Source organism: Myotis nattereri (genome assembly GCF_964212035.1).
Source record: "Myotis nattereri genome assembly, chromosome: 8".
In the NCBI taxonomy this organism is placed as follows: domain Eukaryota; kingdom Metazoa; phylum Chordata; class Mammalia; order Chiroptera; family Vespertilionidae; genus Myotis; species Myotis nattereri.
Window position 1 is genome coordinate 39037740 of NC_138083.1, and position 136343 is coordinate 39174082.

The 136343-nt window shown below is 43.1% G+C and overlaps 2 protein-coding genes across 3 annotated transcripts; one reads left to right on the forward strand and one right to left on the reverse strand.

The window, feature by feature from the left end:
* Nucleotides 1-5421: 5421 nt before the first annotated feature.
* Nucleotides 5422-54385, reverse strand: TTI1 (TELO2 interacting protein 1). The gene is made up of 8 exons (XM_081096579.1): nucleotides 54353-54385; nucleotides 29910-32237; nucleotides 25350-25556; nucleotides 22671-22819; nucleotides 20565-20705; nucleotides 18436-18640; nucleotides 18066-18153; nucleotides 5422-6187 (listed from the first exon to the last, which is right to left on the reverse strand). Exons 2-8 carry the CDS (start codon nucleotides 32206-32208, stop codon nucleotides 6004-6006), a joined length of 3273 nt encoding a protein of 1090 aa, XP_080952705.1. The 5' UTR covers nucleotides 32209-32237; nucleotides 54353-54385; the 3' UTR covers nucleotides 5422-6003.
* Nucleotides 54386-54491: 106 nt separating this feature from the next.
* Nucleotides 54492-114225, forward strand: RPRD1B (regulation of nuclear pre-mRNA domain containing 1B). Of its 2 annotated transcripts, none has more exons than XM_081096581.1 (7): nucleotides 54492-55040; nucleotides 60780-60909; nucleotides 70660-70793; nucleotides 80431-80543; nucleotides 80984-81110; nucleotides 87332-87507; nucleotides 111692-114225. In XM_081096581.1, the coding sequence occupies exons 1-7, from the start codon at nucleotides 54890-54892 to the stop codon at nucleotides 111839-111841; spliced, it is 981 nt and encodes a 326-aa protein (XP_080952707.1). In that variant the 5' UTR covers nucleotides 54492-54889; the 3' UTR covers nucleotides 111842-114225. The 2 variants fall into 2 exon arrangements, with proteins under 2 accessions (XP_080952707.1, XP_080952708.1); XM_081096582.1 differs by lacking the exon at nucleotides 111692-114225 and adding an exon at nucleotides 103681-103794.
* The last annotated feature ends 22118 nt before the right edge of the window (nucleotides 114226-136343 follow it).

Sequence of the window (136343 nt, forward strand, 5' to 3'; positions counted from 1 at the left end):
CAAACCCATCCCCTAGCAGACAGGGAAACGGGCTGAGGAGGAGGAGGAAGTGCCCAAGGTCATGTGTGAGCCGAGGCGCAGTTTGGTTCCCACACCTGGCTTCCCGGCCTCTTCCAGGGAACTGAGCAGTGTCCTGAGTGAGATGTGTGAGCACTGGGCGGGTGCATAGGGGAGACAGGATGCGAAGGTGGGATGAAGGGGAGATGGGGTACCCTGAGGTCTGTCTACTCTGCACCTCTGCCTTGGGGAATGCAACCTGTTTCATTTCTTTTTAAAATATATATATTTTTTATTGATTTCAGAGAAGAAGGGAGAGGGAGAGATAGAAACATCAATGATGACAGGGAATCACTGATCGCCTGCCTCCTGCATGCACCCTACTGGGGATCGAGCCCGCAACCCAGGCATGTGCCCTAGACCAGAATCGAACCTGGGACCCTTCAGTCCACAGGCCCATGCTCTATCCACTGAGCCAAACTGGCTAGGGCAACATGTTTCATTTCAAGAAGAAAAACTTCTGACTCATCTCCATTACTGGCCCCTCCCCCACCCCCTCCGACATCCTTTCCCTTGGAAACGGCCTCAGAGATTCTGAAAGGTCCTTCCTTTCCTTCCGTCTGAGCCCGCCTGTGTGGGAGGAGGCTGAGGACGTGAGGGTACTGATTGAGAGAGCAGGTTGAGACCCAGGAGCTGTTGTGCAAGAAGAATGGCAAATTATATAAGGACGGAGACGGGAATGGGGTGGCGGAGGCAGCCATTCATCAGTGCTTTTTAACCCTTTCCGGCTGCGAAAGCAGATGGCCCCCGAGGCTGCCGTGAGAGACGTTTTCATAAATGGTTTATGCTGAAGGCTTTGAAGGGAGGACACACTGCTCCCTCCTGCCCTTTGCAGACAGGCTTTGTACTCTGGGTAAAACTGTCGGAAAAGGTGGAACAGCTCCTAATCTAGGAGATGATTCCTGTGGGAAATCAGACTGCTTTTCAGGCGTAATTTGAAAAGCTGCTGCCTCCAAACTTCAGAGGTGGGGGGAGCGGGGGCGCAGGGAGAAGAATGCCATTTATAAAGCAATCAGCGCTTCCAGAGTCAGCCGCCACTCAGAATTATTTTCTGAAATTTGGCCTCTTCCTCGCCCGGGAGGAAAGGCAGTGTGGGCACTTTGCTTCCAATCAAGTCCGCCCCAGGCTGGGGTAAGTCACACAAAGGCAGGGCCCCCCGCGCTGCGCACCGCCTGCTGGAGCTGCGAAAAATTATTTCCAGGGCCTCTCCACGCTCCGCCTCGAGCCGGAGGAAGCCTCATCAGAGGTTCCATTCATCTCACTTCTTACTTTTAAACTTTAAAGAACATATTTATGTGCCTCAAGTTGCCCATGAACCACGGCATGTCAAACAGTTTGGGGTTGATGGAAGAGGTACATTTTCTCGTCCTGGGACTTTCGGAAACACATTTCCATCGCCAGTCTCTCTCCCTTCCAATTTCTCCGGTATGCAGTCACGAGATGAATATTCTTAAAACGTGGCTTTCAGTACTTGACTCATCTGCTCACGAACCTTCCAAGGCCATGCCCTGGTCTCCTCAGGCCGGGACCCCCAGATGGGCAGTTGAGGCCCTCAGTGAATGTGGCCTCTAACCTCTAACACACACCCTCCCAGTCTGCCAGGCCACCTCCCCTGTCTCGCCCCATAAATTTCGGGGGGGGGAGGGGCGGTGGTGGGTGCCTGTCATGTTTGCCCCTCCCTACCCTGCCTGCATCTCTGTTCCTGGTAACCAAACGCAGCGCTACCTCTTGGGGGAAGCCACTCTCCCCCCACCCCCCCAGCTCTTTCTCCTTATGGTTTGGGTGAGCTGACCTGCCCATCTGCCCCCAGGCCAGCCTATGAGAATGCTCTAGATCAGGGGTCCCTCAAAACTAAGGCAAAAAATGCCATCCTGCCCTTAGGCTAAAAAGAATTTTTCTTTTTTTAAATATTGGAAAAAAATCAAAGAAGAACATGCCAGACAGACCCTCTGGCCTGCAAAGCCTAAAGTATTCGCCAGCTGGCCGTCTCTGGAGAAAGTGTGCAGGCAGCGCACAACGCTTGGTGCAGGGCGGGCAGAGAACCAGCCGTGCTGCGGAGAGCGGGTCCCGGGACCTGAGCTGGAGCTGTCCGAGGGACGTGCACACCCTCCTCGGTTGTTAACGGAAAGAACAGAAGCCTGGAACCAGGGTGGCCATCTCTGACACTCACAGAGGCAGGCTGGGAGAGGAGACAGCCAATTCTGGGGAAAGCAGAATCAAAAGACAGAGACGGCTGTGGGGCCTGGAGGCTGTGGGGCCTTTTGGTTATGAGGCCAAGACATTTCTTTTTGCTCAAGCCAGTTTGAGTTGGGTCTCCAGTCAGTTGCTACTGAAGCAGTTATGATGAGCACAGATACTGGCAGGTATGCCCGGGGGGCCTCTGGGCATGCTATTTTCCGCGTCTGGAATACCCTATAGCCTATACCTTCTCTGCCTACCGAAGTCTGCTTGTCCTACCACGATCTCACCTCCTCCTCTGCTGTGCTCCCCCCTCCCCCCCTTTGTTCCTGGGTAGTTTTGAGACTTAATCATTCACTTCCACAGCTGTAACTGTCTGGAGACGTGTGCATTGCATCCCCAACAAAGCCATGAGCAGTGGGATCGGAGGGAGGAAAAAATACACGTGATCAGAGCCCCAGGCACTTTGCTAGAGACTCTACAGACACCACCCGCTATTCCTCCCGAGGCAGCCACAAGGGGCAGAAGCAGCAGCTCCTCTTAAGAGATGGAAAATGAAGTAAAGGGAGTCAGTCGCCCAAGGTCACACCATCAGAAGTCAACTCCAGTTGGATGAATTCTAGCTCACCTTCCACCACAGGGGGCCTCCTGAGGACCACACCCAGCCCTTCACAGGACGCCTGTACTAGCTCCACTTCCCTGGATCCTCCAGATCCACTGCCTGCGGGTCAGACCTCGAACACCCCAACCCGAAATTCAAGGCCCTTCAGTACCTCTCAATCCCTCACCTATTAACCCTCCTCCGGCCAAACCAAGGCTCGAAAACCTGAGTGAAGGAGAACCCCTCACCGCACCAGCAGGCTTTAACAGGGGGAAGCGACCACTTTGCGAGGCCTCCGTTAACGAGGACGGCGCTGCATCAGCTGGACAGGTTTGAAATGAAAGTTGCCTGAATATAATAACCGGAGAGGCACTCTAATTAGGTTTTTTTAATCAAGTGCAACAATCTGCCTGCAGGAGTCCAAATGCGACTCAGGATGTCTTAACTCGGAGGAAGAGATGGGTTTCTGGAACGGCACGCAAACCCTCCCACGCGGATTCTCTCCTGGAGAGCTTCCTGGCCCAGTGCCACCGAGGCACAGGACGCGTGTGCACGTCCCCTGCCTCTCGGTGCACGCCCGCCGCCACACCCAGGCGCCTGGGAAGGCAGCTGCTTTAATCCCATGGGAGCGAAGGCGCCCCCTCTGACCCATCTGCGCATCTGCGAGGATCTAGTGACTGAATGAGCGATCACTGTGGCCGGGGAATTAGGAACAATGCTGAGGATCCCTTTACAGTCTCCTCAATTAGAGGGCATTTCCCCCTCTTCCAAAGGAAAACACATCCCAGGATTTTGAAACTGGAAGAATGGTCATCTCTCTTTCAGGGGTTCTTAACTCGGGGTCCCCCGGGGTCATTCATGAAGTCTCTGGAATTGTACTAGGGTTTTGTGAGGTCAGCTAAGCAGACCCAGGAGATGAGGAGATGGTGCGTGACTGGAGCTCGGGGGATGCGGTGCCCTTCTGGGAGGACACAGGACAAGGAGGAACGTTTCTGCAGAGTGGGTCCTCACATTTCACCAGCTTCCTGGAGGGGCCCAGAATCCCAAAAGATTAATTGGTATCCCTCGAGCTAAGTTCCTCTTTGCAGGAGGGAAAAGTGAGATGCAAAGAAAGGGAGGGTCCCCCAGACCAGAAGCCGGGCTGCTGCCCCCTGGACCCAAGCTGGACATCCCACTGCCCTAGAAGGAAATGAGACGGCCTCTCTGGGACTGGCTGGGGATCCTCGCTCCTGTATGTCCCTATGCTAACCCCTTTCTGGGTTTTTAGGGCTGGGGGATTACCCAAGTTACTGGGGAAGTCAGTCAGGCGGTTCCTCACATGCATCTGGTGAGGAATCATTTATCACCCTGGGACCCTTCAGCACATGTGTGTGCGTGACCTATGTGTTTCAAATCACCCAGGTAGAAACTCAAGTATTTATCCTGCCTTTTTTTACACAAACTCCCTCAAGGTTACGGCTGCTGGAGGAAGGGAAGGTTCCCTTACACAAGCACTCCCTAAAAGCTAGCTGTAGTGGGCGGACTGTGCAATCCCTAAAGAATGCGGGGACCCAGGCGAGGATCACCACGGGCTGCTAATGTCACAGGAAGAGATCAGACATCATATGCCACCTGATGGAAGTGAATCCCACCGCCTATGAGGGAGAGGTGCCCAATAGCAAAAACAAAAAACCCAAACCTGATCCAGCCCGCTGCTGTGCTTCACTCACAGGAAATACAGGTGCAGGAGGAGCCTGTGCCGTGCCCCATACAGGATGCAACAGTAAACCCAGACTGTGGGGATGCTGGGGCTGGAGGACCCTGTTTCCTCACCATCAAACCTCCAAGGAAAGGAAGAGGTGGGGGGGAATCTATGAATGAAGAGCAGTGCAATAAGGGACATTTTAATAACAGCAGCGTACATACCTGATGTGGATCCCGATTCCCTCACACTGGGAAATTGAACACTGGATACACTAAAGGACCACTGCTAATTTTGGTAGGTGTGATAATGCTATGTGATTACATGTTTAAGAAAAGGCTTGGATACGACATCTGGGATTGGCTTGAAAATAATCCTGGGGCTGGTGGGGTGGGAGGTAAATGGGCAGGGAATGCTGAAGCGAGGCTGGCCATGGGGGCAGCTGCGTTATGGGTACCTGGGGCATCAGTATACTAGTATCCACAATCAAAGGTTAAAATAATTAATCTCCTACTTAAAAAAAAAAAAAAAAGTCGCCCTAACCAGTTTGGCTCAGTGGATGGAGCGTCGGCCTGTGGTGACTCAAGGGTCCCAGGTTCCATTCTGGTCAAGGGCATGTACCTTGGTTGCGGGCATATCCCCAGTAGGAGATGTGCAGGAGGCGGCTGATCGATGTTTCTAACTCTCTATCCCTCTCCCTTCCTCTCTGTAAAAAAAAAAAAAAAAAAAAAAAAAAAAATCAATAAAATATATATATTTTTTAAAAAGTCATGAGCGTTTGCTTTTGGGGAGAAAAACCAGATGACTGGGGAATGGGAGATGACTTTTCACTGTCCCATTTTGTGCTGCTTGGATTTTTATGCCATGGCTCTGGATTATCCATTCAAGAACATTCACCCATTTTAAAAAAATCACCCAATTTAAATAGAAAACTTCAAAGTGAGCTCTTGATCATACTTTTCATCCAACAAGTGTCTTTACTTCATTTTCTTCCAAAGAACAGGTTAGGTGCAGTGAGTTAGTTCCATCTCATTATTCGAGGTGAGGGTGTGTGTCTGTGGCACGGGGCTGTGTTCTGAAGACCCCTGGTGAGTGATCCCTCCTCCTGGTCCTCAGACACTCAGAGGACACACAATGCAGCACGCAGTGCAGGCCTCTGCCCACGTGTGTCTGTCAGCTCGCCGGTGTGTGTGTGTGTGTGTGGGGGGGGGGTGGGGGTGGGGGGCGGTCTGTGAGGCAGCTGGGGTCTTAGACAGCGTAAGCTAAGGAGTTAAGCCCTTAAGAGCTGCCAGACAATGTCATCTGAAAACAGCAGGTATGAAATATAAGTAACAGTCAGCTACTTTCGTTCAATCCAATTTCTAAGCAGTTGTGTGATCGATCAATTTATAAATCGATCGGCTGTCTAATCCACCTTGCTGTCTTCTCTGCGGCTGCCATGGCCTCCGGCCAGGGTGGGGTCACCCCATCGCAGGCAGGGGGGCGCTCACTGCAGCTCCCGCAGCAGGAGGAGCACGTTGGCCGTGTACGAGTTCTGCTGCCCCGTGGCCCCCCGCAGCTGCACAGGGTGGAGGGCAGGATGGGGGGGTAGGAGCTGCTCAGGGCAGTAAAGTTCGTTCAGGAGGAACCAGGTGCAGTCCGGATCGACCTTCATCAAGTGGAAGAAAACCCTGTGAAGAGAGGGACAGCAGTGAGGGGAATGGTGGCTGGGGCACAGGGGGGGGGAACCTGCTGGTGTTCTACCAAGAGGCGACTTCCTGGCTATTTGAGAAAAAACTGACAAAACAGCAAATCACCTGAATAGCAGGACAAACCACCTCATTCATAAGACAGGGCCACATGGATGGTCTCAAAGACTAACAGAAACAGAGGTAAAGAGTTTCCTATCCCTTGACATACAGAAGAAAAGTAATTAGTCTGAGCAGAACAATATTGACATCAGACAAGATCTTGGCAAAGAAATTGGTTAAGTTCTGACACGCAAAGCAAGACTTTTCAGAAGGAAGAAAATGGACAGGCCCACCCTCACGCCAGGCTCTACTCGCTCACAGGGCAAGCCCCAGGGCAGGGCTCCCAGTCCTGCCTGCGGAGCCTGGGCAAGCCCTCAGCTTCTGAGTCTGCAGGCCCTCACTCCGGCCCCCAGCTCACTGCTGAGCCCTGTAGCTGGCCCTTTCTGGCCTCGGAGAGCCATGGATTCTTGGTGGGCTGGACAAGCCTATAGGGATCAGATCTTCTCCTGGGATAGGACCGCTGAGCCCTGTCCCATGACCTTTGGCAGAGGCAGGGTACTGGTGTCCCACGCACACACAGACAGCTGAAAAGCCTGGACCAGGTGACACTAGAGGCCCACCAGGTCTGAAAAGGTGTCACAACCCCTTTCTCCTACCTGCTCATATCCCATTCAGTCATGTGCCCAGGGCCACTGCACTGGGCAGTCCAATGTAAACCTCACCCGCTGACTCAGTGATCCAGGGTCTGGCTTTTCCACCCCAGGAAGGATGAGCCCTTCTCTAGCTGGGCAGCTCTCTCGGCCACCTGCCCCTCAGCTCACACATCACCTGCTCAAAGAGGTCGGCTTCCCGGACCATTGTGTCTGGGTGGTCACCCCTTATCTGTTTATTGTTTTACAGGCCACCCTTCCCAGCACTTATCAAGTGCTCATCTACGGGCCATCTCCCTTCTTCACAATGGGGGCAGGGAGCATGTCTGCTTGGCTCACTCTGCGCCCCAGACATCTGGTGAACGCAGCCAGCACTGCCTGAACAGGTCCTCACGGTGAATGAGGACTTCCTGGCTTGCACCCCGATGACTGAAGGTGCCGTCTGCTTCTGGAAGGTTTCCGCTCTATAGGAGGTTTCCGTAAAGGAGAGGCCACTGCTCAGCACCAAGGAAGGACGAGAGAGCTTTAGCAGGATTCACGTGGCCGCGTACACCACTAGCCAAGTGGCTGTGGAAGATTATTCACCTTGTCTCGGCCTCGGTTTCCTCACGTCTAAGAATGGGGCTGCATTCCCTCAGGCTCTGCAGAGGCCCAGCCACAGAGCACAGCTCCAGCCCACACAGGGCCTCACGGTGGCCCTTCTCTGCCGACGGATGGAGTGGATGGGGTCTATTTGATGGACCCTTTTCATTCTTAGCCACCATTCCTTGGAACCTCTCCCTTACAGCTGGGCATCAAATAGGAGTTTAAATGCTTGCTAAACGGAGCTAAATTCTGGTTTTTAATTAGGTTAATCTGAAAAGCCTGTGCACTTTTGCTTTCTTCCTAGGGTTTAATATTCATATGCTAAGGAGGCAAAGGAGATAGGTGGAGGGGGCACTCTGAAAATGTTCTGGCCTGTTTTGTGCCTAAACAATCTAAGTTTTCTTTACTTAGGATAAATCTTGCGTTTGTAACCTCAGCAGTAGATGCCGGAGAAGTGATTAGAATATTCCAATTCATCGTTTCCACTTCACTGCAGAAAGGAGATGGGGCCTGCGTGGAAGACAATTTTTGTTTAAAAACAAGTATCTTTAATAATTAGAGTGGCAAGGGAAATTATGAAAAAACGCCCCAAAAATGGGAAGCAGATTTCTATTTACACGTGACACAGTTGACAGTTTTCCCTGGTGCCAAAGACTGTTAGAATGCAAATGGTTTCACTTGATTTTTTTTCCCTTCCAAGGACTGGAACAATCTCTCACGCTGCAGCACAGCACACTCGCAGCTCCAAGGAATATTTTGATCTGGGCAACACCCAGCAAAGTGTCACCACGGCTCAGTTCAGTCACAGCTCTGCTCCGATTTACACGGCACGGAAACGCTGCAATGTTCATTTTCCGAGTCCTTTTAAATGTGCTAAATGCGAATATCGTCTTCGCTGGCAGGAAAGGAAAAGCCACTCTCTTTGCCCGGTGAGATCTCTAAATAAAATGTTAACTGGGAGGCAACGCAAAAATGTGTACAAAGTTCACCTTTTTATTAAGCAAGAGCCAAACTCTTGGAAGAATGATTTTGGGTCTCATTTCTTAGCGCTTAAAGGCGAGTCTGCAGAGTGACAGGCAGCAACGAGGTTCCTTCTCCCACCTCTGGGGCTCAGAGCAAATTATTTTGCCTCCATAAACCTGTTTCTTCTTTCTCTGACGGAAGATGATCGCACCTGTCCCACCCTTCTCACGGGTTTGTTCAAAGGCTCTAAGGAGATGAGGTGCAGGAAAACACTTTGAAGTGTATAATGAAAACACTGTTCCTTCCAGAGAAAGGGTGCGTGTGCCTCAGGAATAATTATCGCTACCAACCCCAGCTCACTGCCATGCCATGGAAACTTCTCAGACACTCGGAAAAGGGCAAAACATCTGTCTTTTGTTTCACTCATAAGGTCCTTCACACTGACTTGGTTGGTGGGGGTCCCAATTCTCAGCCAAGTGGGTTATAATTTTGCCTTCAATTTTAAGGAAGAAATGAATGCAATATTCTCTGTCGTTCGCAGGCCTGAGGTCAGGAGCAAAGGCCGTGCTGTGCAACCAGGCCTGGTTGCGTAGCTGTGCTCTTGCTTGGCAAAAGGTATGCAACCCGCTGAACTCTAAACACCGACAAATTCTGAACCTGGATTCTCCTTCATTTTAAGCTCCTGGGAGCTGAGCCTGAGACCCAGGAGATCTTGTTTGAGTGCTCATGGCCCAGCCTTGCTCCAAACTCTGCTACCACTTGGTCCTGGGCCCAGTCCCTGCCCATCCTGGGCCCCCTGGAGAGTGGAGAGCAGAAAGTGGAAGACCTCAAAAGCCCTTTCTGCATAATCAACAGCCAGAAGACAAAGACAGGACCTCTGCTTTGAACTGATTGCAGCAACTGCCAGGAAAATGTTCCCCGTCCATCTTGAGACACGGCAGAGATGGCTGCTGAACATGCCAAATGGCCAGCTCCATCTTTGTTTCAATCCCAAAGAGAAACACTTTTAAAAAATATATATGTATACGATCTAACTTCTGAACAAAAATTCCTTTCTCTTTCCCCTGGGCCCAAATCGGTGGCTCCTGGGAGCACAGTTATCAAGAGATTATCTGGTCCCCAGAGTTTGGGGAGGCGCTGAGCTGTGCCTCGTGCCCCCCAGTGTCCTGAGGCGAGTGATTATCTCTCAATAACCTGTAGGGCCGTGTAGCTTAAATGATAACTTGACTTTAAAAAATTTAGAACTCGCTGTTAGGCAGTTTCTAAGCAACCTCTGTTTCCATGGCAAAGAAGCCTGGTGTTTATACTGATTTTTCACTTAAAATGCGGTTTTATTGAATTTCACTTCATGCAGGCAGCCATTTCCCTGCATTTCAGCCCTATCTGCAGCTGACGGCTCTCCGTAAGTACCTAATAAACTCTAGACGCCAAACCAACAGAAGCAGCTCATTCCTGTATGATCAATATCAGGGTGCTCGGGATGACAAAGCTAGGGGTGAGGTGGCCTCGGGGGGTAGGAAATGTGCTACCCGGATCTGGTCGGCTGAGTTTGGGTCCCATCTCTTCATGGTTTACCAAGTGTGTCCTAGCACCGGTGTCCGGCCAGGCACTGTGCCAGGCGTGTGCGATATGAAGATGGGTGGATGGACAAAGAGACTCTGGCCTCAGGCTCCCTGACTGCGAGGGAGGGCAGACTCATCACAGGGGCCCCGGTGCGACGTGGAGCGGGCCATGCTGGCAGTCACACGTGGGCTGCAGCCAGGATGGAGGGGAACGGGTGAGTTTCTTTCTTCTCTGTAAAGATGGGGGAGCATCAGATGAGTTCTAAGGCCCCCCTAGCTCCAACAGTCCACAGCATGGACGCTGGATCACAGGCCCTTCCCCCGAAATGTGGCCAAACCGAAAAGAAACTCCTCTGTTGCAGATGCAAATAGCACAGAGCGTGTCCTCACCCTCTCAGTCTAGACAACATCTGCTCACAGGGAGCTCTAGAAACCCACCAGCCAATCACGGCCCCGTAAGCTAAATAAACTGTAACCGAAATTCAGAGCTTCCAGCTCTCCTGGGTGACAGGCTATTCTTTCTCTGTCAATTACTTGCTTGAGGGATCTGCTGCTGCTTGTCTCTCTCTGGATGTATAAAATGCTCCCATGAGCTGCCTGTGTAAATGCCAGTGGTAAAGAACTTGGGGCTTTGTGATCTATTTGTTTATTTATTTATTAATTTAGGGCTTCTAAAGCCGTTCTTCGGGGGCATCTCCTTAGGAACATGTACAGGCTGTCTCTACATGGGGTGACTAAATGCAATCGGAAAATCAACTCACTTGTTGGAAAGCAAGCAGATTCACAAAGTTTCAGCTTTGGTGTTATTCCTTCTCTGGCAGAACAGCCTCCACCTCTGGCCATTTCTTGTCCTGTGACTCCATACATGATGCTACGCATAAGGCTGCGTGCTTCCTTTTAAACAAATGGATGCTCAGGGTGTCGACATGTCCTAGCCAGTGAGCAGTGGGCCGATGTTTCCATACTCGGTAATTTACTCTAGTGGGTCTTGGTTCATTGGTTAACCAGTATTTCAAGCCTGTCCTTTCTTGCTATTCAATTTAGCTATCTTCCCCTGAATGGAGGTCTTTTTTTGTTTCTAAATGCTGAAAATGGAGGATTATGACTTGAAGCAACAATTTACTCTCTAAATAAATATGTACTACCAGTTACCTTTCTAGCTATATATTCTCGTTAGATTTAACTATATCCTGTTTGAGACCATTCATCTTTCAATCTAATTCTAACCCACATACTCATAGCAAGACTGATATTAAAAATATTTAAGTGCAACAGGGACAGGATTTAAAAGCATAAACACCAGTAGAAGCTTATGATGCTAATCGTGCCCCTAAAGTACCACAAGACAAAGTATCATAAATGCAGTGGAATGACTCCACTGCTCTGTGCATATTTAAAAAGATACGGCACTGAGAGGACCAATCTGTCACAGCAACTCAAAAATAAAACAGAACCTAGAAGGGTTTTAAATCCCACTGGGGCAGGATTTAAAAGCAGACCCTTCCATCTGGTCAGCTCTCCTACCCCCAGGCCTCCCGCAGGCCTAGATCCCACAACAACCACAATGCTGCTAGGCAGAGATTTCTCAGTGTGGCCCTGTGCCAAGCACAGAGGCCACTGGCTTGGGCCTTGGCCCCGGCTGGCTGCACTCTCAGGCCACATGCAGAGTTTCCTGTTCCTCCCTGGAAGATTCGTACCCTTGAAGATAAAGACATCTCCGTAGCAGGCTACCTACTTGCCCCCCTTCCCCCTGAACTGCTTCCCTGGAACCCACGCTCTGGCACTAAGCCAGCGGCCTCCGCTGATGGCTGTCGTAAGAAACAGCTCTAGGAAATGTATTGTATTTACTGCAAGGGTGTTAGGGATATTAGTCACAACAACACTCAGTGCTGCTCTAAGGCGACCTAGGGAGAAATTTTCTTAGGGTTCAGTACCAAGGAGAGCTATGCTTCTTTCTGAAAAGCTTTCTCTTCTTATCCAGTAATGACCAGAACTGCACAACAGACGCAGTTCCCTCTTTGCTCTGTCTGGTAGGAAGCTCAGAGCCACACTGAAGGCTCATCTCTACTAAGGGGTACAGAGCTCCAAGCCTGCATTTTCTATATGAACCTCAACCCTGATTCCACCCTCTTTTCCTTTTAAGAAATCTGTTCACTTCCTATTTTTCTTGTTGCATACATTTAATTTGTAAGATGTCCTAGATTTCTTTGGGAGTAAGGAGGAAGTTTAAGTAATGATAACTACTACTTATTGGCTTTTCACTCTGTGCTGATGTTTTGTGCTAAAGAATAATCTATATGACTTTACCGAATCCTTGTAGTAACTGTATGAGGTGGAAAATAATAGATGTGCTTATTCTAGTTTTGTCGATGAGGAAACAGACTTTGAGAAGTAAATTAACTTGCCCAAGGTTACACTGCAACTGAGCAGCAAGGTGAGACCAACTCCAACTTGGTATTCATCTTTGAAATCTTTCAACTCTCAACACAGTACCTGGCTCACCCCCCAAAAGCTTTTAAATAAACACACATGTCATGAGACAATCGAGGCCATTTTCCTGACTGCTTTACTAGGTCCTGAGATCATCACATTCACTCTCAGGTGTTCAGGACAGACTGCAGGCCCTGCAGTGATGACATGGCTACCCGTGGTCTGCCACACCTTGTGCTACCCGAAGTCCACCTTGTGCAGGCGGTCCAGCTACCAGGAGCACCAAGAACACCCTTGTTCTTGACCCAGCACGGTACGTACACGCACATGCACATGCACATGCACATGCACATGCACAGCCTAGGTCTGCCTTTCCCACTGGGTGGTGAAATGGTCAGCCCTGGCAGACTATCTATCACATGGCAACGCCGAGGAAGCAGGGAAAGGGTGGGTAGCATCTGATTTAAGTAGCACAGAGGCCCCTGCCTTCAGATCTGAAACCCAGCAACCCGCTTTGTTTGTCATCTGCATGGCAGATGTCTCTTATCTCTGACACCAGGAAATCATGCCTATATATGCACAGCGAACAGCTTCAGATCTGAGTGTATTTTTAGAACAATGAGCCTGGAAAAGAAAAGCAACAATGCCTGTCAAAAGATGGATAATGGGAAAGCTAACTACTTGGGTCTGGATTTGTCAACTATTAATCAAATGTCGAAAGGAAAAATATTAGGAGCGCCCGCATTTCCATGTTGGGTGCAGTCCAAGGGGGAAGCGGCTCTGCAGCCCAAGCTCAAACACACTCCCACACCATTTACGGGGATGAGCTACTAATTTCAAGCTCAGCTGAACTAACGGATCACCTCCGTGGCTCCTGATCCGTTCAAATATAATAGGCCCAGGTGTGCGTAGAGAGAGGCACTGGGGCTCTGACAGGGATGAAATGAACGAGCCTGTGCCAGTCTGTTCGTCCAGAGTTTGAAGGCACCGGCTGGTTCTTTGATGGGCTGAATCCTACTGCTAGAAAGAAAGTGGGGAAGTCAGTCAGTAAATGAACCTTCAAATCTGGTCCAGATTTCTCAAAAAATGGGCGGTAGGGAGAGGCGGCACAATTAACATGAAAAAGATCATTCTGAGTCAAAAACTGGTTCCGATTTCAGTCAAGATGAAGCAACAAAAAATAGCATGGCCAAGTGTATATGCCTGTGTGTATATACATCATCCATCCTATATTTGGAAAATTTATAGATATATTTCCCACAAAGGTGTGTATACACACATAAATATATGCCTGAAACATAAGCACCGTAGGGCAGGGCCGCCTCTCTCTTGCTCCCTGCCATTTTCAGTGCCTAGAACAGTGCCTGACACAGCAACAACTCAGCTAATCAGGAGAATGAATGAATGCTGGGCGAACTCCCTCCCATATTCATGCAATTCATCTCCACAGTGACTCTAGGAGGAAGGTTACCACCACCCCAAGTTTATAGAGGAAGGAAATGAGGGGAAAGGCAACTAAGTCATTTGCTCAAGGTCACAGAGCCAGTAAGATTTGAACTGAGATTTCTCCACCTCCAAGCCTGGTGCCCTTTGCCCTCATATACAATGGCCAGGCAGAGGATGCTCTGAGGGCACCCCCACTACCCGGCACAACCAGAGGGTGATCAGCTGGTCAGTACTTGCTAGCACCTGGCATCCCCACTGGTAGAGGTGGGATTGGGGTGAAGACCAAGTGGCCTAAAAGCATTGTTCCTTCATCATGAGTCTTGTTGGGCATGAACTTTATCTTCTAAAAATAGGTACTGCCCTGTTTATTCCTTATAGCCCTGAGGTGGACGACTCATTCAGTGATTCTCAACCTTCTGGCCCTTTAAATACAGTTCCTCATGTTGTGAGCCAACCATAAAATTATTTTCGTTGCTACTTCATAACTGTAATATGTTGCTACTGTTATGAATCGTCATGTAAATATCTGATATGCAAGATGGTCTTAGGTGACCCCTGTGAAAGGGTCGTTCGACCGCCAAAGGGGTCGCGACCCACAGGCTGAGAACCGCTGCATTAGATGATTTAAGACCCCACTGCAAAAGACAGGGAGCCCCAGAGGAGTATGGCTTTAACGGAGCTGAATTGAACCAGGCTGAGAGCATGTACTGGCTTGAAGGAAAAACACAGAAATCTGGGGTATGTGCTCACATCTCAAATTCCTTTCATGTTTGGGAAGGAAACGCTCTATGGCCAGAAAGGCACTGCACTGTGGAGGCCCACTGCATGCTGGGAGATAACTCAGAGGCTTCCGGGGCCACTTGGGAATTTAAATCAGCTAAGTTAGCCTATGCCCAGGTTGAGAAGGTGGCGCGACTGATATGACCTGTTATTCTGCAATCCAATGCTTACCCTCAGGGACGCTGCCTTATTTACAGCTTGTGGTATGCTGACCCCTCCCCCCCACCCCAAGCATGATTTCCTCATTTGTCATCCATTGAAGTTATTTAACTAGATGTACTTTGGGGGAGCTGGTATTTTTCTTGCACAGCCAGTTAACAGTGACACCTGGTGGTAACAGACAGCAAGGCTCTACCCTGCCCTCTATCCCCTTCCCTCTCCCAAGTTGCAAGATTTATGCCCCTCCTCACAAGGCACATTCGCTAGATAAAAGCATTAAACTGGAATGGCATCTCCGTTCTTAGCATTTACAGCCTTGGTTATATCAACCACCCCCTGATCAATTTCCATTTCTAGAATTTACAGCCTGGTGTAAAAGCCTGCCACAAAGGCTATATTTAATACGACAAATTAAAAAAGCAAACACAGGCTTGGTCATTCTTTGGAGCCCGGAAAAGCAAACAGAAGGAAGGAAAAACCCAAGTGTAATGCACACAAAGAGGAATTTTTATGGAGCTGCCGAGTTTGCCTCCATTTCCACTCCAAGGAGGCTGCTCCTCAGAGGTCCCGACAGTCCCACGCAGACCCACCTCCTTTCAGAGCAGCCGCCCCTCACAGGTTTTTTACCAGCCCTGCCAGACAGACACAGCGGCTACTTCCAAAGCAAGCGGGTCACCTGCCCGGTGCAGAAACTCACTGCCCCTGAGGGAGCGGGCTTCTGACAGCTCTGGCTGCACTGGTTCTGAGCACTGAGCGGAGACTGGTTTGCACCCTCTGGCTACAGGGCTCCCCACTGGGCCCTGGCACCCAGCACAACAGCCTTCTCTTCTCCCATGAGTGGGCGGGGGCGTCCCTGACGGCTGTGTGGGGAGGCGAGGGGGAAGCAGGGGGCCGGGAAGGCTTCTGCAGTCTTTCAGGTAAGAGATGAGGGTGGCCTGGCCTGACCTGGAGGCTGGGAGGTAAAGAGAAGCCGACAGTTTGAAAGGAGATTCTGTAAGTTCGGTAGACAGGCTTTCACTTTCGAATGGATGTGGGGTGTGAAGGAAAGAAGAATAAGGACAAAGAATGGATGGATGGATGGTGCGGCCATTTGCCGACCCTGTTCCTCAGTCCCTGTAGCTAGGGCTGTTTCAGTGCTAAACGGCCCGCCCACCTCCCTCACCACATGGTAATGAGCTCACAAAGCAACCAAGCTTCCCATTGTCTCAGGCTTCCTCTCCCTTTAGAGAGCTTATTAATTTTTGAATCAGGATGCCAAATCAGCTCCGGATCGAGGCCACACTGACGTTCTCTCCCGACTTCAAAATAAGTGTGCAGATGATGTCTTTGTGAAGCAATCAACCCTGCACTTCCTCCCTGCCCAGCACGGCCAGAGGGAGGTCATCTGACTCACCCCGAAAAGAATGAGCGCCAAGGAGCAAACAAAGGCTCTGCACTCAAGTGGTCTGGCTGCCTTCCCCTCCTCCCAGGCACCTTGAACACCAACTCCAGATGCAGCAAGGCCCCATTCTGGGTTTAACTGGTTTTCATGGCAAAAAAGAAAAAAAGGAAAACGGAAAGATAATGAATTGTGAATAGTAGTTTGTTTGATGGGTCTAGTATGGATGGGTGTAGGAAAAGGAGAATGGGACAGGGGCTGTGAAAATCAGATCTCTGTAACTCTTGGTTGTAACAGGCACACAAGAGCATTTACTCCGTTATCTTCTTGAACTGTACTCTAAATCATAGCACGTCAGCGTCAGGGACACTGCCCAGGGGAGGACCATTTTCACCCTAAGTCGGTTCTTTAAGGAACAGAATGACTGGGGATGAGAAGCTGGCTAGGATGCACCCGTGCTGGAGAAAGCATGACTGATGCTGGCCCTAGGGGATGTGATGGGAAAGAGACAGAAAGAAAAAAGGGAACTGGAGAAATCATGAGCAAAAAATTGCAAAGGACAATAAATCAATTCAAAAAGGTCTTTCCATCACTCCCAGGGAGGGCAAGGTTTGTAAGGGAGCAAGTAGGCTTTCCCATTTCACAGTCAGAGCGGCCTTCAGTCCCCCAGGGACCGAGACTACCTCTATCCCACCCAGGAAGACCAGGGACAGGATTCCAGAAGCCCTGGGAGTGGGAGGGGCAGTTTCTTTGCCCCAGCATATGGAGCTGCAGGGACAGTGTGCCAGGCCACACAGCCAGCTTTTGCCCCAGCAGCTGGCATCCCGGGGATGGCAGTCCCAGGGCGCAGGCTGCTCCCAGCTGAGAGGAAAGCTGGAGAAAGGGGGCCAGAGTGCATTTTGGATCCCAAGTCTGGGGAACACTGCTGTGCTCAGAGTTTTAGCTTTTGAGAAAAAACCCTTTAGGACTCCAGGAACCAGATATAGCTTCCTCCATCAGAGGTGGCACAGCTATTCTCGAGGAAGCAAAACTTTTGGAAATGAGAGTCACGCAATTTCAGAGTTGGGAAAGGCCCTTTAAGCCATTAACCCAGTGGCTCTTAACATGTCTTGGTTCACAGACTCCAACAGTAAGGACACCATCTGGAGCAGTGGTTCTCAGCCTTGGCTGCACATTAGAATCACCTGGGAATCTTTTTAAAATCCTGGTTTCTGGGCCTCATCCTCCGGAAATTCTGTTTCTTTGTTACTAATGTTGTGGCCCCACCCCATAACAAAGAGACAGAATTTCCGGAGGATGAGGCCCAGAAATCAGGATTTTAAAAAGATTCCCAGTGATTCTAATGTGTAGCCAAGGTTGAGAACCACTGATCTAGAGAAAGACTGGTACATGTCTGCTTGCACACACCCAATTTTGCGTATAATTTGTGAGGATTTATGACACCTGATGCCCATTAAGATGCGCCCTGGAGTCATATTATGCCAGATCAGTAACCCATCCTTTCACTTTGTAGATGAGGGAGCTGAGGCCCAGAGAGGTGCCAGGGTCACCTGATCACAGACAAGCAGGCCTAGGAGCAGATCTCCCTCCAGCCAGGAGAGCTCTGCCCCTCCAGCACATCACCTTCCTGCTCTCCACCCTGCAGCACTGGCGCTGACGCTGCAGCAGAGGTAAAGGTTACTTGCAGAGAGGAATGCGTCTAGTAAAAATACCATCTCTAGAGGTGGCACAGCTGAAGAAATCACCTTCACCTACAAGCAGTCAGAAGAGGAAAGTGCAGAGATGCCTCCACTCTGCTTGCCATTAGCAAATCATATATAATTTAGGACAAACGTAAAGAGATGCGGATGATCAAGCAGACGTACCTCCTGGCAGCCTCTTGTAATTTCACGGGCTGTTTGGCGCTGAGGTAAATCAGGCAGGCATCAGCCACTTTATTCAGGTCACCCTCACCTGCAGAGAGGAAAAACAAAACAAGTGCTGGCCCTCGGACTTCATTTGGGACAAGCAGTAACCAACTGCTGTCTGGGGAAACTGGGAAAGCGGGCCAAGAGGACATGGGCTCTTTACCTCACAAACGAAAAACAACATCAGAGTAAGTGGACAAATGAGGTCAAAGTGAGATCGAAGCATGTACACATGAAGGGAGAGGAGGGGAGTATGGTCAAGTGGACAGTGCAAGGGTGGGTGTGGGACAGAATGCAGTGTGTCCAGGTGAGCCTGGCTGGTACCTACCTAGGTCTAGTCTCTCGCAGAGAGGGCCCAGGCCCTGCAAAACGGCCAGCTGCAACTTGAAGGCCAGTGTGTGGGTGTAAACTGGTCCAGCCCTGGCACTGACAGGAGCCTGGGCGACTAAGGAGCCAGCCAGCTTTGGTAGGACATCTTTGCAGAACCGGCTTCGGAGAAAATCACCACACTTGCCTCCCAGGGTACGCAAAACCTGCAGAAACAGCCCCCAAGCTGGTGTCTGAACATCGCCAGGGCAGCAAGAGAGCTAAAGAGTGCTCTCTCAGTTTCATCTAGGTCTATGCTTGGGGGGAAGGAATTACTGCTGTTAATTCCTTGCCCATGGTTTGTGATTCTGACAGTTACGAATTCAGAGGTCTCTGCTCCCAAGGTATGGCTGCTTCTATTCATAAATACAGATTACACAGAGAGTATTTTATAGGAATCTTGGGTTGGATGAATATGATTAATCCCTTGATTTTCCTCCCTCTTTTGTTAAAAAAAGAAAAAGAAGAAAGAAAAAAGAAGGCCGTTATCATACATCATCCCTTGAATCTTCCTAACATCTCTGGAGAAAAGACTTGTGTCTTTAACTGTAACTGGCTGAACAAATACAAACACCGAGGCTAGCTGCTGCCATGTGTGGGCATCAGGAGGGCAGTGGCTGGCTGAGGGCCCTCTGGTGAGTAAGGTCGGAGTCCCAGAGGTCAGAGCTGAGCTGGAGTTCCTTCTGTTCCACAGCATAATCTCTTATGTACATCACCCTCATTCCATCTCTCACAACAGGCAGTTTCTCTGCATGTCTCATTTTAAACTTTCCCTAGCAGAACATATTGAAACGTTCTGCCCTGCTGCACAAGACTGAGTATGCAGGATAACAGGCATTTCTTTAAAAATTGGTAAGCAAGGCATAACCAGCACAGAGAGTGTCTGCCGACTTTGCAGAGAATAAGGCGCTATTTCAGGTCCCTCGGCTGGGCTGCACCAGGCCTGACAGACCTCGGGTGTCATCGGCGTGTCTGGCAGAGGAAAAGCAGCCTCTGTTACAGCACACAGGTCTTCATGTTTTTTCATTTTTCTACCCTTGCTGTCATTTCAGATAACCTATTAATTTTCATAAAGGAAAGCAGCACACCTGAATCAGATTTAGCAAGCTCTCCCCGCCCCTTGCTTTCTCTTGCTCTCTCTCTCTACACACACACACGCGTCATTTCGTGTTTTATTTTTGAAAAAAATATTAGCAATTTTATAAGTTTTAAATGTAGGCTTGGGTTTGATCTGGCATATGCTAAAGCATCTTACAGAAAACCAAATTACCTTTGCCAAGTATCTTAGTTGTGTTCCTGGCTTCATTTTTATATCCCTTGTCTTGCTCACCTACCTCTAATTTATATTACCTTGCCATGGTAAATGTATCTCTGTAGGTTGCCTTAAGTGCTTTTTAGAACAAGAAAGAATATACATAAATCAGCTAAAATATGTGAGCTAATGCAAGTCAAACTAAGTCAGGGAGAACAATACCTTACATATATGTAGGGCTTTAAATTTTTCAAAGCATTTCACCCAGCAGCCCCATTTTATCCTTGACAATAGCACTATGAGGAAGACGGGACAGGTGTTCCTAAGCCCAACCTGAAAATGGGTGGTCACTGGCTTTGCCAAAGTCACTCGGCTGGCAGAGGATGCCCATTACTAGAACTAGATCCCTTCATCTTGACTCTTGTGCAGTGCAAAGAACATGGGCGTGAACTCAAAGGTTTGGGTTCTAGCACTTACTAGCTGTGTGAGCTTGAGAAAATTTCTTAGCTTCTCTGAGCTTGTTTCCTCCTCTGTCAAACATGGGGATGATAATATCTACATTACAAGGTTGTTATAAGGAGATGAGCTCATATATGGGCAAGTACCAAGCACACTCTATGACACACAGTAGGTGCTCAATAAATATTGGTGGTCCTATCATCCACTAGTTCCTCCTGACTTTTATTTTCTTCTTTGTGCTTTTCTGGTTTCTTTATGTTTTCTTCCAGGGATATTACACTGCAATCAGATACAAAGAGAACCAATCCCAAAAGACACTGGTGAGTTCTGTGCTTACTCCCCTCTGTCCCCACGACAACAGGGGGCCACCAGGGTAGTACCTTGAAGGCTCTGAGCACTGCCAGCGGGTCATCGTTTGTGAGTCGGCGTACGAGCGGGGGCCAGGCCCGGTGAGCCAAAGGGAGGAGCTGGTTCTGGTGGGACTGCAGAACGACCACACACAGATCCAGCACATCCAGGACCTGGAAGGAAAGAGGGCATGGCTTCAGGAGGGAGGACAGGCTTGAAACCAGGGCGATCAAGTCCCCATTTTAAAAGAATAACATTTAGAACTCATTAATTGGATAAATATTTACTGAGTCCTAATAGTATGCCAAGCATGGCTAGGTACTGGGTGGGGACACTCAGGGACAAAATACGTATGCCTTCGTGGGGCCTTGGTCCACTGCAGAAAGATAACACCCAAGTAAAGGGTGATCACCAACTGCGACAAGTGTGAGGAACAAACTCGTAAAAGGAGACACACAGGATGAGTAGCAGTTAGTCACGTGCACAGAGTGCACCAGGGTTCCTAGAACTGGAAATAGTGACGAGGGTGACCCTGAGGTGGGGGAGCTTGCGGAGCGTAGGAGCTGAGGCAGCGCAGGGTGGAGCACAAGAGGACGGGTAAGATGGGGATGGATAACCTCTTAATGACACAGGTGTCATGTTAAGAATTTTTCATTTTGTACTAAGGGCAGTGGGGAGCCATCAGAATGCCTTAAGCAGGAAAGGGGCATGATACAATTCATGTTTGAAAAAGGTCATTCTGGCTGCTGGGTTGAGAAGGGACGTGAAGTGAGAGAGAAGTAAGGAGGCCCGTGAGGAACCATGGCACAGGTCACGAGAGGAGGAAAGTGAGGCGGCCATGTAATAGTGGCTGCAAACTTATCTGGTTTAAATTGCTGGAAGACCCGATACTGGGGAGATGAAGAGAGGGATCAAAGAGCTGTTTGGGTGCAGACTTAGCAACTGAAGAGATGCAAGTGCTGCTGAATGAGACAGGAACAGTGGAGGAGTGAAACTGAGAGGTGAGGCGAGATCAAGGCCTGTTATTCCTAATGGAGAGGTCAAGCAGGCAGCGGAGATACAGGCAATCTTAGAAGAAAGGTTTGGGGGAGCCTAGATGTAAATCGCATTTTTCACCTTCCTGATCTCTCATCTCTCCCAGGTCACTGAAAGCAGGTGGTCAGCTTCAGTCCCATGGGAGTGGTCAGCCCACAGGGCGGGGCCGCCTCCACAGAGCGGGTGAGGGTGCATGTCTGAGTCAGAAAGACAGTGTTGATGCTCTGAGTAATGATGGTGTGTACACAACCGTTACAATGTCTCCCGGAAGGGGAAGATGGCTGGATCAAGCAGACAACGCCTTGCATGCAGCGGACACTGGAAAAGCGCCTCCTGAACAGAACAACAGATGCAGGCTAGGAAGTGCCTCTGGGAAGACTCCACAAATTCCACAAAACGCGGAGGCCGAGGTTTGAGGGAATCTGTGGAGCAGGGTTTCCCAGCCCGCACCCCTGCGCAGGGCAACGTGCTCTCATCACTCCCAGTAATTCATCGAGGCGGCTGCTTCTCACGCCTGCCGTGGGCGGGGAGGAGTGGGCCAGGCTGTGTTGTTTTCCTTTAGATTTGAGATCTTCCCTCAAATGACTCTGAAAGCCCTGTCCCCAGTGCCCACCCCTCTGCCCCCCTGTGCTGCTGTTGGAGTCACAACCGCACAGTTTAAGTTCTTGCTGACGCGACGCTGCTTGGGAAGCTGCCAGCAAAGGAAGATGTAAGATTAAGAACAGCGTTGGTGTTTTTCCTGGGATGAAAATAGAAACAGAACAGAGATAAGGGCTGGTGTCAGGCTTGGAAGAATGACCATTACTTTAAAGTTCTGAAACCTACATCTTTCATGAAGTCAGCTCAGAAAATGACATCTTTTCCAAAGCATATGCCTTTCTTCCCCTTGGAAATTCAATGACTCTCCAAAACTCTGTGATTTTTAATTCCACAAAGGGGACTCAGCTCCTTTTGGCATCTGAGCCGATGCAGAAAGCTAAGAATGTCATCCCACAGATACACTCCTCTTGATGGCTTCTCTTGGCCACCACACATGGACCAGGAGATAAGGGCAGCTACTTGCTCATCCCTATAGTCGCTGCCAACCACACCGCTTTACTGACCTTCAAGCGGATTTTCAGGTTTTTATCTGACAACAAGTGGATGCAGCGCTCCATCACGTCTGTGGCTATTTGGATCTGCAATGGCAGTGGGGGCTCCACGTGGGGACCGGTGTCATTCTCGTCCACTTTGGGAGGGTCTGACTGCTCCTCTGGAAAAAGACAGTATTTTTATGAGCAATGCCCAACTTACCTTGATCTCCCAACCTCAGATCAGGAACAGGACTTAGGAGGGAAAATGTCTAGAAACTGATCCTAAGGAAACCGTGTTAAATTTGGGTCAAGATATGAGTTAAGATATTCACCAAAGCATTAACTGTAACAGCTAAAAACGGGGGAAATACTCCATGTCCACGCAGGGAGGATGGCTTTATAAATCCTGGGACAGCCAGAGAATAACATGTTATGAAGGCCCTAAAATTGGTGTTTACCAAGGGCTTTAAAGACAAGGGAAAGTGCTTATGAAATAACATTGTGTTAAAAAGAGAAAAGCAGGATACAAAATTGCACACATTGTGAGCACTGTTATAGAAATTTTTATATAAAGTTGGAAGTACAACAAAATATGAACAGAGATGGGTCATGAGATCATAGATGAGCTTTATTTTTTCCTATACCTCTGGTCTTCTCTAAATTTCCACAAGTAAATATTTACAGTAAAAACCTAAGAGAGCAAGGCTCTGATATGGAGCCCCTAGGCTGCACCATTCCCTGGGTGGCCTTTGGTCCTTTCCTCTTGGTTCATCCTTTGACCAAAGCGGGTATATGTCTGTCTTCGCCACCAGCCTTTAAAATCCTTTGATCTTCTCAACAAAAAGACTCAAGAGCTTCCTGAAAACCAGGTCAAAATCCCTACCCTGAAAAAGTTTCCTGTTTACTTACAGCCTCCAGCCTCCCACCCATGACCAGCTGTGCTCATCTCCATTAAGCTGAGCATGGCTCTCTTAACTTTTCCCCATTTCAGTTTCCTCTACTGGAAAACAGAAGCGTATCGTAGAGGCCACACCTGTCTCTAACAGATGCTGAAGAGATCAATGAAAATGCATCTGTACAATGCATGGAGTTCTTGGAGAAAGGGACCTCAGAAACACACGGTGCTTTTATTGTGGTTAAAACAAAAAACGCATGTCAAACCGCACTAAGCCAAACATTCTTCACAATGCCAAGTGTGTGGTGTGTCCTTGATGAATGATAATTATAAGGACGATAAGGCTGTGCTTTTCTTCCCAGAGTAGGCTTTGTTGTTTGAAATTCACCGATTGCAGAATGTTACTGGAGGGATGCGAATGTTTCTGTTACTGGAAGGAAGGTTTGATTCATTCAGTGTATTCCTAGTGAACATCAACTAGACCCAGAAGATCCTAATCATGAAAGAATGGATTCACTGACACTGCTAGGATTTAAAACAAGAACGGCAAATCCAAATTACGAGGGATCAAGCTGCCTCCCCTTCTTCAGGTTTGAGCGAGGGGTGCCGTTCAGGGAAAGAAGGATTGGGTTGGCTCAAGAAACAAAACTGAGAAGAAAAACTGATAGATTTCTGATTAGAAAACTCTGTCCTTGGGGAAGCCAATGACTCAACTCTGCATAAATCATTACTTGGGCCCTGTGATGCTGCCCTGTTATTTAGTAGGAATTTGTTGCTGGCTTCAGTTCATCAGAGCCTCAGAGTAGAAATCGCAAAAAAAGAAAGAAATCTGCTTGATTCCACCCTAACAAACTATTTGGGACTCAGTTCGATTTAGGATAGTTCTGAGACCACCAAGCTCATTATAACTTGGCATTTTATAGTTGCAGAGGAGATTCTAATAATTTATTAATCCTTTTGTGACCTGAAGCTCCAGATTGGGCTTGTGAATAAAACAACAGGCCAGAGCTTCAGCTAGCCTAAACTCCGTTCTTTATCATATAAATTGGTAAGAAAAACATTGAACCTTCCTCCCACCAATAAATAAATGGACAAGCATATAAATAGACAATTTATAAGTAAAAGAAAAGAAATTGCCAGGAAAGAAGCATAGAGAAAGATGTTCAACCTTTCCACTAACCAGAGAATGCAAAGTAAAATAACAAGAACCATTTTAATTTAGCAAGAAGTAAAACTGGTGCTAGCCAATGTTGGCAAGGTTGTGGTGAAACCGGTATTAATACTGCACTGCTGAAGGGAAGGCGTAAATTGATACAACCTTTCTGGAAGGCAATTTGGCAAGCATAAAATGATGTTCATATCCTTGACCCAGAAATCCCACTTCTGGGATTTACAAAGAAATTTGCAAAAGGAAGGAAAAGGTCACATGCACAGAATCATCCGCTGTAGCCCTATTTATTAGAGTGAAAAGCTAGAAGCAGCCTAAACTTCCCACAGGGAGATGGATACTTAGTGGCAGCTATTAAAATATTAATTATTAAAACTCTACAGCAACATGGAGAGTTCCTTATCATAAAACTAAATGCAAAAAGGGCATACTGCATTTAAACAGGCTGCAACCATATAAAAATAGGTTTGCAACAAAAAAGAATGGAAAAAGATTACACAAAAAGCGAGAAAGCCTACGTTAGCATGGTGGCGTTATGAGTGATTTTTTTCTTCTTCCAAACCTTCTATAATGACCTTTCACTGTTTTCACAATAATCTGCTTCAAACAGAAAAATAACGGCTGAGCCCAAATAAATTATACTTACCTTCCTCATCAAACTCTGAGACATTTCCATCTGCCACATCCTTTTCCTTGAGGTAGTTCAGCAAAAACTGTTCAATATCTTCGGCTGTGGTGATGTTCTCAAGTCTGGCCTGAAGAGTTGTTGATCTTTGGCTCAAATGACTTCCCTCCTCCCCTGTAATTTGTTCTTGGAGTTGCCCAAGATCACTTGTGTCCGGGAACCACTGGGCTGTAAATAAAGTGTTAGAATGATCACCTTGGTCATTGACAATAGTCATTAATACTTATAAGGAGGACTAGAGGCCCAGTGCACGAATTTGTGCATGAGTGGGGTCCAGCCGGCCCATCCTGATTGGGGCTGATGGGGCTGGAGGGACGGGATGCAGGAGGTTGGCCAGTCGGCCCTGCCCCCGTGTCGAACTCTCGGTTGAGGGGACAATTTGCATATTAGCCTTTTATTATATAGGATAAGCTCTTTGCCATGGTCTGCATGGCCCCTGCATGATCCAGGCCCTACCCTGTCTCTCTAACCTCATCGTCTAACCACTTCCAGTTGCTGTACCATCTTCCAGCTCTCCAACGTGCCAGGTGTTTTCCTATCTTAGGACTTTTGAATATACTGTTCTTGCTGTCTGGAATATTTCGCTCCCATGCCAACTCACTTTTCATGTTTTGATACAAATATAACTTGGCCACAAATGCCATCCCTTGACCCCCGCAATCTAACTTAGGTCCCTTCTATGTTGTCTTATGTAGCACCATGTTCTTTGCTTTCATATCAATTCATCATGATTTATAATTATATTTATTTGTGTGTTCTGTTAATACCTGAATCTCCCATTAGACTCTATGACCCATTGATCACAAATGGAAACCCAATGTGCCCAGCATAGAATGGGTACTCGAAAATATATGCTGAATGAATAAATACACTAGATTGGTGAACATGTACAAGTGACAAAATTCTGGGTACAGGAGACACCACTCATTAGCAAAAGACAGGCTCTATGGAGCCTTGCGCATGAATACAGGCTCACATCTGTATTTCTGACATAAAATGCTTCCAAAGGCTGCCATTTCTTTCTACAGCTTTTCCTTCTTCAGTGATGCTTCCATACTTCTGATGTGTCATCAGAGAATAAGCCTTAAACACCACTGAACCAGTGATTTTCAAACTGTGCTCTGTATACATATCTCTGGGTCACAACAGGGAGGTCAAGAGATAGCAGGCTAACCAGGGTGGGCCCAGGGTTTCTAGCCCTTCTTTAACCAGAGCAACTCAAATTTCAACCCTGGGACTTCATTTCCAACAGGCTCTTAATACTTACTAGTAAAGAGTGAAAGAACTACTAAGAAAAGCCTTTAGCCTGAATTTTCACTGTCCTTGTGCAGGCAGCAGGGAAGAAGTCTCCGATAACCTTTAGCACTTGCTAATCTCTCCATCAAGGAGCATCTGCACAGAGCAGAGCAACAGCAGGTGGAGGTGCCAGGTCAGGCAACTGGGAGGAGCAGAGAGCAAATGCTGGAGATGAGAGCCTTCGATCTGGAGGATCCCATATGCAGGGGCCAATCACGACATTTCTTCAATGTCTCATCCCCAGGCACAAACCAGGCCCATGATGTACCCTAGGGGATTGCATTCCCAACGAGTTAAGCCCCAGCATTCACAATGCTAAAAGCAGACCGGCTATGAAGATGATTTCCTCGATTTAAGTCTAGTGCCAGACATTAAAAAGTCTTTGCTCACAAATGGCTTTTCAACATATGAAATGAAACTCAACCTCACTCTTAATGCAAATTGAACTATAATAAGATGCTATTTTTCTCCTATTAGATTAGCAAAGATCAAAAAGCTGGGTAATACATAGTGTGGGTGAGGGCATGGCAAAATTGGCACTCATACATCGCTGATGGGAGTTTAAATTGGCAGGAACTCTTTGGAGAGTAATTTGATACTCTATTCAAAATTTAAGTGTAATACTCTAAGCCAGCATTTGTCTTAGGAAGCTTACCCTACTGATATACTTACCCATGTTCAAACATGACCTATGAAGATATTCATTGCAGCATTTTTTTGTGGTGGCAAAAGATTGGAAACAACCAAAATGTACACCAAGAAAGAATGCTTAAATAATGGTGCAGCCATACAATAGAATACTATGCAACCGTCAAAACAGTGTGGCAGCTCTGCATGTACAGATGTGGCAAATCTCCAAGTGCTGAGGCATGTGACATGGATGCTTTCACAGCCTTGTTTTGTTATGAATAAATAATCAGCCAACCAATAGTTGGTGCTTAGGAGTAGTTTAACTGATGACGGATCTTGCTCTCCCTGTGGTACCTAATGCTTTTTAGTTGATGCTTATGAAACACTGTGTTTATGGTAACTCAGTTTCCTAAAAAATGTCCTTGTTTCTTTTAGGACCTTTTGGAAGTTCCTTGTGACCACACTTCCACTCCCATCTTAAAAGAGTGCCCATCAGTTAGACAACTGAATGACAACACAGAAATGCCAGCATCTAGTGCTACTCTGATATGTGTGTGATCAATTCCACCTCAGTACTGCTTACTGTTCAGAATGCAAGTGTACTCTGGGTTATCTCAAAAGTTTCAGAAAGGCTAGCCCCAATTGTGCTTCTTTTCCCAAGATGCTCTCAAGTCAACCTTACCTACACTGATTTTCCTCTCTGCAATGGAGACCCCCTCCTCCTCTAGTTCAATTAAAAAAAAAAAACTGCTATACAGAATTCCTCCCTGAGATGACCAAAGACATTAGCACTCCAAGGCAATTCCATTTTCAAGGTCCAAATTGAGATAGCTCCTGAGAGGATAGATTTAATAGGTCTTTTCTTAATATGTTTTTTAAATCTCAAATTAATATGTAGTAGAGTTCCCCAAAGTACTAACAGGTGAAGTCTGAAGTGTATCTGGACCATGGAAGTCAGCCACAGTCTAAAATGTCCAAGCAGTTGGCTAGTGTCCGTAGTTTCCCGGAGGGCAGGGACGAGGTTCTCTTGGTCGCCACCGGCAGCCCAGGGCCTAGTCCAGTACACAGGCTTTTGAGTGGATGCAAAATCAAATCTCAACTCCTTCCCTGGGTCCACAAGGCCCTACAGGATTTGTCCTTGCCCACCTTTCTAACTTCACCTTGTCAGTCTCTCCACCATGACCTCTTCCAGTCTCCAAAGATTCCAAACCCTTTCTTCTTTCCAGGCCTTTCCGCCTGCTGTTCCCTTTGCCTGAATATTCTTAAAAACAATAAAAAACATGTACTGGTGGGTCCTTCTCAGTCTTCAGGTCTCAGCTTTAGTGTCACTTCCTCAGACAGGCCCTCTTTGAACACTTACTTTTACCCAAAGAGCATATATCTACGTAAAGTAGCCCGTCCCTGTTTCTCTCTTGTATTAAGTTGTCTGTTTCTTCACAGGGCTTATAAGATTTTTAAACGAGTTTAGTGATCTGTTTACTTGTTTATCATCTCTCCGGAAGCAGGAGGAAAGCTTCACGAGTTTATTCATCTTATTCACTGCTGTATCCTGATTACTTAGCACAGTGCCTGACATATGGCAGACATTCCTTACTGAATGAATGAATAAAAGAACATTTACACTACATATGAAGGTTCATGAATGAATGAATGAACATTGGAAATGGTATTAGCTGTAGGCCAGAGGACTGTCCTTATTTCCCTCACCTTCTGGGAGAAACTTTCTTACATGGTCTTGACTTTCTCAGCTGATGAGGTCAGTGACCTTTCCATCTACTTTGGAGGCTATTAGCAGTGCTGAATTAAACACTGGAGCCATGCTCTTTGGATAAAAGGGACTCAGGTATATGGCTCATTTTTAAAAAAATTTGTTTCTCATTCAAAGATGGACTATTCAGTTGAGGAATTCTTTTTTTCGTATAATCCAAACACTTTACCATTTTAATTATGGCTAACACCTCTGGTAGACAACCAACAGGATCAAAGGGAAGGAGAGAATCTCAAACCACCTCGTACAATTAAAATGTCAAAAGAAAGTTTCTAGACCTCCTCTGTCCAATATGGCAGTCATTAGCTACATGTGGCTATTGCATAGATACTGCTCATTCTTAAGTATTGCTAGGAGCAGCTTGGTATATTGAAAAGAAAAAAAAAAAATCACAAATCCTAACTTTTCTCATTATTAACTGTGTGACCCTGGCTACGTAGGATCTCACTGAGCCTTAGCTCTTATCTGCAAAACAAAAATAATATTTACATTTAGTCTGCAGGGTTCATGTCCCCGGCACAGAGCAGGAGCTCAATAGAAGGTAGAGATTATTAAAAGTATGTGACCATAACATGTGAAACTGGGCAAATTCAAATAATACTCAAATAATGTCCTCCACAGCATAACCACAAAGAAAACAATAAGGTTAAGCAAATAAGGATTCCAGTTCCCCCCAACCTCCCCCCCCCCCCAAAAAAAACAGCATTAAAAAGGGCTCTCGCCCTGACCAGTCTGGCTCAGTAGATAGAGCGTCAACCTGCGGACTGAAGGGTCCCAGGTTCGATTCTGGTCAAGGGCACCAAAAAAAAAAAGGGCTCTCAATGTACCTAATGCTGCCAGCAAGGCGTGCAGAACACTGACAAAGGACGTAGCCCTCTTATCATAAAATTGGTCCAGGGTGGCCAAGACATCTTGAACCACATCTGCCACCAAAGGAAGCAGGCTAGCATCAGAGTTCCTCAGCATGACTTCCAAGACCTTTGGGGTATGGGGGTGCAGAGACAGATGACGCAGATTTAAAGAGATCCCATTCACCAAATAGTCTGAATTTTGGTTGATCAGTTGCTGTAGGGAGTCGTAGCCACAAGCATGGCAAATGTCCATCATGGCACTGGTAGCGGCCTGGCTAATGAGCAGGGTTTGGTCTCCAGCCTTCTCCAGGACTGGATAGAGGGCTGACATCAAGAGCAAACGGAAGTCTGTTCCTAGTGCATATGCAAAGTGGCCAATCCCTTCCAACTGGATGCATATTTGCCAGATGTTGCTGTTCATGGAGCAGATAGTGGGACCTGGCTTTGAGAAGGCTGGAAAAGATGTAACTTGGCAGGTGTGTGCACCAGATGTGATGGCCTGGAGGCCTGACTGCTTCATAGTTAGCTCCTCTCCCATTTCTTCAGCTTCAATACAAGTGGCCAAATACCAGTTTTCTTGGCTCGTGTATTCTTCAAGGAGAGATGTCACGATCTCTCTCAGTTCCTCTGGGCTTGTTTTAATATGCTTTTCATGAAGATTTTCCACTTCCAGCCCAGCAGCCCCTGCAACCAGTTCATTAAGGATCATGGCAGCTTGCTTTCGGTAAACCACGGACTCATGGTACAGGTCCATAAAGTGATCCACAAGCAAATGGAGGTTCCCATAAAAACCAAGAAGCTGACAGACCTGCTGCAGGAGCAGGAAAATCCTCTCATCGGTAAAGAAGCGGAAGTATCTCCTCTGAATTTGACTCCACGGCCGTGTGGCTGTCTTTGGAGAAGCACTCAGGTGATCAGAATTCCAACGCCGCTCTTCAACAATTTTGATGTCAGCCACGTCTAATTCTAGAACTTGGATAAGCGCTTTGGAAAGGCGCTGGAGGTGGGCCACAGAGTTGAGGACAAAGTTCACTTTGGGGCCCAAGAGTTTCAGATAACCGAGAAGTAAGGAGAGAGTAGAGAATTTGCCCTGATCATCTTGGGAGTTCATTAGGCGGGGAAGAGAGGTGGCAAGGGAATGAAGGTTTTCTGACAAGATGTCAGCAAAGGCTCTGCTGCCCACCACTACTTTCTGATCTGCAAAATGTCTCAGAACTTTATTGCACTGGGCTTGGACTTTAGGACTCTCATCATTTAATAGACCCACCAAAGCCTTCAGAAGGGGTCCAGCCGATTCGACCAGTGACTGACTACACTTCCGAAGAAGGGCCTCAACAAGTTCTATCAGCTCCAGCCTCACCTTCCAGTGTGGGTGAACTGAAGCACACTCAATTATCTTCTTAATAAGGATAGTCAACTTGTCGCCAGTATTTTTTATCCAATCGGCTTCCCTGTGAACCATCAGCTTTGCTACTCTGTGCTCCACCATAGGCTTTGCTTGGACCTCTGAGGTTCTTCTGAGCTGTTCGTCAGCCATGATAAAGCCCACTGTCTTGTAAAAGATCTTCAGGGAAGATACGACAATGCTGTGCCCTTGTTTAAAGTCTCCTGTGATAACCCTGGTCAGTGCCGTTGAGATTCCAGGTAAAAAGGAAGCAAACAAGTCTCCCAGCTGCTTTTGCTCAAGCTCATCCAAGGGCCTCGGATGGTCATCACAATCACACTGCAAGAGTAGAACCTGCAAACATTTTAAGGCAGCGATTTTAATTTGCTTTGACTTCTCCTGTTCTGCTAGGCCTAACAGCAAAGATACAGCAAATCCTAAACGAGGCAGAATGGAGGGCTCATAAAAGGTCAGAATGATGTCCCCATAGGCCGAGTGCATTAATGTGCTGAGGCCCTGGATCACAGCCAATTTCAACTCCTCTGACACAGCGGCGGGTTTTTGGGAGCTGGGGGAATAGAGACAAGTGGAGAGCTCTGAAAAGAGTTCCTGGAGAAGGTCCTGTTCCTTCACACATGTGGAGGAGAGGACAAAGGTGAGGCACTCCACCACGCTTTGGATCAGGCGCTCCCTCTTGGGACCTGGGGTCTTCAGGGTAAACCGCAAAGGGAAGAGGATGTACTGCTGAAGCTGCTGGAGGGCCGAGTCGCCCACAGTCCGTAACTGTGCCTGCAGCTGCTCCACGTGCTCCACCGTCTGGGTCTTTGTCAGCTGAACACAGAGGGGGCGTAAGATGCCGAAGGCCTCCTCGGGAGAATCAAACACCGCCATGGTGCCCTTTCTCTCACAGAGGCAGCATCCTGCAGGCCGGAGGAAGGAAGCAGACACACAGTGAGCTTGCCTTCATGCACCCAGCAGACGGGCAGGGAGTCTACTGGCATGTGCCCGTCGCTACACAGGCACTAGGGGAGCAGTGGCACTGAAGAGACGGTTCCTATTTTTAGGGAGCCCCCAGCCTAGTGAGGGAAGTAGATGGGCAGTTACAACACAGTCTTTTAAGAATTAGGATAGGCCTATGCTGACAGCCCTAAGTGAATGCGGAAGACCCATGTGTCATAACCCTGGGGAAGTCAGGAGGGGGTTCACAGGAAGATGCTTGAGCCAAGAGTTGAGGAAGGAATGGAAAAAAAAAAAATCTGTGGGCTAGTCTAAGGAGTTTGGATTTTAACCTGTCATCATAATGGAGAACCACTGAAAGTTTGTGTGTGTGTTTAACTTGAGGCATAACATACACAGAGTACAATACTCTAGTCTTAATGTACAGCTCAGTGAATGTTTATGTATGTAGAGACCCATGTAACCACTACCCAAAACAAGATATAGACTATTTCCAGCACCCCAGAAAGCTCCCACTTCCCATTTCCCCTGCCCAGAGCTACCACTATCCTGACTTCTATCACTATGGATTAGTTTTGCCTATTCTTGTCACAGCGAGGTTTTAAGGAGGGGGTGATATGATCAACTTCATGCAGTGAAAAGATGCCCTGGCAGCCAGCAGTAATATGGGAGAAGAATCAGAATTAGGTGAGACTGAACACAAAAGCAAAATGAAAGAGTGGCCAGAGAAAAGGAAAAACCAGGAGTGCACATGATCACAGAAGTCATGGGAGAAAGAGACTCAAGCAGGATGGAAAGATGGACGGCAGGCAGGCAGGCAGGCAATGAAAGGAGGCAGGTTTAAGAGTAAGTGGAGGGAGCTGAGCAACTTAATATGAGAGTCTCTTTTCTCTGTGAGGAGAAATTCAAAGTCATGGGCTGACAGTGAATGAGAAGGAGGGTAAGCAGAGGGCTTGAGGAGAGAAATAAAAGTCTCAAATATTCCCTTTGGGGAAGCAGAGCATGCTGGGAAGACATAAAAGTGTGGCCTAAGGGTACTGAGGACTGAGCTGAAACTGGAGACCATAAATGCGTAGAACTGTAAAATGCTGGCATTGGATGAAAGCTTAGAGACCATCTAGTCTGGTGGTGTCTCTCTCACTCTTTATTTACTTATCTATTTTTTGGGTCTACTTGGTGGGGGGTTCTGAACAGATGATGACAATAAAGTGTCTCTGCTGCCTCTCCCCATCTCCAATCCTGTGAACTCTATTGAGTTCCAGTGACTAGGACTGACAGGCAAGTGATGCTTAGTGGCTGTGGGCAAGACCTGCTCAGCCCAGAGAGCTGGTGCTGAACTGTCCCCCTGGGTCAGGAGAGGGCTCCAAGGCAACAATCAGGCTTTAATACCCTGAAGAGAGCATGGTCCACAGAGCTCCATGGACCCCTGCGAGGAAGGGTGATGCTGGTCTCTGCGAGGCTTCTTGGGAGTATGTCTTCTGGTCTCTGTGACCCCCCCAAGAAGCCAGGGGAGGGAAGAAGCTGATATATTCCCTATCCCAGGCTAGGAAAATGCCAGATGTGGATGCCAGAAAGCTTGGCCAGGGACTACAGACATCTCATTGGCACCGGCTCACAGACTGATGACCCAGAGGCTGTTCTGTCATTCCCTGCCTGAAACATGGGTAGTTGAAATAGTAGAAGAAAAGGAAGATAACCACTTAATGGGATCTGTCAGAAGTAGGAAAAGGAAATAATAGCACCCTGAGGTGGTGAATCTCAGATTAACTGAACCACTAAAGGAGACAGACAAAAATTTGAAAAATAATAAGATCAAAAAGGAAGTTCAATTACAAGACAAAAGATAATTCTTAGAGTTTCCAAAACATGATTTTACAAACTTACACACACACACACACACACACACACACACACACACCGCAATTGATGTGGGAAATAAAAAAGATGGCTAATTGCTGAGACCCAATTAGTGGCCAGGAAGATCAAGCAGTTATCTTAAAACTCTGAGCAGAAATACGTAGAGATGAAAATTGTGAGACCTAGAGAACAGATCTGGGAGAACTAACATGTAAATAGCTGGGAATTCTGGAAGGGAACAAAGGAACAGATGGAGGAGCTAAAACAAATAATAGAAACATTTCTCTGAGCTACAAAAAAAAAGAAAAAAAAAGATTTATATGGAGATGGAAAAGACAGAAGGATAAACACCTAGTCACATTCTGGTAAAATTCCTGTACACTAAAAAATAAAGAGAAAATAATATATGCTTTCAGGAGGAAACAACAAATAGCACGGGCTTTGAATTTCTCATTTACATCAATGGACACTAGAAGACAGTAGAACTGCAAATGGCCGAAACCGGTTTGGCTCAGTGGATAGAGCGTTGGCCTGCGGACTGAAAGGTCCCAGGTTCGATTCCGGTCAAGGGCATGTACCTGGGTTGCAGGCACATCCCCAGTGGGAGATGTGCAGGAGGCAGCTGATCGATGTTTCTCTCTCATCGATGTTTCTAACTCTCTATCCCTCTCCCTTCCTCTCTGTAAAAAATCAATAAAATATATTTAAAAAAAAAAAAGAACTGCAAATGAAGGATTGTGCCCCTCCCTCACCCCCATAAACAGGCAAGATATTCACCAGGGAAGGTGAAAGAACAATATGTAAGGGTTGAGAGAGGATTATCACCTGTATACCGACAGAGGAAGAGACCTAAAATGGGAAGATGAATGAAAAAGGGAATATTGCTCAAAAACTTTTTTTCTTTTGGCATGGGAAACTTTCTTCAAATAAAATGTTTAAATGGAAGCTCAGCATGTAAACCAGATAAAATCAGAGGGTCTAGTTAAAGCAGGGTGAAGGCAATGGCCTGGGCTCTGCATCGCTCCTATTCATCTCAGGAGTTTCAAGAAGATAACCTTGGGTGCCCTGAATTATGTTCTTGGATTATATGACAAAAACTGTAAAAGTGCTACTGGAGTGGGAACACACAATATGTTTAAAACTACTGCTCTTTCTCCTGTATTCTCTTTATGATTGATGGTCCTCACCTGAGCTAGAAACCTTAGGCTTTCTGCTTTCTTAATTCCACTATTCCCTTAAGTTTCATCAATTCTACCCTTTCAACATCCTTCAAATCTCTTGATGATCATCATTTATTTAATGTTGGACTACCATAGTGGTTTCCTCTCTGGCTCCCTGCCTTGTGTGCCTCTCCTTCTTGAGCCCACATTTCATGATGACATGTAAGTAATCATTCTAAACAAAAATCTGATCACCTTTCTCCAAGCTTAAAATTCTTCAACTGCTCTCCATAGCCTGCCAAAAGTAAAAACACTTATTTACCATGGCACACAGGTCCCTACCTATCTCACTGACTCCATCTCTATTGCTTCACCCATTAAATTTGAAACTGTAACCATGTAAAATTATAAAACTTGCAATTTCCCACACATTTGCCTCCTTTGTTCTAACACTGTAAGCACCATTATTATAGTATAGCATGCTGTATTATTCTCTATATGTCTGTCTTACCTACTTTAGACTGGACAAACCTATACCTACAGCCTAGAAGGAAATCTGGCACCTGACAAGCATTCAAGAAGAACTGTACATATTCTGCACTCAAACAGGAGATATTAGGAAGTGGCAGGCCAATATTCCTGTTGACAACTAGAAAAAATGCCAGATAAATTCCAAAAATCATTTCTTAAAGCATCAAATAGTTGTGGAAGCAACATGATGGACTAATACTCTAGTTGAGGGAACTGTTCGGAGTCAGTCAATAATCAGGAGCTACTCCCCTCCGCCCCCCACCCCCCATGGTGCATGAGCTCAGGATTATGGCGTGGCTCAGTGGAGGGACAAAACTGCAGTCTTCAGGGATCTCAAAATATATGACTTCTAGGGGAAAGCTGGGGGAGAAATGACTGAAAAACGTTAAAACAAATGAAAGAAATCAACCCACAGATTCAAGAAGCTCAGCAAACCTCAAGTTGATAATACAATGAGAAAGAAATACACATAGCTACCTCACAGTCAAAATGCTGAAAACCAAAAATAAAGAGAAAACTCTTAAAAGTAATGGAGCAATAAATCAACAGACAACTTCTCAACAGAAATAATAAAATCCAAAAGACAATAGAATGACATCTTTAAAGTGCTGAAATAACTACAAACCTTGAGTTTTATATCTTATAAAACATCGTTCAAAACTGAAAAAGATGTTTTAGACAAAAATGTAGTGAATTCTTGTTATCAGGTCCACACTAAAGGAAAAGTTAAGGGAGAAAATGAGCCTAAAGAGAAATATGGATATGTAGGAGGGAATGAAGAACAATATAATAGATCAAAATAAGAGAATATTTACTGTATGAAACAGTAATTATTATGTCTTTTGTAATATATCTATTTATATAAAAGCCTAAGTGACCTGCCAACCGTCTGGTAGCTATGATGTGCACTGACCACCAGGGGGAAGACGCTCAACACAGGAGCTGCCGAGTGACAGCAACTTTGCAGGGCGCCCTCTCACACTCCAGGACTCCTTGGGGGGATGTCAGACTGCTGGTTTTGGCCCAATCTCTGCAGGCCAGGCCAAGGGACCCCACTGGTGCATGAATCTGTGCACTGGGATACTAGTGTGTGTGTGTGTGTGTGTGTGTGTGTGTGTATACATATATCTATCTATCTATCTCCCAAATGCAAGACAATAATGCACAAAAGGGGTATGGGGAGTATATAAGAAATTAAGCCTATTAAGAATCTAGCAGTATCAGGAAGTGGTAAAATAATTTGTATTAGACTATAACGTGTCAGAAATGCATGATAAAATCTGTAGAATAAGCTCCAAAAAAACCCCAAACCTGTAAAATATATGCCTAGCAACCTAAGAGATCAGTAAAAATGAGTTAAACAAATACTATTAATTTATCCCCACCAAAAAGGGTAAAAAAAAAACAAAAAAACCCCACCAAAAAACCAAACAGAAGCAAAACTAGTGGGTCAAACAGAAAACAAGTAGTAAGATGGTAGGCAGGAACTCTAACGAAACAGTGATATTAATTCAATTTCTCCAGAGAGGCACTATTGAATTGACATTTGGGGATGGATAATTATTTGTTGGTGGAGGGTTGTCCTCTCCATTGGCCTCTGTCCCTCCAGGGGCGACATCCAAAAATGTCTCCAGACACTGCCAAATGTCCTATGGAGGGCAAAAGTCACCCCTGGATGAGAATCATTGGTGTAGAGCAAGCATGTCAAACTCAAAGGCTAACACAGGCCAAATAAACAAGGTTTAAGTTTATGTGGGCCACAAAAAAAACAAAAGCTTCAATTTTCATAGAAACGTAGGTTTATTTCGATAGAGACATGCTGAATACAAAGGGCTGAAATAAATGAGTAATTGTTAACATAAAATAATAGAACATTTTAATAAAAATTAATATTTTTTCTTGAACATTAACTTACCAGATACTGAATAACTGCACAAATTAATAAGTGTAAAGCAAATAAACCTATTTTTCTTGTTCTCCAGAAAGAGAAATATTTCCTGTTGTGCACACCAAACAAGTCAGTCCAAGACTAATGACGTGGCAATAGGCTGCTAAAATATTTGCTGCTAGTATTAGTGGAGAGAAATTAGTGATGCGCCTGCACGTAAGGGAAATGAATGCAACAGGATTATAGTAATCAGTCATTAGTGAACGATGTAGTTCATTATTAACAATTATGCACAACAGGATATTGTAAAAATTAAGCTATGAAATTTTTATTAAAACGTTTCTTACATACAGTTATATTGCCTAGGCCGCAAAAATATTCATTGTGGGCCACATGTGGCCTATGGGCTGCGAGTTAGACATGCTTGGTGTAGAATCAACATAACTCCAATCAAAAGCCCAGCAGGATTTTTGTACAAAATAACCAGGTGATTCTCAAATTTATATGGGAATGCAAAGCATCTAAAATAGCAATGGCAATCTTGAAAAAAAAAAAAAAGAATTAAACTGGTAAGCTGTGGTAGTGTAAGTTCTGATACCATCTGACTTCAAGATTTACTGTAAAGGTATACAATAATTAAAGACAGTATAGTGCAGCCGTGGGCAAACTACGGCCCGCGGGCCGGATCCGGCCCGTTTGAAATGAATAAAACAAAACAAAACAAAAAGACCGTACCCTTTTATGTAATGATGTTTACTTTGAATTTATAGTAGTTCACACAAACACTACCATCCATGCTTTTGTTCCGGCCCTCCGGTCCAGTTTAAGAACCCATTGTGGCCCTCGAGTCAAAAAGTTTGCCCACCCCTGGTATAGTGTGTTATTGGCATAAAGAAAGACAAACAGATTAGTTGAACAGAAAAGGGTCCAGAAATAGCCCCCAAATATAAACTAGAGTCCATATATTCACATACCTGATGCAGATGATACTAAAATGAACTGGGGGAAAATAATGGTCTTTTAAATTAAAGGTGCTGTGTCACTTGGCGGTCCACATGAAAAAATATATTATGTCTTGATTTCATCTCACACCAAATTTAAATGTAAAATATAAAACAATAAAGCTTTCTAAAGAAAACAGAAAAAATATCTTTGTGATCTTGGAGTAGGCAAAGATTTTTTAAACAGGATACAGAAAAGTGCTGACCCTTAAAAAAAAAAAAGGATAAATTTAACTACATTAAAATTAAGAACTCGTGTTCATCAAAAGACACCAAGAGAGGGAAAAGACCCATACAGAAAGAGGCAAGATATTTCCTAGATTTCTGACAAAACATTCATATTTGTAATATAAAATATTTTTTCTAAATATATATTTAAAAAATAAATCATTACGAAAAAGGGCATCCAGTGCTTTCTTCCCCTTCTCTTAAAAACCTCCCCACCACCCCCAACACACACACACACACACACACACACACCCCAAAAACCAAACAAAAAAAGAAAGAAGAAAAAGACAGTCCAACATGGAAAAGGACTTGAACCAACCTATCACAAAAGAGGATATTCAAAATGGCAAATAAACATATGAAAAGACATTCAACATCATTAGTTGGAAAACACAATTTAAAACCACAATAAAATACCATTATATACCTGCCAGAAGAGCTAAGCAAAAAAAAAAAAAAAAAAAAAAAAAAAAAGCGGGGGTGGTGGGGGGGGTGTGGGCGGATAAAAAGAAAAAGAAAGCCGAAACCGGTTTGGCTCAGTGGATAGAGCGTCGGCCTGCGGACTGAAAGGTCCTAGGTTCGATTCCGGTCAAGGGCATGTACCTGGGTTGCGGGCACATTCCCAGTAGGAGATGTGCAGGAGGCGGCTGATCGATGTTTCTCTCTCATCGATGTTTCTAACTCTCTATCTCTCTCCCTTCCTTGCTGTAAAAAATCAATAAAAAAATATATATAAAAAAAAAAAAGAAAAATATAATACACCCAGAACACTCATTCAGTACTGGTAGGAGGGTATCTGTTCTTCTAAAGGAACATATATAAGCTCTATGGTCTAGTAATTCCAGTTACATATACCCAATAGAAATGCATGCATACATGTATCAAAAGATATGTCCTGGAATACACTACCCACAACTACCCAAATGCTAATCTATGATGGATAAATTGTGGATGTAGTAGATTAAATTGTGGTATATTTTCTCAATGGAACACTATACAGATGAAGATTTACCACAACCGAAAATCTTCAAAAGAACGGATTACAGGCTCGGAAATATATAAAAGAGATTTCTGTGAGGAAGACAGTATAACAAATTGCTACTTTGACATGACTATAAAAGGCAATCATATACCTTTATGGGATGGCCATGAAATCACACTTGTGTGACAATATGTCAATTACAGAAGGTATTGTTTAGAGATTTAAAGCCTTAGGAGTCCTAGACTCTATTCCTATAAAATACAGCTCTGATTATTCAAAGTGGTACTGCAAAGTTTGATGCTGATATAAATGACAGCAACAGGGGCAGTCTGGCCCAGAAAGTGATAGTGAGATGAGGCATTCAGAATAAGCTGATTCTCCAGGAGAGCAGAGAAAACAAACCAGAGCCTGAACACACAGTTCTTAATTGCTGGTGGCCATCGAAACCTTTCCTAGTTTAGTGTTCTAGTGTGGTCGTGGAAAGTAGTCCCAGGAGAGGTGAGGGAATCATACAGCATGAGTGAACCCATTCCCCCTGGCGGCCTTATCCCCTCCTCCCCTCTTTCTGCCTCTTCACAGGGATTGGCTATGTAAGATCCCTGAGCCACCGTGCTGGTGGGGAAGACAAATGGAGCAATGTGTACAGATTGCTATCTTTACAGGCACTTAGAGGATAGCATGGTAGATCACAAGATACTTATTATATCATACAATCAAGACGTTTAAAAGGGAGGGGAAAAAAGAATTTGGACAAGAGAATCTGTGTTGGGGTTGGGAGACTAAACACTCAGGGCTGTATGGGAAGACTGCTCAAGGTAAAATACCTGTCAGAAGGAAAGGCCAGAAGGAAGAAAAGTCCTAGCACCTAATAAGCCAAAGAGACAGAGGTGCCATCATCGCAAATGAGCCACAACTCACCCAGGAGTGACGGCTGATCACTTGCTCTGGGCCTTTGCTCAAATGTGAATTCTGAGCAAAACCTTCTCTGATCACCCTTATTTAAAACGGCAACCTACCCTCACTCCTCCCCACTCTGACACTTCCTATCTCCTTTCCCTGCCCTTAAAATTTTCTCCATAGCACTTAATACCATCCGTCAAAACAGATGATCTACCAATTTATTTATTGTCTCTCGTCCCTCACTAGAATACAGGCTCTATGAAAGCAGTGATGTTTGACAGGTCTGTTTATTGCTTCTGGCACATAGCAGGTATTCAGTAAATGCTTGTTGAACCAATAGCCATAGTTTAAGGTCTGATTCTCTCATTGGTAGAGCTTTAATATCAGCTATGTCTGAACCAGATTCTGGGTAAAAATATTCTGCACTCTTTTTCTGCTGGATTGAGTTATTCCCATAGGTAGTTGATCTGATCCACTATGGGAAGATCTTACTAGATGCATTCTCAGAGGGGCAATAGCTCTAGATTTTGGCTATACCCAGCCCACTCCTAGGCTGTCTCCAGGACAGGGAGGGAATGAATATAAGAAAACGAATCTGATGATCTGGGTTCTAGTCCTCACTCTTTTAGTGCCTGGCTGTGTGATTTTTATCAATTTCAGTTTCTCCATCTTAAAATAAACTTGGTGGAGAAGTTGATCTCCAAACCTTCTAGCTTTGCTTAACTAGCATACGGATGGGAAGGCTGGGTTTAGATCTCAGAGACAGGAGTTCAGATATGAGAATCTCCAATATAAGTTCTTGAGTAGAAGGAAGAAAATTAATACTTGTTGAAAACACCCACCATATGCCATGCAATGCACATAAAATCTTATGTATTTTTTACACACGTAATTTTTTTGTATGTAAATTCCTCATCCACAAATTGAGTAACACAAGACTCAGGGAGGCTAAGTGATGCCCATAAGCACACAATAAGCAGTGTCAGACCTGGAATTCAACTCAAGCCTGTGTGATGCCAAAGGCTGTGTGCACTCTTTCCACAATACCAGAAGTTCCCACTCCAACTGTTTATCAGAATCAAGGGGGAACAACGTACAGATTCCTGAGCCTTACACCAGATCTCCTGAATCAGAATCTATACTGGGGCTGAGGGTGAGGGTGGTGGTGGTGGCTGGCAAGTATGTTTGGGAATCTATTTTAAAAGTTCAGGTCAATCTGATGATCAACCAGGTGTGTGAAGTCTGCACTGTATACATTCTACACATACTGGGTGTCTTCAAAGAACAGAAGTGATGACAGAGGTACTTGTGCAATAATCCATCTGGCAGTAGTGCTCATTGTACACTGGAGGACTACTGCCTTGGGTTAAAATGATTGGCTTATTTGTGTGCCTCTCCAACAGGATGGTATGCTTTTTTAGTGTTGCAGCTTTACTATGGTTTTCCCAGCATCTGGTGTAATGCCTGCCAAGCAGTTCCGACTCACTGTTTGTTTAATAAATGAGTGAAAGCTAGATAAACATTAAATCTCTAGCATACCCTGAAGTTTTGTAGCTTCTTACCCATCCTTCCTTCTACCTAGAAATACTTCCTTAGCATACACTACATGCCATACACTGTGCTAAGCTCTTGAAGAGGGAACGAAGACACAAAGTTAACTGGAGGGTCTAGCCCTGCCATGGGGGAGGGGATGTACTGCAGAACATTAAGTACATGCCTGGCATGATGCAGCATAGACCTATGAATCAGGAGGTCATGGTTCGATTCCCAGCCAGGGCACAGGCCCAGGTTGTGGGCTCGATCCCCAGGGAGGGGTGCGCAGGAGGCAGCTGATTGATGATGTTTCTCTTTCATTGATGTTTCTGTCTCTCTCTCCCTTCCTTTCTCTCTAAAAATCAATAAAAACATATTTAAAAAATAAGAACCATAAGTACACAAAACAGAAGGTGGAAGAGGGGAATCAAGGAGCCTTCCCATAAATCCTTCCACAAATTACTCCAGACTCACTTAGTACTTTGTTTATAGATGTTCTCTACAGAACACCTGTGAAACAGTGCCCCGTGTTAGACTAATAATATGTGTAAAGCAAAAACAGGTAAGACTGAAAGTATAGGTGATCACAAGTATAGGTGATGACTTCAACTTTCTTCTCTCAACAATGAGACAGAAAATCAGCAAGGATAACAACTCAATACTATCAACATTTACGGGATACTTCAACCCACAACAGCAGAATACATATTCTTTTCAAGTGCCCACAGAACATATATCAAGATAGATCATATTCTGGACCATAAAACATACCTCAACAAATTTAAAAGAATTAAAATCATACCAAGTATGTTCTCTAACCATGATGGAATCAAATGAGAAATCACTACCAGGGAGATAACAGGAAAATGTCCGAACACTTGGGAACAAAATAATACATGTCTAAATAATCCATGAATCAAAAAGGAAATCTCAAGGAAATAAAAACAACAACATAGAAACCAATGACAATGAAAATACAACATATCAAAATTTGCGGGGCACAACTATACCCAGGGGCAGAGGGAAATTTATAGTACTAAATACATATATTATAAAAATGGAAAGGTCTCAAATCAATAATCTAAACTTTCACCTCAAGAACCTGGAAGAAAACAAGCAAGATAAAACCAAAGCAAGCAAAAGAAAGTGATAAAAATCGAAACAGAAATCAATGAAATTGAAAACAGAAAACAATAGATGAAAACTCAATGATATGAGGAATAGCATCGCCACAAACAGCCCACTCCCATTCAAGGAGCAGTTGCCACCCGAGCAGCCTCCCTAAGTCCGAGGGGCAGCAGCCACACGAGCAGATCACCCACGTCTGAGGAGCAGCAGCCCTATGCAGTCCACAGTGGTCCGAGGAGCAGCAGACACACGCAACCTGCACCTGTCTGACGAGCAGCAGCTGGGAGAGTGGCCTGCCCCCATCTGAGGAGCAGCAGACACACGTGCAGCTCGCTCCCACCAGAAGAGAAGCAGCCACGCAAGTAGCCCATCCTACGCGAGCAGACAGCCCCTGTACAAGAAGCAGCAGCTGCACGTGCAGCTTGCCCCTGTATGAGGAGTAGCAGTCACATGAACAGATAGACAGACCACATCTGAGGAGTGGCAGCCCTGCGCAGCCCACACTGGTCCAAGGAGCAGCAGCCTCACGCAGCCTGCACCTGTCCGACGAGCAACAGCTGGGTGAGCATCCCGCCCCCATCTGAGGAGCAGCAGCCACACATGCAGCTCACTCCTGCCCAAGGAGCAGTAGCCACGCAAGCAGCCCGTCCCCCATCTGAGGAGCAGCAGCTGCACGAGCAGCCCGCACCCGTACGAGGAGCAGTAGCCCTGTAAGCAACCTGCCCCTGTCCAAAAAGCGGCAGCCTCACGAGCAGCCCGCCCCATCTGAGGAACAGCAGCAGCGTGCATCCAGCCCGATCCAAGGAGCAGCAGCCACGTGAGCAGTTCGCGCCCAACCGAGGAGCAGAAGCCATGTGAACAGCCCGCTCCTCTCCAAGGAGCAGCAGCTGCGCTCAGCCCACCCCCACCTGAAGAGCAGCAGCCTCATGATCAGCCCACCTCTGTCCAAGGAACAGCAGTGGGGTGAGCAGCCTCACCTACCAGCCAGAGGAGACAACACTGCTGCAAACAGCACCCACCAGAGGAGCCACTGCCAACTGAGGAGCAGCCACTACTGTGACCACTTGAGGGGAAACTGCAGCCCGAGGAACAACTACCACTCAAGGAGCAGCCCCTGCACAACTCGACATCTAGATCAGTTGGTGAGACTAAAAATGGGTAGCCAAAAAAAACCCCAAAGGAAAGAAAAGAATGAATAGCCAGAAAAGCGGCTAAGTGAAACAGTGGCATGCAACATGTCAGAAAAAGAATTCAGAATAAGGGTCCTAGAGTGTATAAACTGGATGGAGGAAAAAATCAACAACTTCTGCAAGAATCAAGAAGAAATGAAGAGTGATATAGCTGCAATAAAAAACACCATGGAAAGTTTCAAAAGTAGACTAGGAGAAGCGGAGGACTGGATTAGCGAATTAGAAGACAGGGAAGCAAAACACACCCAAACTGAACTGCAATTGGAGAAAAAATTAAAAGACAGGAGGAGAGCCTAAGGGAGCTATGGAACAACATGAAACGAAGCACCATACAAATGTGCCAGAACAACAGGAAGAGGAACAAGAATTAGAAAACCTATTTGAAGAAATATTGTCCGAAAACTTCCCTGCTGTGGGGAAGAAAAAAGTCACACAAGCACAGAGAGTCCCAAACAAGATGAACCCGAAAAGACCCACGCCAAGACACATCATAATTACGATGGCAAATGTTCAGGACAAAGAGAGAATCTTAAAGGCTGCAAGAGAGAGATGGAAAGTTACATACAAGGGATCTCCCATTAGATTATCAAATGACTTCTCAACAGAAACACATCAGGTCAGAAAAGAATGGATGGAAATTTACAAAGTGATGCAAAGCAAGGGACTGAATCCAAGAATACTCTATCCAGCAAGGCTATTATTCAAAATTGAAGGGGAAATAAGAAGCTTAACAGACAAAAGAAGGCTAAGGGAGTTTATCACCACCAAGTCAGCAATGCAAGAAGTGCTAAAGGGACTGGTGTAAAAAGAAGAAATAAAAAGCTAAGAAAGAACACAGGCACAAAAAATAAAAATGGCTACAAACAAGTACTTTTCAATAATAACTTTAAACATAAATGGACTAAATGCTCCAATCAAAAGACATCGAGTGGCTGAATGAATAAAAAAACATGACCCATACATTTGCTGTCTACAAGAGACCCACCTCAGAAGAAGGGACTCACACAGACTGAAAGTGAAGGGATGGAAAAATATCTTTCAGGCAAATGGAAATGAAAAAAAAAGCTGGGGTAGCAATACTTATATCTGACAAAATAGACCTCAAAGTGAAGGCCATAACAGAGTTAAGGAAGGCCACTTCATAGTATTAAAGGGATAGATACAACAAGAGGATATAACCCTAATAAACATATATGCACCCAATGTAGGAGCACCCAAATACATAAAAAAACTCCTGGAAGATATCAAGGGAGACATCGACAACAATACAATCATAGTAGGGGACTTTAATACACCACTGACATCACTGGATAAATCCTCTAGACAAAAAAATCAGCAAAGAAACAGCAATACTAAATGACTCACTAGATCAGATGGACTTGACATCTCCAGAACATTTCACCTCAAAGCCGCAGAATATACATTCTTCTCAAGTGCACATGGACATTTTCAAAAATAGACCACATATTGGGTCACAAGCAAAGTCTCCCCAAATTCAAAAAGACTGAAATCATATCAAGAATCTTCTCAGACCACAATGGCATAATATTAGAAATAAACTACAATAAAAACAATCCAAAACACTCAAACACTTGGAAGCTGAATAGCATGTTATTAAATATTGATTTGGTTACCAATGCGATCAAAGAAGAAATTAAAAACATCCTGGAAACTAATGACAATGAAAACACAACAATCCAAAACCTATGGGACACAATGAAAGCAGTCCTGAGAGGGAAGTTTACAGCTTTACAGGCCTACCTCAAAAAGCAAGAAAAAATGGTAGTAAATCATCTAACTCTACAACTCAAAGAATTAGAAAGAGAGCAACAAGAAAAGCCCAGAGTGAGCAGAAGGAAGGAGAAAATAAAGATCAGAGCAGAAATAAATGACATAGAGACCAAAAAGAAATAATACATAAGATCAATGAAACCATGAGCTGATTCTTTGAAAGGATAAACAAGATTGACGAACCTCTAGCCAGGCTCACTAAGAAGCAAAGAGAGAGGACCCAAATAAACAAAATCAGAAATGATAGAGGTGAAATAACAACAGACCCCACAGAAATACAAATGATTGTTAAAAAATACTATGAACAACTCTACTCCAACACACTAGACAACCTGGAGGAAATGGACAAATTCCTAGAAAAATACAACATTCCAACACTCAATCAGGAAGAATCTAAAAATCTCAACAGGCCAATAACTATGGAAGAAATTGAAGCAGTCATCAAAAAGCTTCCATCAAACAAAAGCCCAGGACCAGACGGCTTCACAGGGGAGTTTTACTAAACATTCAAGGAAGAACTAAAACCTATCCTCCTCAGACTTTTCAAAAAAATTCAAGAGGAAGGAACACTTCCAAGCCCATTCTATGAAGCCAGCATCACCCTAATACCAAAACCACGTATAGACAACACAATGAAAGAGAATTACAGGCCAATATTTCTCATGAACATAGATGCCAAAATCCTCAACAAAATCTTAGCAAATCGGATCCAGCAGTACATCAGAAAGATCATACACCATGACCAAGTAGGATTTATCCCAGGGATGCAAGGATGGTACAATATTTGCAAATCAATAAAGTGATACATCACATAAACAAATTGAGAGAAAAAAACACATAGTCATATCAATTGATGCAGAAAAAGCATTTGACAAAATCCAACACCCATTTTTGATAAAAACTCTCAGCAAGGTGGGAATAGAAGGATCATACCTTAACATAATAAAAGCCATATATGACAAACCCACAGCCAACATCATACTCGATGGGCAAAAACTAATACCATTTCCCTTAAGAACAGGAACAAGACAGGAATGTCCACTCTCACACCCCTGTTCAACATAGTACTGGAAGTATTAGCCATTGCAATTAGACAAGAAGAAGAAATAAAAGGCATCCAAATTGGAAAAGAAAAAGTAAAACTGTCCTTATTTGCAGATGACATGATATTGTACATAAAAAACCCTAAAGACTCCATCAAAAAACTATTAGACTTGATAAATGAATTCGGCAATGTAGCAGGATACAAAATTAACACCAAGAAATCTATGGCATTTCTATACACCAATAGTGAACTTACAGAAAAAGACTTAAAAAGCAATCCCATTTACCATCACACCAAAAAAAAAAAAAATTAAGATATCTAGGAATAAACTTAACTAAAGAGGCAAAAGACCTCTACTCAGAAAACTACAGGACGTTGAAAAAAGATATAGAGGAAGACATAAACAGATGGAAGAACACACCATGTTCATGGATTGGTAGAATCAACATCAGTAAAATGTCCATACTATCCAAAGCAATCTATAAATTTAAAGCACTTCCCATTAAAATACCAACGGCATATTTCACAGACCTAGAACGAACTCTCCAAAAATTCATCTGGAATAAAAAAAGACCCCGAATAGCTGCAGCGATCTTGAGAAAGAAGAACAAAGTAGATGGGATCTCAATACCAGATATCAAGCTGTATTACAAAGCCACTGTTCTCAAAACTGCCTGGTACTGGCACAAGAACAGACATATAGATCAATGGAATAGAATAGAGAACCCAGAAATCGACCCGAACCAATATGCTCAATTAATATTTGACAAGGGAGGCAAGAACATACAATGGAGTCAAGACAGTCTCTTCAATAAATGGTGTTGGGAAAATTGGACAGATACATGCAAAAAAATTAAACTAGACCACCAACTTACACCATACACAAAAATAAACTCAAAATGGATAAAGGACTTAAATGTAAGACGGGAAATCACAAAAATACTAGAAGAATCCAAAGGCAACAAAATCTCAGACATATGCCGAAGCAATTTCTTCACTGATACTGCTCCCAGGGCAATGAAAACTAAAGAGAAAATAAACAAGTGGGACTACATCAAAATAAAAAACTTCTGCACAACAAAAGAAACCATTAACAAAACAACAAGAAAGCCCACTGCATGGGAGAACATATTTGCCAATGTTATCACCGATAAGGGTTTAACCTCCAACATTTATAGGGAACTCATACAACTTAACAAAAGGAAGATAAACAATTCAATCAAAAAATGGGCAAAGGACCTAAATAGACACTTTTCAAAAGAGGACATTCAGAAAGCCAAGAGACATCCGAAAACATGCTCAAAGTCACTAATCATCCGAGAGATGCAAATCAAAACAACAATGAGGTACTATCTCACACCTGTCAGAATGGCTATCATCAACAAATCAACAAACGACAAGTGTTGGAGAGGATGCGGAGAAAAGGGAACACTCGTGCACTGCTGGTGGGAATGCAGACTGGTGCAGCCACTATGGAAGACAGTATGGAGTCTCCTCAAAAAGTTAAAAATGGAACTCCCATTTGACCCAGTGACCCCACTTCTAGGAATATATCCCAAGAAACCAGAAACACCAATCAGAAAGGATATATGCACCCCTATGTTCATAGCAGCACAATTTACCATAATGAAGATCTGGAAACAGCCTAAGTGCCCATCAGCAGATGAATGGATTAGAAAACTGTGGTATATCTACACAATGGAATACTATGCTGCTGTAAAAAAGAAGGAACTCTTACCATTTGCAACAGCATGGATGGAACTGGAGAGCATTATGCTAAGTGAAATAAGCCAGTCAATGAAAGAAAAATACCACAGGATCTCACTCATTTATGGATAATAAAGACCATTATAAACTGATGAACAAAAATAGATACAGGGGCAGAGCAGCATCGAACAGACTGTCAAACTACAGCGGGAAGGCTGGGGAGGGTTGGGGGACAGGAGGAAGGGGTAAGAGATCAACTGAAGGACTTATATGCATACATATAAGCATAACTAATGGACATAAGACACTGGGGGATAGGGGAGGCCAGGGAATGTCAAGAAGAGGAAAAAAAGGAGACATATATAATACTCTGTGTAATACTTTAAGCAATAAAACAAAATTTAAAATAAATAAATAATGAAAGTAAAAAAAAAAAACTCAATGAAACAAATAACTGGTTCTTTGAAAAGATCAATTAAATTGACAAACTTCTGGAAAGATGTGTGAGAGAGACTAGCAATATCAATAATAAAATGAGACAGCACTACAAACCTTGTAGACATCAAAGAATAACACAAGACTACCACAAATAACTTTACACTCAAAATTTAATTTGTTATTTACAAACTAAAAAAAAGGAAGAGAGAAAAAAAAAGAAAAAGAAATCTCCAGAATTAGATGGTTTCACTGGGAACTTCTACCAATCATTTAAAGAATTAACAGTAATGTTAATGTAAAAAAATTCATATGTAATACTTTAAGCAAACAAATAAAAAAATTCAAACCTGTAAAGAATTTGTTTAAATATATATATATATATATATATATATATATATATATATTTATTGATTTCAGAGAGGAAGAGGGAGAGAGAGATAGAAACATCAATGATGAGAGAGAATCATTGATCGGTTGCCTCCTGCATGCCCCCTTCTGGGGATCGAGGCTGCAACCCAGGTACGTGCCCTTGCCTGGAATCGAACCAGGGACCCTTAAGTCCGCAGGCCGACGCTCTATCCACTGAGCCAAACTGGCTAGGGTGTGTAAAGAATTTTTTGAGTTTATTTGAGCCAAACTGTCAACAATTGCCCGGGAGCAGTATCTTAAGGGAGTGTGGTGGGTTTTCCTCTATTTTTATACATTGCAATCAAAGGAGGGACATAGGTGGGTTACATGAAATCCATTGGTGCTAGATTAGAGAGGTAGGAGAAAGCAAAGCTCGGGGGAGAGGGGAACCTCTGGGATTGGATAACAAGTAAAATGAAAGACACATACTTAGGTGGGTGCAGGAGAGTGAACAGTCAACAATTAACATGATAACAATAACAATGGAGGAATTTGTGATATCTGTCCTGGCACCCAGGCACATTAGGTTGTGTCCCAAGGGGTCCGGAAAAAGAGAAGTTACAACTTACCCAGGCATTTCAAAGATATGTTATTATAGATGCAACAAACAAACAAACAAAACCCTAGATAGGCTCAGTTAAGGTAAAGGTTGACCTTGTCAGTGAAGATACCAGCCTAGGATATAACTACCCACCATAACTGCTTATAGTTAAAGTTTAATTTCAGACCATCCTTTGTGGTTACTTTAGGTCTTTGAGTTTGCAAGACTGCCATGCAGGCCTTTCCTGAGCTTGTCAGGTTAGCATGTGGCCCCTTTTGTCCACACTAACATCCAGTCAAGATGGAGGTGCAGGTAAACGTAGTACTCAAATCCTCCCACAACCACATCAAGATTATAACTAAACTACAGAACAATCACCATCCAGAACCGCCTGAAATCTTGCTGATTCCCTACAACCAGGGAATTAAAGAAGCCACACTGAAATTGGTAGGAGGAGCAGAGATGCAAAACATGCTGGTCCCACACCCAATGTGGCAGATAAAAATCAGGAGGAATATCTTGCTTCAGAGGTTAGCCCTGAGGAGCAAGAGGTCCCAGCCCCATACCAGGCCTCCAGCCAGGGTTGCAGTGAGAGGAAGAGAAATCCCCATAACTTTTGGCTATAAAAACCAGATTGTGGCTGAGTGACACAAAGGCTGCTGGAATTCCTCTTTTTTTTTTTTTTTTGTTTTGTTAATCCTCACCCAAGGCTATTTTTCCATTAATTTTTAGAGAGAGTGGAAGAAAGGGAAAGACAGAAACATCAATGTGAGAGAAACACAATGATTGGTTGCCTTCTGCACGACCAGGGTCTGGGCCGAGGAGGAGCCTGCAACCAAGGTAAGTGCCCTTGACCAGGAACCGAACCTGGGACCCTTTGGTTTGCAGGCTGACACTCTATTCACTGAGCCAAACCAGCTAGGGTCCAGGCATTTCCTCTTCAAGAGTCCAAGCATTGACTTACTCTAAAACTTACTCGGACTCCCTCCCTTTGAGCTCCAGTGCGGGGGCAGCAGCTTGAAAGGATCCAGGGACATATGGGGATAACAGAATTGTCTGGAATGAGCATGAGAGCTGGGGGAGAGAAGGGAGGTGGGCAGCTTCCTCCCAGACAGCAGTGTTGGCAGAAGCTATTGTTCCTTCCTGAGACCACCTTGCCCCACACACACTACGGGAGGTTGGGGAGGTGGTGGTGGTGATGGGGTGCACCATATCTGAGTCTAAATCAACAAATTCTGTTACCTCCTCTCAAATAGCCCCAGAATCGAACCCTTTTTACTAGCTCCACCCTAGTCTGAGTCATCCTTTCACCTGGGTTATTACAACAGCTGCCAAACTGGTCTTCCTGCGACTACCCTGGCCCCCTTACTATTTTCTATTGAACAGCCACAATGCCTCTCTTTTTACTCAAAACCATCCAATGGACTCTCATTTCACTCAGAGTAATATCCAAAGTCATTAATTTGCTTTAAGTCCCCATGCAATGGGGTCCCAGGCTAATTTTCTGAGCTTGTTTCCAGCCTTCTGCTTCATATCACTTCAGCCACTCTGTCCTCCTTGCTGTCTCTTAAAAATGCCCAAAGTGGTGTAACCCCAGGACTTTGTACTTGGTCTTCTCTCTGGAGCAACATTCCACCACATAGTATATGGCTTGTTCTCCCATTTTTTTTTTTTCAGGGCTCTGATCAAATGTTACTGTCTCAGTGAGGCCTTCTCTGACCAGCATATATAATAGCCTCCTATCCACCCACACATACACTCCTCATCCCCCTTACCCTCCTTGATTTTTATTTAAAGAACTCATCACTTTCTGACTCATTTTATACTTGCATGTTTATCTGCCTTTCCCTATAGAAGTTAAGCTTCCACAATAATGGATTCTGTTACCCTAGACTAGTGCTTTAGACATAGATACTCAAAATTATTCACTGAATGAATGAGAACCACTGGCTCAGGAGTGAAGAACTTGGGATCTGACATCAGATAACCTTGATTTGACTCCTGGCTCTGTTATTTCCTATGTCCAAGTGACATTGGGTACTCACCCATATTTTATGTTTTCTCATTTATCCAATAGTGATAATAATGTCCACTCCATAGGACTATTGTAATGATTAAATAAAAGAATGTATGTAATGTGTTTAATAAAAGTGGTTTGGGCCCTAGGTGGTTTGGCTCAGAGGACAGAGCATCAGCCTGCAGACTAAAAGGTACCAGGTTCGATTCCAGTCAAGGGCACATACCTGGGTTTCGGGCTAGATCCCCACTGGGGTGTGTGCAGGAGGCAGCCGATCAATGATTCTCTCTCATCATTGATGTTTCTATCTCTCTCTCCCTCTCCCTTCCTCTCTGAAATCAATAAAAATATATTTTTTAAAAAAGTGGTTCAGTATAAAAGTGCTCAGTATATGAGTGTTACTTAATACACAAAGATAGATACACTAGATTTGGACTCAAAGACCCTAGGTTATAATTATAATTAGAATAGAGGCCCGGTGCATGAAATTTGTGCACAGGTAGGGTCCCTAGGCCTGGCCAGTGATCAGGACAGGCCGGGGCCTACCTTCATTCTGCGCCGCACCCTCGTGGTCAGTGCATGTCATAGCAAGCGAGGGAACTCCTGGTCTCCAGGTAGAACTCCCGAAGGGACAACTTGTATAATATATATATATATATATATATATATATATATATATATATATGGTGTGATTTTAGTTTATTTATCTCTTTTACAGTAATTTACTTAATCAGCTATGAATCAGCTATTGGGGTAAAAAAAATAAGATGCAGTTCCTTCCCTCAAATTCAGTTATGTGGTCTTGGGTAAGGTTACCTAATCTCTCAGCCTGTTTCCTCATTTGCCAAATGGGAATTACACAATGCGTACCTCACAATTTGTCTTAAGGACTGAATGAGTTACTAAATGAAAATATTGTTAACAGGATCATAGCAACTGCTCACTATGTTGGCCATGATTATGATTCTAGTCTGGAGGAGAAGCACCTAAGCAAATAACTACAATACAGTGAGTTAAAAGCAAAAACAGGCATCAACTAGAAGACTGTCTCCTAGCTGGAGTCCACCCACAACTGATAAGTTCCATGATGATCAGGAAATCCTAAAATTCCATATGTCTACAAAAACTAACTTCCTACCACTACTCCCAGAGCAGAAAGGCAAATTTCTCTGCTGATTTGATAACTGGAATTTAAAACTTTTTGAAAATAGTAAAGGGTTTCAATGTCTGAAACAGCGTTTCTTAAAGGAGGTCAATGGACCCATTCATTTCTCTGCCTCCAACTCCAAAGTTAACATTACTTAAATTTGAGGAACAGTAAAATGGACCCCCAGAGACAGCATGTACTTTCCCAAATAAAGCCGCCAATTAAGAGCCAAGAGCAGCCTAGTGTGTTTTAGGACATAAGGACTGGACATTAAAGGGTGGACCAGGAGCCGAATGGGAGTCCATCAGGTGAGCCGTAGGGGCGTCACCTTTGGAGAAAGAACAGTAAGAGCTACCGTATGGAGGCGGGAAAGGGCACGTGGGTGGCTTGGCAGAGCAAAAAGCTTTGGGGGGTGGGCAGCCAGGGAGCAGTGTTTACAGAGGAAGAATGCGGCTCAGATTTTGTCAGGTGAGAAAGCCTCCCTCCATTCCCAGGTCACGGTCTCGGCCTCAGTGTCCCCTCGGGATCCCCCTCTAAGGGCCACCAGTTGTTGATCTCCCTCCTGCTCCCGCCACTCTTCCCTTACCTCGTCTTCCAGCCTTTCCCTTACTGTCCCGCCTCCTCCGCCCCGCCGGAAGTGACGCGTAACCAGCGCGCCGCGCCGCGCCGCGCCAGATAAGTTCTGCGGGAGCCGGAGAAAGGGTTCCGGAGAGACACACTGCGCCGGCGTGCGGGCGCGAGCGGCGAAAGCATCTTCCGGAGGCCGCCGCCGAACTGCGTTCCTTTCCCCTCCGAAGTGCCCTGAACGAGGTTCAGAGAGGCCGCCGCCGCCACTGGAGGAGCGGATCTACAGCCCTGAGACCTCCCGGCGTCCAGCTCCTCCGGCCCTTGCCCTTTGACCCTGCTCCCACGGCGGGGTGAGAGGTCGGTGGCCATCTTGTGGCGGCGGCGCCGGCGGCTGTTACTGCGGAGACCCATCCCCCTCCCCCTTGCTCGCCTGGCTGCCTGTCAGTGAGTCAAGAGTCTCGCGGGCGGTCTGGTGAGGCCCCGGCCTCCTGCCGTCGCTCTTCCCGCCGCACTGGGCGGCCCAGGCCGCTCCCTGCCGGGCCTCGCCGCCGCCACCATGTCCTCCTTCTCGGAATCCGCGCTGGAGAAGAAGCTCTCGGAGCTGAGCAACTCGCAGCAGAGCGTGCAGACCCTGTCTCTGTGGCTCATCCACCACCGCAAGCACGCGGGACCCATCGTCTCGGTGTGGCACCGCGAGCTGCGCAAAGGTAAACACCCTGCCCCCGCCCTCCGCAGCCCTCCCGGGGCCGTCCTCTCCTCCACCCCCTGCAGCGGCCCCTCGAGCTTCTTCCAGGAGCGTTGCTTTCCAGGCCCGGGCTCTGATCGCGCTTTGAGGCTGGAGACAGTGTTATCCCCATTTCTCGGAAAAGGGAAATGAGGCCCGGGAAGGTTTCAGGTACTTGTCGGGGGTTCCACCACCCAGGGCGCCAGTGCTCGGATTCCCAGTCCAGCCGGCCGCTTTCCCTCCGGGTTCCTCCTGACACTTGTCACTGTTGTTACCTGGGCCGTGCTCAGCGCCCTGTGGAGGTTACTGGCCGAGCCTGTCGTGTGCCAGGCGCTTGACTGGGCATTTGGAGCGAGAGCCAGCAGACTGTGGAGTAAGACTGCCGCGATGAGTCCTGGCTCAGCCACTCAGCTATCGGGGCGATATGGGGCGAGTTTCTCCGTCCGCGTGCCGCTTGTTTTCTCATCTGCAAAATGAGGACGAGGATAGCTGCCGCTTGCAGAGCCCTTATTCGGTGCCAGTCATTATGCCAGGACGGGTGCATGTATGCTCGCACTCAGTCCCCAGCACAGCCCCGGGAAGTGGGTTCCGTGACTCCCAGTGTAGAGAGGTTCAAGGGCCACACCACCTAGGCTCCTCTTCCCACGCAACTTTCATTGATTCCAGACCCCGCTCACCATCGAGCTGGATCTCAGCCGATTATGTGCCAGGCGCTAGGTTGGGTGCTTGAAAGCATGTTGGCTCCAGAGGCCAACTCTCTGGAATTGCAGCCTGACTTTGACATTTACACACCCCAGCAGCTGATCCTCTTTGGTCCTCTGTTTCCTTACCTATAAAATGGAGATGATGATATTTACTGTGCCGTTTTATCATGTCCCAGGCCCAGGACTGATACCTTTACATACGTTGTCATTTTTTAAGTTTTCAGAGTCCTGTGAAGTAGAAACTTTGCAGACGAGAAAAATCTGAGGCTATAGTCAAGAGAATAATCTAAATGGTGTCAGACACAGTGCTGGCTTTCGATAAATAATAGTGAGATGGGGTTACTGATTGCTCAAGGTGAGGCGGGGTCTTCACCTTCATGTTGCTTACAGTCTGGTGGGGAAAGATGGTCACCTACACAGCTATCTGCTATCCTGATGAGTCCCTAGCACAGTGGTTCTCAACCTTATGGCCCTTTAAATACAGTTCCTCACGTTGTGACCCAACCATAAAATTATTTTTGTTGCTACTTCATACTGCAACGTTGCTACTGTTATGAATCGTAATGTAAATATCTGATAGGCGGGATTGTCTTAGGCGACCCCTGTGAAAGGGTCGTTCGACCGCCAAAGGGGTCGCGACCCACAGGTTGAGAACCGCTGCAAAGCTGTGGACACGAAGCCTATATGTGATAGGCCCTTTAAGAAACAACTTACCTGTGTTCTCTACCATTAGTGAGATGGGGATTCTACCCTGTTTTACGGATGAGGAAACTGAAGTGGCTCAGTGGTATCTTTAAGGCCTTGCAACTGGTGAAGCTCAGACTACAGCAGGTGGCAGACACCAGAATTCAGGATTCTTTCAGGAGAGTCAGTTCTAGTCCTCTAGCAGAGACCCACCTCCAAATATGTACTATGCTAAGATAGAGGTCCCTTCAGCCTTCTGGGAAGTTGGGGGATAGAGCCTACAGGTCCCAGAACCTCCTTCAGGTACCTCACTGTGCCATTCAAATACAGTATTTCTAGCATCTGAGATGTGAAAAAATGTGAATTGCCTCTATAGGATCCTTCTGGTAAACTCTGAGTCAGGTTAGAGAGTCCATCTCAAATATCACATCTTTTCGGAAGCCTTCTTGATTCCCCACCTCACCCTACTTGAGTTATTGGGGTGATGATGGGGGAACCATTTAGAAAGTGCATTCATTTATGAAGCTCCTTTAACCCTAATCTCACATGATGGAAAGTTATGGCCAGCATTGTTATCCCTATTTTATGGATAAGAAGATAAAGGTATGGGAAGATTAAGTGCTTTGTTTAGGATCACACAGCTGGGACCTGAGCCCAGAGCTCTCTGACACCAAAACTTGTGCTTTCAAGTACCCAGTGCCTCAGTGCAATTACGTGCAATAAGTGAACGTGATCATAACCTTCCAATCAAACCTGTAGCGCTTTTATTAGAATTAATCACTACCTCCCATCCCACACCAATTTAACATTTATAGTTGGCCTTCTGTATCCATAGGTTCTGCATCCAACCATGGATTGAAAATATTCAAAAGAAAATGTTATGGTGTTGCTGATGTGTACTGTGTAGTTAGGTCTAGGATGGTGGCATCTGTACTGAACATGTCATTATTTTCTCTTGTCATTATTCCCTAAACAATACAATGTAGCAACTACTTACATAGTGTTTATATTTTATTAGGTATTATAAGTAATCTAGAGATGACTGAAAATATATAGGAGGATTTGCTTAGGATATGCAAATGCTATATATCATCTATAATAATAAAAGCATAATATTCAAATCGACCCAACAGCTGAACAGAACGACGACCACGCTATGACACACTGGGGCCAGGTCAGCCAAGGCGGGTGCGATGTGATTGGTCTGGGGAGGGCTCTGTGTTCGCCCCACAGAGGGAAGCCCAGGACACCCTCTGCGGGGTGATTGATCCGGGGGCTCTGCAGAACCTGGGAACCGGTGGGGTATGTGGCAGTGGATGCGGGCAGCGCCAGACCAAGGAGGGTGGGTGTGTGGGCGGGGATGAGGCCGCAAAGCTGGCAGCCAGGGGAAGGAAGGCCTACCCTTGCACAAATTTCGTGCATTGGGCCTCTAGTTTTATATAAGGGACTTGAGCATCTGTAGATATTGGTATTGGCACAGGGGTTAGGAGGATGAGGAGGTCTTGGAACCAACCCCCCACCCCCTGGTAGATAATACTGAGAGACTTCTGTATTTCATTCTTTCTAGTTACCTCTTTTTTCACTAGGTTGTGTTTTGCGGAAGAAACTAGACCTCTTGTTTCTTTGTAACACCTACAGTATTTAGCATGGTACCTGTTACCCAGTTAAAAAGTTGCTTAGTAGGAGTTAAATTGTGGTCTCTGACATTTTGAATAAACAGCACTAATACAACTTTCTGTGATGATAGAAATGTTTTATATCTGTGCTGTCCAACAAGGTAGCCACTTGCCACAGGTGGCTATTGAGCACTTGAAATATGTGATTAAGCAATGAAAATTTTAAATAAATACAATAAAAAATTTAGTTCCTGAGTTTTGCCAGTCATGCTTCAAGTGTCCATTCATGTGGCTAGTGGCTACCATATTGGACAGTGCAAAGCTAGAGGATACGCTTCCAAGTATTAGGATACAGCTTCCTAATATCCAGGCTTCATGAACTGAAAATGCCCCTACACTAAAGTGGAAAATAGTTTGTGCCCTAATATTCAAATTGACCGCCCTTCAGGTTCTAGCCAACCCTGGTCTTTTAAGTGGACAGTTCTATCTATGGTCAAGCCATTTTCCCTAAGATGTTCACAAACTGTCTCTGAGTTGCCTTCAAAAAATATTTACCACATTTAAAAAAATTACTTTTTCTTAATGTAAGTACTACGTCTATTGCTGATGTATTATTTTCTTCTATTGCTGATGTATTGTTTTCTTTTCTAAGACTGATTCTTAATTTATCTCTTTTTGCTCTATTCTCCCTATCTTTATGAAACTGTTTGGTATAAAATACTCTTAGATGAATATTTTTTAATGGTTTTTTTTTTTTTTATCTTGGCCTGAATGCAAATAAAAAAGCCTTATTTACATACTTACTTTTCTAGATGTCAAAACCAGCCAAACAGTGAACATTTTGGTCAACTAGTTATTTATACTTTGCTCAATAACTATTTCAACCAGTTTGGAATGTGCATCAGTAGAGTGTGAAAAGATCTATTTTGTCATATTGGAAAGATATCTGAACAAGTGAGCTGTCACCTGGAGCTGGAGTGGAGGGTGTGTGTGTTGTGTGCATTATGACTGTGTGTTAAAGTGCTCTAGGACTTTGTCATATCACCTTTACACACATGGTGCTTATATTGACTGTTCAGGATGCTGGATGTGGAGGGATAAAGTTTTATCCTAAATAAGTACTCGTTGCTAAATTTAAGGATGATGAAAAAGAATTGGTATTGTAGATAGTGAAAACCTTGACTCTCTGGCCTCTTAGCTATCATATTTGTAATACTGAAAAATATATCAAATCTTTCTTGAATGCCATAGCATTTTATAATATGAATTCTGAGTTTTTTAACATTAAGCATATGGAATTTGTAAAGCTTTGCTTTTGTGAAGTCAAATTTGCTTTGTTGAAGTTCTGTTTTACTTTTGAATCTGTTAACTTTCATGACATTATAGACTTGGTAGTTTTACTTGTTGCAACACCCCAGAACAAGGTTTGCTTTTTCCCCTTAAAAACAAAAACAACAAAAAAACACTTTGCCATAATCATACCTTTGTAGCAGCATAGCTCCAGGTTTTCAATATTTCTCACCAGTTGGCCATCAAAATTAGGTTGTTACCAGAAGGTTTATACAATTCAGTATATTCATACTTAATTTTTTGAGCACTTCAAGTCATCAGTTTAAACTATAATATGTTCAAAAATCTTATTTTTAACTTGGGTTATTCTTCTGTGGCTACACTTGAAAGTGTCAATGTCTGCTAAGTCAGAATTTATACATGCTGTGTCATTTCAAAAGAAACGTTTCTGAGAGAAGCGGAGTAAGGACTAGGTGTGTGTAAAGGTTAACATAGAGCTTGCTTGAATTTTTCAGGTACTTTGGCATTGTGGTTTAAGAAAATTTAGTGTTTTGAACTGTCTGATTATGTTCTTATTTATTTCTTTTAAAAGAAAACTGGGATCAAAAATTGTAACTATGTAACTTTACGGTTGAGAAGTTATGTACATAATAGCCAGGAAATTCAGTAATGTTCCCCCAAGCAACTGTAACTCAGACATAGTGCCTGAAGTTTTTATGGTTTAATATATGATACCTAGTATAGAGTAATAGAAAATACTACATAGAGTATGTATAAGAGAAAAATTATGGTTTTTGTGGAACCCATAACTTTGCATATCCAGATTTCAGACATGTTTAAGTTTTCATTAAAAATGTAGCAATGTATATTTGTATTTGAGATATAATATCCATTGGTGCATCTAGAGATTGCTGTGGATTTTAGAATTGATGTAATTGACTGATGATGGGTATTAGAATGTTCAAAGAGAATTCTCAGTCTAGGAGCATAAATTACAAGAACCCACCTCAGTCTTTCATTTTGCAGTATTTGACAATAATAGTGAGTTAGAAAAGTTCATTTTTACAATAGAGTAAATGAAAACCTTGGCTTTAACATGTCTTCTGGAGAATGAATATTGACTGCTTATCCTTTAGGAATTTTCTTCAGATTATCTTCATTTTTACTGCTCATTAATTACCCTGGTTAAAATAACACAGAAATGAAGACGGTCCATTTTTGTTTTGTTTTTACAAAAATTGTATTCTCAAACCTCTTTTGTTGGAGTTTTGTTAGGAGTTCCTTAGTTGGTTTTTCAAACACGTAGCAGTCTTGACCTCAAGTAGATAATGCTTATCTTAATATATAACTTAGGGGTAGCTTAGGGCAAAGAATTGTGAATTGAGAATTTCCTTAATGTAAGTTAAATTATCTTTTCTTTTTTTCCAGCCAAATCAAATAGAAAGCTTACTTTTCTATATTTAGCAAATGATGTCATCCAAAACAGTAAAAGGAAAGGACCTGAATTCACTAGAGAATTTGAATCTGTCCTTGTGGATGCTTTTTCTCATGTTGCCAGGTATGTTGTCTCTTTTTTTTGTTTTATTTTAAAATAGATCACCTTTCCTTTTAGTTCTTTCCTTTTTCAAGGTAACTTTTGTAAATTGATAACTTGTACTTTACATAGATGTGCTTCACAGAGTGATGCAAAGGCTAAGTTATGGTTTTATATTTTGCTGGGCCCTTAAAAACTACCTCAGCCATATAAACATTTTGATTCATTAAGGAATTCAGTCTAGCACTTGAATCATCCTTTTCCCTAGGTGTAGTCATTTATTGAATTCATTTCTTGAGTATGGTATTCTTCTTTGTTTGGCTGAATTGTCTCTAGCTTATGGTCTAAAACATAAAGCCAAATAGTACAAGGGAACCTTCCAGTAACAAAACCTTATTAGCAAGAAATTAGTTACTTAGCCTTTATTTTTACTTACTTCCTTCTGGATGTCTGGTTTACTAGAAATAGTGGTCATTACTGTCGCTGCAAAGGTAATTACTAGTGTGGAAAGTAGATATTTGCTCTGGCTATATTATATGAAGTCTTTGCACTGTTGTGTTTTATAACAGAGAGGACTGGAGCATAAAGCACACATATACCTAGTATCACAGAGAACATCCATTTGATTAAAAGTTTTATAAATTGTTCTTATTCATTTAAAAAAAAGTCGTTTTCTATACACACAAGTTAGTTGCATAGGAAGAGCAGAGAAAAACAATTTTGCACTAACTTATTATTCAGTAAACATAAAAAAATAAATGTCTTTGCAAAAGAAAATTGGGACGTACACAAAGGAGACTAGTGGGTTAAATAAAAATTGTTCTAGGGTCTAAAGTGTAAGTGAAAAGTCTTAAATGTGAAAATAAGTCTGTACTCCATGAAAGATTTAAAACATTTAAAGGAATAAAATGAGAAATCCAAAAGAAAGAAATTACATCTAGATTTCTAGAGGTGGAAAAAAAAAAGACTTGTTTATCCACTACATAGCTGGTTCGCTCTTCTGGTGAACATGGGCACTGAAGAAAATGTGTTATGAAATTGAATAAATTGATGAACAAAGAAAATGTGTTATGAACTTGTCTCCTTATAGCAGAGTAAACTTAGAACAAACTACTAGAGTAGCTGTTGGAAACTGGAGATAGGTTTTTTCTTGTTTTGAGGAGATTTAGTTCTGTTTCTTAGACATTGGCTGTAGCTCTGCCTCCAACACTGAGTGACTTTATATGTGATACTTAGCTTTTTGAGCCCAAGTTTCCTAATTAGAGTTGTGAGGCTAAAGTAAAACAGTATGGTCACCCTGTCTGGGCAGTTCAGTTGGTTAGAGCCTCGTCCCAACACGCCAAGGTTGTGGGTTCCATCCTGTATAGGGCACATATAAGAAATGATGAATGCATAAGTAAGTGGAACAACAAATCCAGTCTAGCACTTGAAACATCCTTTCTTTCTCCCCTAACCCCCCCCCCCCCCCCCCCCTTCCTCTCTCTCTCTCAAATCAATAGGAAAAAAAAATGCTCTGGCAGGGCAGCTCACTTGGTTAGAGCCTTGTCCTGATACACCAAGGTTGCAGGCTCAATCCCCAGTCAGGGCATATGCAAGAAAAAAAAAAGCAAAGCAGTATGTTTGAAAGTACATAGTACATTGACTCATCCAAGGTCTTTGCTGCTTCATAGGAATGCGCTTAGTGAAGTGTCTGGCACAGAGCTGCTGGGTTATGTAGCTTTAAGGGGATGCCATTTATGTAGCCTTGCTGTGAATGCTGGTGTCCTAGGAGCTGGGCAACATTGTGGTCTGCCCTGGCACAGAGAGGGATTCAGTAAATATTTAATGAGTTAGTTAATTAATTTAGGGTATAGGAAATTGACTAAAATAGTTTTCTGTAGCATTATTAAATATAACATTTTTATTTAAAAATTGAACAGTAATCGTTAGCTGCCCCAAATTCAGAAAAGGGTAAATAGAAGGAGTTGGCAGAAGGAGAATGAACAATAAATATCAGGATAGAAAATCCCTTTTCGGGCCTAATCACCAAAATTTATAGGGAACTCATACAGCTTAACAACAGGAAGATAAACAATCCAATCAAAAAATTGGCAAAGGACCTAAATAGACACCTTTCAAAAGGGGACATTCAGAAAGCCAAGAGACATATGAAAACTTGCTCAAAGTCACTAATCATCCGAGAAATGCAAATCAAAACAACAATGAGGTACCATCTCACACCTGTCAGAATGGCTATCTATCATCAACAAATCCACAAATGACAAGTGCTGGAGAGGATGTGGAGAGAAAGGAACACTCGTGCACTGCTGGTGGGAATGCAGACTGGTGGGAATGCAGCCACTATGGAAGACAGTATGGAGTTTCCTCAGAAAACTAAAAATGAAACTCCCATTTGACCCTGTGATCTCAGTTTTAGGAATATACCCAAGAAACCAGAAACGCCAATTGGAAAGGATATATGCACCCATATGTTCATAGCAGCACAATTCACCATAGCTAAGATCTGGAAACAGCCTAAGTGCCCATCAGTAGATGAATGGATTAGAAAACTGTGGTACATCTACACGATGGAATACTATGCTGCTGTAAAAAAGAAGGAACTCTTACCATTTGCAACGGCATGGATGGAACTGGAGAGCATTATGCTAAGTGAAATAAGTCAGTCAATGAAGGAAAAACACCACATGATCTCACTCACTCATGGATAATAAAGACCATTATAAACTTATGAACAAAAATAGATACAGAGGCAGAGCTGCCTCGAACAGACTGTCAAACTACAGCGGGAAAGCCGGGGAGGGTTGAGGGGCGGGAGGGGGGCGCGGTAAGAGATCAACCGAAGGACTTGTATGCATGCATATAAGCATAACCAATGGACATAAGACACTGGGGGGTAGGGGAAGCCGGGGGATTGTTAAGAGCAGGAAAAAAAGGAGACACATGTAATACTCTTTGTAATACTTTAAGCAATAAAACAATAAAATAAAAAAATTAAAAAAAAAGAAAATCCCTTTTCTACTTGGTAACATCTTAAGACCTATCTAGGAGGAACTGTGGCATTGTGAGGAAGGAAACATGGTCCTTTTTAATAATAAAAAAATAATCCCCAAGTTATTTATTTTATTATTATTAGTATTATTATTTGCATTCTTCTAGTTCTTTTAGTGTTGTATTTGGGTATTATATTTGGGATCCCCATGTTTCCAAGCCCCTCCCCCTACCATTGTTAGAACAGAAAGGCCAGCCATTCCATTTCAATAGTAATGTACCTTATCTATAGTTAGAAATGCTCTCTGTATGGTTTTCCTTTGGCCAATTGATGAACAAAGATAATTGACCTATTACTATTGACCAAAATTGATGAGGAATCCTATATAATAAAAGGGTAATGTGCAAATCGATTGAATGGCAGAACGACTGGTTGCTATACGTGCACTGACCACCAGGGGGCAGACCCTCAACACAGGAGCTTCCCCCTGGTGGTCAGTGTGCTCCCACAGGGGGAGCGCTGGTCAGCCAAAAGCCGGGCTCCCAGATTGCGAGAAGGTGCAGGCCGTGCTGAGGGACTCCCCCTGCGCCCCCCCCCCTCAGTACACGAATTTCATGCACCGGGCCTCTAGTCTATGATACTTTTCTACCTCTTCCCTCACCCCCAAACTTACTAAGTGAACCCTTTCAAGTCAGAAAGCTGCAAAACTCATGGGGTAGATTTAATTTGAATAGCGGTTTGATTAACCAGACTTTGGACTTTTCCCCCACACAGATGACTCCTTGTTTTCTTCTCAGTTTGGAGATGGTTGTGCACCTTAGTTTTCTTTCATTCAGCATGTGTTTGAGTGCCTTGTATGCACCAAAAACTGATCCAGACAATGGAGAGCAGCCATGAATAAGGACAAATAAATGAACAAGATACTTTCAGAGAGTGATAATGTGGACATAACAGAATAAATGGCATTCTAGAGGGGGATCTTTTCTAGTGTGAAGGAAAGCCTCTCTCAGGAAATGATATTTGAGGTAATCATGTGAAGTAGGAACTTGAGTAGAAATAATTTTGGCATGTCAAGAGGATCAGAAAGAAGGCCAGTGTGGTTAGAACACAGCGAGCAAAGGGAATAGTGGCATCAGATGATAACAGAGAGGTAGGCAGGTGCCAGTCACATATGCCTTGAAAGTGTTGGGAGATCACTGAAAGGTTCGTTGTTGTTTTTTGTTTTTTGGGGGTTTCTTTTGTCACTGAAAGGTTTTATACAGGGGAAAAATATATTCCATTACATTGTTAAAGATCCCTTTGGCTTAGCTTTGGAGAATGGGTTATAAGGGCCAAGTGAGGGGCAGGGACATTAATTTGGAGAGGGTATTGCTCTAGTAAGGACTAGAGGCAACATCAGCTAGGACTCAGGAACAGTGAGAAGATTAATAATAGCTTCTGTTTATTGATTGTTTACTTTGTGGATGGATTTGCTCTCCTCGCCCCCCCAAATGTAAACTGGTAGGATTTGTGGGAGTGGAGTATGAGTTGGTAGTGAGGGAAAAGAGAAATCAAAGATTATTTTGGGGTTTTGATGTAAGTGGCACCCTTACGGAGATGAGGTTTGGGAAAACAATATGGTAGAGGAAATCAAGAGTTTTGTTTTGGCCATGTTACGTTTTATGGTAGATATTCCAGGGGGCAGTGCCAGATAGGCAGATGGATAAAATACAGGCATACCTTGTTTTATTGTGCTTTGCGTTATTGCACTTCACAGATGCGTTTTTTTACAAATTGAAGGCAAGGCCCTCCACCAGCAAAAAGAATACAACTTGCTTTATTGAGACGGTTCCTTTATTGTAGTGGTCTGGAACCAAAAAAGCAATATTTCAAAGGTATGCCTGTCATCTAAATCTCAGTAGGGAATTAATTTTTGCAGACAAATTTGGAGTTAGCACTGTATACATATTGATTTACCACTGTGTCACAAGTCCCAAAGACCACTCCTAGGTTTGGTGATTTCAGGTAGAAAGGATACAAAGTAAAATCAGTAAAGGGAAAAGGTGCATGGGATGAAGTCCAGAGGAGACTAAGTGTAAGCTTCCAAGAGTCCTTTCACGTCAGAGCAGTGATTTCTAGCCCGTGTGCCACAAGAATTTTTAAAACATGCAATATCTAACTAGTCAAGGACACTGACCTCTTTTCCTTTAGATTGTCAGATTAAAAAGTGACAATAGCCAACACAACGATAGTCGCTGGTGTGAATGAATCAAAATTATACCTTTTTTATTTTTTTAAGTCCTCACCCAAGGATATGCTTTTATTGATTTAGGGGGAAGAGAGAGAAACATCACATCAGCTGCCTCCCATAGGTACCTCAGCCAGGGATCACATTCAAAACCTACGTGTGTGCCCTGACCAGGAATCGAACATGCAACCTTTTGGTGTATGGGACAACACTCCAACCAGCTGTGCCACCTGGCCAGAGCTATGCCTATATTTTTGTCAGATCGGCAAAAATATAATTTTTGGTGTGCCACAGAAGTTTAGTAATTAGTTTATGTGTGCTATGAGATGAAAAAGGCTGAAAATCACTGCAGTGAGTCACAGGACACATACTTAACTCCTCCTGCATTGAATTATGACAACATATGTGAAATGTGTACCTGGGAAACTCATTAGAGACTCAGTGCCCAGGATTTTTATTGTGGTTGGCCACAGGCATCCTCTGCCAATATTTCAGAAAGAATGCAGGTGTTCAGCATGAACCATATTGTTTGCACAAATAATTTAGGCACAGTAAACCACCCTTACTAGTTAGGAAATGGCAGGAACACTTCTGAAATCCAAGTTCCCAGATACCTGTTAAGGGCCAACCTTGTAAGCAGGCCTTTCTGAGGGTAGCAGTCTCAGGCTTGCTGTGTTTACTCTTTTCTGTACAGTTGCAGAGGAACATTTCTGCTCCAGTTATACATGAGGTGCTATTGGAAGTGTTGGGATACTTTGAAAAAATTCTTGCCCTTCGTAGGCTACCATAGGCCTACTATACATGGGGTAAGACAGAAATACAGAAATTAGAGTAGTTGTACCAAGGAAGTGCCATTAAAACTGCAAAGGAAGAAAGGGCCCCCAAGCTGGTTTGATACTTCAAGCAGCAATCCTATGTGTGTATAATACACACTTTTTACTGTTTAGATCAATTTTACAGTGATTCAGTTTATAATCAGAATTAAAATATATACTAAGTTGTGTTCAACATACTAAGTTTTGTATATAATTATCGCTTTCCAGTTTATTCATTGGTTAGTGGCAATTATTTTTTTGGTGTTTCTTTACTTAAAGATTTATAAATTTAGAACCGAGTTAGTGCAACATGAGAAGATAACTTCTTCCATTATAAAAACTACTTTATTGCTTTAGTTGTATTCGGTTCTAGGTGCTAAAGTGCGGGCACGCACGTACAGTGCAATTGAAACTTCGTGGCCCATGCGCAGAAGTCGGTATTTTGTGGAAGAGCCACACTCAAGGGGCCAAAGAGCCACATGTGGCTCGCGAGCCGCAGTTTGCCGACCATTGGGTTATACTAATTGTAATGACTATTTTTCTAAACCATACATTTGATCAAATCCGGGACTTCCCTTTGCCTTCAGGATAAAGGCCACAATATGGCATTCGGGACCCTCTATAATCTAATTCTATTCTAACCCTCTAGATTCTTCTGCTATTTCTTCACACTCCCCATATACTTAAGCCACCTGAATCACTCACAACTTCTCCCTCATCTTAATACTTGAAGGGTTCCATTCAAAGGAGAGGAGATAGCATGAGCAAAGGCACATGTACAAGAGAGAGCAAATTCTGAGTAGAAAATACATATGGTCCAGTGTTGCTAGAATGTGAAGCCCAGGTAGGGTATGGAAAGGTGAAAGGCTATTGGGTTGAGCCCTAGAGGTCAGGCCCTAGGCCTAATTCTTTGTATTCCAAGCACAGTATTTCATAAACCTCAATGAATGAGCCGGTGAGTGCTTAGTTGATATCTGATGTTGGCATGAATGACCTTGAAGTAGTAGGATTGTTGCTTTAAGTTAACTAATTGTATGGCTTACTGAAACCTATCTAAATTTTTAAAAAAAGATTACAATTAGACAAATATTTGTTGAGCTTGTTCTAGGATAGAGATAGCAAAGGGGTGGGGTAGAACAGATCCCTGCTCTTAAATTCAAATGGAAAGAGTGCAAACAACAAGTAAGTTGTATAGCATATCAGAAGATAAGTAATATGGAGAAGAATTAAGTAGGGGTAGGGAGTGTAATTTTAAATAGGGGCATTAGGGAAGGACTCACTATAAAGTTGCTATGTGAGTAAATCCACACCTAGAGAGGGAGAGCAAATGAGCCATGCCACCCTGAGGGAATGTGGTTCCAGGCAAAATGAACTTTTAAGTGCAAAGGCCCTGAGGCAGGAGAGGAGGACAGAGGTGAGGCCAGATAAATAACGGGCTTTGTAGTTTTTATAAGGATTTCCACTTTTATTCACAGGGAGAACAAACAGGAAGTTTTGAGCTAGAGTGACCTCATCTGCCTTATCACAGCAGCTAGAATTCTATTTTTTAAACTTGATAATAGATTGTAGGAGGACAAGGATGGAATCTGGGACAGCAGTAATGAGGTTATATTGTAGTAATCAGGCAAGAGATGATAGTGGCTTCCACCAAGTTGATAGCTGAGGAAGTGGTGAGAGGTAATTTGTTTCTAGATATATTTTGAAGATGGAGTAAGTGTTTTATACAAATATCAAGTAATTAGTTCATGTCTTTAAGTTTTATAAACTACTAGAGGCCTGGTGCATGAAATTCGTGCACTGGTGTGGTCCTTAGGCCTGGCTGGCGATCAGGGCCGATCAGGTTCCCTGCGTTCCTGCCTCCCCCCTCCTTCTCTCACTGCCCACATCTGGTGCCACCCATCCCCAGTTCCCCGTCCCAGCCTGGGGCCTGGCCTGGGGGAGGGACTGGGAGGTTGGCCAGCAGGCCCTGATTGGGCTATTGGGGCCTGCTGACTGGGGGGAGAGGGGTAGGGACCCAGGGGGTTGGCTGCTGGCCCCAAGGAGGGAGCTGGCCCTTGGCCCTCCTAGGAAAGGGACCACCTCCACTGCCACCCTCCCCTGGTTCCCCATCCCAGCCCGGGACCCGGCCCCGATCAGGTGATCAGCGCCTGTGGGCTGAGGGCAGCTCCTGCGTTGAGCGTCTGCCCCCTGGTGGTCAGTGCGCATCTTAGTGACCAGTTGTTTCATCGTAAAGATCGTGTAGGCTTTTACATATATAGATTATGGAATTTTTTTCTCACTCACCTCTGACTAAAAGAAAAAGGTTTGCCCTAGCTGAATTGGCTCAGTGGATAGAGCGTTGGTCCTCGGACTGGGGGTCCCAGGTTTGATTCCAGTGACGGGCATGTACCTCGGTTGCAGTCTCTATCCCCAGCCCTGTGAGGTCGTGTGTGGGAGGCAACCAATCGATGTGTCTTTCTCACATGGATGTTTCTCTCTGACTCTCCCCCTCCCTTCCACTCTCTCTAAATCAATGGGAAAATATCATCGGGTAAGGATTAACAAAAAAAGAAAAAGGTTTAACAACAACAACAAACTAATTTGTGTGTACCCTGATTTAGTATTTTAACCCCAATTCAGTGAAATTTGACACTAATAATTCTTAACTAATATAGTCTGACTAGATAAGGCTGAAAGATAAGGCATGAGTATTAACATAAGTTTGAGAAAAGTGCTGTCAGGGCTCAGGGTGGATGAAATTGTCATCTTGATTTGGGATGAAGTTCCTATAAATTAAAGATACTGATTTATGAAGATGTCAGGGTATCCCTTCTTTTTTGAAGTCATTCAGTGTAAGACCATTAACATCCAGACAGCTCTGCAGACCAGAAAAATTCATAATTACAGGTGGATGATGAGGGAATTTGTTTCCTTTCAGAAAGTTTTCCCCCACTCTTCCACTTGCTGTCTCACATTTTAGGTAAGCCACTGGTTCACACTGAATGTTAGTTACAGCCACCTCATTGAAAAACTGTCTGTTTCAAGAGTGTAATATATCAGGAAAAAGTGTCTAAATTACTAAGGATTGTATTATGCTCAGTGTGTTTTAAGATTATCTTTGTGTGAACATGGAATACAGACCTACCCCAGAATTAAGATAATTATGAAGCAGTTAATTTAAAGTTGAGACCAGTGTATATGATTGTATTTATACATGTAGAGGTGTGTTAGCATTGATGAGTAGTAATGAATTTATTCCCCATTTTAAACATTTTTATTTTTTTAATCTTTTATTTTCTTTCCTTAAAAGTTTTGGTCCCCTTTAGTTTCCAGTAGAATGTCTGGCACTAGATTTCAGTTAATGTCTTCTTAAAAAGCGAGCTGTCATGATTGATAGGGAGACCAGTAATGAGGCTATAGGCACTTAGGCAGCAGTCGGACAAATCTGATTGATAGTATCAAATTTTGATAATTCTGTCTGTAAAAATCAGCCATTGACTTTTTGTCCTACTTGCCCATCTTTTAAAGGGGATAAAAGACACATTACTTTTACCATATAATCTCTCTCATTCCACCACAGGAAGAATGTAGTTTTCTGGTCAAGTTTTAGGTATCCACTTATCACAATATATAACTTACTCTTCCTTCTGTTTTAAAATGTGTGAATATTTTAGTCAGTTGTTGATTTTTTTAAAAGTACATCTATCTTAATTAAAAACAAAATCATACGCTTATATATATATCTTTTCATCTTTTCTGGGCAGAGAGGCAGATGAAGGCTGTAAAAAACCTTTAGAAAGATTGCTGAACATCTGGCAAGAAAGAAGTGTGTATGGCGGCGAGTTCATACAGCAGCTGAAGCTGTCTATGGAGGACTCCAAGAGCCCTCCCCCCAAAGGTAGAAACATCACCACATGTTTACAGCTCTTGGTCTTTGCCTACTTTCGAATCAGATATGAAAAGCTGCAGTGGGGGTTGCTGTGAACCACCAGCGATTATATGATTCTTCAAAGAGATGATCATAAATGATGGTGAGAATTTATGTAGTGCTCGCAGCGTGTAAGCCTGGTTCTAGTATTCATGCTATTCATCTCACACCCTAACTTTTGCTCTGTGTCCTCTTTGGCTCTCCTGCCTTTCAGAGACTTTCTGTGCACCAGGGAAAGGAACAACAAAGTTTTTTAGAGTTGTGGGGAACTAGGAAGTACCCTGGACGAAGATTCTGTCCTAGCTCTGGCACTAAATACTATAGGATCGTGGATAAGTCCCTTAGCCCTTTTAGAACTTGGTTTAATTAAATATTGATGTGGGTTTGGACCATGCTTTTGATGATTGTCAGCTTTCTGTCTAAAACTGATTTTGGTCTTTACTGAACTCAGGATATCCTTGGGAAGTGTGTACATGTATGTGAGTTTTGCCAAGTCCTTAAGAGCTTATGTTTATTATCTTTAAAGATAAGTAAGAACAAACATTATTTGGTTCTTTGACTTCTATTTAGTTGTTTAACTCTAGTTGGCATGACATGTTTCTAAGCTACGACCTGATCTGTACACATACCCATTGTCTGGAGGATCAAGTCCAAGTACTAATACATTATTTAGGACCCTTTAGAATCTGAACTAGTTTACTTTTCCAGATTCTTCTGTCATTCCCTTATATGTACCATATTCTTTTGGCCACACCAAACAATTTTCCCTCTGGTTGCTCTCCTGGTGCCTCTTCCTTTGCATTTGTTGTCACCTCTGCCTGAAATGTCCTTCTACTCCTTTCTCTGTGTGGTGAACTCATTCTTCAAGAATTGCCACCCTCATCCTTACATCTTCCCCAGCTCTTCTGGCACTTAGAGCCATTCCCCCTGTGTCCCTCTGGTACTTCTTACATGCCTCTGCTGTAGAACACAACCACGGTGATAGCATTCATTCGGCAACCCATTATTATGTACCTTTTGTGATCTCTTCCAGGTCTGAGTTTTTATGTATTTTAAGGGAGGGGAGGGTAGCTTTCCTGTGAAACCAGAGGTTAGAGGCTCCCTAAAAATGATATAAATGTTTTCAGACTGAAAGTCGTTGTTTTACTTGGAGTTGATAAAAATAAAACAAAAACAATTTTGGGGCCACTCTGCGGAGTAGGTTCTAAGAAGGAAGATGTTTCCTACCTCAGAATCTGGTGATGTTTGTATTGCGTCCTTTGGTGGTACAGTATTCTGCACAGTGTTGAGGAATTATTTAGCAATCTTTACTCTGCCTCAGAGTTCATTGGCAAACAGTGCAAATTTTTTAAAATACCTTTGGGCAAGTGGGAGAGCTCTGAAATACAATGTTTGAAGCTAAGTGTTGAATTTCAAGTCAAGAAGAAGCACTTGCCAAACAGGTGCTTTGAGTAAACAGCTATGCTATAGGAAGGAGAGAAGAGTGAGAAATAGTTCTGCACTTAGAGAGCAGCCAGACAAATGGGGGAATTTGTGGCCCTGGTAGGTTTGAAAATAGCTTCGTTGGGTTTCTCAGTTTTTTGAACATCTGGATATTAACAACAAGGGAGGCAGTATTCCTCTGTGTGGAGAATAATGCTAATCTAAAGATAATTTCTCCTCTATTCTGTAAAGACGAAGGTTCCAACATGTGTATTAGTCCCAGTTAACCACTCTGTCTTCTCACTGTCTTCTTTGGACCTGAGTCATCAGAATATTTTACCACAATCCTTTCAAAATATGGATGCTTTCTCCAGTAGTTTGTTTTTAAATTTAAATAGCCTTTTTATATTTCAGCTTTAATTCATGGGCAATTCTTTATTTTTAGACAACTTTAGAATTTATCTTTGAAATAAAATTTTTTCTGTGGAACATTGACAGTTCTAACATTGGAGAATGCATGAGATTAGTAATTTTGTTTTAGAACTAGAGATTTCTTGAGTTATATACCAGTCTTCCCATGAGCAAGACCCAGGTGTTCTTAGGTTGCCTCTCTTTTTGGGAATACTCACGCTTTTGCTTGACTGAATGGGTCATACATGAACCACACAGTATTGTATAGTTGTAGAAGGATTTAGAAAGGAAAAGCAGATACAAAGGAAATAATATTTATTGAGCATATATTAGTTAGCAGCCTCTGCTCACTGCTTTTCATAGTAATTTATTTTAGCTCCTTACAACTACTCTTTTAATTGAATTAAATCATAACTTTACAGGCAGATGACTACATTTTATAATGTGATTTGAGAACCTTCATGCTATTTTCATATTTCAGATGAGTGTACTAAGGCTCACAAGGGTATAGTAATGTTGTCCAAATAGATATAATTGATAATAGAGAATTCAAATCGAGATCTATATGACTTCAAAGCCTGTGTTTTTTATACCATGCTTCATTCTGAAAGCACAGTAGACTTGAATTAGGGTATGAATTCATGAGCAGGCCACCTAACTTTCCTGGGTCATAGTGTGGTTAGCTTAGCTAGTCAGAGTAGGGGTTTGACATCAGACTTCCAGAGTATGAATGCCAACTTTGTCATTTTCAAGTTTTGTGACCTTGGGCACAGCATTTGACCTGTCTGGGCCTCAGGTTCTTCACTGTACTTTAATGGCTGTTAGTAGTAATACCTTACAGGGTTGTTGTGAGCAATAATTGAGATAATGTAGATAAGATGTTATTAACCAAGTGATGATAATAGCTTTTATTTGTCCCCCCCATCCTAATCCTCCTATATAATAAAAACGTAGTATGCAAATTGTCCCCTCAACTTGGAGTTGTCTGGGAGTTTGACCAGAGGGTGGGGCTGGGGCCGGCCGGGGGGAAGGGAGGGAGAGCCCCTGCTGGCGGTGGCAGGTGGCCAGGGGAAGGGAGGGAGGCCCTGGCCAGCAACCAGCAGCTGTTAGGGACCCTACCAGTGCATGAATTTTGTGCACTTGGCCTCTAGTAATCTAATATTCTGAGTTTCTAAATACTGTATGAACTGTAGCAAAAATACGAAACTTAATTAGTATTTTTAGTTTCTCAGATTTTGTGCAAGACTATATGAAAGCATAATGGTTAAGAGCACAAGTCCTAGACCCAGCTTTCCTGTGTTTAAATCTGGACCTGGCTGCTCAGTTCAGTGAGACGATCTGGGTGAAGTGCTTTCAGAACTGCCTGAAATATCAGCCCTTTGTTTGTTGCAGATTTTTTTTCTGTATTTTGCAAGGAGAGAAACAAAGAATGAGGAAGCTATTGTAAACAATATTTCCTGGTTCTTTTCTCATTATAAAAGAAATATAAAATTTGTGGGTTTTTCTTTGCCCCAGAAAATTTCAAGTGCATTCTTCAGGAGATCCAGGTTTTTAGGCAGATGACTACATATTGTGATGTGATTTGAGAATCTTTATGCTAACTTTTTGACTTAAAATTAGTGTCATGGTCTGCCATAATGTCTAAAAATCTACCAAAATGCAGGGCTCCAGCAGGCATATCATAAACACTTAGGTAACCAGGATTACTTGAAAGTTAGCTGAGTACAAGTTCCCCTGGAGACAGAGGGACAGGTTGGAGGATAGAAGAGAAGGAGTGCAGTATGAAGGCAGAAGGATTTGGGTCACTTGTAGAGTCTATTTGCCTTGCCTGTAACAGTGTTTGAGTGAATAAAAAGGGAATATAAAAACTGTGATCAGAAGCCAAATTGATAGGGGAAAGGTGCCTTATCTAGATTTAGATGTAGGAAGGGGACTGACAGATTTCCTAGGTTATTTTTAATGGTTGTCTGACTAGATTGAGAATACTGGGCATTATGCCTGCTAACTTTGTACACATGAGTCAGGGTAGTTACCAAAGCTGGCTGTCCTGTTTGTGTAGAGGAACACAGTGATAGTAATTTCTGCCACTCCACTAGCGTTTTCCGAGCTCTGTGTGTCCTCTGCCTTCAACGAGCTTCAAGCTCAGTGTGTTGACACTTGCCTAGGTATTATAGGTATGGAAAATAATAAGACACTTAATGTTTCTATCAGAGGTAAGGTCAGTGTCTGCCAGTGGCCATGCAAAGTAGCAGTGGCCAAGTGCTGTGGGAGTTAGAGGGAGATGATGCCTGAGAGAGAGAGGGAGTACTTAAGGTGATATTACCGTTACCATGAGTAAGGAAGCTTTGCACTTAGGTAGCCAGCCATTTCAGGTTTTTCAATAGAAGCATGATGGGGTGAGAGCTCAGCTTTAGGAATGTTAATCTATAATAATAAAAGTGTAATATGCAAATTGACCGAATGGCTGAACAGTGGGACGACCATCCGGACGACCACGCGATGACGCCCACTGGCGCCAGGCCAGCCAAGGTGGGTGCCATGTGATTGGTCGGGGGCCTGGCCATTGCCCCATGATCGCCTACAGAGGGAGGCCCAGGCCACCGGCTGGCGGGGTGATCAATCGGGGGGAGCTCCACGATCGCCCCAAAGTGGGAGGCCCAGGCCACGGACTGGCCGGGCTGCAGCGGGTGGGCAGGGCCTCCCTCTGCGGGGGCGATTGATCACGGGGCTCCCGGACTGTGAGAGGGCACAGGCTGGGCTGAGGGACCTCCTCCCCTCCAGTGCATGAATTTCGTGCACTGGGCCTCTAGTTTAACATAAGAGTATGGTCTAAGTTGGACAAAGAGCTGCTAGAGTTAGGGAGACCAGTTGGGATAGCGGTCTGGACAAGACCTGGTATGAGGCAGATTGCTGGTAAGAAGCTATGGGAAGGAGCAGAAGAGATATGTAAGATACCCCTCAGAGCTGTGGAATATGCTAAAAGTTGGGACTTTGGGAGAGATTCTGGTGGTTCCAAGGTGTTGTACTTAGAAGATGAGGCTAGTGGAAGTGTTCATAATAGAAATAAGTAACTCAGGAAAAGAGGAATCCTATGGGGGAAATGATGAATAATTCATTTCCAGTAGGTCCTCCAAGTGGAGATAGGTGAGAACTGGAAAAGTAGGATGATAATTGTTACCTGGTATTACTGCACCCTCTTCCATCAGAATGGCAAAGGACAGAAATGGTCCTAAAATTATTTGCATTAGTTTGATTTCAGTATGTGAGTGAGTGGCCGCATAAAGTGGTAGAAGGAACTCCAGCCTAGCAAGAGTGGCTCACTTGGTAGAGTATCATCCTGTGCACTGAAAGGTTGCCAGTTCGATTCCTGGTTAGGGCACATACTTGGGCTGCAGGTTCAATAACAGGTTGGGGCACGTGCAGAAGGCAACCAGTCGATGTTTCTCTGTCACATTGATGTTTCTCTCTCCCTTCCTTCCTCTCGCTAAGCATGTCCTCAAGTGAGAATTAGATTAATTTTTCTTTTGAAGGAGCTCCAAATTAGGAGGCAAATGACTTGACTGTAGGACCCAGACCAATGAGCTCTCTGACTTTGGACATTTGGACAAACCACGGCCTGTGGGCCTTGATAGTCTCATGAAAAATAAGATGGGAAAAATAAAGACATGGGTTTATCTAAGGCAAGGGTAGGGAATGTCTGGCCCTAGAGCTCTATAAGGCCTGCGAAATCATTTGGTCTGGCCCTGTCAAGGCAGTAAGGGTGAGTTAATTAAATGTTTTTATTGCTTTCAGAGAGGAAGGGAAAGGGAGAGAGAATCATTGATCAACTGTTGCCTCCTGCACACCCCAAACTGGGGATTGAGCCCGCAACCCGGACATGTACCCTCACCAGGAATCAAACCATGATCTCCTGGTTCATAGGTCGATGCTCAACCACTGAGCCATGCCAGCCGGGCAGGCAGGCTAATTTTTAATTTGATAATTTTGTATGGCCCTCGAATCCTATATAATAAAAGCCTAATATGCTAAGTATCTGGACAACTGTTCAACCAATCAAAGTGTAATATGCTAATGATATGCTAAGGCCCCTAACCGCTCCCTATGACGTGCACTGACCACCGGGGGCAGACAGTTGACTGGTCGACCAGTCGCTGTGACGTACACTGACCACCAGGGGGCGGACACTCCGACTGGTAGGTTAGCTTGCTGCTGGGGTCCAGCCGATTGGGACTGAGCGAGATGGGCTGGACATACCCTGGAGCCCTCTTGCGGTCCTTCCCCAGCCCCAATTGTGCACCGGTGGGGTCCCTCGGTCTGGCCTGCACCCTCTTGCAATCTGGGACACCTTACGGGATGTTGGAGAGCCAGTTTCAGTCCAATCCCACAGGCCACTCCCCTCAGGAGGGCGCCAGACGCAGGGCTCACGGCTGGTGAGTGCTGCAGTGGTGGTGCGAGCCTCTCCTGATAGGGACTGATTGGGCGCAAGCCCACACCAGGCACAGTGGGGCCAAGATGAATGGGAGCAGCAGGTAGGAGCTGCAGGTGGCGCTGGACTGTGGGTTTCTGCCCAATCCCCGCAGGCCACCCAGAGAGACCCCACCTATGCATGAATTTGTGCACTGGGCCTCTAGTAATCTTATAAATATCCAAATGGCCCCTGGCAGAAAAAAGCTTCCCCACCCCTGATCGAAGGCCTGCCAGTGCTCAATTCAGTGATTCTGAGTGTCCTGAAGTATTTAGTGATGTATGGTTTTTATATATAAACTAGAGGCCCTATGCACAAAATTCATGCAAGAGTAGGCCTTCCTTCCTGCAGCTGCTGGCACCAGCTTCCCTCTGGCACCCGAGACCCAGGCTTCCCTCCGGCCGCCAGCAGACACCCGGGACCTGGGTTTCCCTCGCAGCCCTGGCTTCATCTGGAAGGGTGTCCAGTCTAATTAGCATATTATGCTTTTATTATTTATAGAAATTTTTGTATGAGAGTTTGAAAACTGAAGGATTCAAGTTTTATAATTATTTTTACTTTAGTTACTATATTTAACAATTATTTATTGAGCACTCTTCTAGGTATTTGGAAGTGAACAAAATAATACAAGTTTTCCCTTTTTTTGCTGTTATGCTTAAATTCTAAGTGTAGTGGTTAAATCTCTGTGGGTCATACCACACACTATCCATTAATCAGATAGCTACTATGTGCAAATTACTGCTAGATATTTCAGTGCAAAGTATATCCTAAAAGATTTTCTGTTTTAAAAATACAGCAGTCCTTGCATTGCACAGTAGTGCAGCAGTTTAAAAGTGACCATGTAAGCTGAAACCATGCAAAGTGATTTTAATAATAAAGTTATGATTGTTCTGTAACTTTTAAGATTTTTTTTTAAATTTTGTTTTATTGCTTGAAGTATTACAAAGAGTATTACATATGTAAGATTTTTTGTTAAAGAATTAAAATCTCACTGTTGATTATAATTGTATATGGAAGCAATAGATAGTAAAATTAATATTTAGCATGCTATAACAAAAAATTGGAAGCATTGAGAATTAAAGTGTTTTATTTCTTTGTAACAAGCTTGTAACAAGTGATTCAAATAGAGCTTGCTTACTTGTACAGTTTATGATACAGAACAAGTATCTTTTCTGTCTTAATGAATTGTCATACTCCTAAGTTTGGTTCAGCTTCCAACATTTTATTCTTTGTTTTCAATGTCATGAAAATATCTCTGAGAGTTCCTTTAATATGAAGTTCTTTGTCAGCATCACTTCCCCTGGGACATTGTCATTTTCATCACAACCACTTTCTTCATTGATTTGATAAGTTGGCTCACTAAGTTCCTCTGGCTTTGAATCCAGAGTCTCTAGATGCCTGTGGCAGTGCCAACATTCCTACAGCTAGCTGTTTCTGCTATAGCTCCATTGACGGTCCCTTCAGATTTCACTTACATAGTATTAGTTTTAGTTTTAATTTCTTTGCTGCTCTTTCATCATTGTCAGTCAGTTCTCTGTTTTGATTATTCATTTTTATAAAATGTCTTATGGATTTTATCATTGGGGGATCACATAACAACCTACTGTCTGTGTCTGAACTGAATAACAGATGTGCAGTGACCAGTCACTGACCTTGAAGAAGTGATATGGTCACTGATCATCATGCACTTCTGTTATTTACTTAGTGATTTGTGGACTGCAGTTAGTAGTGAAGCTTGCTCTTTATGCAATTACTCATAGTTAATAGGCCATGGTAGATGAAATTTGGACCACGTTGTTGAGGAACTTGCGTTGTTTAAACCATGATAACAAATCTGTGCATACTAGAATTGTGCAAAGTGAGGACTGCCTGTATTGCAGATGTTTCTTTTTTTAGTACAACAGACAAAAACCTTAAGAAAAATAAAGTTCATGTTATTAACTTGGCTTTCGTATCAAACATAGCTTGGCCAATTAATGTGTAAGGTAGAAAACAGGAACTACATCCTTGATTCTAGAAGAACATGTTCAGTTAAGCAAGAAGAATATGTTCTGTTTATAACTTACAGAGTTCTGAGGCAGGTGCATGGTGACCCCTCATTTAATAGATGAGAGGATAATTGTGTGACTGCCTTGAAAAGAGCACAGATTTTGTACTCATACCTTTAAATGTGTTACTTAATCTCTCTGAGTCTTCATTTTCTCACCTGTAAAATGGAAATATTACATCTTAGAATTGTTGGAAAGATTACATGTAAAGTAACTATTATAATGCCTGGCACATATTAGGAGTTCAATAGTTTCTTTTTAGTTTATTTTATTGATTTCAGAGAGGAAGGGAAAGGGAGAGAGATAGAAACATCAATGATGGGAGAGAATCATTGGTTGGCTGCCTCCTGCACACCCCTTCCTGGTTATCGAGCCCGCAACCTGGGTATGTTCCCTGACTGGGAATCAAACTGTGACCTCCTGGTTCATAGGTTGATGCTCAACCACTGAGCCACACTGGCAGGGCATCCAATAGTTTCTTTACTTTCCAAACCTAAATTTATCATTTAGATTTATGTCCCATAATTGTCTGGCATTTATTTTGTATTGTACAATTTGGTGTAAAATGAATGATCTTGGAATTAATACAGATATCATAACAAGATAAAAGCACACAGTACAGATAATTAAAAATGTAAACTGTTAGCTTCAAAATTGGTTAATTTTTAAATGGAAACTCAAGTAATTTTTCCCAGTAATATAAATCATATTTGTCATAGTTATTTTTAAGATAGGATTGTTTTGTTTTTAAAAGGATTAAGGATATTTGTGTTTAGAAGTTTCGACACAATTTTGATGGGTTTCTCTCTACTGTTTATTTTCTGAACTTATCCCAGAAAGCATAACAAATCTTGTTTTATATGCAGCATATTCTCTATAAACTCTTGTACACATCGGCTTGCTTCATTATATTTTTTGATGGATTTCTTACCATTTTACTTCTGTTAACTTTGTTTTTTAAGATAATGAGTTTTTAAATGAAATGTGTTAGTTTAGTAAGTTTAACATGATTTTAGATGTTTGTTTTGAGTAGTATTTTTCCAGTGAGTCAATCTGAGATGATAGACTAAGTCCATTTTGACTCTATTCAGTAAAGTAGAACTACCACCAATTTAAAATAACTCATAAGAGGTTAATGTTAAGCTATCTCTGAAAATGACCCCTCCTGCCCCTTTTACATGTGACCCATTATGCATAACATTTAACTCTTATCTTTGCAGGCTTTGGTGACTCAAATTTGTCACTTCTTTCTTTCCTGTAGCAACAGAGGAGAAAAAATCTCTGAAGCGAACTTTTCAACAGATACAAGAGGAGGAGGATGATGACTACCCTGGAAGCTACTCTCCCCAAGATCCTTCTGCAGGACCCCTCTTGGTATGTCTTCATCCCCAGAGGATAGGGCAGAGTGACTTGGTGAAGTGACCTCTGGTTGGAGATTATGACCACAAGGTGGCGCAGGTGACCAATACTATGGAATCACCAAAGGGTAGTTCTCAGGGCACTGGGTACAAAATCCACCCAGTGAAGCTTGCAAGACAGCCGGCTTGACTTTGTCTTTGCGTGGCAGGACTTTGGCATGGATTTATGTTTTAAAGTGTATTTGGATTTGGCATTTTTTCACTCCTAGAAATTGAGAATATTCTTTAAAAATAGATTTTTGTGAAAGGATATAAAATTATCTAGAATTTTACTCATGTTCTGCCATGGGCAGACATGATCATTTTTAGAATTTGCCTCCACCTCATTTAACTCCAACTAATTATTTTTATACCCCATGTGTTAACGGATAGTGTTGTTTGTGTTTTATTGTATAGACTGAGGAACTAATCAAAGCTTTGCAGGACCTGGAAAATGCTGCATCAGGGGATGCTACTGTCCGACAGAAAATTGCTTCTTTGCCCCAGGAAGTGCAAGATGTTTCTCTGTTGGAAAAAATAACAGGTGAGAAGGAAGAATTTGGTTGAAAGATGAGGGAAGAAGGACATATCTCTAATTCATCAAACTCAATGGCATACTTATGTCTGCAGGTGTAGACTATCCATTTGGTATTAGGTGCTCTGCCATCCTGGGATGTAGAAACATAACTGACATGCCAAACAATGAAGCTGCTGGAATAGTCCAAGCTTGAATAGAGATTCTAGGAATTATTGCAAATATGCTGGCATGCCATACATCTTTGTGGCATTGTAAGTAAGATCTGTTGAAAACATAGTGGAAATTGTGTGGGCTGGGGACTGAGGGGGGAAGGCATTAAATTCATGACTCTCTTATTTAAAAAATATATATATATTTCAGTGCTGTGTGATTTATACATTGCACACTGACACTCCCCATAGATGACAGTGCCTTCAATGCCAAGAACTCTAGATGTGTATTGTTAGTTGTGTCAGTTTGCCCTATTGATGATCACCCCCAATTAAACAGGGAGGGACAGTTGACATTAATCTCCCTTTATGCATGAGAAATTGAAGGGAAGGAATGAAGCATGAACTAATATTTATAGAACATGCTCTGTGCCATATACTTCTACTCTTCGTGTTATTAATCTTTTGAGACAACTGAATATAAATCCTCATATTACATAGGAGGAAATTCAGGCTTTGAGATGTTAGGGGTCTTGCCCAAGATCTTGGGTTTTCAAGATGGGCTGCAAAGCCTATTTTCTTTCCATTAGAAAAGTTCAGACCTTTCATTCCGCTCTCTTCTGAGGGCCACTATTTTTTCCATTCCAGTTCCTTGACTTGGCTGCTTCATTAACTTCCTCCATATCCATTTAAAGGAAATCAAGGTGGCACATGAAACATTTCCTTCATTCAACAAATATTTGAGGCACACTGTGTAGCAGATGCTCTTGGTGTACTACCACATCTCCTCATGGCTTAAGTGCCAAAAAGAAAAATAAAGCAGGGGTGTGATGGTGGACATAATTGAAGGAGGTACTACTATTTTTAAAGTGATCAGGGAAGGCCTTTCTGGTGAGATGATCTTCAATCAGAGGTCCCCCAAGTTAGGAAGCGGGCCATGATGTTATCTGAGGGGAAGACATGCTGCCAGGCAGAGGGAACAGTACATGGAAAGACCTTTAGGAAGGAATGTACTTAGCTGAGAACACAACAAGGAGGCCTTCTAAATCATACAAAAATTATTTCAGCTCACTTCCTGCTAGATTTCACAGTCTATTGATCCTTCCATCTTTTCCCAATCTTAACTCCCCTTATGTCCTCATTTTTTTCTTTACTTAGTTTAGGATCTTTATAATCTTAAGAGTACAGTTCAGAAGTATTAAGTACATTTACATTGTTGTGCAACCAAATATCAGAACTCTTTTTATCTTATAAAACTGGAACTCTATACCCATTAAATAACAGCTTACCATCCCATCCTCTCCTCACTCCTCCCACCCCCACCCCCTGGCATCCACCATTCTTAAATCCAGCTTTTCACCTATTTCTGTCCTGGATCTGCACAGCTGTATGAGTCTGAGGAAAACAAAACACACATTGGCTGACTTTTCTTCCTCTTTCTGTGGATGACATGCTGTTTTCCAAACCAGTCCCTCTACTTGTTTGTTAGAACTGTTCCTTCTCACCTACTCAAGGACATTGCTCCAACAGAACTCTACTTTTCTCTTGGATCTTCCAATTTTTTTCCTCTACTGGATCATTCTTCATAGCATAAAAACATGTTTTTTCCCATGTGGGAAAATTTTTCTTGACCCGTATCTTTTCCTAGCTACCACCTTATTTCTCTGTTCTTTATAGCAAAATAGCTTAAATTGCCTATGCTCACCTGGCTCTGTTTCTCCTTCTCTCGTTCTTTTTTGATTCTACTTTACTGAAACTTATTGCTGATAACCTCTCTGTTGCTAAATTCAGTGGTGAATATTTTGCCCAAATTCAGTGGTGAATATTTTGCCCATTCTTAACTTGAGATCATCATAACCTCAGTAACATTTGGCCCAGTTGATTGTGTCTCTTTCCTGAAAATAATTTCTCACTTGGTGTGGTGTGATCCCCTTAAAATGTCTATGTCCTAAATCCTGGAACCTATGAACATATTATCTTACATGGCAGGAGGGACTTTGAAATGTGATTAAATTAAGGATCTTGAGATGGGAACATTGTCCTGGACTATTCAGGTGGGTCTGATGTAATCATGTGGTCATAAGAAGGAGGTAGGAGGGCAAGAGTCAGAAGGAGATAGGATTGTAACAGCAGAAGTCAGGGTGATACACTTGAAGATGGAAGAAGGGTCCACAATAATAAATACTATGATAATCTGTTTGTGTTGTTTTAAGCCACTAAGTTTGTGGTGATTTGTTACAGCAGCAGTAGCAAACAAGGACCTGTATTTCCCTAGGTTTCCTCTTCTCTCTCTGGCTGTGTCTTTTCTGTTTTCTTTGCTGGTTTCTTCACTTCTCTTTGACCTCATAATATTAAGTACTTAGCCCTCTTCTCTTGGGTTCACTGACAGTTCAGCTCATCCAGTCTGGTTACTTTAATAGGTTTTTCTTTTGTTTTGTTTTGTTTTGTTTTGTTTTGTTTGCTAGTGATCCCTAATTTATCTCTCTAGTGTTAACCTCTTGACCTTGAGACCTAGACATCCAACCTCCTATTCAGTATTACTAGTTGGCTATCTCAATAGATATTTCAAACTTAACCTGCCCCAAACCAAATCTCTGATATTCCCTCCAAACCTTGTTTCTCTCATGGTCTTCCCCATCTTAGTAAACGGCTCCCTCATTATTCTGTTGATTGGGACCACAACCAGTACCTGACACCTTGTCACCACCTCCACTGCCACTACCTGGTGGGAGTCACCACCATCTTCATTTGAATTAGCAATCTCCTATCTGGTCTCTCTGCTTCCTCCTTGTCCCCCATCCGAAACCATCATTCTTTTCTCAACACAGTAATCGGAATGATCTGTTAAAATGGGAGTTAGATCAAGTCTCCCTGTGTTCCCCCAGCCCCCTAGAGGAAACACCAGTCTTTCAGCGGCGTCCACAGTTTGGCCCCTATTACCACATAGACTTTCACTACTTTCTCCTTGCTCGCTGCTCAGTCATATGGACTTCCTGCCAGTCACTCTCCCCTCCTAGGGCCTTTGTTCTTGCTGTTCCCTTTGTTTGGAATGGTCTTCCCCAGATAGTTCTGTAACTTCCTTTAGGCCTTGGTTTACATATCATCTTGGTGAAGTCTACCCAGACCACCTATTTAAAATTACAATTCTCCCTTCCAATGCCTTGTTCTTTCTCTTCTGCCTAATTTTTCTCCAGAGTTCTTATCTTCAATTGATAAATAAGTCAAATATAGTGTATTGTTTCTCTTTCTACCTGAGAATGTGAACTTGGGAGGCACAGAAGTTTTGTCTTTGCCCCCCAAGTTCAGTTTGTCTCAGAGCCTAGAACGGTGCTGGGCACGCAGTAGGAGCCCAAATATTTGTTAAGCTAAGTGGAAGGTTTTGAACAGAGGATTGATAGGTATAAAAGTCTAATTGGAGTGGGTTTATTGACCGTGGGAGAAGAAAAGTTGAGTACCAGGAGTATAGGCAGCTCCCTTGAGGAGTGCTGTAAAGGGTGCAGGGAAACAGACCAGTAATTGGAGTGAAATGCGGGCCAAAGGTCGAGTAGCGTGTTTGTGTGCTGCTGGTGGTGCTTCAGGAGAGGAAGAGAGAAACGGGTGCGGCATGGGGAATGGGACCTATGCAGAAACAGTCTTGGAGGAAGCAAGGGGGAATGTGATGCTCGTGCACAAGTGGAGGCTGGCTGAAAGCCACACAGCCTTTCATCTGTGTCACAGGGAGGCAGAGCACCTGAGGACCACCGCAGGTAAGTACTGTGGAGTGAGCATCTCGCTGCATTGTTTTCTATAGCTTATAAAACTATTACAAGTTATTTTTCCGGGTTGTAATTATTTGTGTGAATGCATTATCTCCCTTGTACCAAGTTCTTGGAGAGTGAGAATTGATATTTTAAAAATCTTAAATAGTTGTGTTTTTTGTGTCATTTTTTTGCTATAGAGTGCTTAAACATCTTAATGAATGTTTTATAAAAACCATATAAAAACCATTTTATAAAAACCATATAGTTAAAGGTAAAAGCAGTCTAACTACTCCAGTAGCTTATTCTCAGACTCAGCCACCAATAGAGAAGAATAAGTTTCACTGTCTTCTTTACCCTCTATGACTGAGATTGTCTCTCCTTTGTGTTCTGTCTGGCTCACTCCTCCTTCACCAAGAACATCTTTTTGTTTTCCTATCCCTGAGGGGATAGAAGTGCCTGATCGTTGGCATCAGAATTAATTCGGAATCCCTCAACTGTTCATCTCCCAATATTCATATTAAGAAGGCACCTATGCCCTGGCTGGTGCTGTTCAGTGGTTAGTGCATTGACCTGCACACCCAAGGATCAAGGTTCGATTTCTGGTCAAGGGCATGTACCTGGGATGCAGATTTGATCCCTGGCCCTGGTTAGGGTGCATGCTGGAGGCAACCAATTGATGTGTGTCTGTCTCTGTCTCTCTCTCTTTCTCCCTCTCCCTTCCCCTCCCTTACCCCCATCCCTCTCTCTTACTCTCCCTTCCTTCCACTCTCTCTCAAAATCAATGGAAAAAATATCCTCAGATGAGGATTAACAAAAAAAAAAAAAAAGGGGGGGGGGGGAAGGCACCTAAAAGCCAAAGAGCAGTTTGCCAGAGAAACTGTTGGGAATTCTTAATTCCCAATTACCTATGAGTATGCTGAGGTCTTTCACCTCTGATAACTTGTAATAAAGTCCAACTCACTTTTAGTCTCATAGAACTAGAGTCCTTAATGCTCTTTGTTTCAAAATACCTATCTACTCTTTTGATCTTCAAAGGCCTTTTAAAAATGAGATATACATATTTGAAGGTCTAATCTCACCACTACCCATGTGTAGTTAATTTTATCTGTTCTTTTAAATATAAATCATCCTTTGTCTCTTCCTCTCATTTCCTAATGTTGAAGCATTTTCATCATTTCTAAGAATAACCTTTCTTATACTTTGATACTTCATCACAGTTTTTTTTCCAAACAATGAGTTGTAACCCATTAATTGGACATGAAATCAGTCTGGTAGGTAATGACTAGCATTTATTTTTTAATAGAATAGAAGATAGAGCACTTTGCACATAGTAAGGATAAGTGTTGTTTTATGAAACTTTTGTTTCTTTTATTTTTATGTGTTTATATAAAGTATATTGCTTACTGTGGGTCATGCTCAAAAGCATTTGAAAGCCTCTGTTTTATCAGACCTGATATTTTGCTGAATGGAGGAAGAAAACTCAGACCCAGTTTCAAGGCTTGTATAGTTTAAGATGTAGAGTCCTGTAGGTCCGTTTTAGAGACCTGGTTTTTTTTTTTTGTTTTTGTTTTTTTTTAATATATTTTATTGATTTTTTACAGAGAGGAAGGGAGAGAGATAGTTAGAAACATCGATGAGAGAGAAACATCGATCAGCTGCCTCCTGCACATCTCCCACTGGAGATATGCCCGCAACCCAGGTACATGCCCTTGACCGGAATCGAACCTGGGACCTTTCAGTCCCCAGGCCGACGCTCTATCCACTGAGCCAAACCGGTTTCGGCTAGAGACCTGGTTTTGAGTCCCAATTCCTTAGCTGACTTGATATCACACCTGTTATGTAGTGTTTTATTTTTTCTTACAATTTCCACACCCAAGTAGTGAGTGCTAGCTTTTGTATTGCATACAGTGCCTTATAGTGCTTGTATTTTGTATTTCAGAGGACTGTTCAAAGCATACTTCACAAAATAATATGAAAGTCATTTTGAATTCTCAGAGACATGGAAAAATTATTTCATGTATGACATTAAATATTTCTTTCTGTTTATTTTATTTGTAGAGCTTTTGCAGGAGTAGACACTTAGAAATGTTTGTTTGCCAGATTCCCCTCCTTGTACAATTGCCTCACTTCAAGTAATTCAGAAGTGTCCTGTCTTGTTGACAGGAGTGAGTACCTTTGGGTTTCTCCATCAGCCATTCCATTTTTTATCCACAGATTCTGGCTTATGCTTGGACTCTGTACTTTTGGAGAGAAACTGTTAACCTCCCCTAGAAATGTTTGCAATGGTGCCTATGTGATTTGTATATTGTCTCTATTTTTTGGTCTTATTTGTACTTAGACAAAGAGGCAGCTGAACGTCTTTCAAAAACAGTAGATGAAGCATGTCTGTTACTAGCAGAATATAACGGGCGCCTGGCGGCGGAACTGGAAGACCGGCGCCAGCTGGCTCGGATGTTGGTGGAGTACACCCAGAACCAGAAAGATGTTTTGTCAGAAAAGGAGAAAAAACTAGAAGTGAGTACATTGCAAGGCAGACCTAGACTTCCCAAGTTTCCTTTCCTGTAGCCCACTTTAGGAGGTTTTCATGATGCCTTCATTAGCACTTTTGTTTTCATTTTGTCGTATAAAAATGCATGAGATGAGAACATCTTTCAGGTATTGCAGTTATTTGAACCTAATTGAAAATTGAAATCACATTTTTATATATCCAAGAAAGAACAAATATGAATGTAGCAAACACACGATGAATTCTTAAATCACAACATTTAGGATCTTAATGTTATTTTAGTTTGAACTCAGATTTTTAAAAAATTGTAGATTGAGGTACAAAAAGGAGTCAGCTACATCAAAGACTTTATTTGGTGGTATTTTGGAAATGCTTAAAGTTTTTCTTTTGGGTTATACTGAGATTTATTTCTGACTTGTATCATGTAAAGCCAGTAAGTAGTCTGCCTCCAAGCTCTGTCTGCAGTCAGTTCTGAAGTTCCAGTCATGTTTATGGAGCCCGGTTCTCAAACTGTTAGAAGGAACTACTTTTTATCCCGAGTTGGCATTAGTTTGAATGCCTTTGGGAAGGGGCTTAAGAACTAGTTCTTCACCATCCATTTGTTTGGCTTCTTAATTACGAATGTGGTGCTTAGTCCCTTGGGATAACACAGCCACCACTGTGGACATTTGGGAATGTTTGCTTGCCCCAGGCTTCCTTTTCAGTAGTGTCTGTTTCTCTTTTTTTGAAGAGACATGGAGACATTGCAGCCAGTGGCTTGGGACAGGAGGACAGTTTTGAGCTGGAGCAGCACTTCTCAACCTGTGGGTCACGACCCCTTTGGCGGTCGAACGACCCTTTCACAGAGGTCGCCTAAGACCATCCTGCATATCAGATACTTACATTACGATTCATAACAGTAGCAACATTACAGTTAGGAAGTAGCAATGAAAATAATTTTATGGTTGGGTCACAATATGAGGAACTGTATTAAAGGGCCAGAAGGTTGAGAACCACTGAGTTGGAGAATCAATCCCATATTATAAGAAATGTGAGAGTAGATAAGGGAGGGGATAGTCCCCATGTCCCACCCTGCACTCAGGAAACACTATTCTCTGGTACCAAGGGAGGGAAAATTGAGCTAGTCCAGTGGCTGAGATTGTGTTTGCCTTTGAACACAGTCACCTGACTTGAGGGGGGAAATGAATGATGGGCACTTTTAATCAGATGCTTACCTGCAGTGATTATGGAGTGATGATGAGAGGTGGTACTGGGAACTTCATATTCCTAGCCAGCCTGAAAGTGGAAGATAGGAAACGGCTGTAAAAATAGTATGGCTTAGATTTAAAAATCAACACTGACCAAAAGTCCTAAAGGGAGCTTCGCAGGCAGTACCAGACGGTCATTTATCTGAAATGCTCGTCTTTCACTGAAAAAGCATTTTCAGCGCTGTGCCCCCGGGACTAATAAGAGTGTGTAATTAATGATTCTGGTTGTAAGTCACCATGCCATCTGTTGAACTGCCCCTTGGCGACACATTAAGGGCTTTCTCTGATCTGTCAGACATTGATTATCATGAGCAGCTGTTGTTGGGTGGCAAGCAACCATAGAGGACAGTCTTTGAGAAAGAGATTGGGTTGGTAGAGTAGATTAACTCTGTTCATTTCCCTTCCTCACAATTGTACTTTTCTCCATATATGGGGCGGTGTTGGGTGGGGGGAGGGGGATCATTCCAGTGATTCCAGTGTCTATACAACCAGTGGTTTGCTAGATGCCGTGAGGGGTCATTAGGGCAGAGAGAGGATCAAAGATTTGGGTCTGTTCTGTAACTTTCCAGCCCAAATTTCTCTACTTATCTGGGCATTGGAATTCTTTCTTAAGAATCAGAGCAAGAAAGACCCACCACTGGAAAGTACAGATTCTGTACTATCCCAAACCGCCTTTCAGCCATTTGAGCAAAATCATTTTTTGTAAAAATGGAGCTACATTTGCTGCATTTGAAGAAGCAGACAACTAGATACAATGTAAGATGATGGGAAAGGTTTCAGTTCTTTCTTTATTCTTGCTAAAAATATGAATAGTCTGCTCTCTAGAATCTCAGAGTTTTCTCTCATATTCCATAATAGACTGGTCCTATTTCGTTATCCTCATGGTGGTAGTAAAACTTGCTAATATATGCCACTGGAAAGATGCAGTATTACTATGCATTCTTCCAAAAGTCTCTTACTGATGAGGATAGTACATAAAGCACATCTATCTTTTTTAACATTCACTTTTTAACACTGCCCATCCTTGTTTTAAAACTACCATATCAGAGTGCTAATGAAAGCTTTTATTTTTTAATTTTTTCATTGCCTTCAGTGTATAAATACATGGAATTCTTAGAACTTTGAGAATGTAATTATTTGTTTGAGAGTCTGTTTTCTTCCCAAAGTTCTAATTTCTTAACCAATATTTTCTTTTAAGTTTATAAATATTTGTTCTGTGAGTGGAATTCAGCACTTGATATAATATTTTTCTGTGTAGAAGAGATTTTCTTTAAAGTTGCTTGAAAAGTGGTTTATCTGCAGATATTTTTTCATTGATAAACTTACAGAACATTAAAAGAACCATTTTATAGTCCATAACATTGCACATTTCATTACATCAAAAGAGAACCTCATACCTATTAACCAGTCATACCCTATACCCTCTCCTTCAAGCCCCTGGCAACCCCACCAACCTGCTTTCTGTCTGTATGGATTTGCCTATACTGGATACCTCATACAGTTGTGTTTGGTTTTTTCACTTACCATAATGATTTTGAGATTCATCCACATTTTAGCATGTATCAATACTTCATTCTTTTTTATGGCTAAATTGTTCATTGTGTGGATATGCAACAGTTTGTCCATTCATCTGTTGTACATTTGGGTTGTTTCTTTCTTTTGGCCAATTCTATCTTTATGGCTATAAACACTATTGTACAAGTTTTTATTTCTCTTGGGTATATGTATGCGTAGGAATAGAATTGGAGTCATTCGGTCTTCAACTTTTTGAGGAACCACAAAACTTTCCCACAGCAGGTGCACTATTTACATTCCCACTAGCAATGCATGGGAGTTCCAGTTTCTCCATATCCTTGTTACTGTCCTTTTTTTTTTTTTTTTTTTTTAATCCTAGCCTATATGAAGTGGTAACTCATTGTGATTTTTATTTGCATTTTCCTAGTGACTAATGATTGAGCATCTTTGCCTGTGCTTGTTGGCAATTTGTATGTCTTTCCCCCTCCACCCCCAGATGTCTATTCAAGTTCTTTGCCCATTTTTGAATTGGGTTTTTATTTTATTGTTGATGTATTGGAAGAGTTCTTTATACATTTTAGGTAATAGACTCATCAGCTATATGATTTGCAAATATTTTCTCCCATTCTGTGTCTTAATCACTTTCTTGATAATGCCCTTTGAAACACGTAAGTTTTTAATTTTGATGAGTTCCAATATCTGTTGTTGTTGTTGTTGCTCGTGTTTTGGTGTCATGTTTAAGAATCTGCCCTAGCTGTTTTGGCTCAGTGGATAGAGCGCCGGCCTGTGGACTGAAGGGTCCTGGGTTCAGTTCCAGTCAAGGGCACGTACCTTGGTTGCAGGCTCCTCCCTGGCCCAGGCCCTCATCAGGGTGAGTGCAGGAGGCAACCAATCGATGTTTCTCTCTGTCTTTCCCTCTCTTCCACTCTCTCTAAAATTAATGGAGTAATATCCTTAGGTGAGAATTAAAAAAAAAAAAAATTAAAAAGAATCCATTGCCAAATCCTAGGACATGAAAATTTACTCATAGATTTTCTTCTATGAGTTTTATAGTTTTAACTTTTACATTTAGGTCACTGGTACATTTTGAGTTAATTTTTTTATATATGGCATGATGTGTAGGGACCAACTTCATTCTTTGCATGTAGACATCTAATTGTCCCAGCATCATTTGTTGAAGAGACAATTCTTTCCCTTTATGAATGAATGCTTGGCACTTTTGTCAAAACTCAATTGGCCAGAGATAATATGGGTTTATTTCGGACTCTCTATCTTATTCCACTGATCTACATATGTATCCTATGCTAGTGTCACACTGTTTCGATCACTATAGTTTCATAGTAGGATCCAAAAATGTGAGTCCTCAAACTTTGTTCTTCTCTCTGAATATTATTTTGGCTATCAGGGGCCTCTTGCAATTCCATATGAATTTGAGGACAAGTTTTTCCATTTTTCCGTTTCTGCAACAAAGTGTATTGGCATTTTAATAGGGATTGCATTGAATCTGTAGATGGTTTTGGGGACTCTCACCATCTTTATAATCTTAAGTCTTTTAATCCACGAGCATGAGATTTCTTTCCAATTTTTTAGATCATCTTTAATTTCTGCTGCAGAATTTTTAAAAACATGGTAGGGTACCAGTTGCTGATGCATTTGATATTACAAAAGCCCTCTTTAGGTGCCATAGGTATTGGGGACCACCGTAGAAGTCAATAGTGCGTGTTGCCTTCCAGTAGGCTATGTTTACCCCCACCTTTAGAAGGTAATGAGTAGACATGCATGTGTGCTCAACAAAGTTACTAGGGCAAGTCATGACAGCCAACTTTACTCTGCAAAGTAAAGTGGCGCATGGAGGCCTGAATGTCTGTGTGAAGTCTAACAAGATTTTTGAGCTGGATGGGACTAAAGATCATATACCAGGTGTACCAGTTAATAATGCGGATTTTGTAATAATAAAAAAACACACGGTAATTTCAAGAGAAACATCAAAAGTGCTTTATTCAAAGTAATGTCAATCGCTAGCTACACATTTCCCCCATCTTTCAGGTAATTTGTGGATACCGTCCCAATAGAACTTTCTTGTTTTGAGGCAAACCATTCAGAGACCCAATTTTCCACTTCTTCGTACCTTTTGAAGTGCTGCTCAGAAAGTTCGTGTGCCATCTATCGGAACAAGTGGTAATCTGAAGGAGCAAGGTCTGGTAAATACGGCGGGTGTGTTAATACTTCCCAGGCAAGAGCTTTTAACATGTCTTTAACTGGTTTTGAAGTGTGTAATGGTGCGTCATCATGAAGCAAAATTACTTTGTCTTGTCTTCTGGCATAGTCTGGTTGGTTTATGATCAAAGCGTGGTTCAAATTGATTATTTGTTGTTGGTAGCGATCAGTATTAACCGTTTCACCTGGTTTTAGAAGCTCATAATAAAACACCATACCTTCCTGATCCCACCACATGCAAAGCATTGTCTTCTTTCTGAAGCAATTTGGCCTTGCAGTCGATGTTGATGGTTGACCTGGATCAACCCATGATTTTGTGCATTTGGGATTCTCAAAATAAATCCACTTTTCATCACCAGTCATAATTCGATGCAAAAAAGACTTTCTTTTGTGCCGTTGAAGCAGCATTTTACTGATGACTTGTCGGTCTTCCATTTGTCTTTCGTTCAGTTGATGTGGCATCCATTTTCCTTCCTTTAAAATCTTTCCCATTGCTTGTAAACGATCGGAAATTGTTTGCTGAGCAACGTTTAATCTTTCTGCAAGTTGTTTCTGAGTTTGACACGCATCTTCATCCAGTAATGCTTGTCATTGTTGGTCTTCAAACTTTTCCAGTTGACCTGGGCGTTCTTTGTCTTTCACATCGAAATCCTCACTTTTAAAGCATTTAAACCAGCGCTCACAAGTATTTTGAGATGGAGCATGTTCACCATAAGCTTCCTGAAGTATATGATAACTTTTTCTTCAAAATAAAGTAATGAATTAAAACTTCCGGCAAATGCTCTTTTTGGGCACAAAATTGGACATTTTTAAGTGTAAAAGTATCTATGATGTTAACACCTTCAGCAAATTTGACATGAAGTTTTGAAGCTTGCTGTCAATACAACAAAATAGCATACATATCAAATCGCATATATATCAACATATATATAAGTCCATCTATTAAAAAAAGTTTCCACATTATTAACCAGTACACCTGGTAGTCTGACTTCCGAATTGGTGAAGAAATTCAGGGCCCAGAGAAGGGAATTAGCCACAGACCAGGAATAGAATCCAAGGCAAACATCTTGGTAACATTCTATCAGGTTTGTGCTATTTGGGTTTTTTTGTTTGTTTCTTCTGAATTTGATTCCATAAGGTCAACAGCTGGAAGATATCCTACACCAGTGATTCTCAACCTTCCTAATGCCACGACCCTTTAATGCAGTTCCTCATGTTGTGGTGACCCCCAATTTCATTGTTACAAATTGAACATAATTAAAGCATAGTGATTAATCACAAAAACAATATGTAATTACATATGTGTTTTCTGATGGTCTTAGGCGACCCCTGTGAGAGGGTCGTTCAACCCCCAAAGGGGCCACGACCCCAAGGGTTAAGAACTGCTGTGACCTACACAGAAGAGTAGCTAATGTTGAATCATTTCAACAATTCCCAAGAACCTTGTTTTAGAGAAATGTCATCTTATGTAGAGGGATTAAAATGGTTGTATCATGCATTCCAAAGTAGCCTCCAATATATACCTTTTTAAAGCTTGAGGGTACCCACTCTGCTACCAGGGTTCTAAATACCCAGTCCTCCCTTTGCATGTTCTTGCTCTGAGGGAGGTGGGAGGAAGGATTGGCTCATTGAACTTGAAACCACTGCTGTTTTCCCTAGCTTGGTGCCTCCCCCTTGGCTGTAATGAATACTCAGGAGTAGAGCCTTCTACTCCAGACAACACTGTTGGGAAAGGGGAAATGGCCCAAATGCCTTGTGATTCTTCATATTTCTGTTTGTAATTTGCTTATAACAACTTGAGAAATTCTTTGGCTATAGCTGCGGGAGTACTAAACCAAACTGATGGCCATCTGTTGTTTTTGGCAGCATCCCTCACCTTCCTTCAGGGTACAGATGGTTAGAAGTATTCATTGCAATAATGGGTTAGGCAATAGGTGGAGACAGAGAGTCAACTTTGGAGTAAATTCTCCCCATTTCCCATGATGATCAAAGCCACTATCTCATTGTCCATTAAAAAGAGATGGGACCTGGTGATCTAATCCTCATTTTAAATGAAGAAACAATGCTCAGGGCTTCTATGAGCAGTTTAAGGTCACAGAAAATCACAAGGACCAGAACCCCGATCTCCTGACTCCTGACTCTAGGAAGGAACTGAGAGGCTTTGCCTACAGCTGCCTCTCACAGCTCTGTGTAGCCTAGCCCCACCTGTCCACCAGTCCTTTGCACTCACTGCCCTCCTTCGCATATAATTCTTTCCTCCCAACACTAGCAGTGCTATCAGCGCCATGTGCTGTTGGAACAGTTGTTGAAAAGGTCAGTCTGCTTATACTGGTCAAGTGGTCATGGGGTCTTATAGTCATTCTTCCCTACATAGCAGGCCATGATTTGCTCACTGCTTTTTCATCCCTGCTTTGATATGGGAACCCCCCCCCCCCCCTCCAGATTTTCCTCCAGTAGGTGGAAACTTTTCTTGAGTTGTGTGTTTCTGTGAGTAATATGGAGTTCAGAGGCTGTACTAGTATGCTGGGTCCTTGGATTCCTTTCATTTATGTCGGTCATCACTGACCCTATAGCTCAGGCCAGACTTGCAGCTAGAACATCAAGGTGCATGTGCGTGTGCATTCTTTCTATATCACAATGTTTAGTTATCTCTTTTCACTCCAGGGGAAAAAACACCTCATTATAATAATTAGAATGTACTTTGCCTATTGGGCAACCTAAGGGAATGAGACTTCCCATAGAAAAAGTGACATGATTGCAAAGCTCTCACCTAGCATTCCGTACTTTTAGCTGTAACATTGTTTTCATACGTATAGTCCAACTTTTGGTGATTTCTCCTACTTTCTGGAACAGCTCCACTGAGTTTTACCTGGTGTATGTAGTACTAGTTTTTTGTATTTATAAAGTACATATATACACGTTCAGTCAAAGCATCATCTTGGTCTCTTGTCACCGGGCTCATCTGCCAGAACAGTAATTCCTAATCAGCTAATTCTGTCGGTTCTTTCTTTATTTCTTTTCTGATGATCTTAAAAGAAACTCATCATAGGAAACTTGAGGTGAAAATCATACCTCACTATCCAGAGATAACTACTTTTAATTTTGCGATAGTTCCTTTATTATTATTTTTTTTAGTTTTAAAATTTAAATGATCATAATGTGTGGGCAGTTTTCTGTCATGCCTCGTTTTCCCACTTGATCATTTTCCCTTATGAATAAAAACTTTAAAAGCATTTTAAGTGACTGCTTGAATACCTATGGTTGGGTATTCAGTAATTGTTTTTATTGAGCATTTATGTTTCTTTTTAAAATTAACTTTGGGCTACCTTTCATTATTTGTATTTTTTTCCCTGTAAATTTTTAAATATGAATTCTAGATGTATTGCAACTATCTGCCTGTCTTATAGTATGCTGAAAGTAACATACATTTCATGGTCTTTGCCACCAGTATGCATTCCTGCCTTAGTTGTTCTTGGTTGTTTTTTTTTCAAAGCATCTTAAGCACTCTAGAATTTCATTGAGTCTTATAAACAGACAAGATGTGTGTATGTACATACATATGTATGTATATATCCATAAGTTAAAGACTAATCTTTGTTTTATGAAGGAAAGAACATTGAGTAGTTTAATTAGACAAATGGGCCTCTCTTCTGAGTTTTAAATTATCTGGTTACATTTGAACAGCTGTGGGGAAATAGCAGATACTTATTATAACATTGACTTCAGTTAGCATGACTTTGAGAACAGAGTTCAAAATACAGAAATTTGAGCTTGTGTCTTAGTGTCATTTTACCTAATGAGTACGTGTTATTTTGAGCAAATCTAATTTTAGTCTTTATGAGTATCCCTACTACAGGCATACCTTGTTTTATTGTGCTTCACTTTATTACACTTTACAGATGTGATTTTTACAAACTGAAAGCAAGACCTTCCACCAGCAAAAAGATTACAACTCACTTTATTGTGATCTGCAACTGAACTCACAATATCTACAAGGTATGCCTGTGCTGTTAAGGTGGTCCTTCTATTCCCACTTGAAGTTGTGATCTTTGAAGAAAGTCAATTTGGATTGTAGTGTACTTTGCAAACTTGAAAATTATATCTCTGACTTCATTTTTCTTTCTATGACACGTGGGACTTGAAATAAGTCAGAAAGTGTCTTTCTCCGTGATTAGGGCAAAAATATTCATTATTATAACCAGGAGTCAACACAAAACCTTTGCAAATGAAGTCCATGCGCTCCTAAGGTGTGGCACGCTTCCTGTGAAGAAGTAATGGTACCAGTTGGCTGTCATTAGGACTTTACAGATCTCCTTATTTGTTTTCCATATTCAGATCCTGTAAGCATCTTTAGGAAAAAGTATGGACAGTTCTCTTGCCATTAGATACTTTGAGAATTTTAAGCAGAATAACTTTGCAAATTTAAACTCAACAAAAATTTACCAGCAGCTTTCTAAGCATTCTTAGAATTTGGATAGTGATTTTGAATGGACATATCCCACTTTTTCTTCATGATGTCCGGTATGATGTATTTGGTGCTTTTTCAAGTTCTGTTTTGTCTACAGTGTTTTTATTCTGGGGCATAGATTTACTAGGAGTTATTTCCATAAAGCTACTGTTTATCCCAGTTATGATTCAGTGATAAGGATCTACAATTCCCATTCCAGGCTCTTTTTGCTTTCTCTGTGAGGCCAGTGATCCTCGTAGCCTTTATCTTTGGTGTGTTTTTTTATTTATAAAGTAACAATTTTACCCTCACTTGAGACAAACAGGTTCCAACACTTGTTTGACTTGAAGTTGTTAGTATCTGCTGTTCCTTATCATGCAGAGTCTTTAAGGCTCGTTTATTTTCCTTTCTGCAGAAGTCTCCAGTAGATTGGCTGAAGGTGTCCTTCTCAGCAGGCAGCATGCTTTGCCTCACTAATGTATACATATATTTTAAAATCTCATTCACATAAGCACACCCCGCACATTACCACTATCCCTTTTTTTAACTATGACAGTATCTTGTTTTCCCTTGCTAACTCTACTTTTGAACCCATTGCGTCTTGGCATGCATATCTACATTCCTCTGAAGGGGCTGTCTTCAAAATCCCCTCACCTGTGGTAATCTCAGAAACCAAAAGATAATTTTCAGTCTGTCTCTGCTCGCTTTCTCCTCTTGGCCCATTCTATAGCATTTAATTCTATTACCATTGATTGTTTTTCCTTCTCCAGTTTCTTATACCCACTCTCTGCTGGTTCTAATTTTGTTTTTCCTTTAATAAGCTTTTCTTCATCCTTGGTCTGTAAATTCCTTTAGGCTTTTTCTCATTCTGGAGCTTTTTCTTGAGTAGCATGCTTAAAGTATGCTGGTGGCTTAGATACAGATCTCTAATAGAGACGCTTCCTTGTAGTTTAGACCAATATATCTTCCCCAGACAACTCAAACTTGATATGGCCAAAACAGACCATCTCCTTCCTTGTGAACTTTCTTTTTCTTCTCTTTCCCTACCTTAGAGGATGGTATCGCTGTTCATCAAAATCAGACACTAGGCCTCATCCGGTATTTCTCCCCCTGTCTCACCTCCCAAATTGGTCAGTTCAGCCTTCTCTTGTCCCAGCTTCTCTCTCAGTTCCTCTGCCATATGACCTCTTGGTGTGGGTTTTCCATATTGGAGTAATCGCCAAGCCATTGTGATTTTTATCTCCTCAGTTTTTCTTGAATCTGTCCCCCTCGCCTTCCTCTCTGTCTCTACTTCTATACCACCTTGGTCCAAACTGTCATTGTCTCATCTGGTCCCCTGCAGTAGCCTCTTTACTGCTCTGCATTTGTGCTTATGTCCTACAATCCATTCTTCATATGGCAACGTTGTGATGTTTTCAAAATGCAGCTCTGGCCTTTTTTGTCTCTGGCTTTACATGTGCTAATCCCTCTTTCTAGAACACTCTGTCCCTTTACTTCCCACCAGTTACCCTTATCTAGTTGATTCCCATTAATCTTTTATATCCCAAGTCCAACAGTATTTCCCTGACAGCCCTCTCCCATCTCTACCTCATAAAGCCATGTCTTCCCTGCCCCCTCCCTTTCCCCATATATACTGTCATAGCTCTCTATCTTTTTCCTTCAGAGCATCATGTAGTTTGTCATTCTTTTTATGGGTTATTTGGTTATTTTCTGACTAGATCATAAAATCCTCTCTGTATTGTCAATCTTTCATCACCAATCCTACCCCAGTAGCGGTGTCATGATCTCAGGTGGCAGCTCAGTTCATCTCTAGGCTAGGTCAGAGTACAGTTGACCCACGAACAACATAGAGTTGGACTGTGCAGGTCCATTTCAATAAGTATGCAGTTGACCCTTCATATGCTAGGATTTTGCATTCACAAATTCAGCCAAATGTAGGATCAGCTAACAATATTGTTGATCCATAGTTGGGAATCCATGGATGTGGGGGACTCACTTTATGCATTGTTCTATGCCGTGTATAACAGGGGTCCTCAAACTACGGCCCGCGGGCCACATGCAAATACAAATATTGTATTTGTTCCCGTTTTATTTTTTTACTTCAAAATAAGATATGTGCAGTGTGCATAGGAATTTGTTCATAGTTTTTTTTTTAAACTATAGTCCAGCCCTCCAACGGTCTGAGGGACAGTGAGCTGGCCCCCTGTTTAAAAAGTTTGAGGACCCCTGATCTATAATAATAAAAGCGTAATATGCTAATTAGACCAGACGTCCTTTTGGACGACCTTCCAGACGAAGCTACAGCTGTGGAGGCAGAGGCAGCCGCTGCTGCGGTGGGGGCCGAGCCCCTTGCACGAATTTCGTGCATCGGGCCTCTAGTTTTATAAAGGGACTTGAACAATTTGGGGGGAATAAAAAGCTATATGCAGGTTTTAGCTGTTCAGGGAGTTGGCACTCCTAACCCCAAGTTGTTCAATAGTCACCTGTATACCTTTAAAAAAAAATCTTTATTGTTAAGAATATTATAGATGTCACACTCTTCTTCCACCATTGCTCCCCTCCACCCAGGTCCCACCCCACCTCAGGCCTTCACCACTCTATTGTCTGTGTCCATGGGTTATGCATATATGCATATTAAATTCTTTGGTTAATCTTTTCCCTTCCCTTCTTCCCCCTTCCTTCTAAGATTCTTTAGTCTGTTCCATGTTTCCATGTCTCTGGTTCTATTTTATTCATCAGTTTATTTTGTTCATTAGATTCCTTGTTCATTTATTTTGATTTTTAGATTCAATTGTTGATAGATGGGTATTTATTACCATTTTATTGTTCATATTTTTATCTTCCCTCTCCTCTACTTCTTCTTTTCCTCCTCCTCCTCCTTATTCTCCTTCCTCCTCCTCTTCCTCTTCTTCTTCTTCCTAAAGAATACCCTTCAACATTTCATGTAATACTGGTTTGGTGATCAGGAACTCCTTTAGCTTTTTCTTGTCTGTGAAGCTCTTTATCTGACCTTCAATTCTAAATGATAGATTTGTTGGGTAGAGTAATCTTGGTTGTAGGTCCTTTTTATCACTTTGACTATTTCTTGCTTCTCCCTTCTGGCCTGTAAAGTTTCTGTTGAGAAATCAGTTTGTAGTCACATGAGTGCTAGGTAGCTAACTGCTTTTCTCTTGCTGCTTTTAAGATTTCTTTTTATCTTTAATCTTTGGCATTTTAATTATGATGTGTCTTGGTGTGGGCCTCTTTGGGTTCCTCTTGTTTGCGGATTGTCTGTACTTCTGGACTTGTATGTCTATTTCTTTCACCAGGTAGGGGAAGTTTTCTGTCATTATTTTTTCAAATAGGTTTTCAATTTCTTGCTCCCTCTCTTCTCCTTCCAGCAGCCCTGTGATGCGAATGGTGGTACGCTTGAAGTTGTCCCAGAGGCTCCTTACACTATCTTCATATTTTTTGATTCGTTTTTCTTTTTGTTGTTCTGATTGGTTGTTTTGCTTCCTTATATTCCAAATCACTGATTTGATTCTCAGTGTCCTCTACTCTACTGTTGATTCTCTGTAAATTATTCTTTATTTCAGTTAGTGTATGTGTCATTTCTGATTGGTCCTTTTTTATGTCATTGATGTTCTCTCTAAGTTCCTTGCTGTTGTCAAAAGGTCCTTGAAGTTATCACTAAGTTCCTTGGGCATCCTTATAACCATTATTTTGAACTGTGCATCTGTTAGTTTGCCTGCTTCCATTTCATTTAGTTCTTTTTTTTTGCAATTTCTTCTTTTCATTTGTGACATGTTTCTTTGTCTCCACATTTTGGCTTTTTCCCTGTGTTTGTTTCTATGTATTAGGAAGAGCTGCTATGTCTCCTGGAATTAGTAGAGTGGCCTTGTGTATTAGGTGTCCATAGGGCCCAGTGGCTCAGCCTTCCTAGTCGCCTGAGCTGAACATTCTAGATGTGCCCCTGTGTGGGCTGTGTGCACTGTCTTCTTGTAGTTGAGCCTGGATTGCTTTTGGCGTCACTGGGAGGGATTGACGTGCCCCCCCCCCCCCCCCCAGCCAATTGGCTGTTCGGACCAGCTGTGTCTACAGCATAAAAACTGCTGTGCAGGAGATGCCCCTATGGAGCAGGACTTGCTTCAGTGGGATTATGGTACTCTCTGAGTCTGCCCCTTGAATGTGTCACTCATGGATGTGCTAGGGTTGTAATCTGGCGTGATCTGAAGCTGACCACTGGATGTGTGGAGGCTCCCAGGAGGTGCAAAGTCAGCTGCTGTCTATGCCCTCCTGGGGCCATCAGGCACAAGCTACAGAGCAATCTGTAGGTGGCTGCTACTTGAATTGGGGTTAGAGCTGCCCAGGAGAGGCCAAGCTGTGAACCAAGGCTGGCTGCTGCTAGTGCCAGGCCTGGGGCCTCTTATTGAGAGGTATGGGGCATACTGAGGCCAACTGCTGCTTGTTTGAGAAATTTTAGAAAAGTTGAAGCCTGAGCCAGGACAGGCTATTTGTATGGAAAAGCCACTGCAAACAGTTTGCATGGGGCTGCAAATTGGGTGGGGCAGGGTTTCAGGGAGTCCCCAGGGTCATATCAACAGTGCGACCCAGGTTGATAGAAACTCAGATATGGCTCCTGCCAGTCCTCATTGTGGCGGGGGTGGTCTCAGCATAGGAACAATGACCTCTATCAACAATTTTGTCTGGGAGACAGCTGCCCCCCCAGTTCTTATCCTGATGTCAGACAATTTAGTTCCTCCCCGTATGTCCATGGATCCTTTCAAGCTGCTGCCCCAGCACTAGAGCTCAGAGGGAGTGAGTCCAAGTAAGTATATGCGCCAGCCCTTTTAGAGGAACGCCTGGGATGTGTCACTCAGCCACAATTCCTGCTATCTTTACAGCCTGAAGTTACAGAGACTTCTCTTCCCAGCACGGGGACTCCTTGCTTCTCACAGAAGGCCTCTGCAGCCAAGATATCCCTCCCAATTAAAAAAAACAAGGCACACGTGGGTATCAGATCATCCCGTTCCATGCCTCCACCCCTCCTACCAGTCTCAATGTGGTTTCTTTCTCTAGTTGTAGGACTTCCATTCAGCCAGGCTTCAGGCAGTTCTGAATGATGGTTCTGTGGTTTGGTTGTAATTTTGACGTGGTTGTGAGCAGATGTGAGTGCTGCATTTACCTACGCTGCCATCTTGACCAGAAGTCCACCTATATACCTTGGATGGGAACTCCTTCCAAGTTGAGAATGTTCCCACGAGATCTAGGCTTTTTACTCCGTAGACAAATTCCTTCCCCTCTCTTGGCCTTAGATTGATAGGATTGGACTATGGTGCCACCTAATTATAAAATTGCCTGACTTTTCCCCTGTCTTGGAGATCAAACCCTTTTATTTTCACAAGCCAGCTTCTAGTAAAGGTGCTAAAATTTCAGGACATACTCAAATGGTTGGAGAGAGGAAGGATTTTAGGCCTCATCAATAATTCTCTTTTTCTTCAATTCTAACATGTAAATCAAAAACATTAAGTATTGCTTATAAAATAATAAACATAGGAGGGTGCTCTTTCCCCCTTCAGATCTGCTAATTCAAATTGAACAGTTTAGCAAGGGCCTGGTCTCATTCAAGCCACCCATGGTGTAGACATTATTTCCATTCCTGTCTTATATATAAGGACACTTAAGTCCAGCACGGTGAAGTCATGTCACACTGCAGGCAAGTGGTTTCACAGGACTTAAACTTGGATTTTTCTGACTGGATTTTTTTTCTCCTGTTTTATCCTAGCAACCTCCCTCCTTTTTTAGTTGCTTGTGGAAAGGAATTGAAGTATTGAAGAGAGACTGTATTCAAATGCAGTTCAGTAACCTACAGACTGCCTTGGCCCTGGCAGACCTTCTAGTACCTAAAATTGTAGTAAATGTTGCTCAAAATCCTTTTGTGTGAAAAAGAGTCCCTTTCCTTTCTACCCTTTGCTTCTCAGCTGCCCTCCAGGAATGCTTGACTACCAGTATTTGGCTCAAAAGGAGAAACAGTTGAAAGATTTACACCCTTCATGTTTGTCTGAACAGCATCAATAACCTGATTTTCCATTGAAGTGGTCCCTAAGGAAATCCGTTTGTAGGGCTTTGTTACTTGCATAAAACATTTTTTGACAGTTAACTTTAAAAAAAAAGAGAGAACTAATTATAAATAGTAAACAGTTTTTCTTACGCTTTTAGTATTTGGTCTTACATAATGAGGGACCCATTACATAAATAATGTAAACATTTTTTAAAGGCTCCCATGTCCTTTTTCTAATAAGTCGCTTTTAAAGCATAGTGGACATGTGTTTAAATGGTGTTTATCTTTATAATTTGTAAGTGTTTATAATTACATTTGCCAAATCCTAAAATTGATTTTATTTTTATTATTTTAGTTATGTGTAAATACTAACTCTATTCTTCCCTTGCTTTTGCAAATCCCTGTCAGAGGGGGTTTTGTGGTGGCAGCAGAAGCTTCCTGTAAACCTTGTGTAAAGGGTCCTCTGGAGAGAAAGAAGTGCCCTAAAAATCCTTGGTTTGTGGTATGACTGTAAGCCTAAGACGCCCATTTCCATTTGATTCCTCCAGTGGGTGGCTGGATTGCTCTGAGAACGCTTCTCTCATTATAGCCATTTTGTTACTTTCCTTCTGGGAAAACTTCATGTGTACCTTTATTACTGGTTTTGGTAATGGAGCTGAAAGACCCCACACTGGAATTGGAGCCACAACTTCCTCTTTCCTTGTATCTTCCCCAGCAACTTACTCAGCAGCTCCAGTCTTGCTGTGACACCCAGAATGTATCATTTTGAAATGTCCCAGCTGCCACTAAGTCACATGGGAGCATGGAGCTGGCTGGGAGAAAGGTGCAGGTCAGTGATGGTTTTTTATTCCCACATAGATCCTTGAAGAGAAATTAGAAGTGGCATTTTTATTTTCAGTCCAAAGATTTATATGTTGTATTTTCCTTTAAAACAAATGAAAGAGAAAGGAAGAAAGAAAAAATTAAGTTGTGGTTTAAGCAGAAGCTGTGATTTCTAAGTGTAGGTCCTTGTGAGCCTTAGTCCTCCCCCCCCCCCAGCCCCCCCGCTCCTGCAGGATGAGGGGGGCTGAGTGGGCATTTTAAATAATAGTAGGGTGAAGGCCAGCTTCCCCTTTCTGCTTGGCTCTCCCAACCTTCATGTGATGAAGCAGTTCTTTGACTTAAACTCAGTGTGGCAGGTCACCTTTAAAACAGGTCCTTTATAAACTGCTTCATGCATAATGACCCTTTATGACTCTTAATTGGGATTAGTCGTGCAGTAGGTAATTTTTATATGCCTATGTCCTATAGCACAACAGGGCAAGATAAAGGAAAACATGAGTCTTATACTGGGAATTTTGTTTCATCAAGTCAAGCCCCTGCCTGTGGTGGTGTTGTTTCTAACACAATTTTTCTTACGTAAATACTTCCTAGCAAGAAAAATATAGGCTTGACAATGTTTACATTTTGCTCAGCATTTCTTACATGAGTTGCTAGAGGAAATGCTTATAATTTTGTTTTGGAAGTGAAATTCCTGCAGAAAGGTCATTGCAATGTCAGCCCTTGTCATTTTTAACCCTCTTATCCCAGAGCCGATCTGCAGCATGTCAGGCCTGGCTTACTGCTCTAACCAAAAAAGGCAAAGAATGTGTGAGCGTTGCTCCTTTCAGCCAATTGTCTTGGTGCTCCATAATGGGCTGTGTTCACACGGTGTCAGCTGGACCCGCTGGAAACGGGGATGTTGGAGATGCATTTTCCTGCAACTTTGGAGAGTCTGTGAGCCGAGATTCCAGAGTTTTGCCAAGAGCATAAATCCTAGGCATTATCTCAAAACTACACATTGGGCCGTTACCCTCTTCGTTTTAAACATTTCTAGGCAGTCAGATAAACTCAGACAGTTTATCACAGATGCCCACTTTCCCCTCCACCTCCTCTTCAAAGATCCCGAAACAAGGGTAGCAACAGAAGTCTGATAGAACTCTTACCTGTTTCACAGCTCCTCTTGGCCTCTCTGGGGTGAGGTAGAATTTGTTGCCATAGGTGCATGTAGCCAGATGGAGGATTCAGCTTAACCGCTCACCTCTACCACCACCCCAGTGTAAATTATGCATGAACCGGAAAGAAAAAGCAACAGGACTGCTTGTGTTTACCTTGTCTTCTCTTGCTTAAGATTGGTAATGTAGGAAAGGCGAGTGCCTGAAGACAGGAATACAAAAAAGAGATGTGAGCTGTGGTTGAGATGAATCAGTGGGTAGGGAGAGAAGAGTGATGAGCAGGAGTCCTGCAGCGGTGTCATCCTGCTGATACAAATAGTGCAGGTCTTGATCTCTCGAATTCCTGTACCAGACAGGTAGCATGAGTGTTAGATTAAAGGCTTAGTGCTCTATCACACAAAAAACGTAAGGTAATTTACACAAGGTGCATGTAACCACCTTGCCACATCATTTCTCTACCTGAGTGGTGCTTGTGTGCTAAAGAGATTGTGGGATGCAGCACACTTAAGGGAGTCAGAAAAATTCGAATGGGTCTCATCACTGAAGTTGGTTTTATTATCATGAGAAGCAGCCTGGATTCTTATGAGAGCAGGAGTTGCTGAGGGCACAGTTTGGAACCTTGTGGCAGCAGAGCTTGTGGATCACACTTTTGTCCAGAAGGTAGGCTGGTAGGTTGAGAAAAAAGATGCTCTGATTTTCCTGAGGTCTGTCTCCTTAACCTGTCCAGAACCAGAGAGAATAACTGGAAAGGCAGCTATTAAGAGAGTGCCCTGACCCGACCAAGGGGAAGAATTGGGAGGTGATTCACTCTTTTTAAAAAAACAATATATCTTTTTATTGACTTCAGAGAGAGGAAGAGAGAGATAAAAAACATCTGTGATGAGAGAGAATCTCGATGGGCTGCCTCCTGCACAGCCCCTACTGGGGTTAAAGCCTGCAACCCAGGCATGTGCCCTGACCGGGAATCGAACCATAACCTCTTGGTTCATGGGTTGATGCTCAACCACTGAGCAACACCAGCCAGACTGGATTCACTCTTAATTGTTTTGTTGGTCTATGGCAACATTTATAGATGACTTTATTTGGAAAAAGACTAAATCTATTTTTAAAAAATGGGAGAGGTGGGAGAGATCACAGTTACTACTGAATTTAGGGACTATAAACTTACTATAGCTTCACTTTGACCTAGTCAGAGCTGGCTGTGAATTCTAACCTGCTCATCTCTCCTCAAGGCCATTAAGTTGGGTCGTTCAACTGTCCCAGTTAAACAGGTAACATGTTTTAATAGTTTTAAAGGCAAACTTTACCTGTATTTGGATATTCAAGTATATACCTACACACCCTTGCTGTTGTATTTAAACCTTTTGGCCCAAGGGTGTTTTTTTGGGTTTTTTTAAGGCTATTTTTTTAGAGCAGTGTTAGCTTCACAACAACATTAAGAGGAATGTACATAGATTTCCATACTCCCTACCCCCACACATTTATAGTCTCCCCCACTGTCAGCATCTCCCACCAGAGTGGCACATCTGTCACCCTTACTCTATATTGACACATTATAATGACCCAAAGTCCATAGTTTACATTGGTGTACATTCTACACATTTGGACATACCCATCATTACAGTATATTCACTACCCTAAAAATTCTCTGTGCTCTGTCTATTCTTCCCTACCCACTCCAGCTCCTCTTGCCATAGTTTTGCCTTTTTCAGAATGTCATGTAGTTGGACTCTTAGCCTTTTCAGGTTGGCTTCTTTCACTTAGTCTTGTGTTTTTAAGGTTCTTCCATGTCTTTTCATGGCTTGATAGCTCATTTCTTTTTAGTGTTGAATAATATTCTGTTGTTTGGATATACCAAAATTTGTTTATTCATTCACCTACTGGAGGACATCTTGTTTGCTTCTAACAGTTATGAGTAATGCTGCTATAAATATATTCATGTGCAGTTTTTTGTGTGGACATAAGTTTTCAGGTCCTTTGCATAAATACCAATGAGTGTAATTGCTGGATCCTATGGTAAGTGTATGTTTAGTTTTGTGAGAGACTGCCAGACTGGTCTTCCAAAGTAGCTGTACTATTTTGCATTCTCACCAGCAACATAATGGAGTTCCTGTCGCTCCACATCCTTATCAGCATTTGCTGTTATTAGTATTCTGGATTTTGACAATTCTAATAGGTATGTGGTAATATCTCATTGTTGTTTTAATTTGCATTTCCCTAATGTCTTTTGCAAACATTTTCATTCTCTTGATAGTGTCTTTCATAGAGCAGGAATTTTTTTCCATTTTAATGAAGTCCAGTTTATTAGTTCTTTCATGGGTCCTGCCTGTGGTGTTGTATCTAAAAGTCTTCACCAAATTAAAGATCATCTAGATTTTCTCCTGTGTTATCTTCTAGGAGTTTTATAGTTTTGTGCTTTTACATTTTAATCTGTAATCCACTTTGAATGAATATTTATAAAGGATGTAAGACTCATGTCTAGATTTGTTCTGGTTTTTTTTGCATGGTTCCAGCACCATTTCTTGAAAATACTGTCTTTTTTTCACTGTATTGTTTCTGTTTCTTTGTCAAAGATCAGTTGACTATATGGGCCTGTTTCTGGGCTCTCCATTCTGTTGCATTAATCTATTTGTTTTTTTGCCAGTACCACATTGTCTTGATTACTGTAGCTTTATAGTAAGTCTTGGAGTCAGGTAGGTCTGACTTTGTTCTTTTCAGTCTTGTTTTGGCTATTCTGAAACTTTCCACTTTCCATATTAACTTTAGAATCAGTTTGTGTATCTCCACAAAAGAACTTGCTGTGATTTTGATTGGGATTGCATTGATTTGATTGGATCTATAGATAAAGTTGGGAAGAACTCACATCATAACAGTATTGAGTCTTCCTGCTGTAGGCAGCAGGAATGGCACCAGGTTCACCACTGGGCCTGGGTTCAGCAACCTCGGTACTTGAGTTCTGGCTAGGAAAGAATTCAGAGTCAAGACCCTGCAGCTTTTATTTGTCAAACTATAAGAGAACATGTATTTATAAAATCACAGGGGTAGAAAAAGTAATTCCTAGAAGAAATGGGCTTAGGAAACAAGTTATAGAGGAAAGGGAAGGGCCCTTGGAGCTTGGAGTGAGGGAAGTAATGCTAACGTGCCTGGGGTGGGTAAGGGAAAGTCCTAATGGTTTTAAGGGTGAAGATTTTAGGGGAGGTCCCAGGTGAAGATCTCATTATAATATTCAGCAGCTTTCCAGGTGTCTTCTTTCAGGGTCTGGGTCTCCACTGATTTCTTGGTCAGTGCCAGGGGAGGAGGTCATTAGTCAGTGCAGCTGGTCTGAGGTCAGCCATAGCGTCGCTTGTTTGGTTTTGCTGCTCCTTTGGGCCTGGAGCCCAACTACAACTGAGACTTAGATGTTATCTCTAGGGAGGAAAGGTCAGGGGTCTCAAATCACATGACCAGGGATATGCTAGGGGAGGAAAGGTCACCCTGGGGGGCAAGGTTCCACCATTCAGTTGTCCCTAGCTAGGCATCTGGGACTTTACACCTAAATGACCTTCTGTACTGGCCCTTCGTCATTGCTCTCCTCATGTCTGTCTGTCTACCACATTTCTAGCCATAAACATAGAATTTCTCTTCAATTACTTAGTTCTTTGTTTGTTCATCAGAGTTTTGTATTTTTCTCAGACAATCTTGTACATATTTTATTAGATTTATAACTAAGTTTTTCATTGTTTTGGGTGCTAATAAATACTGTGTTTTAATTTCAAATTTCACTTGTTTATTGCTGGTATATAGTAAAGCGATAGACTTTTGTATATTAACCTTGTTTCTTGCAGCTCTGTATTTTTCAATCCCATTCTTTTCTAGTAATGCCCTATTCCTAGGCTCATGCATCTGCTCTAAAGTAGAAATCACTAGGGGAAGAATAACTGGTAGCATGAGGAGGTATGGGCAGGATCCATCAGCTTTCAGAGTGGCCTAACGAGAGGACTTTAATGTGGAACATGTTTCTTTTTATTAAAATGAAGGTTTTTTTTTTTTTATGATATCTAGGATATAGTAGCATCTAATTATGATAACACCCCACCCCAAAAAGGAGCAAATGATATTTTTGTTTGTTTTAAAGATTGCCTGGGAGAGAGTTATTTGAACTTAAGGTGGTACCTGATCAGATCAACTGTCTTTCCTTTTAACCTCAGATGGATTTGCTAAGTCAGTCTGAGGATCACCCAAGAGTGAGGAGTCTTGGATTCTAGTCCCAGCTTAGCTCACTAGAGACTCAGTGACATTCAACTGTTCTTGAGGAATTCCTTCAAATGAAGTGCTCTATAGCTGCCAGGAGTTCATGGCTTCAAATCGAAGCGGCTTTTATTTGTCAGCTTTGGTCAGAGGATTTGAGCAGGGAGTAAGTATTTTACCCTTTTTCTACCTAGAATTCAGGAGAAGTTAATTAAATGAATCCATGTCCAGTAATAGAGTGGATCTTCTATTGATTTCCTTTGAAGTATGTAAAACCAATGAAGAAAAATGTTTGTAGAGGCAAGGACGGGGAACTTGACATTTTAGATCCTCACATTTGAAATTAGTCTTTAGTTTCAAGACTTAAAGCTGATTAATATTGTGTACTTGCTCATAATATTATGTTTTATATACCATTATTTCTTTGGGCAATGGTGTCGCACACCTACCGTTCAGAGTCCTGCTGGGCATGGTGGATGCTGGGAGAAAGCAGATGCATTTGGTTCTTGCCTCCTGAAGCTTACAAGTTTGATGAGGGGCTCATTATTAAGTATTTATGTGTCGTGGTTATAGTTGTATTAATTCTACAAAAAAAAAAAAAAAAAAAGTGCCAAGAGCGCTTACTTTCTTTCCCAGTCTCTCCATTTGATGGCCTGTGTGAGAACCGTTATTTCAGGGGAGGGCTGACTGCCTATGGGAATGTGGGGGCAGACCCTCCCTGCCTGCATCCCTGATTCCCCTCTTCCACTCCTTGCTTGGACTTCATTTTTACAACTTGAACTAAGTGTTCTTCTTTCAACTTATTTCCTGTCTTATCACTCTTCCCAAGCGTGCTTATGCCCTCAAACCCTCTGCCTCTCCAAGTGTTCATGAGGTGTTGGCATGAAGGGATCTAGAACTTGAAGAAAGATCTGTGGGTGGTCCAGTTCTTTCATTTTCAGATAAGAAAGGTGAGGATGAAGGGAGAGAGGAAACTTGTCCCCAGTCACATAGATAGTTAGAGTCAGAGCCAAAACTAAACCCAGGTCTCTGAGTCTTAGCCCGGTGCTTTCTCTTATGTTCCTGCAGGAGAGGCATTAGTCAGCAAAGACCCAGTCTCAGAAACATCCTTGTCCTTGCAGAAACACTAAGGAGGCTGACACAACTAGAGGAAAAAAGACAAGCCCTAAGGGGGCTGTAAACCACAGACCTCACATGACCTGGTGGGTTATTCCATACAGATTTACCAGGAGAACCTTTAACTGGGAGCTGAGGAGGGAAAGTGGTATACTCAGTTCCCATTATCAAGGGAGTCGTCATTTAGAGCAGTGGTCGCCAACTTTTCAGACCTCACGGACCACCAGTGATCCGCGGGCCACCAATTGGCTACTATTGGTTTAGAGGAACATGGAAGTCTAACATGAATGGAGAGAGTGCCTAAGAGCAGGCTGTTAAGGGGCCTAGATGCATGCTCTGTGCACAAGAGGGTTCCAGAGCAGGCAGAGGTGCAGACCAGTCTCCTGGACGAGGAGGAAAGATTTCCCTAGAGAGGTGGAACTCAGCAGGTAGGCAGAGGAGTGGAGGCTGGGCCTTGCTGGGACCAGGAGAAGAAAGATCCGTGTCTAGATTGTGTTCCCCTCTAGGCTTGAGTAGAATCCTGAACAAATGGCCATACAGGCAGTGGCGTGTGCCTAGAGCATTGGTTGGCAAACTGCGGCTCGCGAGCCACATGTGGCTCTTTGGCCCCTTGAGTGTGGCCACGAAGTTTCAATCGCACTGTATGTGCGCGCCTGCACGTGGTATTTTGTGGAAGAGCCACACTCAAGGGGCCGCAATTTGCCGACCACTGGCCTAGGGGGTTGGGAAGTTGTAAGAAATACAGTTGGCAGGAGCTCATTTTAGAAGACCTTGAGCTCTGAGAGTCGTGGAAACAGTGTGGTGCCGTGCTTCATTTTCTCAGAGGGGTGACTTGATGAAAGCTAGGCTTTTGGAGGAAAGGTCTGGCCTATTTAGACTAGAAACCTCATCAAGGACTTGTTCAGTTACTTGGGAATGGAATAAGCACAGGTAGTGGCATTGGGTATTTTGAGCTCGTGTAGTCATTGTCTGCAAAAATGATAAATCTGGTTTAATGTCCAACTTTAACGCACAAAGTATAGTTTTACAGTGATTTTTCTAGCCATGTCTAGGTATAGCCTTCAAAATAATTGTAAATCCTAAGCATCTGTATTTTATAAGACATTTTGAAATAGCTAAGAACCAAATAAAAGACACTGTAAATACAAAAATGTCACTTCTTTTTACTTCCAAATCTCAAGTGCTAAGTGATACCATTTCGTGTTGTTGCCAGTATTGAATTCTGCTTTCCTTTTTTATATAAAGTTTTACAGAGTTTGAAAACCTAGCATTGTCCTTTAGCTGAATAGGGCAGGGGCGATCTGGTGGGGAGAATGTAGGGAAAGAGGGTGAGAGTATCTGTATTGGGTCCTAAAACTTGGCCACCAGCACGCAAAGACTTACTGCATTGTCTTCTCTTTGTTTCCTTAGGAATATAAACAGAAGCTTGCTCGGGTAACCCAGGTCCGCAAGGAACTGAAGTCCCATATTCAGAGTTTGCCAGACCTCTCATTGCTGCCCAACGTCACAGGGGGCTTGGCCCCCCTGCCCTCTGCTGGTGACCTTTTTTCTACTGACTAGGGCAGGTGCCATGCCCCAGATTCCCATCTCTACCAGCAGAAAGAAGAGGGCAAGTCATGGTTGGAAATAACCTTGTAGCCCCTGGTTCTATCCCTCCTTCCGCCTGGCCCCCAGCCTCCAGAAAGAACCACAACTCTGGTTCTCCTCTCCAGCCTCTCCTGTTGAGCACAATTCAGAACAGTGGTGAGTGGAATCCAGTTTAGATTGATATTTGGAAAGAATACAAACTCTCCCACTTTGTGTTTTTATGCCCCTGTTAGTTTTCCATTCTTAGCTCTCACTTTATACTGAAGAAGTTATGAAAATCATGTGTACTTCTGGAAGCTTTCAGAAGAATCTTGTCCTTGATGATAGCATTGTGTCATGAAAGCAGCTTCGGTCTGAGCTGGGCTCGTTCAAGTTCAGTACAGGCTTCCACTGAGGAATTCAACCTGGAGTCATTGGCTTTCCTGACTCTGTCAACCCCAAAGGGAGGCACAACTGTCGAGCAGCTTTGCCATAAGGAGTTTGCTAAATCTCTGATTCTCCCCTACTATTACTTCTGGCGATGTATAGTCAATGGTTGGGTGCATTTGTTTTGTAAGCAGACTAGAGAATCTAGCAAGAAGATTAGGAGCTGATCTGGGACATAAAATCATAGTTCAGAGACAGAGTAACAGGAATTACAAGGATGAGTTTAAAATAACTACTTTGCTTCAGGTTCCTACAAACAGGCTGCCCTTTTCAAGGATCTACCCAGCGTCATAGAACTCCTTCCTACAACAGCCTTCTGACCCCAGTTGACTGTGAAGGTGCTTGTTAGCAATGGCAGTGGTGGGCCGGAAAGCTAAAGGCATGCTGAGAGCCTGGGTTCTGTGTGGGTGCTGCTTTGACCCTTTCTTTTGGGGAGTAGGGCACACACTAACAATTGTGTGGGCATATATCCTCAGGATGGTGACTGCACTTGCTTATCTCCCTTGCAAATATGACACCGTGCATGCTCATCTGTCCATCAGCCACATCATTGCACGTGTCCCTGTGCCCAGGAGTACTTTGTGTCAGATGTTACTGAATAGCTCATCTTGGGCAGGGGAAGGGGGACAGTTTGGGATATTAATTTTGGGTTTTAATTCTATTATCATGCCATCTGACATTACTTGCTTTTTAGTAAAGATTAGGCCTGTTAACTATAAATCATTCTGTTTTGGCAGGCTTATTTTAGACATTGGAAAGGGCAGAAAACAATTTGCCCCAATAGTGTAATAGGAATTATAGCCCAGAGGTTGAAATCCCAAAGCTATAAAATGGGATCCAGTGGAGGGGGTTTCAGATTCTCCATTATTCTGAGGATTACCAAAAAGCCAATTACATGTAATTTTACATGTTAAAATATAACCTATGTTTTTAAAGTATAACAGGTTTTTCTTAAAGGAGCCCTCCTGCCTGCCAAAAGTGAAAACAGTGAAAAGTCATAGCAGGCTTTCAGTTGAACTCTGTGTAGAACCTAGTAGCATTTAAGCTATTTTCAGATTAGAATATGGACTGTGTTGAACACTGCCTGTTGTCCTGTCAAGATTAAATAATGAGTCTATATATAAAATTTTCTCCCAGAGGCCGTAGGGCAGTGGGTGACTTTACTAAAATTGCAAGGTGAATTCGAGTCTTTGCTCTTTCTGCACATATGCCTCTCCTCATGTGGTGTGCTGCTTTAGTTCTACCTAAGAGCATGTTTCTGAACAGATCCTTGGACATTCTGTATGTTTTCATCAAGGAAGGAAAATTTTACTAGCCACAAATCAACCCAGAAAAAGGGTATGGTAGATATTTGCTCTGATCAGCTAGATGAAATGTTATAACAGAATGAATCTTGCCCACTGTGATGTTTTATCTGATTGCATCTAACCAGCCATTGGTGCATAATTATTGCAGCAAGAGCAAGAAATGAAACTAGCAATTATGTAAATGAATATGATGGCCTCTTAACACCTGTTACTACTAGTGGACTTCCTGTGAGGAAGTTAGTTTTGGTATTTTTTGTTGTTGTTTTAATGAAATGCTTTTGTTTTTTTTAAATCTAATTCTCCCATATCCTCCCCAAGTGTGCTTTACTTCATTTGTTTAATTTAAGGATCTGGCAGGGTGGGGTGGGTAGTTTGTGTTTTGTGTTTTTTCTTCTTTACTTAGGGCATCCATAGACCTTAAAGGACCTTTCCTTTAGGTCATATTCCTCAGAAAGTTTTTGTTCTCCCCCCCTCTTTTTTCTTAAAGAATATTTTTAAAGCTTAAATTTGTATATTAATTTAGGACTTTATTTAGAAGTATAGGCTGTCTTTGGTGGCAGCAGTATATTCTGAAATGTCTCATAGATATATATTTTTGAATAAAGATGGTGTTGTTGAATGACATTGTGTGCTGTTTCCTTTCCCTACCCTTTTGCAGAACACAGTGCTCTCTTTGTAAGCAGTGGGTAATTAGTAATCACCAATAGAGATTGTGCTGTCTGTACAGAATCTTGTCCCTGTGGAGTTTTTGTGGGTCTTAGTGGCACATAAATACCCAGCACTTACATAGTATTTTCCAGGGGCTTAATTAGCTTTAATTAGCCAACCCACACAGTACCCAGGAGAGGTACCTCCACAGTTTTATCCTCATTGCACAGAAGTGGGAACTGATGGAGAGAAGTTAAGTGACTTTCTCCCCAGTACCATAGTCTCTGACAGATTAAAACTTGCAAATTCTTTGATTTCAGCGCTTTTGTTTGCACCACTAGGCCTCCTGAGAGATATATTTGATTTTGGCAATACAGTGAAAGCCATTCTGAACAGCGAGAGGAAAAAGTCAAGATAATTCAAACCTGAGTGGTATGCCTTTAAAAACATCTTTGTGGGTTTCCTTTCTCCTTTTCACTTTTAAATTCAGTGAAGCGTGTTGACTAAGTATTATTGTTAAAACTCAAAATAATAGAAAAATATTTTGAAATCATTCCTTTTGAAGTGATTGGTGTTTGGAAAGATGGTTTTAACCTTTCCACTGGGTGAGGGCAGCATTTGCCTGAAGGAGTAGGGTTACTCATTTATCTCATGATACAGAAAACTGCCATAGCTGGTCCTTCAAGACTAAATGCAACTCAAGCCGAGGTCCCGAATCAGGAGAGTTGAGGCTGCATTACCCACCTTCTGTCTTAAAATACAAAGGTTCAATGTAATATGTGGATCTCAGGAGACAAGAACTCCTTCTGTGCCCCAGGTCTCATGGCCTAGGTAATGTCTTCACTCCTTCCTATAAATAGTAAGTCCATAATTCCTCTGGTTTAATTAGCACTTCACGCTACAAAATGTGACTCTGAAGTCCACAGAGCTGAAGGTGGGACTACCCAAGAGTGCATGTGTCTGCCAAAATGCTTAACTTTTGTGATCAGAGCCCTTAACTGTGTGACCTTCCCGGGACAGGTGTTTCTTTCACTGGGCCTCAGTTTTTTTATCTTTGAATGTGGTCTTGGACTCAGTTAGTTCTAGGCTCCCTGCCAACCCTAAAAGCTTGATTGTTGGGTTGCATGAGAAGAATGCAACGCTGAACGGCGTGTCCTAGGTTCCCATATTTGTTAAAAGAATACTGTCACCATAGTGCTAATGTATGGAAAGAGGATTTATGAAACCCTGGAGATCATCAGCTAAAAGGATAGGAACACAAAAGCCTGCCAAGACTGGGGGGATGGCGTAATCAGTGTCTGAGCACAAACAATCTGCATTTGGTTTCCTTCAGATCTTTAAGAAAAAGCTATTTTCCAGCCTGGTTTGCTATCTTACTTTCTCTTGGACTCAGTTCATTTACATCACCACCTCCACAGGATTTTCCATTTAAAAATTACTCTCCCACTCTAAGGCACAGATTCAATTAAGAATCCATTCTCCCGTATAGTAAATTGGGATTCATACAGCTCTATGTGGTGTTGGAAGCCCAGTTTGTTCAATTTTTTAGACTCTGAAATAGTTTGCATTAAAAATTCATTTCTACCACTGGTTTGAAAAATATTAAAATTAGCAGTATAAATCAGAATTTAATATGTTTTTATGAATAAGAGGCAGCTGTGGCAAGTGATAACCCACGTCTCATCTCACTGTGATGACCGTGGGCAAGTCCCTCAATTCAAGCCTTTCGGGACCTCTGCAGCTTCTTAAGGAAATGAATGAGGTTGACAAAACAACCTCGGGAGAGCTTTCCACATCTGAAGTTCTATGACTAGGCTTTCAGAATAATTTTTTCTACTGAAAATCTTATTAACATGCACTCCACAGATTTTTAAATGCCAGTTATCAATCCTCAGTTATGAAAATGATAAAATAGTTAACAAACAATATACCTATAAACTTTAAATGAGATGTTTGTAAAAAGGGCCTAGTGCCATGGCCAGGGACAAGTTAGGGACTCAGTGGTAGCTGTTACACATTCAACAATGAATGTAGGTATTTTTAAAAATATATTTTTATTTCAGAGAGAGAGGGAGAGGAAGAAACATCAATGATGACAGGGAATTGTTGATCGGCAGCCTCCAGTACGCCCTCTCCACTGGGGATCGAGCCCACAACCCAGACATGTGCCCTGATCAGGAATTGAACTGAGACCTCCTGGCTCATAGGTCGACACTCAACTTTTGAGCCAAGCCTGCCGGGCTTGGTAATAAAGTTAAAATCTATGTTTTTTGGAAGATACCACAATATCTATACCGTATGCTATTTTTATAATGGAGATGGTAAAAAACCTGTAACAGCCCTAAACTTGTCATCTACATTAAGGGTATAAAAGAGGAGTTAGAGTTGAAAGAAGAGGGTTTTTGGTGGGGATTTCTTTGAAGTGATCCATTTGTGTGTTTTGAGTCTCTTAAGGGAGAGCAGTAGATGCCCCTGCCTCTTACCTCAAGGCTAGGGAAGGGGCCTCCGTGGAGGTTACTGTGTGTCCCTTGTAGGGTGGTGATCAGGTGGACTAGACCCCGTGCGCGGGAAAATCTAAAGAATGAAATGCCAGTAGCTGGCTAGGTGCTTTGACGATGGAGCCATGGAAAGGTGGCTGAGTTGGACGCAGCCTCTATTCCTATTCCTAGAGTTTGTCGGGGCAGGGGATGCATGCTTGCCTCCCATGGACCAGTTGTGAGCTGCATGCAGGAGAACCATCATGGGTCATCTCAGAGTGACCAAGAGACGGGTCTGGCTCCTCAAGGAGGTGGACTTCTGACATGCAGTGCTGAGGAAGAAGCAGGAAATAAAGAGCCGGGGTAAGTACCACCCCTGAGAGACGCCTGGGAGAGAATGAGCCGCTCAGGATGCTGGAGAGCTTACACGAGAAAGTAATGAAACTCTTGTCCAGCCAGTGCCCAGTCACCACAACACCTCAAGTAAGGATTTTCTCTTGCTTCTCCTTCCTTTCCTCACTCCCACTGCCCTGAACCTTAAACAATGCTGGCTTCCTGCCTGCAGCAGCCCCCAAGAAAGCCTTAACTTCAAATGATAAATTCTTTTGATTATAACATGGGATTGGACATTTAAATTTCTGAATTGAAACTGTTTTGCACCTTTAGGGTGACTATGGGACTTTATTAGTAGTGGTGTTACTATTACTATTATCTATGCTAATAAAAGGGTAATATGCTAATTAGACCAGGAGACCTTCCGGACATCCTTCCGGACAAAGCCATGGTGGTGGGGCTGAGGCAGTGGCGGTTAGGGGCGATCAGGCTGGCGGGGGGGGGGGGTGTGAGGGTTGGGGGGGGGCACAGTTAGAGCAATCAGACTTGCAGTGGGGGATAGTTGGGGGTGATCAGGCTAGCGGGGCGAGCAGGCCGGCAAGGGTGGGGGGCAGCTGGGGGTGAGCAGGCTGGCGAAGGGGGGGAAGTTCAGGGTGATCAGGCTGGCGGAGGGGGGGCAGTTGGGGGCAAGAAGGCCAGCAAGGGGGGGGGGGCAGTTGGGGGCGAGCAGGCCGGCAGGCAGAGTGGTTAGGGGCGATCAAGCCGGCAGGCAGGTGAGCAGTTAGGAGCCAGTGGTCCCAAATTGGAGAGGGTGCAGGCTAGGCTGAGGGACACACCCCCCGCCCCCGAATTCGTGCACTGGGGCACTAGTCCTATATTATAAAAGCCTAATATGCTGCTATGATGTGCACTGACCACAAGGGGGCAGTCAACCAGTTGCTGTGATGTGCACTGACCACCAGGGGGCAGATGCTTCGACCCATAGGTTAGCTTGGTGCTGGTGTCCGGCCAATTGGGACTGAGCAAGATAGGTCGGACACACCCTAGAGCAGCAGTTCTCAACTTGTGGGTCAAAACCCCTTTGGGGGTCAAACGACCCTTTCACAGGGGTCGCCTAAGACCATCAGAAAACACACATATAGTTACATATTGTTTTTGTATTAATCACTATGCTTTAATTATGTTCAATTTGTAACAATGAAATTAGGGGTCACCACAGCATGAGGAACTGTATTAAAGGGTCATGGCATTAGGAAGGTTGAGAACCACTGCCCTAGAGCCTTCCCACAGACCCTCCAGCTGGCCAACCTCCTGCATCCCTCCCAGGCCCTGATCATGCACCAGTGGGGTCCCTCGGCCTGGCCTGCGCCCTCTCACTATCCAGGACCCCTCAGGGGATGTTGGAGAGCCAGTTTTGGCCCAACAGCGGAATGACTGGTTGCTATGATGTGCACTGACCACCAGGGGGAAGGCGCTCAATGCAGGAGCTGCCCCCTGGTGGTTGGTGGGCTCCCACAGGGGGAGCCCTGCTCAGCCAGAAGCCAGGCTCACGGCTGGTGAGCGCGGTGGTGGCGGTGGTGGCAAGAGCCTCTCCCGCCTCCGTGGCAGCACTAAGGATGTCCAACTGCTGGCTTAGACCCACTCCCCATGTCCCCAGGACTCCCGGACTGCGGACTGCGAGAGTCCTCTCCAAGTGTATGAACATCATGCAGTGGGCTTCTAGTTATTAAATAAAATTGATGAGAGAAGTTGTGGAGACCTGAGTTTTCTTCTAGAGTTAGCAAATGCACTAGTCCCACAAAGTGGATTTCAAGGGACAGTTGGGGACAAAAATAAAATTGCTTTGTGAATTGAGTTCTATAATCCTGCTTACTTATTGCAACGGTTACACACATGACTCATTTTAGGACCTTTAATTCTCGCTTCAGTGTTCTATTATTGTTAACGAGAAGTTCCTTTTTTGTTTGTTAATTAGTGAACTCATGAATTAGTCTTTTGTGTGTACTTGAAACACATGTTTTTTTGTGTGTGTGGTAAAATACACATAACATAAATTTACCATTTTAGCCATTTAAAAGTGTGCAATTCAGTGGCATTTAGTACATTTGTGATATGCAACCATCACCACAATCTAGTTCCAGAACATTTCCATCCTCTCAAAAGGAAATCCCACACTCATTAAGCAGTCACTCTCGTTGTACCCCTTTACCCCCTCACCCTAGCCACCCACTAATCTGCTTTTTGTCTTTATGAAGTTGCCTGTGCTGAATATTTAATATAAATGAAATCTATAATATGTGACCTTTTGAATCTGGCTTCTTTCACTCAGCATAGTGTTTTCAAGGTTCATTCATTTTGTAGTATTTGTCAGAATTGTATTCCTTTTATGGTTGAACTAGAGGCCCGGTGCACGAAATTTGTGTGCGGGGCGGGGGGGGGGTGTCCCTCAATCCAGCCTGCACCCTCTCCAGGTCTACTGGCTCCCACCCGCTCACCTGCCTGCCTGCCTCTAACCGCTTCTGCCTGCCAGCCTGATCACCCCCTAACCACTCACCTGCCAGCCTGATCGACGCCTAACTGCTCCCATGCCAGCCCGATTGCCCCTAACTGCCCTCCCCTGCTGGCCCGGTCACCCCTAACTGCCCTCCTCTGCAGGCCTGGTCCCCCCGCAACTGCCCTCCCCTGCCGGCCTGGTTGCCCCAACTGCCCTCTCCTGCAGGCCTGATCACCCCCAACTCCCCTCTCCTGCTGGCCTGGTCACCCCTAACTGCCCTCCCCTGCTGACCTGATTGCCCACATCTGCCCTCCCCTGCTGGCCATCTTGTGTGTTGGAATGATGGTCAATTTTCATATTACCTCTTTATTATATAGGATATTTCATTATATGGATATGCCACATTTATTTATCCATCAGTTGATGGATATTTGGATTGTTTCTACCTTTTGGGTATTGTCAGTAGTGCTGCTATGAACATTCTTGTACACATTTTTGTTTGAACACCTGTTTTCAGTTCTTGTAGAGATATGCCTAGTACATCATATGGTAACTCTGTTTAACTCATTAAGGAATCACCAAATGATTTTCCACAGTGGCTGCACCATTTTTATTTCTACCAGCAATGTATGAACGTTCCAATTTCTCCCCATCCTTGCTGTATTAGAGTGCTTCAGAGAGTTAGTACCAACAGGGTGTGCATATAAAGAGACAGATTTATTTTAAGGAATTGGCTTATACAACTGCAGAAGCTTGGTAAGTCCAAAGTCTGCAGGGGAGGGCCAGCAGCTAGAGGCCTAGGGAAGAGTTGCAGTTCAAGTCCAAAGGCAGCCTGCTGGCAGCAATTCCTTGTTGCTCAAGGGAATGTCAGTCTTTGTATTAAGATCTTTGACTGACTAGATGAGAAACACCCAACAGTATGTCACCCAAAAAACATGTTCACAGAAACATCCAGAATGTTTGACCAAATATCTGGGCACCATGGCCCTACCAAGTTGCCACATAAAGTTAACCATCCCATTTGCCAACATTTGTTATTTCCATTTTAAAAATTATACCGATATCAGTGCTCTACGGCTCTGTAATAAAGTACCACAAACTGGGTGGCTTAAAACAACAAATTTCTTATCTCAGTTCTGGAGGCTAGAAATCTAAAATCAAGGCATTTGCAAAACCCTGCTCCCTCCAAAGCCTAGGGGAGGGTCCTTTGTGCCTCTTCCAACTTCTTGGAGCCCAGGCATTCCCTGGCCTGTGGCAAAATAACTAACTTCTGCCTCCGTCTTCACATGGTCATCTTCCTTCTGTGTTTTTATCCACATTTCCCTCCTTTTTGTAAGTACACCAGTCTTATTGGTTTAAGATCCACCTTAATAACCTCATCTTAACTTGGTTAAATCTGCAAAGGCCTAATTTCCACATAAGGTCACAGTTACAGATACTGGTTCAACATATCTTTTGGGGAGGGAACACGATTCAATCCATAACAATAACCCTCTTAGTGGAGATGATGTGATATCTCCTTGTAGTTTTGATTTGCATTTCCCTCATGACTAAGGACATTGGGCATCTTATGTGCTTGTTGACCGTTTGTATATCTTCTTTGAAGAGATGTCTATTCAAATTCTTTGCCCATTTTTTAAGTGGGTTGTTGTTGAGTTGTAAGGGTTCTATATGTGTCCTGGATAACAGGCCCTTATCACACACATGATTTGCAAATATTTTCACTCACCCTGTGGGTGTCTTTTCACTCTGTGATAGTATCCTTTGATGAATTCAAAATTAATTTTTAATTAAATTTTCTTTTGCTGCTTATGCTTTTGGCCTCACATCTAAGTAAACATTGCCAAATCTAAGGTCATGAAGATTTACTCCTGTACTTTCTTTTTAGGATTTTATACTTTTAGCTCTTATATTTAGGTGTTTGGTCCATTTTGAGTTAACCTTTGTATATGGTATAAGATTAGAGTTCAACTTTATTCTTGCATGTGGATATTTAGTTATCTCAGCACAATTTGTTGAGGAGATTATTATTTCCCTTGAAATGGTCTTGCCACTTTGGTAAACATTTTGAACACTTTTAAAGTGAAATTAAGAAATTAACTTAAGTACAGGTGTGCTAGGGAGATATTGTGGATTTGGTTCCAGACTACCACAATAAAATGAATATGGCAATAAAATGAGTCACAAAGTTTTTGGTTTCTGGTGCATATGAAAGTTATATTTACACTATACTGTAGTCTATTAAAGTGTGCAATAGCATTATGTCTAAAAAAAAAAAAGCAATGTACATACCTGATTAAAAAATACTCTATTGCTAAAAAATGCTAAGCATCATCTGAGCCTGTTGGAAAAATGGTGCCACTAGACTTGCTCAACCCAGGGTTGCCACATACCTTCCTTCAGCTTGTAAAAATTGCAATATCTGTGAAGTACAATAAAGTGAAATGCAATAAACCAAGGTATGCCTATAATAAATTAATTTTTGATTAATAGGGTTAGCCTTGAAGATCATTTCCTAGCTCAACATTTTATAACAATCTTGACAGAGCCTGGATTTCTGGTAGAATTGTAAAACAGGAATATTAATGAACTAACTCCAAACACAATTTTCTTAAAGGTCTCTAACAATCTTTAATGAATCACCATCTATTAGTTAAATGATATTTTAAAACATAAACCAATAACGAAAAGAACTAGTAAAAAGTTCAACCCATTAAGGATTGAGTGCTATGGGAATTTCCCGCCACCATAAACAACTAAAAAAGCAGATAAGATCTATAAAACAAATGTTTTCAGACACTGGACATTAGGAAGCAGAGAACTGTGAGCCCTGACAGAAGAGGGGATTACCTATCTTCCTCACTGAAGGTGCCTCCAACCTGCAGCACAGAGATGGTAGCCTGAGGCCCACTGTTTCACTGAATTGAGGAGACAAGAGATCAGAGTTCAGGAAGGCTGATGTGGTTAGAATTTGCAGGGAGAAGTAACAAAGAGGAGGTAGCTGCACAGAGATAGAGCTCTGAAAATCTTGATCTTTAAGTGAGTTCTGATTAGGACATGTGTGGGATGAAACTCCATCAGACCAGGGAAAGAACAAACGAAAGCAGTAGGCCAAATAATTCCCAGAGCTCACTACCTCTGGGAATAGAGTTTCTGTTAGCTAGAGTGGAGAGGCATGAAGTAGAATTGTTGGGGAGCACACGAGACTTGGAAAATTGTAAGGAGGACATTCTGAGAAAAGGGAAGTGTGTGGAAGACTGCCTGCCCTGTTTATCAGAAACCAGACTTAGAGGGGATTTAGGGGAGCATCAAAGGCGGCACCCCTAATTATTCCTTGACTTTTCAAACAAGCCTGTGCATATGCAGACTCCCCCCTCCCCCCCCCCCCCCCGGGGTGTTTACTGGAATCTTCATGCTTTACCCCTGGATGCCCTTGCCTAGACTAGGACAATGTAAACACATGTGTCCTCCCAAGATAACTCACTCTACTGATTGTAGCTAAAGATAAATATTCAAATAAAAGCCTAACTAGACAGGCAATCAAGGCTGCTTGGTTGCTATCAGCCAGGCGGCCCCTTAGCCCTCTCTTTCACAGTGAAACTGTGTGGGAGTAATCTGTTCATCTGTCGTTCAGGGGCTGCTGGTCAGCCCCGGCATAGAATCCTCAAAAAGGTCATGTCTTTGTAGTGGGGCTACATTACCACTAGAGTAAAGGCTACTCTCAATCTGCCAGTAAAAAATAATTAGCCTCAATCTGATCTGCAAATAATTTTTTGGTGGAATAAAATCCAAAACTGTTCAAAGAAACACAGCAAAACCCAGGTTTCAACAATGTAAAATTTACTATGTTCGACATTCAACAAATAATTGGCAGGCATGCAAATAAAAGAATGACTAGAGCCAGGAGAAAAAAATAAATCAATAGGTCCTAAATGATACACTATAAAATTTACCAACAAAGACAACAAGATTATTTTTTATTCATATAATCAAGGATATAAAGGAAAATAAACATAATAAGGAAAGACATAGGAAATTATATATATATATATATATATATATATATATATATATAATTTTTAAAATCCAAATTAAATTTTTAGAAATGAAAATACAATATCTGAAATTAAAATAAACAGTGGGATTAACAGCATATTGGATGCTGCAGAAGAAAAGATCAGTGAAATTAAAGGAGTAAATAGGAACCCGAGGGGATAATACCGAGTGTCAAAAATATATGCTATGAAAGGAAAGAGGGGAAAGAGATAGAAAACATATTTGAAGAGCCCGGCTTATTGGCTCAGTGGTTGAGCATCATGGTTCCATTCCTAGTCAGGGCACATACGTGGGTTGCAGGCTTGATCCCCAGTAGGCGGGGGTGGGGCGTGCAGGAGGCAGTTACTCAATGATTCTCCCCATTGATGTTTCTATATCTCTCCCCTTCTCCCTTCCTCTCTGAAATCAATGAAAATGTAATTTAAAAAATACGTATTTGAAGAAATGTTAATTTCCAAAATATGATGAAAACTATAAATTCATAGATCCAAGAAACTCAGTAAACCCCAGGAAGAATACATTTAAAAAAACCTACACATGCTAAGACACATCATAGTCAAATTGCTGAACCAGTGATAAAGACTAAAAAGAAACATATACAGAAGAACAAAGATCAGAATGGCAGCAGACTTCTCGTCAGAAATTATGCAAGCCAAAAAAGAATGGCATGATATCTTTAAACCCTGTCAATCTAGGGTTTTGTATTTAGCAAAAAAAACAAAAACAAAAATGTCTTTCAAAAATGAAAGCAAAATAAACTTTTCAAAGCAACAAAAGCTGAAAAAATTTGTCACCATTAGACCTAAACAATAAGAAATGTTAAAGGGCCCTAACTGGTTTGGCTCAGTGGATAGAGTGTCAGCCTGTGGACTCAAGGGTCTCAGGTTCGTTTCCGGTCAAGTGCATGTACCTTGGTTGCAGGCACATCCCCAGTAGGGAGTGTGCAGGAGGCAGCTGATTGATGTTTCTAACTCTCTATCCCTCTCCCTTTTCTCTCTGTAAAAAATCAATAAAATATATATTTTTTAAAAAAGAAATGTTAAAGGGCCCTGGCTGGTGTGGCTCAGTTGGTTGGAGCATTGTCCTTTACACCAAAAAGTGGCGGGTTCAATCCCAGTCAGGAAATATACCCAGTTTACAGGTTCAATCCTCGGTCAGGGCGTGTGTGGGAGGCAACTGATTGATGTTTCTCTCACACATTGATGTTTCTCTCTCTTTCCCTCTCTCTGCTGGAAACAGATGCAGCAGTAGGGTTGGCCTGGTGCCATCTGATGCACATGCTTATGCAGAGCAAAGCAGTACCCATCCAGCCTGGCTAGTGGGGGAAAAATACTTCCAAACAAGGTGATACACCAGCACAAACAGTGAGAGTTCCTCACCTGTAAGGAAATGTTTCAGGTCCCAGGTACACTCTTTTGCAATTGTTCAAGGGTCACCAGGCGTGTATGGTTGTCTTTCCCAACATATTTACTACCTGGCCCTTTATAAGAAAGAGTTTGCCCACATTTGGATTAATGATGACTTCTAGATTACTGGGCTATGAATTAATGAGGTGTCCATGTATTTCCTAACATGTTCCTAAAATAAACTTTTGTTTATTTTATTTTGGGGGCCTCAATCAGAAGGACTTGGGTTCCCCATGAGTAGTGCTGGGGAATGGGTCTTTTGACGTGTGCACTTTTAAAGTATCAGATACCTACAGAAAGAATGTGTGCACCCTTATGTGCATAGCAGCACAATTTACAATAGCTAGGAGTGGATAAGCATGCTGTGGTACATTTACACCATGGAATACTATGCAGCAGTGAAAAAGAAGAATCTCTTACCCTCTGAGACAGCATGGAGGGACCTGGAGAGTATCATGCTAAGTGAAATAAGTCAGAGAAAGACAAGTATCACAAGATCTCACTCATATGTGGGATCTAATTAAAAAACTGATGAACGGAGTGGATCCAGAGACATGGAAGCATGGAACAGAGTGTGGAATCTCAGAGGGAAGGCGGGGAGGGTGGTTGGGTGGGAGGTAATCAACCAAAGACCTTGTATGCATAACTCATGGCCACAGACAATAGGGTGGTGAAGGCCTGGGGTGGGGAGAGGAGAGGGTGGGGGCTCGCTGGGAGAGGGGTCAATGGGGCAAAAAGGGGGATGCATGTAATACTTTCAACAGTAAAGATTTATAAAAAATAAAAATAAAAAATAAATATCAGATGCCTAGGTTGGATAGTTCTCTCCTTGGCCCAGGAACCCGCTGGGTAATTGTGTCCTGTCAGATATGCATGTGGAATCCAAGCCAGCCACTCCTCTGAATAGGATCTGGTGATACTGCTACCCTGGGGAATTCCACTTCAGTTAAATCAGATTAGTCCACTCAGCATGCTCTAGGCCAGAGCAAAGAGCCCTGAATTTGGAACTCAAGTGAAGTCCCAACTCCATCGCTGCAGAGAAGTCAGGGTGGGGCTGACTTATCAGGAAGACTGGGTATTTCCTGGTCTCCCTGGAGGCCTTCATCCCCATGTCCAACACTGACCACGACAAGGACAGGTAACGAGCACCAGCTCCAGACTCCAATGATCTGCGCCCAAGTCCACATGTCCTCACTTAACTGGCACTTTGGCCGAGTGGCTTCACCTCCCTTGTCTTGGTTTTAGCATCTGTACACTGGGGATGAGAATAATGGACTCTCTCTTAGAAGGTCATGGGGATTTAATGAATCATATCGCTAAAGTAAGCTAAGCCAACTAAGTATTTGTTAAATAAATAAAATCTGTTTGCTGATATGAGACAATCTGTGAAACACTGGGCATGTGAGCCTAGGATGTGGCACAGCTGGGCTCAGCCTTACTTCCTTGTAGGTCCTGGAGCAAGAACTATGTCCTCTTAAGTTACAACTGTTGTACAGGCGCTGAAGAGGGACACTGGCTAATTGCAGGAGGGTGGCCAGGCTCAAATTTAAATTCAAGGCCCCCCCGGGAAGAAATAGATGTCCCGGAGTGGATTGTCTGCAGGCAAGGGGAGGGCAAGTCTGGGGGTGCTCATGGGCTATAGGTGAAGGTGAGCATGGCTTTTGCTCTGAGGGCAGGAGATGGAAGTGTTAGTAGGGAGGGCTTCTGACTCATCAGGAAGACTTGTTGCTCTGCAGGGCTGGCCTACCCTTCTTGTCTAGGGTGCTATAGGGAGCTTCTTGACGAAGGTAGAGAGTTGGACAAGATAAAACACATGGGTTCCTCCCAGAGCTAATAGTCCTGGCCTCTAATGATTCTGTTGGCATGAAGATATGGTTACTGATAAGTGTGGTGGGAACAAAGCCATCGCTATTTTAAAGTTCCTGTGTGATGCTTGCCAAGAACTCGATTAAGAGTATCTGCCCTGATTCTGCCTCTTGATGAAGTGCTCAGCGGCCTCACATTGCTAGAAGGCCCCCCTGCCTCACTCCTCCCATAGATTATGAAACATGGGTGGTGGTGACAGCTCCTGGCAAGGTCACAAAGGCAATTTGAGAGCTGTCATTGCTCAAGAATCCAAAGGTGGACCTGCAATCCCTTTTTTGATATCAGTGGCAGCTGGCCTTGCAACTTCAAAAGGGCTATCCAGACCTAGCCCCTGGTTTGCCCTGAATGCAATGGCATCTGGACTTCATTTCGATGGACTAGAAGTCTGTGAAGTCATTCCCAAGAGTGGCTTTAGTACCTGCCTCAGCCAAAACAAGCATAGAGAGACCTGGTTATGAGGCAATTAAAGTTTATTAGGCTCTGGAATTACATTCTGGCATGACCTGTTATTCATGGATTCAGATACACCGTGATTCAAATCCAGCTCTCCCTCCCCACCATCTCCTTGACCAGCCTTGGAGCAGATTGGCATTGAGCTCCCTGTCCCTGGAGACATCAAACGGAACCTATGGGACCACTTCTCCAGGGAGCCTCAAATCCAGTAGAATAGATGCCACAAACTCTAATGCCTCGTGGCCTGGGAAGGCAACGGAAAGGAGGGAGTTTGGGCTGCTGTGGGCAGGTGAGTGTGTGACAACCGCTATGCAGTTCAGCCAAGTGTCCGCGTGACAGGAGGCAGAGCAAGTGTTGCCAGATTGTCTGATTTTTCTTTGAGAAGGCGGAAACCTGGATTTGTATGTAAAAATCTCTCATTCTTTTTCAATACTGGCACGTCATTTGAATACCAGGTGGGCATTTTTTCAATACCACTTTGTTTTTGCAATACCAGTTTGTTCGCAGTATCAGTGCATTTGCTTGTTTGCTTTGAATCGCCAGGTTGCCACTTTTGCAAGTCAAGAGTTACTCTCCGCAGAGGACCTAAGACTCTGCAAAGCTGACCATAGTCTGAGGAAGGACCCGTTTCCGAGGAGGGTCTGTTAGTCTCGGATCAGAGTTTGCAGGTGCCTTCAAGTTAATCGGCCCCCTACTTGCCTGTAGAGACAGGAGCGCTGGCATGAGAAGGGGAGGCCTGGGATCTAGTCCCTGTCCTGCCACTGATTTTGTGTGTGACCTTGGGAAAGCCTCTGGCCTTCTCTGGCCTCAGTTTCTTCTGCAATTGGCCACATTACCTCACGTCCTGGCCCGCTCAAATGGTTAGGGCTCCATGTGGGAGGAACCCAAAATGTTGACTTTTCAAAAGCTGGGCTGGTTCTTGATTTGGGGTGAAAAGACTGTTTTCAGGACCAGTCATGCATTTTAAGGAGTTCCAAAACTAAGAAAAGAATTTACCAGAAAGGAGGTTTTGCCAAAGGTTTCCAGGGTCTCTGTGCCCAGGCCTTAAGGCTAATGGAGGTGATCGCTGGCATCTGCCAAGTGCCAGCGGGAAGTTCAGGTGGTGATAGGCAAATGGGGCTTATGGCAGATGGACAATGGCAGGTGAGGGGTCCTCAGAGGCTGGCTTCTCCTCTCTGTTCTCACTCACCCTGCAGCCCGGGGAATCCTTCCCTGTCCCTGGGCCTGTTTCCTCTTCCAAAAACAAGGAAAGGTTTCTGAGCCCCTTTGAGCCCTGGAGGTCTGTGATTGTAATGAATTCATGTTTTTAAAGTTGTGGTTTTATCACAAGAATTTTAATTTTTTAAAAATTCAACAGATGTGCCCTGGAGGGTGGCTCAGTTGGTTGGAGTGTCGACCCATACACCAAAAGGTTGTGGGTTCGATTCCCGATCAGGACACATACCAAGGTGGTGGGTTTGATCCGTGCTTGGGGCGTGTATGGGAGGCAACTGATCAATGTAACTCTCACATCAATATTTCTCTCCCATCCTCTCTCTCTAAAATTAATTTTTAAAAAGCATACCCTTGGGTGAGGATTTTTTTTTTTTTTAATGTTCAATGGGTGTTTCTTAAGCACCCACTGGTGATAGGCACTAGGGATGCAGCTGGCAAAACCATATACAGTCCCTGCCCTCGCGGCACTTACAGTGTTGGTGAGGGGACACAGACAGGGACCAATCAGATAGAGAACAGTGTGCCTAGCAAAGTGCTATGACATGAGGTCAAGTTTTCAATAGGAGACTGAGCCAAGTCAGGGCTGGATGGGGACAGCTTGTGCAAGGAAGCAACTCTTGAGCCAAGATCCAGAGGGTGATGAGGGGTCACCTAAGTGAACGGGACAAGAAAAACATTCCTGGGAGGAGAGCAGCATGCGCCAAGTCTGTGCCAGGAGGGCACAAAGCACGTTCAAGGCACTGAAAGAAGACAGTGTTGCGAGGTGAGGCTGTCGAGGTTCAGGTGAGCCAGACCTCGCAGAGTCTTGTTGTCTATGGAGAGAACGTGGGTCTTCGTGCTGAGAATGTGGGAAGCCTCAGAAGGGTTTTCAGCAAGGAAAGACATGGTCCAATCGGAAAAGACTCCACTGACTGTTATTAGGAAGACTCAGATGATGGTGATAGGGATGGGTGGTGATCGAAGGGAGCAGAATACATGCAGGGGGACAAGTGCAGAAGTGGTGACATGGTGGCCACACCCAGGTGCAATACAATGGGGGCCTGGCTGGAGCCGTGACAGTCAAGAGAGAGCATGTGCAGACTTGAGAGCTATTTAGGTTATTGAACCAACAAGGCTTGGCAATAGGTGGGATGAGGAGTTGAGACTAATTCCTGGCTCTCTGGGCAGGAGCACCTGGAGGTGAGCCAGACTTAGGTCTGTGTGTGTCCCAGGAGCAGCCCCCGAGGCAGCAGCCTCTGAGATGACCCAATGGTCCCCTACTCCTGTTTTTCACACCCTGTGTCATTCCCTCCTGAGTGTGGATTGGACTCAGTGACTTGCAGTGAACAAACACAGTATGTCAGCGGTGATGGATGAAGAGGCTGGGTTATAAAGGGACCGTGCCTTCCATGGTGGGTGCCCCTCTTGCGCTCTCTTCATTGCTGGCGTGCGGGGAGGCCAGCTTTCTTGACAAGAAGAGGTGGCCCTGTGGGGAGGCCCGTGTGACCGCTCTTGGGAATAGCTATTGGGGAGGAAGGATTGCCAACAGCTATGTGAGTTTGGAATCAGATCCCCCCGCCCCCCGTCAAGCCTTGAGAGATGACTGCCACCAAGGCCAACACCTTAATTGCAACCTCGTGAAAAACCTTGAGTCAGAACCACCCAGGGAAGCCACTTTCAGATTCCCACCACACAGAAGCTGCGAGCTAATGTTCGTTACTCCCAGCTGCTAGGTTTGGGGGTAATCTCTTAGGTGGCAATAGATAATCAATACAATAGATAATCAATCCTTCACACAAGCTGTGCTCTCAGCTCCCCTGGGGCTGGGAAGAAAGGGGTTAACCCCAGAGCCTAGGCCTGGGGGGCAGGGGTTGGGGGGAGCAAGGTTAATGCCTCCAGCTCCAGAGACAGCTCATTACAGATTATCTAGCGGCTCAGCCAACACTTGGGTCTGCTGCCAGCTACCCTCCCCCATCCCCCATCCTGTGGTGCCTGTCAGAGCAGGAGCCCGCAGCGGGGCATCCTGGAAACCGACAGATTTATTAACAGCCTCGCCTCTCTGCATCTGTCCACAGTGCGCCAGCTGCAAGTAGTGCCGGTTTGGCCGTGGCCGTTCCCCTGGCAGGATCAGGCTGCCTCAGCTCCGGAGTTGCAGCATCTTCCCAAGCTCATGGCTCCAGCTCCGCTGTGGTGAGAGTCCAGACCCCAGAAACTGCCAATAACCACAACCAACATGACTGGAGCACCCTGTGTGATGAGCCCTTACATTCACCATCTCATTCATTGATAACCCTTCTCAATGACCCGAGAAGCAGAATGCCTCTGAGCCCCATTCTGCGCTTGAGAAACCCGAGGTCCAAGGTCATGTGGCTGGAAAGTGGAAGGCTGCCTGACTCCAAAGGAAGCAGCCCTACTGCTGCGCATTGTTCAAACCAGGCAGCGTGGGGTTTCAGAACGTGTGGTCTGAATTGACAATGTTCCAGGCCCAAGTCCCACTTACTGTGGGACCCAGGGAGCTTGGTAATAGACCCACCTCCTGGGGTGGATGGGTGACTTGGAGAAGTCAAACGCAGACAGCCCTTAGCCCAACGCTGGGCATCTAGCAAGTGCTCCGTGTGTGCAAGGATTTGCCTCTGTAAACGGGGTCTGTGGTGTTGAAGACACAGGACTCTTAGCAGTAGGGAGCCTATGAACAGAGTGAGCTTTACCCTTTGTGCTTATGGAGAAGCCCCCAGCCCAACACCCACCACCCTCGGGGAGCTGTGCGCCCCCAGAGAACCGGGACTAGGAAGTAAGTCTGCTGGGGCCGGGGCAGGGGAAAGGGGAAGAGAAATAACCGTTGTGGGTTTTCTCTGAAAGCAGAGCCTGGGAGAGGGGAGTTGATCCCGATAAGATTAAGACTTGTTACAAACATTTCCTGGCGTTGTAAATCCTGGCGCGTTTTACGGGTTTACCAGAAGGATTAAGTTGACTTTGAGAGGAGCCAAAGAGAGGAGAAAGGCCACTCCCAGGGCTGAGTGTAAGAAGAGCTGAGGTCCAGCCTGGGAGGGCCAGCCTCTCACTCGAGCCCAGGTTCTTTCCCAGCACCCCTGGACGCAGCCCATCCTGTCCCTGCTTGAACCCTTCCGGTGACGGGGAGCTCACTCACACAAGGAAGGGCCTGTTTCCACAGGTTCCTCTCTGAATGTTAAGAACAGCTTCTCGCCCCCAAGTGCAAAACTTGCCCTCAGCGGCTTCATCCAATAACTCAGTGGGTTGTTGTATGGAAACATATTTTTAATATATTTATTTTGTCTCTAATACAAACACTAAATCTTCCTGTTCATTTGGATAACATCGTGGTCGACTATTTTGAGGTTTCTCTATACATAATTATATCACCTTTGTTGTCATAAGGAACTTATAGATAATTTTTATGAGTTTATTTGAGCCCAAACTGACAATTGCCAGGAAGCCAGATCTCAAATGCTCAGGAGAGTGACAGTTTTGCAGCTTCTTCTTAAAAAAAAAAAAAAAAGTTTATTGATTTTTAGAGAGAAAGGAAGGAAGAAGAGAGAAACATCATGTGAGAACACAACCTTGATCAGCTGCCTCCTGCACAGCCCCGCACCAGGGATGGAGCCTGAAACCCGGCCATGTGCCCAGATCTTTCGGTGTGACGCCCAGCCAACGGAGCCACACCGGCCAGGGCTCCACAGCTGCTTTTATGCATTGGGAGTTAAGGAGGGAATGAAAGGAAGATTACACGAAGGTGGGGGAAAACCAGGCAGGGATTGGATTGTGGGATAGTTAGCAAAAGTATGTGCTTCCTTGAGGGTGGTTGCTTCCCAGGGGTCTGGAAAGACAATTACTCTGGCATGTTAAAGGTGTTAACCTCCATGCACAAGAATGACGGACAGGGCTTGCTGAAAGCAAAGATAAACCTTTTACTAAAGCTTTGGGCCTGGGGCAAGACTGCTCACCAGACCTGCCTACTTAGGAATTTATGATCAGATCACCCTGTGAGGTTACTTTCTGTAGAACCCTCTTTTGTCCACACTTTTGAAAAATGACTTTTATTTCTTCTCCAAATCTTACCCCTTTATTTTTTTTTCTCACCTTACTGCACTAGTGAGACCTCCAATAAAATGCTGAAAAAAGTGGGTGCTGTAAACATCCTTGACTTGTCTCTGGTCTCAAAAAGAGAAGCTTGCAATATTTTACCATTAATAGCTGCAGACATAATCTTTATTAGATTAAAGAAATTGTCTACTATTAATAATTTCCCACATTATTTTTTAATTTTAAAATCATGAATAAATATCAATATTTTATCAAATGGTCTTTTGCATGTTGTTTTTTGTCCTTTAATCAGTTTATGTGCTGAATTACATGAATGGAGCCTCAGCAATCTTGAGAAAGAAGAATGCAGTTGAAGGGATCACAATACTGGATATCAAAGCCATTGTAATCAAAACAGCCGGGTACTGGCACAAGAACAGGCATATAGATCAATGGAACAGAACAGAGATCCCAGAAATTGACCCACGCCATTACGCTCAATTAATACTGGATGAAGGAGGTAAGAGCACACAGTGGAGTCAAGACAGTCTCTTCAATAAATGGTGTTGCGAAAATTGGACAGATACATGGAAAAAAATGAAACTAGACCACCAACTTACACCATACACAAGAATAAACTCAAAATGGATAAAAGACTTAAATGTAAGTCACAAAACCATAAAAATCCTAGAATATACAGGTAGTAAAATCTCAGACATCTCTCATAGCAGTATTTTTGCCAATATGTCTCTTAGGCAAGGGAAACAAAGGAAAAAATAAACAAATGGGACTACATCAAACTAAAAAGCTTTTACACTGCAAAAGAAACCACTAACAAAAGAAAGAGAGAACGCATTGTATGAGAGAACATTTTTGCCAATGATACATCTGATAAGGGGTTAATTTCCAAAACAGTATATAAAGAACTTATACAACTCAACACCAAAAAGACAAACAATCCAACTAAACCATGAGCAAAGGACCTGAATAGACACTTCTCCAAAGAGGACATACATAGGGCCAATAGATAAATGAAAAAACGCTCAACATCACTAATCATCAGAGAGATGCAAATTAAAAGTACAAAGAGGTATCACCTCACACCTGCCAAAATGACTACCATCAATAAATCAACAAAATAAAAAGTGCTAGAGAGGATGTGGAGAAAAGGGAACCCCAGTGCACTGTTGGTGAGAATGCAGACTGGTGCAGCCACTGTGGAAAACAGTAGGGAGTTTTCTCAAAAAATTAAAAATAGAACTGCCTTTTGACCCAGTGATCCCATTTCTGGGACTGTATCCTAAGAATCCCGAAACACCAATCAGAAAAAATATATGCACCCCTATGTTTATAACCAAGATCTGGAAAGAGCCCAAATGTCCATCAGTAGATGATTGGATACTAGTAAAAAAGCTGTGGTACATTTACACAATGGAATACTATGCAGCTGTAAAAAGGAATTCTTACCTTTTGTGACAGCATGGATGGACCTGGAGATGATTATGCTAAGTGAAATAAGCCAGTCAGACAAAGACAAATACCATATGATCTCACTTATATGTAGAATCTAATGAACAAAATAAATGGATGAACGAATCAGAACACGAGGAATGGATACATGGAACAGGCTGACAAATGTCAGAAGGGAGGTGGGTGGAGTGGATGGAATGGAAGAAGATTGAGAGAACAGCCAAAGAACATACATAACAATGTGATGAGGGCCAGAGGGAGGGGAGGGGAGGGTTTGGATAGAGGTGGGCAAGGAGGGAAAGGGGGGGGGGGAATGTAATAATGTCTGCCATAAATATAAAATATAATTTTTAAAAAATCAACCTTGGGCTCCTGAAATTAGCCCATTTTGGTTGTGGTACTTTTTTATAGATTGATGGATTTTTGTGGTTAACACTTTATTAAGGATATTTCCTTCAAGTTTCCGAGCAAAATTGGCCTGTAATTTTTTTCTTTTCTTCCCCCCGCCCCCATATCTTTGTCCTATTCTGGTGTGTAGGTGATGTTAGCCTTAAAAAATGAATTGGGGGTTGTCCCCTCTTTCTCTTTTCTTTGGAAGAGATTGTCAAAGACTAAAATTGTGTCATCTTTGGATGTTGGAACTTGTCAGTGAAGCGATCTAGAGTTGAAGTTTCCTTTTTAGAAAGGGTATTTCAGAATCCTTCACTGATAGAGGATTTCTTAGTTTTTCTGTTTTGTCTTGAGTCAAAATTAATATTTTATGCCTTTCTAGGATGTTCATTTCATTTAAATTTTCAAATGTATTGACTCAAAGTTGTTCAAAACATCCTCTTTTTTCTGTAATGTTGTTAGCATCTATAGTGACATCCCAATTTTTATTCCTAATATAGTTAGTGTATGTGTGTGTGTGTGTGTGTGTGTGTGTGTGTGTGTGTGTGTGCCATTTCTGTTTTTCTCTAGGGAAATTTTATTCAGGAGGTTGTCAATTTTTCTGTCTTTTCAAAGATCCGACTTTTGGCTTTGTTGGATTAACTCTGTTTTAATTTTTGCTTTCTTATTTTATTCATTCCTGTTTTTGCCTTTATTACTTACTTTTTCTTACTTTCATTATATTTGTTTTAATATTATTTTTCAAACTTCTTGAGGTAAAGGTTTATTTTATCAATTTTCAGCTCTCCTCTGACATATGCATTTAAAACTACAAAATTTCCTTCTATGTACTGATTTACCTACACCTACAAATTTTGATACGGATTTTCTTTGTTATCGATTGACTCAAATCTTTTCTGGCTTCCTTTATGAGTTCTTCTTTAATTCATGGGTTATTCAGAAGTATATTTTTAAATTCCTTAGCATATGGAAAATTTTGAATAATCTCATTATTGACTTATACTTCAGTTATAATGAATAGCTGTTTAGATAACATGCTCCATGCGATTTGGATTCTTTAAAATTTCGTAAGACCGGCTTTATAGCCAAGTTATAGTCAAATTTGGCAAATTGTCATATGTGCTTGAAAATAAGGTATTGGACGCAGAGTTATCTATATATGTCCACTAGGCCAAGCTTGTTCATTGTTTTGTTGAAATCCAGTGAATAGAGTCTGCAAATGCTCACTCCTACCTGGTTCTCTCTCTTTTCTAGGGACATTGGCAAACTGTTTCTCAGTACCCTTGGAGCTAGGAGAGACCACGTGACCAGTTCTAGCTTAAGAGATGTAAATGGGCCCTGGCTGAATAGCTTAGTTGGTTAGAGCATCATCCTGATATGCCAAGGTTGTGGGTTCAATTCTCAGTTGGGGCACATACAAGAATCAACCAATGTATGCAATCTCTCTCCTTTCCTCTTCCTCTGAAATCAACAAAATATATACAGATATAAAAAGAGATGTGAATAGAAGTGAGACATGTAACTTCTGGGCCGAGGCATTTAAAGCTCGTGCTATCTTCCCATGTTCTCTTCTTGAGAAGCATCTGTGGAAACCACAGGATAAATTGGCAGAAACATGTGGTGGGAGAGCCTGGGTCCCTGGGTCACTGCATGGGGGAGAATAGCCCTGGCAATTGCCTGATTCCACTGGACTCCATGTGAAATATGAACCTGTGGGGTATTAAGCCACCAAGACTTTGGATCTTTATGTTACTGCAGTATAACTTACCCAGTAAATACATCTTCTATATCCATACTGACTTTCTGTCTTCATGTTCTGTCAAATACTGAGAGAGATGTAGTGAACCTTCCATAATGATTTGAATTTTTGTATCTCTCCTTAGAGCTCTATCAATTTTTTGTTTTGCACATTTT

Coding starts and splice junctions, on each gene's coding strand:
- TTI1 (XM_081096579.1), bottom strand. CDS start 32,208: ATGGCGGTGTTTGATTCTCCCGAGGAGGCCTTCGGCATCTTACGCCCC. Junction 20,706..22,670: donor ACCTGAAAATCCGCTTGAAG/GTCAGTAAAGCG, acceptor CTTTCCTTCCAG/GTCCTGGATGTGCTGGATCT. Junction 6,188..18,065: donor TTACAAGAGGCTGCCAGGAG/GTACGTCTGCTT, acceptor CTCTCTTCACAG/GGTTTTCTTCCACTTGATGA.
- RPRD1B (XM_081096581.1), top strand. CDS start 54,890: ATGTCCTCCTTCTCGGAATCCGCGCTGGAGAAGAAGCTCTCGGAGCTG. Junction 55,041..60,779: donor GCACCGCGAGCTGCGCAAAG/GTAAACACCCTG, acceptor CTTTTTTTCCAG/CCAAATCAAATAGAAAGCTT. Junction 60,910..70,659: donor GCTTTTTCTCATGTTGCCAG/GTATGTTGTCTC, acceptor TTTTCTGGGCAG/AGAGGCAGATGAAGGCTGTA.